This window comes from Homo sapiens, chromosome 7 (assembly GCF_000001405.40).
Source record: "Homo sapiens chromosome 7, GRCh38.p14 Primary Assembly".
NCBI lineage: Eukaryota > Metazoa > Chordata > Mammalia > Primates > Hominidae > Homo > Homo sapiens.
Window position 1 is genome coordinate 155,965,248 of NC_000007.14, and position 121,896 is coordinate 156,087,143.

The 121,896-nt window shown below is 48.5% G+C and overlaps 3 long non-coding RNA genes across 5 annotated transcripts in view, besides 10 other annotated features; 2 read left to right on the top strand and 1 right to left on the bottom strand.

Moving 5' to 3' along the window:
* The window catches only part of LOC389602 (uncharacterized), a 7,622-nt gene extending 3,907 nt beyond the window's left edge, over positions 1-3,715 (top strand). For all 3 annotated transcript variants that reach the window (NR_144629.2, NR_168378.1, NR_168379.1), the window contains one exon: positions 1-3,715. This exon is cut by the window's left edge. This is a non-coding gene — a long non-coding RNA (uncharacterized LOC389602).
* Positions 8,852-9,353: an enhancer, noted in NCBI's record as "H3K4me1 hESC enhancer chr7:155766793-155767294 (GRCh37/hg19 assembly coordinates)". NCBI's record gives its function as "activates a minimal SCP1, AML or CMV promoter by ChIP-STARR-seq in naive H9 embryonic stem cells {active_cell/tissue: H9 hESC(naive)}" and the evidence as "EXISTENCE:reporter gene assay evidence [ECO:0000049][PMID:30033119]".
* Positions 9,354-9,853: an enhancer, noted in NCBI's record as "H3K4me1 hESC enhancer chr7:155767295-155767794 (GRCh37/hg19 assembly coordinates)". NCBI's record gives its function as "activates a minimal SCP1, AML or CMV promoter by ChIP-STARR-seq in naive H9 embryonic stem cells {active_cell/tissue: H9 hESC(naive)}" and the evidence as "EXISTENCE:reporter gene assay evidence [ECO:0000049][PMID:30033119]".
* Positions 29,980-30,039: an enhancer, noted in NCBI's record as "active region_26905". NCBI's record gives its function as "activates an Ori minimal core promoter by ATAC-STARR-seq in GM12878 lymphoblastoid cells {active_cell/tissue: GM12878}" and the evidence as "EXISTENCE:reporter gene assay evidence [ECO:0000049][PMID:35858748]".
* Positions 32,564-33,064: an enhancer, noted in NCBI's record as "H3K4me1 hESC enhancer chr7:155790505-155791005 (GRCh37/hg19 assembly coordinates)". NCBI's record gives its function as "activates a minimal SCP1, AML or CMV promoter by ChIP-STARR-seq in primed H9 embryonic stem cells {active_cell/tissue: H9 hESC(primed)}" and the evidence as "EXISTENCE:reporter gene assay evidence [ECO:0000049][PMID:30033119]".
* On the top strand, positions 47,434-68,151 carry LOC105375597 (uncharacterized). Its single transcript, XR_928242.3, has 3 exons — positions 47,434-47,518; positions 51,100-51,205; positions 67,710-68,151. It is a non-coding gene; the product is annotated as an uncharacterized LOC105375597 (long non-coding RNA).
* Positions 57,270-57,448: a silencer, noted in NCBI's record as "fragment chr7:155815211-155815389 (GRCh37/hg19 assembly coordinates)". NCBI's record gives its function as "represses an EF-1alpha promoter that drives an FKBP-Casp9 reporter gene in an ReSE screen in HepG2 liver carcinoma cells {active_cell/tissue: HepG2}" and the evidence as "EXISTENCE:reporter gene assay evidence [ECO:0000049][PMID:32094911]".
* LOC124901789 (uncharacterized) lies at positions 65,371-69,317 on the bottom strand. The gene is made up of 2 exons (XR_007060614.1): positions 69,207-69,317; positions 65,371-65,685 (listed from the first exon to the last, which is right to left on the bottom strand). It is a non-coding gene; the product is annotated as an uncharacterized LOC124901789 (long non-coding RNA).
* Positions 69,134-69,334: a silencer, noted in NCBI's record as "peak6866 fragment used in MPRA reporter construct". NCBI's record gives its function as "represses an SCP1 promoter by STARR-seq MPRAs in K562 erythroleukemia cells {active_cell/tissue: K562}" and the evidence as "EXISTENCE:reporter gene assay evidence [ECO:0000049][PMID:32103011]".
* Positions 69,459-69,618: an enhancer, noted in NCBI's record as "active region_26906". NCBI's record gives its function as "activates an Ori minimal core promoter by ATAC-STARR-seq in GM12878 lymphoblastoid cells {active_cell/tissue: GM12878}" and the evidence as "EXISTENCE:reporter gene assay evidence [ECO:0000049][PMID:35858748]".
* Positions 87,544-89,783: a silencer, noted in NCBI's record as "fragment used in the pLS_Prom_SHH_2026 reporter constructs". NCBI's record gives its function as "represses a minimal SHH promoter by reporter assays in Caco-2 colon adenocarcinoma cells {active_cell/tissue: Caco-2}" and the evidence as "EXISTENCE:reporter gene assay evidence [ECO:0000049][PMID:25782671]".
* Positions 97,883-99,082: an enhancer, noted in NCBI's record as "BRD4-independent group 4 enhancer chr7:155855824-155857023 (GRCh37/hg19 assembly coordinates)". NCBI's record gives its function as "activates an origin of replication core promoter dependent on BRD2, P300/CBP, MED14 and CDK7 cofactors, and independent of BRD4, by STARR-seq in HCT116 cells {active_cell/tissue: HCT116}" and the evidence as "EXISTENCE:reporter gene assay evidence [ECO:0000049][PMID:35650434]".
* Positions 99,368-100,567: an enhancer, noted in NCBI's record as "CDK7 strongly-dependent group 2 enhancer chr7:155857309-155858508 (GRCh37/hg19 assembly coordinates)". NCBI's record gives its function as "activates an origin of replication core promoter dependent on BRD2, BRD4, P300/CBP, MED14 and CDK7 cofactors, with strong dependence on CDK7, by STARR-seq in HCT116 cells {active_cell/tissue: HCT116}" and the evidence as "EXISTENCE:reporter gene assay evidence [ECO:0000049][PMID:35650434]".

The following is a 121,896-nucleotide window of genomic DNA, read 5'->3' on the forward strand; positions in this document are numbered from 1 at the left end:
GATGTTGCTGCTCTCAGGATGAGTCACTCTCCACCACTGACTTCCTTTGATGTTCTGAGCTCAGCCTGGAGTCTGACCTGGGACTATAGCACTTGTTCTCCCAAGGTAAGGCTGGCGGCCAAACCCAGCTGCGCACACCTGAACCTGCTCCTTGGCAGAGATGAAGGGCGTCATGTTTCGTAGCCACTCAACACCCATGGACAATTTGGCTCCTTGTAAAGACTTAGTCATGCCTTTGAACTGACTTACTTGAAATATAATTGCTCCTATTTTGCTCCAAAGACCAGTGGCATGATGGGTTAGAGTTATTTGTATTTATTGAGATTGTTGTAATTAGCAATCTCAGGGCTCAGTCTAACTGCATTATCCATGCTGGAAAACTTAAAAAAAAAATACAGTCCTTCATCTTCAGTTTTCCAATGGTCGCCAGTTATACACAGCTAATCTTTGCAGTGAAAGTTGTCTTTGGAGAATGTGCTTTCTTGGTCCCGGGTGGTCCTGGTCTTGGGCTGGAATCTACGTGAGCTGCTTTGAAGTAAGCTGACAATACACAATTATTAAGGCTATTTTGACCTGCAAGTATGGTTTCTTAAAAAGGAACAATTAAATACCATGTAGCAGTTATTTAGACTTTAGCATTGACTAAGGAAAGGAGAAAATGGAAGAAGAACCCCCTCCTGCTTAGATGCAGTCATTTTTTAAAAAAATAATCTTTTGGGGAATAAACTTAACCAAGGAGGTGAGGGACTTGTAAACAAAATGTTAAAACTGCACTGAAGACTAGAAAATGTTGATGAAAGCTGTTAAAGAAGACACAATTAGATGATGAAAACACATCCCATGTTCATGGATTGAAAGACAATATTGTTAAGATGTCAATACTATAGATTCTATGCAATCCCTGTCAAAACCCAATTTTTTTTCAAACATAGGAAAATCCATTCTAAAATTTACATGGACTCTCAAGGAACCCTGAGTAGACAAAACAATCTTGTAAAAGAACAATGTTGGAGGGCTCACACTTTCTGGTTTCAAAACTACAGTAATTAAAAAGCTACAGTAATTAAAACAGCATGATATTGTCACAAAGATATAGAAAAATAGAATAGAATATAAATCTTGGAAATAAATCTTCACATATATAGTCAAATGATCTTTGGTGAGGGTGCCAAGACCACTTAATGGGGAAAGGACAGCCTCTTCAACAAATGATTTTGGAAAAATTAGATATTTATATGCAAAAGAACGAAGTTGGACCCTAACTTTACACTATATACAAAAATCTACTAAAACTGGATTAAAGAACTAGCTATAATACCAAAAAGTATAAAATTTCTAGAAGGAAACATAGGGGAAAACTTCATGCATTGATTTGGCATGATTTTTTGCATATGGCATTAAAAGCACAGGTGACAAAAGCAAAAATAGAGAATTGGGACTACATCATACTTAAAAACTTCTGTGTATCAAAGTACACAGTCAACACAGTAAAAAGGCAACCTGCCAGAATGAGAGAAAATATTTGCAAATTATGTATCTGGTGAGGGGTTAATATCCAGAATATATAAAGAACATTTAAATCTCAGCTACAACAACAAAATAAGTAACTCAATTTAAAAGTGGGCAAAGGCCTTGAATAGACATTTCTTCAAAGAGGATATACAAATGGCCAAATAAGCACATGAAAAGATGCTCAATATCACTAACATTAGATAAATGAAAATCAAAACCACAATGAAATATCGCCTGACATCCATTAGGATGGCTACAATAAGAAAAACAAAGTGTCGACAAGGGTGTAGAGAAATCGAAAACTTAATGTAAAGTTGGTGAGAATGTAAAATGGTGTGGCCACTATGTAAACCAGTATGGTCATTCCTCAAAAAATTAAAGATAGAACTATCATAGGATCCAGCAGTGCCACTTCTGGTTACATACCCAAAGGAAATAAAAGTAGGATCTCAAATAGTGATTTTTATACCCACGTTAATAACAACAGTATACAATAGCCATGTGGTGGAAACGACTCAGACATCTATTCTCTTTTTAAAAAAATTATTTACTTTTTACTGACACCTATTAGATGTACTTATTTTCAGGGTACATGTGATAATTTGATACACTCACATAATCAAATTGGGGTAATGGGGATATCCATTACCTTAAATATTTATCTTTTCTTTATGCTAAGAACAATTGCATTATTCTCTCCTAGCTATTTCAAAACAACCGATTAATGTTAACTATAATCACCCTACTGATCTATCAAACACCATGTCTGATTTCTTCTATGTGTAGGTTTATACCCTTAATCAGCCTTTGTTTTTCTCCACCCACCTCCCCTACCCTTCCCAGCCTCCAGTAACCACCAACCCAGTCTCTATCTTCATGAGGTTCTCTTTTTTAGCCCCTGTGTATGAGTGAGAACATGTGATATTTGTCTTTCTGTGCTTGGCTTATTTCACTTAACATCATGTTGCTGCAAATGACAGGATTTCATTCTTTTTTATGGCTGAATAATATTCCATTGTGTATTTATACCTCATTTTCTTTATCCATTCATCCACAGATGGACACTTAGGTTGATCCCATATTTTGACTATTGTGAATAGTGCTGCAATAAGCATGGGAGTGCAGATTTAAATATATACCCAACAGAGGGATTGCTGGATCATATGGTGGTTCTACGTTTAGTTTTTTGAGGAACCTCCATAGTGTTCTCTACCATGGCTGTGAAAATTCACATTCCTGCCAATGGTGAACAAGGGTTTCCCCTTTCTCCACATTCTCACCAGCATCTGTTATTGGCTGTCTTTTGGAGAAAAAACATTCTGACTGAGGTGAAGTGATACTTCACTCTGGTTTTGACTTACATTTCTCTGATGATTAGTGATGTTGAACATTTTTTTCCTATACCTGTTTACCATGTGTATGTATTCTGTCAAGAAATGTCTGTTCAGATCTTTTGGCCATTTTAAAATCAGATTATTTGTTTTTTTGCTATTTGAGCTCCTTATATATTTTGCTTATTAATCCCTTGTCAGATAAAGAATTTGCAAATATTTTCTGCTATTCTGTAGGTTGTATCTTCATCTTCACTTTGTTGATTGTTTTGTTTACTGTGTAGAAACTTTTTTTTTTTTTTTTTTTTTTTGATGGGGGAGACAGTCTTATGGTGTTGCCCTGGCTGGTCTTGAACTCATGGCCTCAAGTGATCCTCCTACCTTGGCCTCCTAAAGCTCTGGGATTACAGGCATGAGCCACCATGCCTGGCCTTGCGCAGAACCTTTTCATCTTTCGAACTCATTCTACAAGGCTAGCATTACCATGATACCCAAACCAGATAAGGATACAACAACAAAAAAGAAAACTACAGGCCAAGATCACTGATGAACATAGATGCACAAATCCTCAACAAAATACTAGCCAACTGAATTAAACAGCACATCAAAAAGATCATTCACCATGATCAAGTGGGTTTCACCCCAGGGTGCAAGGTTGATTCTACATATGCAAACCAATAAGTATTGAAATGATCACATGATTTTTGTTCTCAGTTCTATTAATGTTCTTGATTCTGTTAATGTTCTGTTCACATTGCAGAAAAAGCATTTGACAAAATAATTTCAGTAGCTGCTGAAAAAGCATTTGATAAAATTCAGCATACCTTTATGATACAAAAAACCTTCAATAAACTGGGTATAAAAGAAACATACCTTAAAATAGTAAGGGTCATGTTAATTCCCTGAGTGAATTCATATTAATTCACTGAGTCATGCAGATCTTCCAAATGTTGACACATTTCAGAATACCAACAGTGAAAAAGGTACACGACATCTAGGTGTTATTGCAAAAATAATTTTTACATCATGGATCCCCAGAGAATGCTTGGGGACCCTCGGGGATCCACAGGCCATGTTTCTGTGAACTGCTGTATGATCCAAAACACATCCTATCACTGATTTCAGACCCAAGAGTAAAGGAAATTGGCTCAACCATTTTAGAAAGAGGGATGCAGAGTTCCATGGCAGAAGGCACGGATGCAGGTGGGGAAGGATGGGAGCCAGAAGGCGGCCCATCACAGAGCTCTCGCTGAGGACTGGCATCATAGCAGAAGTTGATCCTGGGCTGGAGGTGTCTGGTCGGACCCACTTTATCGTTCATGTTCACATTTTGTTACCTGCCACCTTACATTATGGCTTAACTGTTTCGTGCGTGCCTGGCTGGTAATTCCACCAGGTAGTTAAGCTTCTCGTGACTAGAGATGAGTATTCCACATTCTCTCTGCACCCCTGGAATGGTGGCTGCACACCCAAGTCCTCTCTGCTTAACGTTCCTCCTCTAGGGTTTAGAGGAGCAGCTCTGCAGTCCGACTGTCCCAGTGCAAAGCCGGGCTCCACAATGAAGAGCCATTTGACAAGGGGTGAGTTAACTTTTCTAAAGCTCTCGGATGCCGTCTGTAAAGTGGCGCTGCTCCAAGTGTGCTGTGACGGTTGGAGGAGATAAGGCTTGGAGAGCTCTGAGCACCCAGAAGGCAGTACGCCGCGGCGGACTTGAGTCATGGACTTTTCATCCCAGGGCTCTCCATTTTCACCAGCACTTGGTGGTGGTGGTGGGGATGAACGTGTTCCTCTCTGAAGGTACCGGGCTGGGCTGCCTGCCTTTTTTTTTTTTTTTTTTTTTTTTTTTTTCAGACGGAGTTTTGCTCTTGTTGCCTAGGCTGGAGTACAGTGGCAAGATCTCAGCTCACTGCAACCTCCACCTCCTGGGGTTCAAGCGATTCTCCTGCCTCAGCTTCCCGAGTAGCTGGGATTACAGGCATGCACCACCACGCCTGGCTAATTTTTGTATTTTTAGTAGAGATGGGGTATCACCATGTTGGCCAGGATGGTCTCAATCTCTTGACCTCGTGATCTGCTCGCCTCAGCCTCCCAAAGTGCTGGGATTACAGGCAAGAGCCACTGCGCTTGGCCTGTATGCCTATTTCTAAGCAATGAGGAAGGTAGCTTTAAAAACCAAGCACAGGTAGGGCCTTTCTGTCTGTTCTTTTCACACAGTCTTATGAAATATTCTCCACAGTGTAAAATCCTTTCTGTTCCTCTCTTTTTGAAGAGCAGTTGAAGCTGAATATGCCCCTTTGCTCTTTCGTTGCCTAATGCACGTCTAGCAGTTTTTCCAGAAAGACCTTTGGGTCCAGGACCTGGTCTAGCTTCTAAGTCTGCTTTTGCTGAGCGTGGCAGCCTTGACAGAGTCAGGATTCCCAAAGCTTCCCCATCAGCCAACTGCACGTCCGTCTTCCCTCCAGGGCTCTTGTAACATGGGAAGGAGCTTCCACAAGATATTTATGAAATTTTATCAAAATCGTGATTGATGATGATGACCCTTTTATTTTCATGAAATTCTTAAATGACTTAATTTTAGTTTCTTTGTCTATTTTAGCCCATTTCTGCTCCCTAAAGGGACTAACTTCTCAAGAAGAAATTCTGACTTCCTGTTTACATTTTTCTTTCCCTTTTCAGAGGAGAATGTAGTTGGTTCCGTGAGCTAAGTGTGTCTTTTAAGATCCCTCACCTCATCCAGAGCTGGGCTGATGCTGTTACTCCTCTCATAGCCCACTCCTCTGCAGGGTGACCTGGGATCACTCAAAGTATTGATCACGCTGTGCTGGTCTATTCTGCAGGACACTTGTCTCATCTCAGTGAAACTGGGTGCACAATGGTTCGAGGGGCTGTGACACACTTGTCCACTCTGTCTCCTACAGGACTTGTCTAGCCTCATCTCAGAAAACTCAGCCCTTTGGATATTCACAGTATTGAGTTTATTCAGGAAGAGCTTGAAGAAACATTTTTGATCACTGACTGTTTGCTAGATCCTGGACGAAATTCACCCTGCTTTCAAATCCTTTGTGTTCTAAATCCCTTATCAACGATATGCAACTGTCATACCCAAAGGAAAGCAAACACTCATATTTAACGTGTCCCTCTGCCCTGGCCGCGAGTTCTGTGAAGATGGATTGGGATCTGTAACTGTCATCCCCAGAGGGAAAGAAATACTCATATTTAACGTGTCCCTCTGCCCTGACCACGAGTTCCGTGAAGACGGAGTGGGATCTGTGTGTTCAGCGCTGGGTAGGATGCAGGTTGCCTGCATGCAGCAGCTTCAGCCTTGACACCTGGGTCCTCCCCTGGGTTTTGCTCAGTCCCAGGTAAACGAGGTGTGCAGTCCAGGAATGGGGCCTGTAGGGCACCTGAGCCAGTGGCACAGATATGAACTTTACCTGAAACTCAAGATTTTCATTTCTGCACGTTATTCAAGTATGCAAGCTGGTTGAGCTGAGGCTTCACTTCCTTTTTTTTTTTTTTTCCTTTTCTTTTCTCAGCCTGACGCAGGGAAGTTTTTAATCTGTTCTTCCTCTTCCTTCTCCTCGGTTGTCCAGGCCTGGGTGTTCAGCACGTTCCCTCCAGGAAGTTTAGAGTGGCATCTCTCCGAGGGCAAGACCCTGGTGAGGATGGACGTCTTAGCCTCCACGCTGAGTGGAAGGAGAGAGGCTTGGTCCAGGCCTCAAGGCCTTCTATGCCCACCAGGTATCCAGGAAGCCCTGGAGAGCCCCAAGCAGTAAACGGGAGAGGTGCTCTGTGGGAAATGCAGGCAGAGAGGGAGAACTCTTCCCACTGAAGCCTCCAGCCCCGGCTTCTTCTAAGCCTTTGGCGGCTATTAAAAAAATTCCTTCAGTTTTTGCCCACTAATGATGCCCATCATTCTCTGGAACCTGAATTCAGAAGCGCAGGCTCACAGCCATCTGTCTTACATGATTTACAGGAATGCTTTTTATCCTAAAAGCTGGGGCCATTTGTATCCAAGAAGGGTGTAGCCGTAGGAACCTCTGTACCTATATTTAGTAGAGAATTGAGTCAGTTTTCTGGGTACTTAATAGTTTCCTACTTCACGGTGTGTAGGTTAAACTTGGTTTTAGTTATGACAGATTGGGATAACAAGTATAAAAATAACCATCTAATTAATGGCTCCATGTACTGTATGATTCTAGAAAGGATTATTTAGAATTATTGGATCAGGTAAGGTTGTGGACATACTGTGTCTGGATTTTCCTAAGTTCTCTTAAAAAACAAGTTCAGACCAATACGTATATTTATGGGGGAGTGTGTAAATGCAGTCTGCAGAATGCCCGTGTGGACACGTCTGGGCAAGAACGCCCATGTGGACGCATCAGGGTAAGGCTGGCAGCCTCACGGAGGGATGATAGGTCATTGTCAGTCGCTGCGGCTGAGTTAAGTTCACCCCCCAATTCACATGTTGAAGTCCTGACCCCTAGGACCTGAGAATGTAACTGTATTTGGAGATAGGGCATTTCAAGAGTTAATTAAAGTAAAATGGAGTATTAGGGTGGGCCCTGATCCCATCTGACCCACGTCCTTATAAGAAGAGGAGATAAGGACACAGACACACCCAGAAGGCTGACCCTGCGAGGACCCAGGGAAGAGACAGGGAGGAAGGCACTGGAGGGGGCCAGCCCTGCCCACAGCTTGCTGTTGGTCTTGCAGCCTCTGGAGCTGTGAGAAATGAACTTCTGTGTGTAAGCCGCCCCATCCGTAGCCACATCGTGGGATTTTGTTCAGATAGCCAAGCTGACTCCCACACAGGTCTGGAGCAAGCCCCCACTGGGAGCCCCAGGGCTCTCCTCTCTCTGACAGTTTTTCTTGTGACTGAGGCTGCTGGTGGAGCACACAATGTCCTTGCCACACTCTTCCTTAAGTGTAGAATCTGATTTTTCTCAGGGAACAATTGAGTGCCCTACCAAACACTCAATTTTCTAAGCTTCCTTTCAGCTCCAGGCAGTGGCATTCAGGCGGAACAACACGGGCGGGTGCCCCTTCCTCTAACGGGAAGGCAGAGGCTCCTGGGAAAGCCCTTCCCTGCTCCTGAACATCTTCTCTGTCCTTGGCAGAGGGACGTGCCCACAGCGGTCTGTGCCCAGAGGCAGCTGTGCTGAGGATGGGACTGTGGACCGTGGGGAGGGCAGGGCCCTGACCACCTCACTGGCAGGCCTCACCTATCTCCAGGCTCGTTTTTATGACACAGAAAAACAAGAATATGGGATTTTATGTTTGTTAAGTCAGACCAAGTTTCTGTTATTTGTTCCTAAACTGACTTATAACTGATGACAGCCATGACTTGGATAAATCATGGAAAGTGCACATCTAAACACTGTGGAAGGTGGAGCTGGGAGGATGCCTGGGCCTGCTGCAGGACAGGGGCAGGATGCCACCCCCCAGGGAAAAGGTGACAACTCGAGATCTGCCTGCCATGGTGGTCCTGCCAGTGCTGGAGAGGGATGCAGGGACCATTCTGAATTTAGTTCCCCAAATTCCAAGTCGGCTAGCACAAGGCAGGAGAGTATAGCTAAGCAGCCAGGTGAAAAAGAAGTGAGTGTCTTCAGGGACGGAGGCCGACGGCTCAGCACGGTGCCCCTTCACTCTTCACTCGGCCACAGTGAGGGCAGCACGGGCACCGGCACGGCCACAGTGAGGGCAGCACGGGCACCGGCACGGCCACAGTGGTGCTGCTTGCTCAGGCTGGCCAGGCCATGGTGGGTCCCTGGGCTCGCTGTTTGCATCCCAGTGCAACAGATGGAGATGGTGGTGCTTGCCCAGTGGAGAGTGGCCCAGTGCTGAGGAGTTCTAGAATTTTGCATGGAACGGATGAAAACTGAGGAGGTAGGAAGGACTGTCAGTGGGAAGAAGGGCTGCAGTCATTTTGTGTGGCCTTAAGGGCATCCCTGTGACAACAGGTGGAGGGGACGGGTCGTGGGGGTGGGTCATGGTGGGCTCCAGACAGGGAAGAAGTTTCCATCAGCAAGAGCTTTCACAAATTGGAATGGACTGCTCCAAAAAGTAGAATTTCCCTGCCCACGGGGGTGTCAAGAGCAGACCATGGGATCCCACCTGGAGGGCAAGATCCAGGGGAATTCAGACAGGAGGTGAGGGTGGGGTGGACGACCCCTACAGTCTGAGCCTAAGCATGTGGCCGCCCCAGGGCTGGGTCTGCAGGCTGTTGATGAGCATGAGCCATCGACTTTATTTACAGAGATTCTCTTCCAGGCTCCTCCCAGGTGCCCCAGGAACATCAAGAAAGGCAGACGTAAATGGGTCCAGGGCTCCTCACGCTTGGACAGGGGGGACCTGCTCCCCGGGTGGGGTGAGTGCTGCTAGAAGTCAGGGGAAGGTGAGTGCTAGGTGATGTCAAAAAAGGGAGAATATGGGATTTAATATGGGCTGGGGAATGGCTTGGTTTCCTATAGGAAGAAAGGAAGGTGGGATACCTGCTCCCAGGCAGGGAAGAACAAAAGAAACAGAGGAGGCAGCCTGGGCAGTGGCTGGGCGTCTCACCTGACCCTGGCTGAGCTCCTGCTGATCTTGGAGAAGGAAGGGTGGGGCCAGACTCTGGATGGCTTGGAGCCCCCGACCAGGGTCCACACTGGGAAGAAAGCAAAGGGAAGTTAACCACTCAAGGTTCTCACGCTGTTTTCTCAAGTAAGAAAGTAAACTCCCTAAACCACAAGACCAGCACAAACTAGGAAGGACCCCACGGCCCACCACCATGCGGCACCATACCTAAGTGTTCCTGAAGTTCACAGAAGGGATGTGGTAGAGAGGGGAAGGACGTTACCAGGTTTTAAAACATATTTTAAAGTTTAAAATTTTTTTGCGTTAGTAATAGTGATAATAATTGTACATGCTGTGGGTTCACCTATTTTAAGTGTATAAGTCAATGGTTTGTAAAAAAAAATACATAATTATGCAACTGCTACTACAATTCAGTTTCCAACATTTCCGTCCCTCAGAAAGGCCCTAATGCCCATCTGTACTCAATCTCCATTCTCGCCCCAGCCCAGGCAACCGCGAACCGGTTTTCCATTCCTACACATTTGCCTTTTCTGGACATTCACGTAGATGGGAATCAGGCAGTCCGGGATCTTTTGAGACTGGCTTCTTCACTCAGCATCATGTTTGAGGTTCATCCATGTCCTAGCAGGCATTAGCAGTTTATTCTTTTTTATTGCTGAAGAGAAACCCACTGTATGGAGGAACCACATTTTACATATCCATTCATCAGCTGGAGGCTTGAATTGTTTCCAGTTTGAATATTGTTTCAGTTTGAATATGTGTGAATTGTTTCCAGTATGAATATTGATGGCACAGACCCTTGTTACGAGTCTTTGTGCGGACATGAGCTGGCCCTTCTCTTGGGCAGACACTCAGGAGTGTGCCCTGAGTGTTGTTGCTCAGGAAGCCTGAGGAGGGGTGAGGAGGTGGGAGAGGATTCAAGAGGGGGTGCAAGCTGCGACTGGGGCTGAGTCCCTCCCACATGGAAATGAGGAGGAGCGAGATGAGATGGCGGCCAGAACACTGACGGTGTGGGAGGTTGAGCAGCTTGGGGAGGGCTGAACACCCATGCTCTTGGGAACCACAAAGAGGAGCTCAGGCTTGCGGTCAGGGGACGTGGAGACTTTGTAGGCTCCATGCAGACAGCAGGACTTTAGGAAGAAAGGTTTGGTAGTAGGATGGTGGAGGGAACAGGGCAATGAGAGGCAGGGACAGGCGGAGGTTCAGGATGGTGTGAGCACAGAAGGCTTTTAAATCTGGTAGCCGCTTTGTGGCTGGAAAGGGGCGCAGATGGACGCACAGTAAGAACGCACAGAGAAACCCCTCCTGGACTGTGACTGGAGTCACAAGATGCCACAGTTGAATTTGTGGTCACTAAATGGCTCATCCTAACTAAAATCAGTTCTAATGCCTACAAAAAAGCACTTTCTATTTCCTTAAAGTTTCCTTTGTATATATTATACTTGAGATTACTCAGTAATAACAGTAACATGACAAAATACGAATAAACTGCAAAATTGAACAGAATAAAATTCACAAGGGGCCCTAATTCCGACATAGATAGTAAATGACTAAAAATTCTAAATGAGCACAGAAAACATCTGTCGTGTCAAATATATTAATTCCAACAGTCTAATATATATACTTAATTAAAATAGTGAAACCATCTGTCCAAAAGCCTTCTCGGTGAAACTTTAATTAGTAGTCTCAGTTATATTATGTAGCAGAGAGAAAGGTCTTAGAGTTGCTTTCTTCCTAGCAGATTTGAAACCTGGGAAAGTGAAACAAAAATATTTCTTTTGGTGATATTTGAAGAGAAAAAGAGACATTCCTTGTGTTTTCTTGTTGGATGTCTCTACAGCCGACTCCGATGAAAAATTGCATCTCACATTGTAATGCTTATCTGAGCAGGCACGTCTGCATCAGGGGTCGTATTATCTTGAGCTTGGATTATATCTGAAGGTTATATTTAAGAAACAGTATTTATTAAAAATTTTTAAAATGTAATTGTGAAAAAAACACATAACCAAAATTTACCACGTGTACAGTTTAGTATGTAAAATATAGTCACATTGTTGTGCAATGGATCACTTGAATTTTTTCATCTTGCAAAACTAGAACTCTGCACCCATTAAACACGTCTCGACTCTCTTACTCCCTGGCCATTGGCTCTTATCATTCTGCTTTCTGTCTCTATGAATTTGACTATTCTAGGGACCTCATATAAATGGAATCATTCAGTAGTTGTCCTTCTGTGTCTGGCTCACTTCACTCAGCGTAATGTCCTCAAGGTTCATCTGCATTGTAGCAGGTGCCAGAATTTCCTTCCTTTTTAAGACCAAAAGATATTGCGTGGTGCTTAGAGACCAAGGCTTCTTATCTGTCCATCCGACGATGGACACTTGAGTGGCTTCAACCCCTTGGCTGTTGTGACTAGTGCTGCTATGAACACAGATGTGCAAATATCAATTTGACATCCCACTTTTAATTCTTTTGTAAGTATACCCAGAAGAGTGCTTGCTGGATTATATGGAAATTCTACTTTTTCTTTTTTTTTTTTCTTTTTTGACAGAGTCTCACTCTGTCGCCCAGGCTAGAATGCAATGGTGAGATCTCAGCTCACTGCAACCTCCATCTCCTGGGTTTAAGCAATTCTCCTGCCTCAGTCTCCCAAGTAGCTGGGATTACAGGCACCTGCCACCACACCCGGCTAATTTTTGTATTTTTAGGAGAGACGGGGTTTCACCATGTTGGCCAGGCTGGTCTCGAACTCCTGACCTCAGGTGATCCACCCCCCTCGGCCTCCCCAAGCGTTGGGATTACAGGCATGAGCCACCGCGCCTGGCCTCCACTTTAAATTGTTTTGAGGAAGGGAACATTATTTCTTTTATAGTGAATTTTAAATCTTGCAGATTTTAAAATATAGTAGATTTAAAAGCCTGTGTTGTAACAGAGTCCGGCTGGTATTAACCTTTGGTTCAGAAGTTTCTTTAAGGTCATTGAAACAGTGAGCCAAATCATACCTCCCTTGCATCCTAAAGTACAATTGAGATAAAGTGGTATAAAGAAAAAATACTGCTATGGGCTTTTGGAGATGTGGATTCTAGTCTTGGCTTCATACCCTCTAGTTGCATGACTTTGAATAAGTCATTTCTCCTCTTTGGGTCTCAGTTTTCTCATCTGTGTAAAGGAAGAGTTTGAAATGAGTGACACCTAAGCCGCTATTCAGCTCTAAGCACATTACAAGAATAACTTTCAACTGAAACAGGTGCATAAAAATATTGATCTTTATTTAATTATTGCAAGACATGCAGAACTACTGAAGAAACTAGATGGAGTTGGAGTCAGACCGTGGAGGTGAGGAAGAGGCAAGAGGAGAATAAAAAGCACACGTCCCACATCAGGCTGCTGCTGCTGTGTCAGAGTGGGATTGCCTTCCCCATGGGCTCTGACACGACTTGGGCAGTGGAAGAAGAAACTCCCAACATGGTAGGAAGTCAGAGTCCCCTGGAGCAGGCTGCCCTGCGAGAGAGTTGGGGTGGTCACTGAAGTGTCTCTTGTGGCATTCTATGGAATTGTGTTGTTCTCAGGCAAATTGGTATCCAAGGATTCTTTTCCCCCGTATGTTTGGTATCGGAAAATACCACTAGCCAGTTTCAGCTTCCCATTTGTGTAAATAATTCATTTGCCTTTTGTCAAAGGCATTGGTGTTCATGTTTTGGTCATTTGTTGAAATATTCATTATCCTTTTGGGTTTCAGGATGACAGTAGCAGTGGCTCATACCTGTTCTCAGTCCAGTATACTAAGATGCTGTGATTCTCTGACATCCCAAGCCCCCTGTGCACTGGGAGTTTGGGAAAAAGGATGGCTGACTTAGGTCGTGCTAGTCAAATGCCCATAGGGCTTAGGTTATATCTTGTTTTTGAAAAACTCACAGTAACAAATCTATGACAGGTTACCAATTTTGAGCAAAGTCCTTTCATTTTTCATGAATTCAAAATAATCTTTTTCCCATTTTGCCAGAAATGAATTTGCCTTTGACATGAATGCCTGCTGAATAATGATGGAGTTGAGCTTGTGAGGACATTCTGCAGAACTGGGCTAAAAACATTGACTTCCTACATGATCTCTGCATCCATATGATCTATTAGAAATTAATTACAGTAGCCGTTTGCTTTTTAGGATGCTGAAAGAAGTAACTGAATATAAATAAGGAAAACAAAAGAGAAATAAAGCAAAAACAAAGGGGGAAAAGCAGATGATCATTTAATATGCAGACTGAATCTAAGCAAATTACTATCTAGTCACAGATTCTCTGTAGGGATAAGTTTGTGGGGAACATAATTAACAGACTGAGCAGAAGATGCAGCATCTTCATTTATTCTACAAATACCAGCCTGAATGTGAATTGACAATGCACTAACTTACTCTTAACATCCAAACAATTTGGAAGTAATTGACTCTTTGGATAATAAGGTCCTTTGGGGTTTTTCTGTTTCCCCAAAGATGTCTTAATAAACATCAATTAGCATTGCATAGGTCTACAGCTGTAGATGAAAATAATCTTTATTAGTGCTTTCTGTTTGCTGGAATTTTGGATAAATTGAGTTGGCTGCACCCATAGAGTAAGCAAACAGGCGTGCCCTCTCTTAATAGGACTTGTTACATCCTAGTTTTGCTGGCCTTTTCCAGTTAAAACAAGTTTCATCACAGATCGTACCTTCTCCAAAGAGGCTGGCTTTCTGGATAATTCCTAGTGGCTTTCTCCTAACACCTCATCTCTTAGTTTTAGCCCCTTAGTCATCTTCATGCCAGTGCCCGTGCTGCTGGTGTCTTGTCCCCTAAAGGTCTTGAGTGAGATTTGTCTCCCAGCAAAGTGGAAGTGCTTCTCAAAATTCACTCTGTTCTGAGCAGTGATAAGTACTAAGTATAATGCTTACTGAGTTTTCCGAAACCCAGGGCCAAGTTATTTTCATATGGGGGTTTGTTCTGCCAAGATGGAAACAGTTCCCTTTCTGTTTGAGGGACTGTATGTGGGTGAAGGTAGCAGGTACCTCACTGCAGTGGCTGGGCCACCAGGCACACTCACCAGGCAGTGGCAGCCGGGGCTAGAGCAGCACCTGTGTGGTGGCCTCGCACTCTGAGTCCTATTTTTCTATTCCTCTTGTCCTCACAAATGCCTCATGGCCACAAAATGGTTGCTCCACCTCCTGCCTCACGTCCACTTTCTCCAGAAGAGGAAGAAGAAGAATGAGAAACAGGAAAAGGAAAGAAAAGAAGGAGGAGGAGGAGAAAGAGAAGAAAGAAACACAGCACCCAAACTGGGAAAGTCAGAAGTTTCCAGAAGTCCCTGTTAGTCCTCCGTTCCGCCCCTGGATGTAGCTGCATCACAGAGGCCACACCAGCTGCAGGGGAAGGGGAGACTCAGGTTAAAAGCATCTGTGCACAACGCTGCCTGCAAAGTGCTGGGGTCGCTCAGTAAGGAGAGGAGAGAATGAGTGTGGAGCCCCTCACCCCTCTCCACTGGGTTAGGAAGTCAGAAGGGAGACCCTGCGACGCCTTGCTGTGGAAGCTGGGATGCCTCCGAATGACCTTTGGGATCCACCCGTCATTATCAGACAGGGGCGAGAGATAGCGCGGAATATCAACACCACAAAGCTCCTCAGGGAACTACACCCTGCAGCAGACCCAGGTTTGCGTAGGTACTTCTTGGAATTGTGAAACAGAGAAGTTTGTTTGAAACACAAAGCAGCTGAGGTGGTCCTCCAGGACCCCACGGAGAGGTTCCACCTAGGGCTTCTCTCTCAATCACCTGTTCTGTGGGGTTAGCCCTCCGGGTCTCTCCAGTTCTCCAGCAGGGTCTGCACTCCTGCAAGTCCATCCTGGCCCCTCTCCGGGACCCAAGTGAGGAGAATCCTCTCCTAGTTTTTCTTTCCCATCAGAGCCAAATCAGATGAGAATTTCCAGACACTCGCTGTGTTTCTGATAAAAAAGACAGCTATATTTCTGAGACAAAATTGCCTACCAGTTAGCCACGCGTTCTTTTCTGACACCAGGGTCGAATTGTCCTCCTTGGATAGGACACCAAATTATCAAAGGACAGAAACCACCTGGTGCACCACAAGAGGAAGACCTGCTGCTGAAGGGCAGCGACAGTGGAGAGCGGGGAGGGCTGCAGTGTGGGCATTGCGGCCCCGAGACTGATGAGAAGCCCCTGAGACAGAGGAACCCCAAGAAGAAGCATCCCCCACAGCACGGGCACTGTGGCCCCGAGAGTGGAGAGTGGGGAGGGCTGCAGCGTGGGCACTGTGGCCCCAAGAGTGGAGAGTGGGGAGGGCTGCAGCGGGGGCACTGTGGCCCCGAGTCAGACGAGGAAACCCTGAGATGGAGGAGCCCTGAAACACAGGGGACCCAGAGATGGAGGAATTCCAGGGCGCTGGAAGGGAATTCAGGCATTAGGCTGGAATTCCTATGGCCTGCCGGTGCTTGTGACCCTTATTGCAGTGAGGGGAGGGTGGCATTGGCCACTGGTAGGGCTGGTGATGCTACTCTGCAGGAAGGAGAGCCAGGTTCCTATGGCTGAGAACAGCGATGGGGGCACACGGCTCCTGAAGGCAAAGCCAGACCAGGATTCCAGCGTTTCAGACTCCCCGGCTTTTCCCCAACCTTCTGCATAGGCAGCTTTGTGGAAACCCACATTATAGCAAGTTTTTCATTTCTGGCAGGAATTCATAATTTTGATATTGTTGATTTTGGAACTCAGGTATAAAGCTTGAATTAGTTGTAAGCTTCAGTTCAGAGCACAGTGACACGAGTGACCTGTGCAGGGCTCCTCTTTTATCTCCATCATCCACCCGCCCATCCATCCATCTATCCATCCATCCACCCACCCACTCATCCACCCATCCACCTACCCACCCACCCTCCCATCCACCCACCCTTCCACCCATCTATCTACCTACCCACCCATTCATCCATCCACCCATCCACCCATCCACCCATCCATCTACCTATCCATCCATCCATCCATCCATCCATCCACCCATCTACCCATTCACCCATTTATTCATCCATTCCTCCATCCATCCATCCATCCATCCACTCATCCAACCATCCATCTACCCACCCACCCATCCATCCATCCACCCATCCATCTACCCACTCATCCAACCATCCATCCATCCACCCACCCATCTATCCATTCACCCATTTATTCATCCATCCATCCATCCATCCATCCATCCATCCATCTACCTACCCATCCACCCATCTATCTACCCATCCATCAATCCATCCATCCATCCACCCACCCACCCACTCATCCACCCACCCGTCCGTCTACCTACCCACCCACTCATCCACCTACCCATTTACCCATCCATCCATTCATCCATCCATCCACCCATCCTATCTATCATCTATCTATATCTATCTCCTATCATCTGTCTATGTACAATCTATGTAGCTATCTATCATCTATTTATGTATCTATTATCTATTATATATCTCTATTATCTATCATATATCATCTATTTATGTATTATTATCTATCTAATCTATCTTTCCATCTGTATCTATCTATCTATCTCCTCTTATCCCCACGCCTTACATCTCTCTCCTTGCCCCTCACAGGGAATATTTATGTTTATTTGAAAGAACCTAGTTCTTACTGCAATCCCAGTTTCAGAAGGTGAATGTTTTCATATTTCCTGAAAGCTTCTTGGAGAAGTTTGCTGATTTTATGCCACTTTACCTGGCTAAAAAGCCAAGATGCTGACTTTACCCTTGGCTAGGTGTTGCAGCGCGTGGTGTATCTGAGAGGTGCTGGCTTCTTCCGGGTATCTGCACCCACACTGGCCCCCAGGGCTTGGGTCTCACTGCTGAGCTTCAGCTGAGTGCAGGCTGCTCACACGCCACTCCTTCAGGGGGAAGGGCAGGTAGGGCCATCCCTGGGACTCTAAAGTCACTCTCTAATTTGTCACTCTTTCCACCTCCTGGACCTAACATCTTTCCAAAGTCTCATTGGCTCCCGAATATCTACACTGCACAATGCTTTTACAGTGATTTCCTTGAAGAAGAAAAGAGGCCTGGGGCTGGGCACTGTGCAGTCCAGGAGGCATGTGGAATCTTTGTCTGAGCACAGGATGGGTCCCTGGTGCAGCATGGGGACCCTCTGCAGAGACCTATGTGGCTGGATGCTCACGTCCTGCTCCCAGAGCCCCGGCTTTGGGATGTCTGGTGTGAATGAAGCTGGAGCAGCCGTGGGGTTTGTGAGCTCACAGGTGACTGACATGCACTTATGCCCGCAGACCCAGGTGGAGATGTGGACACACATCATCCTAAGGGTGGCTTTGGAGAAATGGAGCCCTTCCCCCAAAACACACGTGTGTGTGTGTGTGTGTGTGTGTGTGTGTGTGTGTGTGTTTCTTGCTAAAAATAAAAACCAGAGCCAGATACACAGGAGAATTTGTCTTGCTGCTTAATAATCTGCTCGAGCTCAGCCCTTATTCAGCAACCGCTTGGATCCTTCCCGACAGTGTGTGCAAGCCAGATTTGCTCCAAGCTTGCAGACCCCCCTGAAGGAACAGGGGCTGGCATGTGCAGAGGGCTCCCTGGGGTCAGTCCTGGAGGCCATGTGGTTGTATCGCCTTTCACACAAAGGCAACCCTGGAGCCGAGCAGCTGAGAATCGTGGCCAAACCCTGCCCAGGGTGGGCAGAGCTGGGGAGGGGGTGCAGCTCCAGGCTCCTTGCTCCCCGCAAGGCTGCGGCATAGGTGAGGCCTAGAGGGGAAACGCCGGGTATGGGCAGAGCCTCCAAAAGGACTCCTGAAAGACCTGTGTCTTGTTTCCATGGCTACTTTTGCCCATGCTGGCTAAGAGGTCGGCTATGCAATGTTACCTAAGAAGGCCCCGTGGAGCTGGGGTGCTGCCCACCTGGTGCCTGGGTGCGTCACTCCGTCAGGTTCCTGGTGACTACTCAGGAAGAACCCAACAGCACTGCCCCACTGCCAGGGCTTGGTCTGTGGTGGGTGACAAGTAGGGGGACAGCTGCCTAGCCCCTGGATTGAAAACAGATTTCAGGATGGGGCTGGGCGCAGCATGGGTGGGAGGGTGAATTGGGCTGGGCAGAGGGTGGTGGTCACAACATTCGAAAGATAAGGGTGTGACCTTGTACCCTGGGATGCCAGACTCACACTGGGCCATGAAGTTGGCCCTGATGGAATTCATGTTATGTCACTCCATCTCAGGGAATGCCAAACAAGGGAGAGGCTTGCACTTGGGTTCTAGGAGCTGTGTTCTAAGAATTGGAATTAAGTAGGAAAAAACCACTCCAAGCACCTGGTCATGCCCATCTTTCAGGTGAACGGCTCCATCCTGAAGCTGTCAGTCAACATTAGCATGAAGAAGCCAGCACTCTGGGGATCCCAAGGATCTGGGGAATCGTGTGCCACACAGCCCCATAGGAGAAAGTCAGTCCCCAAGGAGGGACTCACCTCCCATAGGACAGAACCAGCCCCAATGGAGGGTGCCGTGTGCCAGCAGACTTGAGAGCTCTGAAGCCAGTGCACTGTGTCGGGATCCAGCCTCTGCCTCTACCCCATGGCTTCCATCATTTCCCATCTGGTCTTTGCAGGAGCCTCCTCACCATGACCACAGCTTTGAATTTTGCTTCTGGAGGTTTTTCCAAAGCAGCAGCCGGCCAGCGTGATTGAGCTCACCCTGCAGGTTTCCAACCCCACGGTGGCCTCCGGGACGCTGCTCTCCAGCCACATCTCTTCGCCATCCTGCCCTGGCTGTCCCACTCCAGCTGCCATGGCAAAGCCAAGTGGGCCCTCCATGGGGGTGCCCGCCTCCAATCCTCTGTGCCTCTGCAGAGATACCTGGGCCTGGGTAGCTCTTCCCTGGCCTTCTTCTGGTCTTAAGGGCTTCCTGGCCACCCTAGCTTGTGCCCTGACTTGGTCTTCCTGTCCCCCTCTGTGCTTTATTTTCTCTGCAGCTCCCCTACCTCCTGGGGGTGCTGACTATTCCCCTGTAGAGTGTGGCTCGCTGAGGACAGGGCACCCTTGCTCATCCATGAAGCAAGGCGGATTCTAAGGAAAGGGGCATGGGGTTTGGGGAGGTGTCATAACCAGCATGCACCTGGTGGCCCAGCAGGCTCTCACAGCCTTCCGTCCCTGGGTGGACTCTTTCAGACGGCTCCTGGTATGTGGCTCACTCATGGGACACAGGTACAGCCCTGCCTTTCCCCAGAGGTCCCCAGGCATGCAGCTCTTTTCTTACTGCTAGATGGAGGTGGATGGTGAGTGGGGAAAAGAGCCTAGGGTTGCCCGGGAGTCCCAGGGTCTGCGTCTGCCTCTGCCTCTCAGTTGCTCTGCGATTATTAGACATCCCTCGATGTCTCTGAGCCTCAATTTTCTTCCAGGTGAAAAGGAACCTGAACCACCTTTCAGGAGCATGTGTTTTACCAAAGGACTTAAGTGCTGCATGGTTGTTCTGTGCCGACGCGCCTCGGCAGCTGGCCCCCACCTGACAGTTAGCGAGGCCCTCATGGTGTTCTCTCCATGAGGGTTCAGAGCTGGCCTGGATCTCCTGCACAGGTGGACCGTCAGGTGCTAGAGGAGAAGAGCACATGAGAACTCTGGTCCCGGGAGTGCTGGGACATGAAGCCATTTCCACATTCCTGGGCATTGTCTTACAAATATCAAAAATTTTGCTAAACTGCAAAACACAACCCCAAGCAGTGGACAATGGACAAGAAGCTCTTTGGAATCAAGTCATCCAAGCAGCTCACCTGGAAGATCCTGGGCGGCCTGGATGGCCAAGAAGTCCAGGTGAAGCCACAGAGATTCATCAACTAAACACATAGTGAACAATTTCTACATGCAGGCATCGTGGCAGGTGCAAGGAATCCACAATATGAATACAAAAAAAAACAAAACAGCAGTACCGTATTACTGGGCATTGGAGTTCTGGTTTAGCTCTGTGTGTGTGTGTGTGTGTGGGTGTGTGCATGCGTGTGTGTGTGTGTGCATGCATGTGTGTACACGCGTGTGTGCCTGTGTGTGTGTGCGTGCACATGTGTGTGCCTGTGCATGTGTGTGTGCATGTGTGTGTGCATGTGCATGCATGCAGGGCTCTTATCCAGTCGTCACGACAGCCCTAGCAAACAGGTTCTGTGGTTATTTGTGAAAATGCCTGAAAGCACCCTCCTTTCTCTTAGACATCCAAGGCAGTGTCCTCCCACAGTGAGGCTGGGCTCCACCTCGTGACTTGCTTCAGCCATGGGACAGTGGTGGTGTAGACATGGAGAGTGCTGGACATTGCAGCTGGGCTCTCTTGCCACTGTTGGAACCCTTAGACCACGACAGCCAACCTGAGTTGGCCTGCGGGAACCTGAGAGGCACATGGAAGACAGCTGGGGCATTCTGGCTAATGCACAGCTGGCCCTCTGCACACCCGACCCCAGGCTTGTGACAGGAACCATTCCAGACCATCCAGCCTCTGAGAGGAGTCCAGCTGCCCAGCCAGGCCAGGTCCAATTCCCAGCCCACAGAATTCCAGGTTGGAGTTTCCTTCAAGCCACTAACCCTTGAGTAGCTTGTGACATGTTTTATTGACATGAAACAAGACCTTTGTGAGCATAACGTTCATCCGGGGTTGCAGAAGGTGAACAACACCTACGCAATAGTATGCTAAGTCCCTTAACTCCATGGGATGCTCTGAAAGAGGACAGGGAGGAGTATCGTGGGAGCTGGGACCTATGACACTCTTGAAGAATGTCATTCTGTGAGTGGGAAGGCCTATAAATTTTGAGTGTGATAGAGATAAACCTATTCTCCACTCCAATGAATTGGGCCACAAAGCACAGAAATTTAATTCTTCACCTACATGGCTTCAAAGATAGAGCTGCATGATAAAGACTTTGAAAAGAGCTAGGTCAGAGTCCAAGGATGTATGCAGCACACCCTGTGGCCACAGTGCAGTGGAAGAGGCTGGAGGACCATGAGATGAGGGAGGTGTGACGTGGCTGGCTCTGCGTGAAGGGTGAGGGGACTTGGGACACAAGGGAAGTCCTCACTCAATCCGACCACAGCCCTCGTGTTTGTGAAGGTTCTGGATGGGACAGAACGGTGGCTGCCACCCTGCAAGAAGATGCGGTCTTAGTTGATTGTCTCTAAAAGGATGGAAAATGGTATCTATGCCTCATCACAAGAGCATATCTGTTGCTCACAGACTATGCTCTGTGTTGAAAGACCGAGGTTCACAGCAAGAGGCCTCACGCTGTCTGCCTCCCTGGGGAAGGGCGATTTGGTCAGAGGGCAACAGAGCCCACCCGTGTCCTGGGAGTGAGGGTTGGGGGGTGATGAGATCTGACTGCCTGAGGCAGGGGGATGGGGCCTGGGCCATACTTGGAAAGATGGGCTGAATTTGGAAGAAGGAGTTAGAGAAAAGAACATGAAAGCAACAGTAACAACTACAGAGGCAGCAACAAACAGGGAGGGCAGGAGATATGATTTGGCTGTGTCCCCACCCAAATCTCATCTTGAATTGTAGCTCCCATAATCCCCACGTGTCATGGGAGGGACCCGGTGGGAGGTGATTGAATCATGGGGGTGGGTCTTTCCCGTGCTGTTCTCATGACAGAGAATAAGTCTCAGCAGATCTGATGGTTTTATAAAGGGCAGTTCCCCTTCACATGCCCTCTTGCCTGCTGCCATATAAGATGTGCCTTTGCTCCTCTTTCACCTTCCACCCTGATTGTGAGGCCTCCCCAGGCATGTGGAACTATAAGTCCATTAAACCTCTTTTTATACATTACCCAGTCTCAGGTATGTCTTTATTAGCAGCATGAGAACAGACTAATACAGTATGAGAGTCCTGCTCCAAATGTATTCAGGGAGTGCATATTAACCAAGACTGCTTAGGTTGCAAGTGACAGAAACCCGCCCAAGGCAAAACAGTTCAAAGCTTCCTGTGCTGGAAGAGCCTGGAAGGTGCAGCTTCATCTAGAAGCACCTTCCCTGAACACTGGCCTTTGCTTTCTTCTGTTGTGCCTGCTTTCTCTGGGGAATTTTTCTTGGGTACAAAAGCTGGCAGCTCCAATCTCTAAGATTCATAACCAGCAAGCTCAGAACAAGGAAACCCCACGCCCCCAGGGGTGCACATCAATCCTTGAGCAGGGCTGTGACTGGCCCTGCCTGGCAGCACGCACCAGACCCCTGCCCCGGACCAATCACCATGGCTGTGAGGGCAGCTGCTCTGACCCACCAGCCTGACCCACACCTCCTGGGATGAGGTGGCTCCCCAGACACCATCACTGTCAGATCTGTGGCGATCACACATCATGTAAGATGATTCCTTCCAAAAGGCAGAGATGTGAAACAGACACAAAGCAAAGTGTCCCCCTTGGGGCAGTACTTTGTCTGGGTGGGCTGGGTGGATCTGAGGAGGGTATGTGGGAGGCAGAGCTGCTGGGCGTAGTGTGACAGCCCCACAGAGGGGAGGGTTGCAAGGAAGCAGCTCAGGAGATCATTCAGTCTGATTTTCCCACAGTCTGTGTGCAGCCTTTCTGGGGCAGGTGGAACTCAAAAGAGAAAAAAAAGTTGGGCCATGCTTAGTAGAAGGACCATTGTGGAGAGAGGAGCTTCAGGTGTGTGGGGCTGTCAGGCTGAGAGTGTCAGTCCAGTTGAAAAGAGAGAAGCATCAGGTGTGTGGGGCTGTCAGGCTGATAGAGCCAGTCCAGTGGTCCCAGTGCTTTGCCCCTCCCTGGTCACATCCTTTGGGGTGTCTTTGACCTGCCCTTTCCCTGCCCTGAGCTTGGCCAGGTGACTTGCCTTGTCCACCACTGAGCTCTCCTTGGCCCCTCGGCCATGGCCTGGGGAAGTGCTGGGGCTGGTCTTCTCCAGGGAGGCAGCTGGGGCCGTGCTGGGTCTCTGGTTGGTCCTAGCTCAAGGCACCCATCGTAGCCATCAGGTAACCCCTAGACTTGCAAGCCAGTCCAGCCCAGCTGACAGCCCCCTAAGTAACCTTCGGCAGATGCACCAGAGCCCTGGTGAGAGCTCAGCTCAGCCCACAGACCCACTCACTGGATCCGTGTTTCCTGTTGAATTCAGCCTGAAGTTCTGTGGCTGTTTACAGCAAGGCTGACAGATGGGGCGGCAGCCTCAGGTCCTGCTGGGGGAGAGTCACCTTCTCCGTCTAGATCTGGGTTTGAAATGTCAATCCTGGTCGCTGTAAATGCTTTTAAGTCTTAAAATCTCAAGTGCCCAGATGGAGGGACACACTCTTCCCTTGTCATTTCTGGCTGTCTGCAGCCTGTTGGTGAGCACTTCTGAGCCGTGGATGTGTCCTTTGGAACAGCTGGGGTGGGCAAGAACAGCAAGTTGGAGGAGAAACATTAAGGAGCCTGGGACGTGAGTCTTAGCTGCAGGATTTTCTATTGTTTGTTTTGTTTGCTCTGGAAAATGGAGATTGGCCAGTGCAGCCTATGAAGGCTCAGCAGGAGCCATCCATGAATGAGAATCTCAGACTTCTGCAAAGCATTTGGATTCTCAAGAGACATGGCCTACATGTCTTTGGAAACAAGACCAGAGATCAAGAATCTATGAATGCCCCCCTCCCCACCCACCCTGGCCGAGGCTTGGATAGCACTTTGTCCAGTGCCTGGCAGATAAGAAGGTGCAAAGCAAATGCTAATTACGAATCCCACACTCTCTGCCCACTCTGTTTTAAAATTTTTCACCCTATGACCTGTCAACTGCTTGACAATGGTTTCCATGGTTTGTCTCTTTAAGGTTCCTTAAATTTTGTTTTGTGGCAAAGCACATTTATCCATTCCAAGCATTTATGGAGTGCTGGGCCCTTGCCCTTCCCTGGGAAGGCTGCAGGGGTCAGTTAAGGCCCCAGCCCTCAAGTAGGCCAGAGTCTGGTGGAAGAGAGATGAGTACATGGGTGCTGCCTCTGCACTGTCCTGTGTTCTGGGCTCCTGTGTGCTGTGTAGACACATGTGACTGTGGGAGGTGTCCCAATGTGGTGACATCTGCAGGGTCTTGAAGGATGAGGACAAGCCTTCTAGGAATGAAGGGATGATGGGAAGGTCCTGCTTCAAGGGAGGGGTTATGAGGGAGGGGGTGAGGGTGAGGAATGGCCAGGTGGGCTGGTCCAGGTAGTGAGGGGCTCTGCCTCTTGTGCTGGGGAGTTTGGCCCTTGTCCATTGCTCACTGAGAGCATCCGCACAGGAGAGTGATTTACTTAGAAAATGGCTTTTTGGAAGACTTTACCCAGAAAAGGACTTTTGTGCTTCCATCAGCTCTGAACCTCCAATCACAGGGAAGCAGGCACTAATCAAGTCTTTCAGAAGGGAGGTGCTACACGGAGCTAGGGAGGAGTTGAACCTAGAGGAACAGCTGAAGAGCTGCTGGCCCTGGAGGAGCAGCTGGGGAGGAGCTGGCCCTGGAGGAGCAGCTGGGGAGGAGCTGGCCCTGGAGAAGCAGCTGGGGAGGAGCTGGCCCTGGAGGAGCAACTGGGGAGAAGCTGGTCCCTGGAGGAGCAGCTGGGGAGGAGCTGTCCCTGGAGGAGCAGCTGGGGAGGAGCTGCCCTGGAGGAGCAGCTGGGGAGGAGCTGTCCCTGGAGGAGCAGCTGGGGAGGAGCTGTCCCTGGAGGAGCAGCTGGGGAGGAGCTGTCCCTGGAGGAGCAGCTGGGGAGGAGCTGTCCCTGGAGGAGCAGCTGGGGAGGAGCTGTCCCTGGAGGAGCAGCTGGGGAGGAGCTGCCCTGGAGGAGCAGCTGGGGAGAAGCTGGTCCCTGGAGGAGCAGCTGGGGAGAAGATGTCCCTGGAGGAGCAGCTGGGGAGAAGATGTCCCTGGAGGAGCAGCTGGGGAAGGGCTGGTCCTGGAGGAGCAGCTGGGGAGAAGCCGCCCCTGGAGGAGCTGACCTCGGAGGAGGGCATGGGCTGAGGTAGGGAAGAGGAGAGTTGGGGAGATGATGGGAGCAATGTTGGGACTGAGCTCAGGTGGAAGCTCTGGAGCTGGGGAAAAGGGTGGACTCCTGGAAGGCCTGCTAGCTACAGCCATTCTCTGAGAAGCCCCCTCACAGTGAGTTGAGTGAGAAGAAAGCACTTTTTCAGTTACAAAGTGAGGAGAATGGTTACACATCCATGTTCTTTGAGCTGAAAGAGGATTTGGAAATGACCTATGGACAGGAACGGAGCAGGAGAGGCACCTGTCATGTGTCACGTGCTCCACTGTAGGGTTCCATTCATTTTCCTACAAGGCCATGGACCCCTGCTGGAGGGCAAGAGGGCTGGGCATCGCTGCCAGGCTTGCCCAGGGCTGGTGTTGCATTCCTCCCTGCCACTCCCGCTCCTGGCCTTCCTTCCCTTCAGGCTGGAAAGTTCGCCATTTCAGGTTTCAGGAAGACAGCAGCCCCCTGCTCCTCCAATGACTGACTCATTCACTTTAGAGTTTGCCTGAATTATTTAAAAAAAAACCTTTTTAGGTTTTACATTGATTAGGTAGTTCTGGAAGGTCATGTGCTTCCCTGAATCAAGCAGAGATATTATTTGTGACTATCAATAATTATTTTATTATTAATGTAATTAAAGATCTCATTCTTTCCTATCTAGTAGCCTAGCAGAAAGAATCTTCCAATTATCTCCACCTTCAGGTTCTCTTTTTTTCAAAATATCTCTAATTATCACTCTTGCTACAAGTATAATCAACTTGCATAAATTAGATTCTATTCTTAGCCTTCATTTTAGCTAGCCCTCATCTGTTTTCTAGCACTTTTTATGTTATGGTGACAAACTCTAAGCTAACACATCTATTCCACACACAACCCAAATTGAAAGGCCCAAACTAAAATAATATATCCAGGAACCAAGATGAGGGATTCTGCCACGGAGTACAGAGCTCTTCCTGTCCGACTCCTGCTGGAGTTATGCGAAGCCCCAGGCTCAGCTTCATTTCTCTTTCTGCTCATTGCTGGCCCTAGTAATTGGTATGTTCGAGAAACTGGAATCTGTCCATTCATTTGCTCATTTGACAGGTACCAGGTTCCTGCCATGTGCTGGGCTCTGTTTCCAGGGTCGTGGGGGAAGGAGGGAGGAACATGGCCTCTTGCCTTTAATGGCTCTCCCAGGTCAGTATGAGCACACAGGGGGGTGTTGAGTAGCATGGACTGGCAGTACAATAGGAATCAGAAGGGAAACTGAGGTCTGAGGCTGTGGAGCTGTGGGGCAAGGGTGGGGGAGAAGAAGGGGCATTCTGAGCAATCTGGGGGTGAGGCTTCTGGGTGGGGTCTTTGGGGTGGGGAGGGCACCTGCCCTGGCTCCACTGTGTCCTGAAAACCACTGAGAGCAATTTAAGGCTGTTTGCAGGGCTTGTGGATCTATCACCATTTGGTTCACTCTGCAGAACATTTGAGCCCAACCTAACCACCCTATGTATACTTTGATCTGAAGTGTCCTCAGAGGCAAGTTTCAGAACACGGCTAGGCTGGGGAGGACCTGACCCTGGAGAAATAGCTGGGGAGGATCTGACCTTGAAGAAGCAGCTGGGGAGGAGCTGTCCCTGGAGGAGCAGCTGGGGAGGAGCTGGCCCTGGAGGAGCAGCTGGGGAGGAGCTGGCCCTGGAGGAACTGACCTTGGAGGAGGGCATGGGCTGAGTAAGGCAAGAGGAGAGTCGGGGAGATGATGGGAGTGGTGTTGGGCCTGAGCTCAGGGGGAAGCACTGGAGCTGGGGAGAAGGGTGGGCTCCCATTTTGGGGCTGGTCTTATCATCGTCTCCATCGTCTCTAGTAAAATCAGTAACCCTCCTCTCTGCACCACCTACTGTGTGCTACAACCTCTGCCGGCCCTAGAAACCCCAGGGCCGGTCCTTCTCACTGTCTTCTAGGGGGGACGTTAGAAGCTGGGGGTGCTGAAGCCCCAGAGCTGTGGGAGGCTGCAGGGCAGTGTGAACGCAGGCCTTCCTCAGTGGCAGGTGCCCTGACACAGGGCTGGGGCCTGACGTCTGCACCCTTCCTTTCGGTCTTCAAACATTGCAGTGAAAGAACTGGGTGTTGAGGCGAGGCGGGGTTTCCTGTGATGCACATGGCTCACAGCAGATGAGGCAGCCTCCGTCCTTTCATTACGAGCCATCTTCACAAGGAGTGGGACCCACTGGCTCGCTCGGGCTGGAGGAGCAGCTTCAATTACATCTCAGAAAGGATGTCTGCAGCCGACAAGCATTTGCCACCACCTAAATGGTTGTCCTTAAATGGGCTTTGCATAGGTGCTCTCACTCAGCTATAGGGGGCCCATTTTGCAACCAGCTCAGCTGGGTGACTGTGTTTTCATCACCTCAGCTTTGGCCTTTCCTAAGGACGGGGAATGCATGGAAAGGTTTTGAATTGAAGTTCTGCCCAGTGTCAGACATGGCATCTCTGCCTGGAAGCCCACATGTCCTCCGGCCTTGAGTCCCAGGCTTGCCCCTTAAGGCCCGTGTCCATGGTGTTCGTGGCTGCCACTCGGCCCTCTGTGTTCCTCATTCCTGCCTCCATCAGCCGCTGCTGTAGTCTAAGGTGCTGCCCGTTGTCCATAGTGGTGGTAGCTGCCACTCGGTCCTCTGTGTTCCTCATTCCTGCCTCCATCAGCCCCTGCTGTAGTCTAAGGTGCTGCCCGTTGTCCATATTGGTGGTGGCTGCCACTTGGTCCTCTGTGTTCCTCATTCCTGCCTCCATCAGCCCCTTCTGTAGTCTAAGGTGCTGCCCGTTGTCCATAGTGGTGGTGGCTGCCACTCGGTCCTCTGTGTTCCTCATTCCTGCCTCCATCAGCCCCTGCTCTAGTCTAAGGTGCTGCCTGTTGTCCATATTGGTGGTGGCTGCCACTCGGTCCTCTGTGTTCCTCATTCCTGCCTCCATCAGCCCCTTCTGTAGTCTAAGGTTCTGCCCGTTGGCGTGCGCCTCTTCCACTGGATGGTGACACAGTGCGGTGAGGGCCCTCAGTGCTGGGCCTTGTGAGGGTCTCCCGAGGCTGTAACAAGGTACTGAGCCAGAAATTCATCTGCTCCAGCTGTGGAGGCCAGAAGTCTGATATCAGGTGTGGGCAGGGCTGGCTTCTCCTGGGGCTCGCCTTGGCTGGCAGACGGCCGCCCTCTCCCTGTGTCTTCACAAGGCTGCCTGTCTGTGCCTGTCTGTGTCCACATCTCCTCTTGCCGTAAGGACAGTCAGACTGGGTTAGGGCTCGCCCTAAAGACCTCCTTCTTAGTTAGTTATCTCTTTACAGACCTTGTCTCCAAATACAGCCACGTTTTGAGGTCCTGGGGTTAGGACTTCGGCAGGAACTTGGAGACGCAACTCAGACCGAAGCCAGCCCCAGCTGAGCACAGAGCTCGTGACATGATGCGCCATGCTGCCCTGAGGTTCCCAACCGGGTCTCTGCTGAGCTCCAGGTCTGTACGCGGTGGCTGGCCTGCATCTCACCTGGCGGCCGTGGGGCACCTTCAACTGACCTGACTCCAGCTCCCTCTTCCCACTCCTGCCCCACCTCATCCATCCCTGGCCCTGGCTCTCCCTCAGCAAACAGCCCCTCCTCCTCTGCTGTACACACACCCTCCGGCTCTGCTCCCAAACCAGAAACCTGGGCCTCGCCCTGGACTTCCCTCTGTCTCCCTCCCTCTGTCCCTCTCTTCCCTCACATCTAGCCAATCCCAAATCCTACGGAGCCTTCCTTGTTAGAATCAGTACAGTCCCTCTTCCTTCCTGTCTGTCCTGTGCTGCTATCTCAGGCCTTCACTGCGGCTGTCAACGTCCCCATCTCTGGTCCTGCCCCTCTGATCTGCTGCCCACTCTGTCCAGGCTGAGCCTGCTAAGCTGTGTGTGTGCCCATTGATCTTTCCTGCTCAGCTCCCTCCTGAGCCTCTGTCTGCCTTCGGGGTCCTTCTGTCCTCACAGACCTGCCTTCCTGCCACCCTGGGCCTGACCCCCTTGGGATCCCTTGTACCTGAACCCTCCAGCGCCTGTGTTTTTCTCCCCTGCCTTTGGCCTGAGCTGCACTCCCTCCTCAGAGCCCAGCCTCGGCCCCTTCTCCTGGCATTGCTGATGAAGGTTCCTGGGGGCCCAGTAACTCCTTGAACCAAGTGTTTGTCTAAAATAATCCTCATTTTCCCTGTAGATGACTTCATTCACTTCTTCTTCTTCCTTCTTCCTTCTTCTTCTTCTATGGAGTTTCTCGCTCCTGTCACTCAGGCTGGAGTGCAATGGCATGATCTCGGCTCACTGCAACCTCTGCCTCTTGGGTTCAAATGATTCTCCTGCCTCAGCCTCCTTAGTAGCTGGGATTACAGGCATGCACCACCATGTCCGGCTAATTTTTGTATTTTTAGTAGAGATGGGTTTTTGCCACGTTGGCCAGGCTGATCTCAAGCTCCTGACCTCAAGTGATCAGCCCATCTCAGCCTCCCAAAGTGCTGGGATGACGGGCGTGAGCCACCGTGCCTGGCCATTCACTTCTTACATAACACAAACTCAACAGAAAATTGCATCCAGAGAAGCTCACATGCAGCTTCAGGCATCGGAAAAAGTAGTTTTGATCTATTTTTACTATATCAAAGTTCTGAAAGAGGATGTGGTGAAGGCAGAATGCTATCTTGTAACACTGGAGCCCCAGCGGGAAGCCTGAGCTCATGGGGAGGGGGACAGGCTCCCTGGGCATGGATCCAGGCTCTGGTACTTTCTGTCTGGGCTTTGGGAGTGTTGAGCCTCTGCCTCAGTTTCCACATATGTGGAAAATGGGCAAAATGCAAGAAACTGCCTCACCGTGCTGTGACGAGGACTGAAGTGAGAGCACGCCAGGCTCACAGACCAGTGGTGGGACGTGGGGGCTCTGACACAGGGCGGCTGCACGGGACCGTCACCATCACGTCCCTGAGGCCATGCCCCACAGTGGCTGCCTGGTGTCCTTGACATGGCTCCCATCTTCCGTGTGCCCATTCAGAGCACTTCTGTCTCCTCTTGGCTTCCATCTTTCTCCTCTTCGTATTACCCAATTTTCCCACAAAATATTGGTAAGTCCATGAGCAGCAAAGACCCCTCCTCAGACTGCGAGAGAGGGTGGGGGTGGGGGTGGGGCAGGGGGCTTAGAGTTTCCCAACTTTTCCCTCTCACTCACATTGGGTGATTGTCCCAGCATAGCCACTCAGCATCCTGGGAGATGCTTGGGAAAGAAAGGGTCCTTTGGCCAGAAACTTTGTGTCTCTTTTTTCGAGATGGAGTCTCCCCTTATTGCTCAGGCTGGAGTGCAGTGGCACAATTTTGGCTCACTGCAACTTCTCCTCCCGGGTTCAAGCAATTCTCCTGCCTCAGCCTCCTGAGTAGCTGGGATTACAGGTGTGTGCCACCATGCCCAGCTAATTTTTATATTTTTGGTAGACACAGAGTTTCACCATGTTGGCCAGGCTGGTCTCGAACTCCTGACCTTAAGTGATCTGCCTGCCTCGGTCTCCCGAAGTGCTAGGATTACAGGTGTGAGCCACCACGCCTGGCTGGACAGAGGTTTTGTGTCTTTTTGTTTCAGAACTCTTCTTGAGGGCACTGTTGGGTATCACCAGGCAGCCTTGGCATAAGACCTGTCATCACAGATTTTGATATGGCTTGGATGTTTGCTCCTCCAGGTCTCATGTTGAAATGTGATTCCCACTGGTGGAGACAGAGCCTGGTGGGAGGTGTCTGGGTCCTGGGGGCGGGTCCCTCATGGATAGTTCAGCACCATCTCCTTGGTGATGAGTGAGTGCCCACTCTGAGTTCACATGAGAGCTGGTCGTTTAAAAGTGCATGGCACCCCCTGACTCACTGCCTCTCTCACCGTGAGATGCACCTGCTCCCCCTTCACCCTCCACCATGATTGGAAACTTCTTGAGGCCTCGCCAGAAGCAGATGCTGGTGCCATGCTTGCAGCCTGCAGAACCTCGAGCCAATCAAGCCTCTTGTCTTTATGAATTCCCCAGCTGCAGGTGGGCGCCTTTAGAGCACCGCAAGGATGGCCTAACACAGATTCCCACTCCAATTTAGCTCCAGGAAAAAGTCGGTTTTGCTTTCTGCTTTTTTGTTCTTTGGACAAATTTAGAAGTTTTCTTTCTGTTAGAAAATGAAAATTATGCCCCTGGACAAGTTTCCTGTTTCGCTTCAGCTGTCAGGAAACCCCGTGCCCAGCTGCAAAGCCAGCCCGAGTGGCAGTCCTGCCACGAGGCGCTAGCTCTTCTGTCTGGGACCGGGGTCCTCCTTCTGGAGGCTCGTGTGTCTGTTGTCCTCTCGTGAGGCGTGAGGAGCAGAGGGTCTGGGGGCAACAGGACAGACTCCCTTCTTCTCTCATGGGAAGGTGTTTGCTTTAGGTCCTCCCTCTAACGTTCTAATCTCAAACCCATACACGTTTCCTCTAACATTTATCAGACTCCACAGAACTGGACAGACCTCTGTAAATACCAAACTGGCTTCGTATGCTTCAGCTTTACAATGCACCATTTAAAAAAATGACAGGGTCCAGGGCTTAGACATTTACATCCTATGCAAATCATTATGGCAAGTGTATGAATCAGAAAAATGTGCTTTGAATTGGGCTGGCCTCTCCTTTCAATATTGCCTTTTATTTGAAAAGAGGCAAACAGAAAGGAATTATATCTATTTGCTTTTTCTGTTGAATATTTTAATGGTTTGTTCTGTCTGAGAAAACCTGATGTTTAGCTAAAGTTGACAGAAACCACAAGTGGACGTGTCAAAACAAGCTGGAGAAAGTTACTTTTGATGTGTTTTATTGAGATATCCGGGTACTTTCCAATTATTTTATGCCAAGAAAGGTAATTCTTCACAAAAAAATGATTTCTTTTGAAAACCACAAGTGTAACTTGTCAAACCTTAAATATCATTTAGATCCATCGCGGGGGAAGTTCTAAGGCAGGCTCTGCGGCTCCTGGCAGGAACAAGAAAGCAGATTTGATGGACGCGTGTGCAGCGTGCGTAGCCGTCCCTCCATGCTGTCCTCCACACACGGGGTGACATGGGAGGCAGGCGGCCTCCTCCGTGCTCAGGAGGAATTTGTGGCACTTTGCGTCCTCACTGCCCTGCTCCCCGCAGCAGCACCCAGAGCTGTCGTTGGGTTCTGAGGCTGCTGAACTGTGAGTGAGTAAAGAGCTTCGAGCCGCTGAAGCTCACTGGCTCTCGGCTCTGAGACACAGGGATGTTCAGACAGGCGGCCTCTGTTCTGGGGGTGCTGGAAGGGCCCAGATGGCGTGTGGCAGTCAGCCAGGCCTGGGGCCAGCACCGATTCTGCCACCCAGGAGTCCCCAAGCCTCCCTGAGCCTGGTTCCTCTTCTTAATGCCAGGGCGAGCAGGTCTCTCCTGCATGGTGATGGAGCCCTAATGAACAGCACTCAAGGACTCTCGGCCATGTGTGCTGGGCGCAGGGCCCGCTGTGCAGGAGCCCGTGGACGGACGTGTGCCCTTCTCCCCCAGCTTGGATAACTGAAGCCCAGAGAGAGACCGCTCCCCAACCTTGCCCTGCCTCTTAGCAGAGTCCAGCTCTGCACGCACACAGCTCGCAGCTCCCTTCCTTCGTGGGGTGAAATCCAAATTCTTTGTAGACACGGGCACTGTGCACACGTGAAATACCTGTGTTCTTCGGCACCAGATTTTTCAAAAGGTGACTTAAGAAACAGCTCACAAATACAAAGACAATGGGGAAGGGAGGCGTTTTCAGATTAGACAGAAACCACATGAAAGACGCTTCGGAAGAGGAGCGAGGTTTGGACTTGACTCGGCAGTGGGCGGGGCCGGATCCCGGGTCTTCCAGGAGGGGCCCAGGCGCGTGGAACCGCGGGGGTGGGGGGCTCCCAGGAGGCTGCCCTGCCCTGGGGGGATGCCCGGAAGCCCCCGCGCCCCCGCCTGGCCACATGCTCCGTGGGGGATTGGAAAACCATCTTCTCCATCGGCACAGACGGTTGGAGCTGTGGGGCCTCAGAGGACAGCTGCGAGAACTGCTCTGGTTGAGGTCCGGAGGGGCGCATCCCTCGGTCTGGGCACTGGGACTGCTCTGCCCGTGGCCTGAATTTTACCACTCAATGTTCTTTAAAAAGGAGGACGAGGACAACAAGCACGGGAAAAGTCCATGTTTAATTAAGGTGCGGCCCCCTCGGGAGGAGCGCACACGTGGTCAAGGTGCATGAGGCAGAGGCCCACCTGGGAGCCCGCCAGCAGCGCCAGGTCACAGGTCCCAGCCCTCAGCTGGACGGGCCGTCCCTCCTCGGAGGCTGCAGGGTGGGATTGCATCCCCGGTGCAGGTGGGATTTGGCCCATTTTGAGTCGGGCTGTGTGAACATCTGCAGCTGCCTGGGTTTCTGGGTCTGGCCCATAGTGGACCCAGGCGCACCTTTGCCAGGCTGAGTGGGAGGCACCGGCAGGTTCACCAGGCTCAGGTCTGTCTGCCTTTCCCCTGTCGCCCTGGTGTGTGCTAGCTCTCTTGGGGTGTGCCTAACCTTTCAGCTTCCTTCCCACCACCTCTTCCCTACTTTTGTGTCCCTGCAAGAAGGAGGAGAGGACCCTGGTCCAGGGCCGTCCACAAGCCTTTGTGGGTCCCTGGGTCTTTGTGGGTTCCCAGGGCGGGGCGGGGGCTGGCTGCCCTATGTCGCTCCAGCCTCGGCTGGTGAGAAGGCCCAGCCTTGGCTGACTTGATGTGGTTCCCACCAGGCTGCCCGCTGCTCCCTCAAAGCGGGGCCCCAGGTCAGCTATAGGATCCTGAGCCAGGCTGTGCTGCCTGGGGCTGAGTGAACTCTGGAAATACAAGTCTGGGGAGAATGTGTTCTCCTGACTTCTGTGCAGAGCCCACTTGAGACCAGGAGGACCCAGGGGTGACCTGACGCCCTGGACGGCAGGGGAGCAGGGTTATCCAAGACCCTGGGAGGGGAAGGTGGCTGGGGCTTGTCCCGGAACTGGAGGGAGGAGGACACTGGATGGTTCCGGGTGTGGGTAGATAGAGGCCACATTGGTGCTGGGGCCCTGGAACCCCGGGGGCCACAGTCCAGTGAAGGAGTGTCCGGGACCCCTGGTACCGAGCCCTAGGTATGGCGGGTCGTGTTCAAAAATAGATTGTACGAGACTTTGTCCTTCTTCTCTTTGGCCATTCTCAGCGGGGCTTGGGTTCCTCGGGAATTTCTCAAGGGAAGAATCAGAGGGACAGGGGAGACGACAGAGCCCGCTTCTGTTCCTCCTTCACTAGTGGGGAGTCTCGCGTGCACGAGTGGGAAGGGCTCTTGGCCCACAGGTGAGGCTGCCTGGGCTGGGGCCTGCAGTCAGATGCCATCTGTGAGGCCTTTGGCAACACTATTTTTCCATTAACCTAAGAAGAATAGGATAAACCAGCACATTCTAAATCACCCAAATTGTCAGCAAGCACACGCGAGTGGCACTGCAGTGTTTGCGCGTGTTTCTGCTCCTCAATCGCATTGGTGTGGAGCCGCCCGCCAGTTTCTCATTCACAGTGCAGGGCTTCTCAAAGCGGGGCTGTTCTCAGGCCCTTGAGGCCTGGAGTTTGCTGGCCTGGCCTGCGCTGTGGCATCAACACCCCACGTGAGCTTCGACTCCTTGTCTCTTCTTGCCTCCTCCTCAGTAGGTGTCAGGGTCCCTGGGTCGCCTCACTGCTCACCCCAACTTGCTCTCAGTAGATGGGCTCCCAGCCACGACTCTACGCCCCTCTGTCTGTAACAGCCAACTCCACAGGCCTGGCTGGCCTCTCTCCTGGGCACCAGGTCCTACGCACAAACACCACCAGACCCATCCATGCCTGGATGTCCTGCATGGGTCTGGACATCAACCCAGAGCGAGGCTCAGCCTCCTGCATCCCCACAGCCTTCTACAGACTCCCTCTCGGTTTGGATCATTTCCGTCTGCCAAGCTGAACGCATTAAGCTGGGAGTGAACCTTGACACCACGCTCTTCCTTCCTTCTTCTATCTGGTTGGCTTCAAAAATCCAACAGGCCCTGTCTTGGCCGCTTGCCGTGCCCCGGCCTCTGCAGGGCGCTGCCCCTGTTGTCTTTCCCCAGGTACTCACTGACCAGCTGGGCTCATTGCAGCAGCCCAGACTCTGGTTCCTCTTCTCTTTCAGGGGATGGAGGGTAGGGACCACATCGTACAGCCGTCACCTCTCGCCTCCTCTTCTCTTGCCCCACCAGGGCTGAGCCTGTGCGTGACTCATCATCACTCACAGACGTGATGCTGTGTGGCTGAGACCAAACAGCACCAAGACCAAGCTCTTTGGGAAAGCCTAGGAGCCCCCGAAGGCTATGTCAGGAGCTGGTGAGGATCTCTGCCCCTTGGGAGGAATCCTCGCACGGGAAGAGCCAGGGCTGCCAGACGTCAGGCCATCCTTTAGGACAGTGCTGCCAAGCCTTTTACTCGTCCTGGCGCACAGGAAAAGGAACATCTTTGTGTGACAAGATGGCAGAGTCCTGGAGGGCGGCAGTCCCAGGGCAGAGTCCCCTCCCCAGGCACAGCCCTTGCCTGTTGTTCCCGGTTCCCCTGCACGCCGGGTGTTCTCTGTTGTCCCTGGTTCCTCTGCACACCGGGCGTTCTCTGTCGCCCCCTGTTCCCCTGCACGCTGGGTGTTCTGGGATGCGCTCATTTATGCTTGGGGTCCTCACCGTCTCCCATGGTGCTGGGAGAGAATCTCTCTCCATGGGGATGATTTGTGGAGGGAAAAACCTGGCGAAGTTTGACATGTGAAAGGATTACACGTGTCATCTGTGACAGGGTGGCTGCAGAGAGCTACAGGTACAGCGTCCTGCTTGCCCCAGCTCGGCAGGGTGTGGCTGGGGACTTGGGCCGCCCTTTCCCCTTTGTGGGTCTCAGTTTCATCAGTAGGGTTGGGAGTCAGTAGGGTGGCCTCCCAGCCCCTCCATGGGAGCCCCCTCCTCTTCCTTGATCTTTGTCTGTTTTTCTCTTCGTTCGGCTGGCAACAAGCTGTCACCCTCTGGCTTCCCAGGGAATCCAATGGCACCTGTGTTTCCCAGGCCTGGGTGCCGCGGTCCCGCAGTGGCATCCTCGCCTCTCCCCTCGTTCATCAGCATCTTTGCAGCCGTAGCCCCTTGTTTCTCTCTGTGGATTGCAGACCAGGGACAGCTCGGCTGAGTGGCTCCTAAAGATACTTTCCAAACCTCCCAGTTAACTCTGTTTCATGGGGTTAAGGGCGCTGTCTTTTCTTCCACACAATCATTTGTTGCAATGCTGTCTTGCCCAAGTTATGCCATGCATTTTGCCAAGCGCTGGTCTCCCCTGGTGTCCTGGCGTTTGCCATCCCAGGGCCCCGCCACACTGCCTGGGCCTACCTGGGTCTCCTCTCGGAGCAAACCCACAGCCACCCAAGTCACGCTGTTTCCGTGGGTGTGTGCCGTGGGTGTCTTATGTGTGCATGGGGCTAAGTCTGGAATTTACTCATTAAAACTTATGAAACCACTGCGAGGTCACGGTGAGGCTCCCGTGGGAGCGGGCCACAGCAGCCCCGGGCTGGAAGTCAAACAAGGAAGTGGGATCGTGTTGGAACCTGACGCTTCTGCCGGTGTGCTGGGTGCAGAGAATGGCTCTGACAATCAGAGCAATGGCACAAAAGGGCCACAGTGACTGTGCAGAGGTCAGGGCTTCATTTCAGGCCCAGAGGGAAGTAGGTGGGAGTTGGAGCTGCCTTCCCTTGTGGCCCTCTGGCCTGGTCCTGCTGATGGCAGGGCTGCTGTGAGGGTAGGGGTTGACATGACACAAATCCACCCTGGAGCTTATGAACATTGCCGTGGAGGTTTCTATGTGAACCACATTCACATGTTTTCAAGGAACATAAAAACTAAAAACTAAATGAATTCATAAATAAAGTATAATTGACGTCATAATGAGCACCTGCTGAACCAGCAGAGCATGGCGGCGAAGGTCATGATCTTTGGAATCGAACAGATCTGGGTTCGAGGCTCAGCCTGGCTACTTCCTGGTTGTGTAATCTTGGCTGCGTGAATTGACCGCAGTTGGCCTTGGTTTCCTCGTCTGTGAAACGGGGGCAGTGGTGACACAGGCTGCTGGCTGAGGTTAAATGAGAGCATGTGGGTGAGCCACAGTTCAGTGCATGGCATGCGGGAGGCCTTCAGTAAGTGGTAGCTACCCCGTCATCATCACTGTCACCTGGGATGTCTCCAGCCCGCCCTGTGTCAGAAGGCGGCCCTCCTTCCTGTCGGTGCTGGGGCATTTCCTGCTCACTGGCTGCCCCCTGTACAGATCAGCTCTCCCTCCCCTCTGCAGCCTCCCAGGTGACCTCCTGCTAAAGATTCCAGCACCTACAAAACGTGTTCTTACTCATTTTATGGGTGTCCTTATCAAAAAGCACCACCCGCTCAACTTTACCTTCATAAACTGGATTGTTTCCTTTTTCTTCCTAAAGCAAAGATGCCTCCCTGCCAAGATTGGGGCATTTTATGGTTCATTCAAACCCAAATGTATCATCTAGATTGATAAGAAACACACCCAGTGCCAAGTGCTTAGGGCACAGGTACCTAATCGGGGGGAATGACTGACAAGCAGAATCCTTCCCAGACTTCAGCTCTCTTTCCTCCTTGGCCCTTCACATGGGGAGGGAAGGGGGCTGCTTGGAGAAGACGCTAGAAGGAAGGGTTGGGTTCAGCGGTGACTCTGAGCTGTGAAGTGCCTTGGATGCAGGGCTGTGAGCAGGGCGCCTTGGGTGAGCAGTGGTTCCTGAGGTAACCAGGATGCAGCAGCTCTGCAGAGGTGGCTCCCAGCTGCCTGCTCTTGTTCTCTCCCGACGCTGCTCCCTGGGAAGGGAGGCTGGGAGGAGTCTGGAGATGCATCCCAGGACCGCTTTGCAGAGACCTGGAGCACTGATGACTGAGCAGTGTTTCTAATGATGGTCTGAGGCTCAGGCAGTGACTGCCTTGAGGCCAGTCTGGTCTTGCAGTGCGAATTTAAAAAGATCCCTAAAACAAAAATGTCACTCGGGCAAATGGTGCTTGTTGGTCCAGCGGGCGAATTTGCTAGGGTGCTGGAGGGAGTCAGGGTGTCTTTGGGCTGCCCACTCCCACTTTTCAATCTTAGGGTCTTTTAAGAGCAATTTTGGCAAAATGCGACAGCAGCCAGTTTTCAGTGCATAAGGAGAAGGAGAAAAGAAGCAGGCCGAGTCTGTCTCCAGCACAGACTCCAAAAGCAGAGCCGAAGGGTGGGCTGAGGGGAGGCGGCGGCCAGCAGGAGGGGACGGGTGAGTCCTGTAATTCAAACAGACAGAAGTGCTGGGATGGAAAATGGGCTTTTTGAACGCACGCTCCAGCCCTGCGCTCCCAGCAGGGGCCCGGGAGCTAGCTAATGGCCCCCGGACCTGATCATTTATCTTTATCAACTGTCAGTTAGGGAGACCATGACAGGGCTCCTCTCATGCCTTAAACAGAGGCTGCCCCTCGTCTGACACAGAGGGACCCAAGGGGTCCTTCCCTGCAGCCCCTTCACTTTGCAGATGGAGAGACTGAGGATATACAGCTCACCCTACGGTGCACAGCGTCGGGGCAGAATGGGGCTCTCTAGACACCCCTACCCGCATTCACTCACCTCACCCGGCTGCTGTCAATTTTCATAGCTCTTCCTGTTTTGGAAACGAGCATGGAACTTATTTTTAGCTGCATAGAGGTAAGAGGTGTTGCGGGACCAAGCGTGGAGCCACAATCGCCACTGACTTCACCATTGACTTTGCCATTGATATCCTGGTGTCACAGTTCCCAGGGAGGAAGAGGTTGCACAACAAGGCCGGCTGGGAAGCGCTTAGGCATATCCCTCAGTGACCGCCCGGACGTCAGCCTGTGTGCCTGGCTTTGCAGAACAGCTTGGAGTTTTCAGAGACCTCCTTGGGGCTCCCGTCGCTTGGCAGGACACGTCCCAGAAGGGTGCCTTCTGGAGCGCGTCTGAGTAGGATGAGGATTGCTTCCTCACCCCTAAACAAGAGTCTGCTCTGAGTACTCCTCACCTCACGCTCTGAGCTTCCACAGAGAACCCCTCCACTCATGGCGTGAACGAGGAGCGCAGAGCTGGGCCTGCTTGGGGACAAGCCCGGAGCAAGATGACGGGGATGTCAGGTGTTGACGGGGATGTCACCTGTCACTTGGGAATGAACACATGTTCTCTGCATTGTCCCCAAGGACCCCAATCCCTCTGAGCACAGACTCTGGAAAGCGTGCGCCATTCACCATCGGCTCTGTTTTACAACTGAGGTAGCCGGGGGATGGAGCAGGAAGGGCGTGCCCAGGTCCAGGAGCCCTCAGTGCTTCTCCAGCCGGCCCGACGGGTACACGAGAAGTCGGTGCTGCCGGGGCGCAGGCTTGGCCTCGCATGGCTGGAAAGGGCATGGGTTCAGCTCTGGTGGCGGCATCTGGTCCAGGAAAATCTAGTGGAACAGTGTGGTTGCACAGGGCAGAGGTGCACCCCTACCTCACCGGCACCCACTTGCAGGGCAGAAGACATGGGCCCCGTCTTCTGTGCCAGCTCGGACAGTGGCATCCATGCCCTGGGCCCTATGACTTATCCTAAGACAGCTCCTGTCTGTCCCCACTGGTTTCTGGAACAGGCCTCCCCAGTGGCGGACGGAGGCTATTTCTGAGGGAGCCCCAGGTGGAGGGGTCACAGCTATCAGAGCCACCCCACAATGGCTGCATGTGCCAAGAAGCCTCCAGCAGTGGGAGAGCCGCACCACGGAGCAGACAGATTCCTGGAGCATCCAGGACTGTCGGTCTCCTGGGCCCAGCGGTGCCAGCAAGCCCGCTGCACATCCCTGCCCAAGTCCCTTCTGTTCCTCAAGTGTCCCCTGTCCTCATCCTGAAGAGGCCCTGCTTCATTTCCCTCGCAGGCCCCCCACAGCAGGGAGAAGGTGCAGCTTCCCGCAGGGCTCCTCAGTGTCCCACTGCCCCACTTGTGCGTCCCCGAAGTCACGTCCTCTCTTTGCAGCAGAAGGAGGGTGTCCAGGGCATCAAGGGCCAATCCTACCCTTAGACCCAGGACCGCGCCTCTCAAAACTTTTGAATAACTACAGCCCCGATGGCCTGTCCCTCAGCTTCTCATGCTCTGAGAAGCATCAGGTGCCTCGGAGGCAGTCCCCTCTGAAGGCATCGCCAGAGGAGGCAGCCACTGGCCTGTCTCCCTCCCCTCCTTTAACCCCACTGACATTGCCTTGCTGGGACACCTTCCTCTGACTTCGCAGTTTTCAAACATTTTGGTTTCAAGACCCTGTCACATCCTTAAAAATCACTGAGTTTACTGTATTGGGAATTAAAACTGAAAAATTTAAGACGTGTATTAATTCATATAAAAATACTAATAATAATCCCATGACATACGGTATTTTTATACAAGTAGGACTGTGGCATTGATTTATATTTTTACAAATGTCTTTCATGTCTGGCTTAAGACAGGATGTCTGGATTCTCACATATGTGTTTGTGAGATATTACACGCAGCTTTATGAGGTTATTACTCACATTTAATGCAGTTTGCAAATCTAAATTGCACAGTTGAATGGTTTTTAGTGTATTCTACTCACAGACTTGCATAGCTGCCAGCACAGCCAACTTCAGAGCATCAACCCCAAAGAAGCCCCAGACCTCCTCCCAGTCCTTTCCATTCCTTCCAACCTACCCAGCTATAGACAACCACCTAGAGACTTTCTGTCTTTATGGCGTTCCCTGTTTGGTATTGTTTTAAATATAAATAGAATCTTACAATATGTAGTCTTTTCTTTCACTTAGCATAATCTTTTCAAGGCTCATTCATGTTGTTGTTCATTCCTGTTTATTATTGCATAACATTACGTTGTATGGATATACTACATTTTGCTTGTTTATCGGTTGATAGATTTTGGGTTTTCTCTTTATAGCTATTAGGAACACAGTGGTCCCCCCTTGCCTGCAGTTTTGCTTTCCATGGTTTCAGTTACTTATAGTCAACCCTGGTCCAAAAATTTTAAATGGAAAATTCCAGAAGAAAACAATTCATAAGTTCTAAGTTGTCTGCCATTCTGAGTCTTGTGATAATATCTTGTGCCATCCTGCCCTATCCTGCCTGGGATAAGCATCATCTTTTTTTTTTTTTTTTTTTTTTTCAGATGGAGTTTTGCTCCTGTTGCCCAGGCTGGAGTGCAATGGTGCAATCTCGGCTTACTTTAACCTCTGCCTCCTGGGTTCAAATGATTATCCTGCCTCAGCCTCCCAAGTAGCTGGGTTTACAGGCACCTGCCACCACGCCTGGCTAATTTTTTGTATTTTTAGTAGAGACCGGGTTTCACCATGTTGGTCAGGCTGGTCTCGAACTCCTGACCTCAGGTGATCCACCCGCGTTGGCCTCCCAAAGTGCTAGGATTCCAGGTGTGAGCCACCGCACCCGGCCTGCATCATTGCTTTGTCCAGCAGATCTGCATTGGATCCGCCACCTCCCTATTAGCCACATTGTAGCTGTTTTGGCCAGCATATCAAAAAAGCATAGTCTATATAGGGTTCAGTACTAATCTCAGTTTCAGCCATCCACTGGGAGTCTTGGCGCATGTCCCCTGCAGACAATGGGAGACTGCCGTCATACCGTTATGAAGATCCACACACAAGTTTTTGTGTGGTCGTGTGTTTTCACTTGGTTATATTTCACTCTAGGTTATGTGCTTAGTGGTGGCATGACTGGGTCACGTGGAAACTGTGTTTAACATTTTCGAGGTGCAGCTAAACTGTTTTCCAAACCTGCAACACATTTTATCTTTTCCCCAGCAGTGTGTGAGGACCGTGCTTTCTACACATCTCTGCTGACACTCCTGATAGTTGGCCTTTTGGATTATAGCCATCTTAGTGGGTTTGCAGTGGGACCTCATTGCAGCGGGACCTCATTGCAGCTTAGGCTTGCATTTCTCTAACGGCCAGGGGTGTGGGACATCTTTGCATGTGCTTTTTGGTACTTTGTATATCTTCTTTGGAGAATTGTCTATTCAAGTTCTTCACTCATTTTTAAATTGGATTGTCTTTTTTATCATTGTGTTTTGAGAGTCTTTCCTGTATATATATCCTATAAGCCATATCCTGTATGCCATATCCTGTATTCCATATACATGCCATATATATCCTGTATGGCATATATTCTGCATGCCAGTTCCTTACCAGATACATGATTTGCAAATATTTCCTCCCATTCTGTGGATTGTCTTTTTCATCTCCTTGATTGTGTCCTTTGAAACACAAAAGTTTAAAATTTTGATGAAGTCCCAACTATCTAATAGTTGTTGTCACGTTTTTGGTGTCATAGCTAAGAAAACATTGCCTAGTGTAAAGTTATGAGAATTTGATCCTATGTTTCCTTCCAAGAGTTTTATAATTTTAGCTTTTACAATTATGACTATAATCCACTCTGAGTTAATTTTTGTGTATGGTGTGAGGTAGAAGTCCAATTTCATTCTTTTGCATGTGGATATCCAGTTGTCCCAGCACCATTGGTTAAAAATACTATTTTCTCCCCATTGAATTTTCTTGGGACCCTTGTTGGAAATCAGGTAACTATAGAATGTGAGGGTTTATTTTTAAACTCTCAACTCAATCTTGATATCCTATACATCTGTCCTTACACCAGCACCACACTCTGTTGATTACTGTAGCTTTGTGGGAAATTTTAAGACAGGAAGTGTGAGTTCTCCAACTTTTTTTTTCAAGATTGATTACACTATTATGGGCACTTGCATTTCCATATGAATTTTAGAATCAGCTTGTCAATTTATGCAAAAAAGGCAGCTGCAATATTTATAGAAATTGTGCTGAATCTATAGGTTAACTTGAGGAGTGTTGCATTTAACAACACTAAGCTTTTCAACCCATGGACATGAGATGACTTGCCATTTATTAGATCTTCTTTAATTTCTTTCAAAATGTTTTGTAGTTTCCAAGGTACAAGTTTTCTATTTCCTTTGTTAAGCTTGTTCCTAAGTATTTTCTTCTTTTTCATACTATTGTAAATGCATTTGCTTTCTTAATTCCATTTTCAGATTGTTCTTTGCTAGCTTATAGAAATACAATGGCTTTTTGTATATTAATTTTGTATCTTGCAACTTTACTGAACTTGTTTATCAGTGTGAATACTTTTTGAGTGGATTCACTAGGATTTTCTACATACAAGATTATTATGTCATCTGTGAAAATAAATAGTTTTACTTGTTTTCAAATCTGGATGCCTTTTATTTCTTTTTCTTGCCTAGTTGCCCTGGCTGGAGCCTCCAGTACAATGTTGAATAGAAGTGGTGAGAATGGATGTCTTTGTCTTGTTCCTGATTTTAGAAAAAGCATTCAGTCCATCACCATTAAGTACGATGTTAGGGGTGGGTGTTCCATAGATGCTCTTTGTTGGGTTGAGGAATTTCCCTTTTATCCCTAGTTTGTTGACCATTTTATCATGAAAGCGTGTCAGATTTCATCATATGTGTTCCCTGTATCTAGTGATAAGTTCATGTTATTCTTTTTCTTATTAATATGTTGTATAACATTGATTAACTTTCATATTTTGGGCCAACTTTGCATTTCTCGGGTAAGTCCCACTTGGTCATGGAGTATAACCATTTTTATATGTTGCTGAATTCTCTCTGCTTCTATTTTGTTGCAGATTTTTGCATTTATATTCATAAGAGACATTGGTCTATACTTACCTTGTGATTTGTTTTTCCGGCTTTGAAATCAGGGTGATACCGGCCTCGGAGAGGAAGTTTTAGGATTAAGTTTTGAAATAACATTTTAAAAATAGTTTATGAATAATCCTTATTAATTCTTTCAGAAATATTTTGTAGAACTCAATGAAACCAGTGAAAACATCTGGGACTGGGATTTTCTTTGCTGGAAGTTTAAAAATTATTAATTAATTCTGTTACTCATTATAGGTTTATTCAGATTTTCTATTTCTTCTTGAGGCAATTTTGGTAGTTTGTGTCTTTCTAGACATTTGTCCATTTCACCTGAATTGTCTAGTTTCCTGCCATGTAGTTCTTCACAGTACTCTCCTAATAATACTTTTTTATTTCTGTAAAGTTGGTAGTGACGTCACATGTTCATTCCTGATTTTAGTAATATGAATCTTCTAGATAACAGTGTGTCAATTTTTTTTTTTCCAAAGAACTTTTGGTTGTCTTATTTTTTTCTATTTTCTATTTAACTTATTTCTTATCTACTCTTTACTGTTTTTTTCTGCTTGCTTTAGTTTTAGTTTGCTCTTCTAGTGTTTTAAGGTGGAAAGTTATAATATCAGTGTGAGGTCTCTCTTCTTTTTTAGTGTGGATTGTTATAGCTACAAATGACCCTCTAAGTACTGCTTTAGCTGCATCACGTACATTATAGTATGTTGTGTTTTTTTACTTGCATTTCTCTTGAAGTAGTTTTTAATTTCCCTTGGGATTTCTTTATTTACACATTTATTATTTAGGACTACATTGTTTAATTTCTACATATGTTAAAATTTACATTTATTTCTGTTATTCATTTATAATTTCATTCTGTCTATGTTGGAGAACTTACTTTGCATAACATACATCTTTAACACTTATTGGGTTTTTCTATGGCCTTAACGGATTGTCGATCTTGAAGAATTGCCCATATATGCTTAAAAATAATGTGCATTCTGGTGTTGCTGAGTGGAGTGTTCTGTAGATGCCTGTTAGGTCTGGTTGGTTTATAGTGTTATTAAAGTCTTCTATTTGTCTGTTGGTCTGACTAGTTGCATCCATTATTGATTATTGAAGGTAGACTAATAAAGTCTCCAACCACGGTTGCTGAATTATCTATTTCTAACTTGAATTCTGTCAGCTTTGGCTTTGTGTATCTCTGGGCTCCATTGATAGTGTATACAAGTTGACAGCCATTCTATATTACCGATGGAGCAAGGGCCCCTCTTTATGTCTGGTAGCATTTTTTCCTGTTTTAAAGTCTATCTGTTCTGATGTTATAATAAAGCCACTCCAGGTCTTTTATGGGTACTATTTTCATGGCATACTTTTCCCCTTCCTTTTGACTTTGAACCTATTTGTGTCTTTGAATCAAATGTGCATCTCTTATAGACAGAATAGTTAGATCTTATTTAAAACAAATCCATTTTGACAATCTCTATCTTTTGATTGGATTGTTAATCCATTCACTTTCAGTGTCTATATTAATATGGTTTGACTTATGTCTATCATTTTGTTTTGTTTGTTTTGTTTTTTTGAGATGGAGTTTTGCTCTTATTGCCCAGGCTGGAGTGCAATGGCACGATCTCGGCTCACCGCAACCTCCACCTCCTGGGTTCAAGTGATTCTCCTGCCCCGGCCTCCTGAGTAGCTGGGACTACAGGCATACACCACCATGCCTAGGTATTTTTTTAATTTTTTACTTATTTTTTTAGTAGAGATGGGGTTTCTCCATGTTGGTCAGGCTGGTCTCAAACTCCCGACTTCAGGTGATCCACCTGCCTTGGCTTCCCAAAGTGCTGGGATTACAGGTGTGAGCCACCGTACCCGGCCCTATCAATTTGTTTTTAGTTTTCCCTATGTCTGGTGTACCGGTTTGTTCTTCTGTTTCTCCTCTATAGATTTCCATTGCACTAAGTGAATATATTCTACAACATTTTAATTTTGTAATGATTTTTTCACCCTACATTTAAAAAATTGTTTTCTTAGTAATTGCCCTAGGATTTACAAGTTATATCTTACCTTAGAATCTACTTCAGGTTTCTAACAATTCAGTGTAATATTGAGATATTAGTTCTATCCCCCCTCCTCTTTTTGTGCTATTAGTACACATATTACACATATCACATTTATATATATATGTCCCAAATCCACTAATGCATTGTTATAATTATTCTACATATAGTTAGGCATCACCTAATGATGGGGATATATTCTGAGTAATGTGTCATTGGACAATTTTGTTGTGTGAACATCATGGCGTGTACTTATACAAACAGAGATGATCTAGCCTACCACACACCTAGGCTACATGGCATAGCCTTTTGCTCCTAGGATACAAACCTGTGCAGCAAGTTACTGTACTGAACATTACAGGCAATTGTAACTCAATGGTAAGTATGTGTGTATCTGAACATATCTAAATATAGGAAAGGTACAGTAAAAATATGGTATTAAAGATAAAAAATGGTGCACCTGTTCTGCTAGAACACTTAGCAGAAATAGAGCTTGCCAGACTGGAAGTTGCTCTGTGTGTGTCAGTGAGTGAATGGTGAGTGAACATGAGGGCCTGGGACATTACTGTGCACCACTTTACACTTTATGAACACAAGATACTCAGGCTACGCTAAATTATTAAAAAATTTCCTTCTTTCATAATAAATTAACTTTAGCCTACTGTAATGTTTTTACTTGATAAACTTAAAAAAAATTTTCACCTCCTTTGTAGTAACACTTAGCTTACAGCTGAACAAAAATATTTTCTTTCTTTATATCCTTATTCTATAAGCTTTTATCATTAAAATGTTTTTAAAACTTAAAACATTTTTTGTTAAAAACAAAGATGCAAACACTCACATTAGCCTTGGCCTACACAGGGCCAGGACACTCAGTATCACTGCCTTCCACCTTCGCATCTTGTTCCACCAGAAGATCTTCTGGGTAATCACACGCATGGAGCTGCCAGCGCCTGTGAGAACAATGCTTTCTTCTGGAAGACTTCCCGAAGGACCTGCCCTAAGCTGTTTTACAGTTTACTTTTTTTGTAAGTAGAAGGGGCACATTCTAAAGTAACAATAAAAGTATGGCATGATAAATATATAAGCTAGTAACATAGCTGTTTATTATCATTAATCATTCTGTACTATACATAACTGTATGTTCTATACTTTTATGACTGTCAGTACAGTAGGTTTGTTTACATCAGCATGGCCGTAAACACGAGTGATGCATTGCACTATGACATCACAATGGCTATGATGTCACTAGGCAATAGAAATTTTTGAGCTCCATTATAAGGTTATGGGATCACCGACATATGCATGGCCTGTTATTGATCAAAATGTCATTATGCATACATAACTTTAATTGAACATCTTTTAAAGAAGCTAAAAGAAGGGAGAGTAAGCATGCATATTTTTTGTTTATTATGTTAGTGTTGTTATATACCATTTCTTGTTCTAATTTATTCTTGTTCTAATTAATTATAATAGCTATAATAAATTATAATTATTAATATATAATAATTTAATTATTATGCTATAATTTATCCACCAGATGGATTCAAGTTACCATCTGGTGTTATTTGCTTATTCTAATACTGCTTATCATTACCCACCTCCTTTACATTATTGTTGTCAAATATATTACATAGCCATATATTATAGGCCCAACAATAGAATAATATTCATATTGTTTTACACAATTGCTTTTAAAATTAGGAGATGAAAGAAGAACTATGTAATTGTACTATCATTTACAGTTACTTACATTGTTACTTCTACCAGTGCTCTTTTTATTTTTAGTAAATTTGAATTAGGACCTGGTGTCACTTGTTTTTAGTTTGAAGAACTTTCTTCAGGATTTCTTGTAAGGTGTGTGTTCTAGCAACAAATCCATCATATTTTATTTATCCAGAAATGTCTACCTCACCACCATTTTTCAAAGATAGTTTTGCTAGATATAAAAGTTTCGATTGATAGAGCATTTTTTTTTTCTTTTCAACACCTTGAATATGTCATCTACTGCCTTCTGGCCTCCATTATGTCTCATGATAAATTATCTGTTACTTTCTTGGAGCTCCCTTTCATGTGATGAATCATTTTTCTCTCACGAATTTCAAGATTTTCTGTTTGTCTTTCAGCATTTTTACTATGATGTATGTGTCTGATCTCTTTGCATGTATCCCACTTAAAGATGGCTGCATGTCTTAGATGTGTAGGTTAATATATTTCATCAAATTTGGGAAGTTTTTAGTTACTATTTCTTCAAACATTTTTCTACTCCTTTCTCCCCCTCCTCTCTTCCTGGTGTTCTCAGTGTGCATATGTTGGTGTGCTTTTTTTGTCCCACATTTCTTTGAGGCTACGTTCATTCTCTTCCTTCGTTTTTATTTAGACTAAATAATCTGCATCAATCTATCTCCAAGTTTTCTGATTCTCCTGCCAACTAAAATCAACTATTGAATGCCTCCAGTGATTTTTTTTATCTCGGCAATTGTACTTTTCAAATCCAGAATTTTTATTTTATTTTTTTAATATAATATCCATTTCTTTATTGATATTCTTCATTTGATGAGACATAATTATAATATCTTCCTTTACTTCTTTAAGCATGGTTTCATTTAGCTCTTTGAACATACTTATAGTAGCTGCTTTGAAATCTTGGTTAAGTCAGACACATGAGTCTTTTCAAGAGTGATTTCTGTTGCCTGATTTTTTTTTTCTATATATGGGTCACAGTTTCCTATTTCTTTATATGTCTTATAATTTTTTTGTGGAAAACTGGACACTTAAGAGAATAGATTGTCGCAAGTCTGGATTCTGATTTCTCCCTCCTCAGGGCTTGTAGTTTGCTTGTGCTTGTTTAGTAATCTGGCTGGACCATTTCAGTCAAGACTGTTACCTTCACAGTGTGAAGCCTCTGATGTCACTGCCTTGGGCATGTGCACAGTCACCTTGGGCTGACAGGGGTTTCAGTGGGCCTCTCTTTGACTGTCTCTTTTTGCCTTATCTCTGTAAGTTGTCTTCCTCTGTTGGTATCACACTCAGCTGTTAGCTACTGCTAATGCTGGCTTACTGCTCTATTGTTTCTGACAATGCCCTGGGCATGAGTTTCTCCACAGTCAGTTTCAATTTCATTTATGCTTCTTTGCAGGGCTGTTCTTTGGGGCCTGTCTTTGAGTCTTGTTCCAGTCTCAGCATGGCTTCTTAACTGTTTTTCCCTGGTTCTATTTGGTAAACCACTAGCTGGTCTATAGTTTAGCTTGTACTCATGGAGCTACCGGCCTCTTGATTTCTTAATACCAAAATATCCATTGTTTTTGACAGCACCTTTAGGCTTGAACTTCCTCACACTGTTCCAAAGAAAGTCATTCTCTTGAGAAGAGCTACAGGGCTCTCTGTTCTGAAAGCCTGTCTCTATCCCCTGGGCAAGGCCTCTGCATCCTCTCTCTGGAGCTAGGGGAACAGCAGCCTACTTCTCTTGAGTAGCACCCCTGTTTTACAAGTAGGGCATTGGGTGGGGGTGTTGGCCTCGGGTCTTCTTGACTTGCCTCTTCTGATATGGAACCTCTGCCCTGAGTGTGCTGGGTGACAGCCCAGTGTTGCTGGTGTGCTGCACCTGAGCTAGCGTTTCCATCTTATGAATGGGGCCTGGGTGGAGGAGGGAGCCCCAGATCTTCAGCTGCTCCTGACTGCAGTAAAGCTTCTGCAACTCAGAGTTGAGGTGCTGGTGGCCTGCCCCTTCCAGGGAGAAAACAAAACCTAGCCTGGCTGCTAGAGAAAAAGGGAGCCCTATGTTCTTGGCTGCACCCACCAGGGGCAGAACTTGCATCAGGCATAAGTGGAGGCAGTGGGGAACGGGTCATAGTTCAGGAACCACAAACTCTCAGTGTTCTTACTGAGATTTGATAGATTGTCTTGAATAGATTCTTCTCCTTCTACTATTGAGGAGGAAAACATAACTGATTGGGACGAGAAGGCGCCAAGGGAGACCTCGGAGCTGAGCGTTTCATGTGGAGCTCACTGGTAATCTGATTGGGATGAGGTCCCAGCTGAGGCGCTGGACTGGGTGGTCTTTAAGGTCCTTTTGGATGGTACGGGCTGTGATTCTAAACACGGAATGGTAAATCCATCTGGGCTGGACACTTGAGTGGATGGCTTTACGCTAGCACAGGTTGGTCCTCTGCAGCCTTGGCAGGAAACATGGAGGGGACTCCTCTTTGGCTGCCTGCCCCTCTGGGTGCTGTGTTCCTGACAGGAGGGCTGAGCTGGTGTTTCAGAAGGCAGCCCTGTGTAGGGAGATAACACCTTCCCATTTGAAGCCACGGCCACTGTGCTGGGATCCATGGCCTTGCCTGAGACAGAGCCCCCCGGCAGCATGAATAGCGCCTCCCTTCATGCTGCCGGCTACACAAGTGTCCCTCTCAGCTGGGCCAACACACCCCGGGCGAGGCCGTCTTCGCCCTCCCTTACACCCTCCCTCCTCTAGTTCTTTGTCTCCTGTTGAGGGTGGACACTGCCCTGGGGTGGAGTGAGTGGTTTCTCTCTGGTGGGACTGGGAGAGGGTCCCTTGACGATTACCAAGATTCTATACTTTATTAATTTTTTTCTACCAATGCTGCCAGAAAGAATTTTCATTGTTGTTGTTCACATAGCGTGTTATTGCTAAGATGAATTCTTTGTGTAAAAAACAGACTTTCTGTCTTGGTTTTAGTAAAGTGAATGAAGAATTATATTTGAATTTACAAATGTATCTTTATTTATTTTGTCTTGAACTTCACGTCAATACAGATTCTGCATTGCTCAACTAATGAATGCAGGAAGGACTGCATGAGGCCAGCACGGCCACGTCCTCACACCAGCAGTTCTTCTTGGTCTGAGTCCTTTCCTGGCTGCAGCCAGAGAGAACAGAGAAAGCGCAACACTGTGTTCATGGTGCTATTGTAATTAATGTATTATAATTATTTTGTATCTTCTGTTAGATCTTCTGCCTTGATTCCCAGTGTCCAAATACAAAAGTATTGACTACTGTCCCTGATGTGACGAGCAGGATCTATTGAAGCCGAACACATCATCTTTCAGTTCCAGGTAGGAGTGCAGTAAGAAGAGTTTTCTTACAGGCATGATCGCTGTGATGGATAAGTGTGTCTTGGACTCTAATGAATGAACCAGCGACTTAGTCACCAGCCGCCTACACTAATAAGGTGAGGGTGTGATGCTGGTTTGGGCAGGGAAGGTCTTTGGTCTCTTTATAGATTTTAGAATGCTAAAATAAAATGACCTGTGGGATCCTGAAACCAAAAGAGGACATCAGTGGGAAAACACATGGAATCGGGGGTCTGTTCCTAGAGATGCTTCACGGAACTCTAGACCATGTTAATGTTTGTTTTGAACCACATGTCTTGGGTAACACTGGGGGATGTTGGATTGGGGGGATACGGGATCTCTCTGTACTGTCTTTGCAACTTTTTCCGTAAATCTAAGATGATCCACAAATAAAAGCTTTATTGAAAAATATAATGGCCCTAAAATTCTTTTAGAAAGTGAATGAAAACTCCCATAATGTCATCTTCTGTCAGTGAAATCTGCAACTGCAATGGAACTATCACACCAACCCAGGGGAAAAGAGGCAGTTGGGGTCTCCAGAGAGCCCCTCTGGCCTCAGTGGTCTCATCTGGAAAGTGGGAGGTTTGGACTCATCGAGCTGTCTCCAAGGATCTTCCTGTTTGGATGCCCTGTGTTTGAATGCACAAGGCATAGTTATAATCTGGGGGGCAAAAACCTCTAAAATATCAGCCTCTTCTGTGAAAATCCAGCTAGTTCCCTTTAATTGGTTACAAAAATAAGATGCTGAAAACCCCACCAGCCCTATCTGGAGCTGTGCTCAAGAGCAGAGAAGAGTGCAAATTAATCTTTTTGAATTGCTAATTGGGGATTTAGTTGGCTAGATTGAGGGTTATGAGATGAAAGCCTGGGTTTTTGCTCTTTTCCAAAGGTAGGGAAAAGATTCCCTCTCTGAGGACCCTAATGTCCTTGTATGCAAAATGCAGAAACTGACAAGAAAGATGAGAAAGCGTTTTGGCTCAGCCCTCAAAAGGTTGTATCTCAAGCCCATACTCCTGTCCTCTGAAGCAATCCAAATGCTTTGCTGCTATACCTTAGATCCACAAGCAATGCCTATAATGTGGGTGTTGTTTGGGCTGAAGCCACTGCCACTGGCCTAGACATCAGGGTAAGATGGAGCCCAATGCAGGGGTGTGTTGTCCCCCCAGCGCCGGCAGCTGCAGAGGACTCTCATGGGCAGGATGCACAGAGCCAGGTGGGAGCCGCGCCGTCAGGGCTGCCAGGTGTGCAGAGAGGCCCTCTCTTCCAAACAGCCTCTGCAGTCGCCTGCCAAAGGCCTGGGACAGTCCTTCTTTCTATTGCACTTCTGTCGATAAAGGGATTAGCTCCTATTAAATTATCCTTAGGAAACAGAAGTTATTAAGTTATCATTTGTCACATACATCCTGGCATGAATTTATTAGCTCCTTTCCATGTGTCACTTGGCTGGGAGATATTTTGGTTGAGCAGGAGGAGGACAGGGACAGAAGCTGAGGACACATCATTCCTACAAGAGGGGCCTGGAGAGGGTGGTGGCCGGTGCCGGGCATGAGCCTCCGCTCAGCTTCTAAAGTTGGAGACCTCGGTGACACTGCATCTCTGTGCTGCCACCAGCCTCGCTTGCTACGGTAGGGGGTCACGGCGGTGCAGACCTTGGAAATGCGAGGACAGAGAGTCCCATGCCGAATGGCGGGGACGTCGCCTAGCTGCCTGTGCTCCCAGGAACTGAAGGTGGGAAGAGCCATGGAGGAGTTCCAGACCTGGTGCCTATTTGGTCTGTGATCCTCACTAACTTTCTAAAGCATGTCACGTCTTTTATCTTGTGGAGTCTCAGAACATCCCGGGGTGCAAATCGGCCTCTTGCCGGCAGCAAAACTTACAATAGAATTCCCAGCTCCTGACCCCACCTGGCACTTTCCCAGGACTGCGTGTGTCATCAAGGACCAGTGGATGATTTTCAGCCCTGTTCCCTGGGGGATGTTTTGGGGCAGGCAGAGCAGTCCCGAAGAGCCCCGTAGCCTGAGGTCAGCCGGCCCCTCTCCCTGGAGGGTAGGACCAGCCTTGCCAGCGCTGGGTGCTCGTTTCTGCTTCTTGCCATCTGAAGAAATGAGACCCCCAAGGCCGCCTCCCAGCCCTGCCTTCTCTGTACTTTGCATTTTGTCTTAGTCATGTGTCGTTTTGGAGTCATGCCTCATTTCCCAAGGAGAAGTCAGGGCCCTAGAGGGTCAGGGTCCTCTTCTTGCTCTGAGCTCCCTGGGCTGGCCACTGGCCACAGGAGGTGCTCATGAAATTAAGTTCAGCCAAATGGGATGTGCTGATGAGCATGACGAGTCAGATAGAGCCAGACCCCTCAAAAACAATCTATACCAAAGGCAGGGGGAAGGTCCCCTCTCTGAGGAGCCTGATGTGCTTGTGTGCAAGACGCAGAAGCCCACCAGAAAGATGAGAAAACGTTTTGTTTCACCCTCAAAATGTTGTATCTGAAGCCTATATTCCTGCCCTATTTGGTAGAACAGACCCAAGTAATGCCCTGGAGATGACTTTTTAAAAAAACAGACACAGAAATCGCTCTGTGTTTCAGAAATAGATAAGCCATTTGGAACCAGGTCTTGGTCAGTGTTATATAAAAGATGTTTAAGTAAATGAAGGAAGGAATGACTTGGGGTGCATTATAAAAATGAGTATAATTATTTTACACCAATATGTGTTTGTGTGACCATGAGTGTGACTGTGTGTGTTCATTTTTGTTACCTAATGCTGCATAATAAATCATCACAAAAATTAATGGCTTACAACAGCCATCATCACCTTTCATCTCACAGTGTCTCTGTGGGTCAGGCATTTCAGAAGGACCTGACCGGACCGTTGTCATGTGAAGCCTTTCATACAGTTCCAGTCAGATATCAGCTGAGGCTACATCATCCAAAGGCCCAATAGGGGCTGGAGAATCCATTTCCAAAGGGGCGCAACCTGTGTCTGGCAAGTTGTCACTGGCTGCTTCCGTCCTCTCTGCATGGCCTTCTCCTTGGGGCTGCTTGAGCATCCTCCTGGCATGGTGGCTGCTCCCTCCAAAGCAAGCCACCCACATGATCTGGGCGGAACTCTCGAGTCTTCTGTGACTCAGCTTTGGAAGTCCCATTGTATCACATTCTACCAGTCACATGGGCCCAGTCCTAATTCAAAGTGGGAGAGGATTACGCAGTGCTTAAATCCTGGGAGGCATGGGTTGTTGGGGCCACCTTGAAGGCTGGCTACCTTCCTCCATGTATTTACTTACTGAGCCTTTGCTATATGTCAAGTACTAAGTTTCTGTAGTGGGGACATAAATGTACATATGTCATGATCCTGTCCTCAAGGAGCTGTTTGCTTAGGAGAAAGAGAGATGAGCCAGGGCTGCCTGACACCAGTGTGTTGGGGCTGTGGCTGGGGTGTGCACAGGTACCTGGCACAGACCCCACTGAGGGGCCCGGGTCTCACTAGGACCTTGAGGGACTGATGTGGTTATTTGGGCAGAGCTGAAAGGGAAGCTTGCTTCTGCCGGGGGATTGTCTGGGTAACAGGCACAGAGGCAGGTAGGAAGGTGACTGCTTACGGCACTGCAAGGATGTCTCACGGCAGAGCCAAGAAGCACATGTGGGTGGCAGGAGAGGTGGGGAATGGTTGGCTGTGGACTTTAACTGGGTCTGGGTTTTGGAAAGGTCACTTGCTGATGGCAGAAGGATGGATTACAGACAGATGAAAGGAGATGGGTGAGGTCTGTAGGGAGAACCCAGGGTGGGCTGATGGGGCTTCAAGCAAAGCCGAGAGCCTGGCTCAGCACTGAGGAGGGAGTGGAGCTTGAGAGATGAAAATGGAGAGGAACCCCCATAGTCAAGAATGATTGACATGCTTGGAGCAGGGGTAGGGGGCAGGCGTGACGTGACGCCAGGGCTGGGGCTTGTGGGACTGTCTGGGGGAGGCCCTTCCTCAAGAGGGGGATGTAGACCACGATGGCTGATGGCGAAGGTGTGATTCAACATTCACGCACACTTCCTTGTCTGTAACATGAGTCGTACTTTCTATTTCCAAGAAACCACTTCGTTTCCACTTTTAGGTAATTGCTTTTTCTCCATGTCTAAGAAGTGAGCAATTTAAATAAAGATATTTACACTTTAAGGTTTTCTTAGTACTTCCAAACAGAGACATATGTATAAATGCTAAACAGAAGTTTTGAATCAAACCTTCTTGCCTTTCTAACGTTCTCTGTTGAGGGAAAGTCGGCATGGTTTAGAGCCTCCCAAACCCCCTCCACCAGGAGGGGCAGATCTGGGGGCGAGACTGAAAGCAAACATGTTTCACAGGATGTGGGGAAGGTGGCCAGACTTAGAAAATAAAAATATAGGACGCTAAGTTAAATTCGAATTTCAGATGAACAATGAATACTTTTTTGAATAAGTATTCTCCATGCAATATTTGGGAAATACTAAAAATGTATGTCTTCTTGATCTAAAATTTGGATTTAATTGGGCATCCTGTATTTTATCTGACAACCTTAGACATAGGCGATTTATTTCAATGACTTCTGGACAGTCTCTGGAGCAAATGATCACTCAGGACCTTCTAAAAAACCTAAGTGGCCAGGCACAGTGGCTCACGCCTGTAATCCCAGCACTTTGGGAGGCCGAGGCAGGTGGATCACCTGAGGTCAGGAGTTTGAGACCAGCCTGGCCAACATGGTGAAAGCCCATCTCTACTAAAGATACAAAAAATTTGCCAAGCATGGTGGCAGACACCTGTAATCCCAGCTACTCAGGAGGCTGAGGTGGGAGAATCGCTTGAACCCGGGAGGCAGAGGTTTTAGCGAGCCGAGATTGTGCCATTGCACTCCAGCCAGGTGACAGAGTGAGACTCCATCTCAATAAATAAATAAATAAATAAATAAATAATAAAAATAAAAACACCTAAGTGATAAGTTGGCAGGTGCAGCAAGCCACTATGGTACACGTTTACCCCTGTAACAAATGTGCACATCCTGCGCATGTACCCCAGAACTTAAAATAAAAATTAAGATTAAAATATGTGGCCTGCCTAGTGCTAGGTACAGAGCAAGTTCTTGAATAACTATGGGAAGCTGTGAGAAAAGTGATTCATCCTGTCCAGGCGGGCTCAGCTTCTCCCATTACCTGAACTTGGCCATTCCCTTCACGACCAGCAAAACACTCTGCTGCCACACGCCCTGCCCGGCCGCCCTCCCATGGGGCCTTCCCTGGGGCAGCTTCAGTGCCTGTGAATTATTATTTTTGCTCTCTCAGGCACAACCTGCATACACGGATGAGATTGGTTCTTTGCCCTGAAGGTGAATGAACTCGGCTTTGTTGGCCGCTCCTATTTTTGCAGTAATGCACCAAGTATGTTCACCCACTAGGGATTTTCATCACGTAACATAGTATGTAGCCTAACAAAGTAGGGAAAGAAAGGAACAGAGTAAGGCTTAGACTGAAGTACTTCAATTCAAGTCCCAAGTCAGCCACCTGCTAGAGGACTGGAAGATAATCCAAAGACCACAGTATTTTGTCAGGAATGAGAGGTGGAGATAAGAAGGTAAATAGAATTTCCTATCTCACAAATATCAAATCTTCTGGAATCTTTAATTGAATCACAGGATAAAACCCTTATAATGAAATTACCATGGTTCATTTCACAGCGTTTCTGGCAAGGCAGGGGTTCTCTGGTGGGAACACCCACATCCAGTCCCAAGGTTTTCTCAACTTGGGCTCAAGGTGCCCTAAGGAGATGAGAACCTGGGGCCACATGGAGATGAGAACCTGGGGCCACATGGAGAACTGCAGTGAAACTGGTTTCTTTTTTTTCCTTTCTTTTTTTTTTTTTGAGACGGAGTCTGGATCTGTCGCCCAGGCTGGAGTGCAGTGGCACGATCTCAGCTCACTGCAAGCTCCATCTCCCAGATTCACACCATTCTCCTGCCTCAGCCTCCCGAGTAGCTGAGACTACAGGTGCCTGCCACCATGCCTGGCTCATTTTTTGCATTTTTAGTAGAGAAGGGGTTTCACCGTGTTAGCCAGATGGTCTCAATCTCCTGACCTCGTGATCTGCCTGCCTCAGCCTCCCAAAGTGCTGGGATTACAGGCGCGAGCCACCGTGCCCGGCCGAGACTGGCTTCTTGAACTTTGCTTTGAGGCCTATGAAGCTGACATAGCCCATCCTCCGACCTCATGGTCACTAAATATGCCCTGCGGATGGCGTAAGCCGGACCCTGGACGCTGCCTGAGGTTACCTCCCATCCCTGAACACTTCATGGGACTTTGGCTGTTGTGAAAACAGCAGATTTACCCTTCTCTTCCTGCCATTCTGTGAGAGTGGAAGGCCCCCTTCTGAGGGATGGCTGGTGGAGATCGGGCCTCATGTCTCGCCTGTTGGAGCAAGCTGCCTCAAGAAGTGGAAAGTGACCGTCTGTCCCGAGTGACTACGACCAAGTTCCCTTGTGGAAGTGCAGTCTCTCCTGTTCCATGGCTTCAGTCCTCACTACTCAAAGTGTGGCCCATGGACCTGTAGCATCCGCCTCACCCAGGAGCTTCCTAGAAGTGCAGCATCTCAGGCCCCACCTCAGCCCCGCTAAATCAGACTGTGCATGTCAACAGGACTGTCCACACAGTCAAGGTGGGGAGCACTGGCCCTGGTAACGGGTGCTTTTTGGAGGGAGGATAAGTAGGGGAAGTTTCCATTCCACCGTCTTGGCTGTGGACTCACAGAACACCATGTCTGCATGGTGCATACCTGAGAACTTTGCCGACAGGGATCTGCACAGCACTGTGGGAAGCATCCCTCATCAGCCATGGCCCTCGTCCCTCGGACCTCCCATCCTAGACGTGGTTCAAGACTAGCATATGGTGGTCTGGAGGAAGGTGGAATGGCCAAAGGTCGAAGAGCTCTACAGTGGAGACCTAAGGCCTGAACCCAGGTTTTCTGAATCCCATTCCAGTTTTTTTGCCACTCTACTTAGAGAAAAGGAAATAACAAGAATGCAAAGTATCCTGCTGGAGCCATCAAAAGGCCTTGGGTCATACGCTGAACAAAGAACAGAGCCCTCATGGTGTGTTTGGTGGGCCACTCCAAGAAAATAAATATAACACATTAGCTTAAAGTTCCTGCTTAAGCCACTGTTGGTCAAGTAAACCTCCTCACTTGAGTGTGAAATAGCCGAGTCATAGGAGACACATTCATCTATACAACAGTCTTATTCTTGAAAAATGCGGGAAAAGTAATCTTACTTTGAAGGCATTACAAGAGTCAACTGTTCTTCCATAAAGCAGTGAAGCAGTTGTAAAGAGGATTGATTGCTCCTGATTCTCTGTGCGAGGATGACTTTGTAAATTTGGGTTTCCTTCAACTGTAGTGCCACTGAATCAGGAATACGGCAGGATTGCAAAGGGGAGAAGAAAGAGGGGGCTTGGAGGAGAAAATAAATACCGCTGGAGCACCCTTGACTTTTCAAAGTCCTGTGTGAATTCCACACCTTGTCTGCCCCCATTTTGGCAGATAATGGAATGGAGGTGCCCAAGGGGCTTGGGTGCAGGTGGCAAAAAATGAGCAAAACTGTGGCATTCTGGGCTGAGCCCAGGGCTCTGCCATTAGACTTATCTTGACTGGGAACTTCTAGGAAGATTCAAAATTCTGCTTTTGAAGTGGTCAGACAAGCACTAGCCTTTGGAAAGCGGTTGGTGCTCACCCACAAGCTGCTCTCTTCTTGCTCAGATGTTTGAGCCCTGCAGAAGCACCAGAGGGCTGCCATGTTGATCCGGCCAGGGGCTGCCGACAGCTTCCCTGGTCTCCACCCACCCCCTTTTTAAGGTTCTTCTCAAATTCTTCCTCACACCCCAGCTGCCCGCCCTTGTCAGCTGGGGAGATTGCTGCTTCTTGCCTCCTTTGTGAGATTTAAAAAGCTTCCTATTCTTCCTTTGAAATGGAGGAATAAGGCCTATCTTCGGGGTTTCTTTGCAAGATGAGTAAGCGGCCCCTTTCAAAGCCCTTGGGAAAGACTTCAATAGAGGATTTAAGGCAGGACAGAGTAGTTCATGTGATTCCAGGCTTAAGATGTTGTCTTCAGCGTTAGACCTCAAGAAATCCAGCCGATATTTCCATTGTGTCTGAGAAATTAAAAGCTTTAGCTTTTGCCTATGAAAAATATTTGCTTAATTGAACAAAGTTGCCAATCGGACAGTGCTTTCTGAGAACTGACATGCTAAATCTTCCCTGAGGACTTTATTCTGTTAACAAGAAAGATAATTGTCTTGAATGTGGCGTCCCGCACTGTATTCCCGATCAATAGGGCACCATCTTAGCTTCCTTCGAGATGTGGTGAAATGGAGACGAAGGCACGTTCCCTGGCTGGTCATCTCTTATGCTTCCTGTGGGGACTGAAGCTCCAGCACAGAGGCCCTTGTGCAGCACCTAGTCATCAACCCTCAGGCACATCCCAGGCCTCTGGAACTGTGTTTATCAGTGAATAAATCCACAAGTGGATATTGAATGTCTATTGCATGTGCAGTGTCGGAGACTTTGAGGACTGTTGATATTGCATTAGGTAGCAACATCAAGGAGTTTCTCCCCTATGTGTGGTGGGGGAGGCAAACACATATTAATCAGTAAGTTCCACAGGGAACCTGCCACCAAGTCAAGTTGTGTGTTACCGACTACCAAGTCAGCATTTGGATAAGTTCTGTATGTGACATGCATCACCTAAACCAGGGATGAGAAAACGCATTGTGTGTGTGTGTGTGTGTGTGTGTGGGTGGGTGGGTGTGGGTGTGTGTGTGTGTGGATGGGTGTGGGTGTGTGTGTGAAGGGCCAGATAGTAAATATTTAAGGCTCTGTTGGCCAGACGGTCTCTGTTCCTCAACCCCGCTGTTGTAGTGGGAAAGCGGCCACACATGATATGTAAATGAATGTGTGTGGCTGTTTGCCAATAAAACTTTGTTTACAAAGACAGATGGCTGGGCGAGGTGGCTCATGCCTGTGATCCCAGCACTTTGGGAGGCCGAGGCAAGTGGGTGGATCACAAGGTCAGGAGTTCGAGACCAGCCTGGCCAACATGGTGAAACTCCATATCCACTAAAAATACAAAAATTAGCTGGGCATAGTGGTGGGCACCTGTAATCCCAGCTACTCAGGAGGCTGAGGCAGAAGAATCACTTGAAACCAGAAGACGGAGGTTGCAGTGAGCCGAGATCATGCCACTGTACTCTAGCCTGGGTGACAGAGCGAGACTCCATCTCAAAAACAAAACAAAACAAACAAAACAAAAACCAGGCAGCCGACTGGATTTGGCCCAGGCCAGGTTGCTACCAGTTGAGTTTGAATTTCAGATACAAAGAGAGTACGTTGTTAGAGTGCCCCAAGCATGGCATTGGGCACACTTGCCCTGGATGTCTTTTATTTGATCTGGCAACTTCAGAGTGTGCCAATGCTTGGTTTGAATCAATGGCTATTTCGACTGAGTCCATTAAAACGTTTGGCCTTGAATCATATCATTCAAACTTGGGGAAGATCAGAGAGATTTTCTAGCCTAGGTTCCTATTTTTCAGATGGGAGAACTGGATTCCAGGGAAGGGACGGGATCTGTCCAACATCCCACTGCTAGTCCACCTTCATGAAAGAAAACTTCCAGAAGCAGGTCTTTCTGTCAACTCTGTGTGCCAGCTCCTTAGTCCTTTGATATTCTCAAGGAGAAAACATAGTCATTTATTGGTAATGGGCCAAATGTTCAACCTTCTGTCACTCAGTGGCACAGTTCCTAGAGAAGTACAGAGGGTGGGAATTGGGCCAGTGCTGTGCACCTCCGATAGGCACACGGAGATGGTACAGTCTAGTTTGTAGATACACAAACATGCCTGTAATTTAAACATCTGTATCAAACTGGAATCGGCCTTGCCCTCTCAGGCACCATCCCGGCGCGGGACACTGACTGGGGCTGCGGTGAATGTTTCTGCTGGGTTCTGAATGAACTGTGACACAGAACAAGGGCCCAGGGAGTGAGATACGTGTGGAGTCTGATGTACAGTCTTGGGTTCTAATCCTGGCTCCAGCACTTCCCAACTGTCTAAACGTTCTTACAATTTCTACTTTATCTTTTATGGAACTGGGTAGATGATGTGTTTCTCATAGAGAGTGTCTGGGAATTTCCTAGTACACCACCTGCAGCATAGCATTTAACACGCATTTTCCCCCTCCCGGTCGCCTTCTGGTGCCCCAGGGCACACAACACTTCGTCTCCCCAGGCACGCGGCGTGCCACTGTGGTTCTGTTCATAGGGGCACAGTGAAGAGGTTTCTCTTTTTCGAGGCGGCCCTGGCTGACCTGTGGCTGGGATTCCGTGTAACACACATGAGCTAGGTGTTGCACACTCAGCTGAGAATTGGAAAGCAGACCTCAGTGAGAAGCAGCAGAGACAGGCTGGACTTAGGAAGCATTGACTGTGTGCCTGCCGCTGTGCGTACTTCCTACCTTCCTTAAGAGGCAGTTTGCTTTATCAACCTCACTTGATCATGCAGACACTCAGAAAAATGAAGTAATTAGGTCAAAGTCGTGATAGCTAATACTTATTTTTTATTATTTTTATCATTTATTATTTTATTATTTTTAAAAATAAATCTCAATATTTCCTTTTCTCTTAAATATGTATATCAGGACCTTTCTGGATTTTTAGTTAAGACTTTAAATTTTATCTAAGTGGCAGAAATGTATTTCCCATTTGGTGATGGCAGCGCGGTTAGCATTTTAGAGTCCTTGCTTGTAGCTGTGCTTTTCCACGATTGTTCAGGAACAATTTCCAGGGCTTTGTCTGTTCAGGAGATAGTAACACTGGGGAATGTAAAATATTTGGACCTTCTTGTTTGATTTTCTACTTTTTGCCAAGTCTTCTCTTTCCCTTACATTCTTCAAAGGATAAAGGGCACATTAACAAGCTCTTCACTGATAGTGACAATTAGGGTGTAATTTGTGAACTAAAATTTGCCAATTGCCTTCATTACTTAGGAATTGACAGTCTGCTTTTCATTCTTCTTTAAAACGGTGCTTTACTTAAAGCCCGCCCGCCTGCCGGATGGAGGGATTTTCTGAATGACACATTCGTCTTTTGAACAGGGAGCTGTGACGTGGTGGATGTTCTCTGAGAAGGAAAATGAGCCCCTCAGCGATCCATACATTTCGATAATTTATTTCCAGTAGTAAATTACAGGCACATGTGAGATATTTGAATAACTTTTAGCACAGAGAATAACCAGCCAAACCAAAATGAGAAACTAGGTGATCATGTGTCCTGGTAATAACTGACTCATGAACTCGCAAATTCACCAAATATATACGTATTCGTTTATTGATAACTGGGGACACATGACATCGAGTGGCGAGCAGGTTGACTGGAATTGCCCACATGGCCACCTGCTTCTCGAACTTTGTCCTCCCCACCTTGCAGGGTGCACCAAGCCTCTCTCTGAGTTGGTTTTAGGAGAAATTGGTTTTGCTCTCAATGATTTTCTACAAGTGGGTGGACAGGCCACCTGTAGCTTACTTGTTCCTTATGTCACTTCATACTGTGGCTTTCAGCATGATTGGCTGCACTTTATCACAGCATTTATTTTATTGCATATTTAATTGGCTGAAAGTTTCGTGTTAATTGGGTGGAATCTTACCTTTCAGAGTGTTTTGGTTCTAAAGCAGTCTCAGACTTAAGCACAGTTAATTCCCCTTTGAGATCCTTTATCACTGACAACACGAGATCAAATAACCAACTAATTAAAATTGATGTCCACCTTCTATTGAAGTCATTATTCACTTTCCCTTAAGGAAGTGGTTTTCTGAATTTGCAATCCCTGGGGAATATTTTTTCCTCCTCAAATCATGTGAGTGTGAAAATGTGGAGTCTACGATTCTTGTTTCCTTTCTATGTCAAAAACAAATCCTCGCTGTGGACGAGTCTGTGTCTGTGGTCTTACCCTGCACAAATACACAGGCTTGTGTGTTCCTGCTAAATGCTTCTCTGCCCATCAGTTTTAGAGGCCATGTGTTCATGGGCGTGGAGGCCTCAGGAAAATGGCCAATATTCTTTTGTAGTGCTGAATGCTTAACACTTTAAACAAAGACACCTGTGGGGTTGGTGTGTGTGCAAGTGTGTATATGTCCGTTTATATATGCGTGGGTTTCTGCTGGAACGGACAGCCTGCCGTGTTTTGCGTGTGTATACGACATCGCTGTATATGCGTGCATATCTGCTGTCAAAGATGCCTGCCATGGGATGCTAACGGCCAGTGCCTGGGAGTCTCAGCTGCTTCCTGCTGGTGGAGGTAAGGGACAGGGGCCAGACCCCGTGATTGGGGCAGCAGGGGAGCTGGCCACAGAGGGCTCCTGCAGTCACCAGGGCACCAACCCTTGATGGGCCAGTATGGAGGGATGTGTGGGGTGTAGGGGACGGGTTTGCGGGGGGGTGGTCTCAGAGTAGGAGGAGCCACTCAGAGCCTTGTGATTCTCTGGGGCTTTCCTGGCCTGCTGTGGGTCAGCACGGCTCTGGGACCCACGGGACCAGGCAAAGGCATATCTGGATGGGCCATTGCAGTGGCTCTTCCACTGGACACAGACCTGATGTCTTCTGCCATGCGGGCTCTGGGGAATTCTTCCAGGACCTGCTTGCATCACCTCCTCACTAGCCTCCTCTGCTCCTGGCCTCTGCTCACGTGGGACGGAGGACAGCCCCCAGTGTTGGTGAGAAGAGCAGGGCGGAGACCTACAGACCTGCCCCTTGGGGCCAGCTGCTGTGTGGCCTGGTGGGGCCAGCTCAGGGGCCCTCTTGGGGGCTAGCTGGCAGGGATGATTATGCCATGCAGAGGACCACTGAGAAGGCATCTGAGGCCAGGTTCAAGCCCCATGGGAAAGAACGCGGTGATATCTTAGCAGTGTCTGCCAGGCTGCAGGAGGGGCTGCGGGCGCTTCTGGCACTACTCTGCTGGCCTTGATTAGGTGATCCCCAAAGTCCTTTCTGAGGTTTTTCACAGTCCGAGATCAGCCTGCTAAGTCTCCACATGTCTTTCTCAGCTGGTGTGACACGCGCTGAGCCCCTGCTCTGTGCTGCTGTCTGTCTGTCTGTCTTTCTCGGCTGGTGTGGCATGCGCTGAGCCCCTGCTCTGTGCTGCTGTCTGTCTGTCTGTCTGTCTTTCTTGGCTGGTGTAGCACACGCTGAGCTCCTGCTTTGTGCTGCTGTCTGTCTTGGCTGGTGTGGCACAAGCTGAGCGTCTGCTCTGTGCTTCTGTTAGTCTGTCTCAGCTGCTGTGGCACACACTGAGCCCCTGCTCTGTGCTGCTGTCTGTCTGTCTTTCTCGGCTGGTGTGGCACGCTGCACTGTGCCTCTTGCTCTGCACTGCTGTCTGTCTGTCTTCTCGCTGTTGTTCAAGCCCTATCGGGTCATTTGGCATTTTCTGCCTCAGGGTTATTACACCAAGAAAAAAATATTTAAAGAAGTGTGTGGGCCACCGTTTCTGGGTTTTGAGTTTCAAGAGCGTTGTCCTGGAGGGATCTGGATGTGAGTGAAGACAGAGAAAAGCCAAAAAAAGAAAAGTCAGAGCTTGGTTTCTTGAGCTGAGGGAGGGAAGAGGTCACAGGGAGGGGCTGGTGTCTTGTGGCTCCAGAGGAAGGAACCAGCCCCTCTGCCTCCCTGTCCTGGGCCTCTTTCCTGGATAGAGTTCCAGGGCAGGGGTTGGGTGGGTGGGTGGCAGGACGCTAGAGAAAACATGCCAGTCTAAGCTGCTGAGAACCTAGGGCCAGTGAGAATCCCTGGTGGACACGAGGGGCTGGAAATGACAGAGATGTCACCGACAATTTAGCAGTGACCTTCACAGACTCAGAGCCAAGGTCGGATGAGAGACGGATCTTGCAGGAGATGCTGCATGGAGAGATGGTTCTGAGGACCCAGAGCCCTGCCCTCGAATCTCGTCAATACACCAGGGGGCAAAGGAGGGCATCTTCATGATTGGAAGCAGAGTTTTATCTGCCTTGAGAGAAGGGGAGCTTGAAATAGAAAACTACGTGGCATTCTAAAAAACAAATAAAATTTGCTTCTTAGGCACTGAGGGCCTGAACTGAGAGCTCTGTACCCTTGACTCATGTCATGTTTAAAGATTTTCCTAGCATTTTATTAATAGCATCCGCCAGAAAAGGTAGAAATAAACAAGGAGTCAGGGAGCATAGGGAGTCCACACATGATTCACTTTAAATGTTCTCATTCAGCACAGTTCCTCTTCAGCTCCCACAGGGATCGGCGCTGGTCTGGTGGGACGCTGGGGGCCGGTACGTGGAGCACATGCTTTCTGCTGCAGAGACCTCTGGAAGAGGCCCCGGTGAGCACAGGTGAAGACAGGCCTGTCCCTGTGCACACAGTGTGGCTGGACCAGCTGCTCTTGTCCTGACCTCTGCATGCTCATCTGTAAAACACAGGCATTTGCCTAGGGGCGATCTAATGACTCCTAGATTCAGCCCCCAGAGAGCCTGCCTAGAAATAGCCACGATTCAACGTGATGCAAACACGGAAGCTCCCCAGGGGGGTAAGACGGCAATTCTCCCAGCCTTCCAGCTTCCACTGGGCCAGGGCCCTTTCATCTTCTGACCTGCTCTCAGGCATGCCACATCTGAAAACTCTGCCACCTTTGCGCGAGACCCCTGCATTAGCCCAGGGAGACAGAACCAATAGGATGTCTGTATAAAGAGATTCATCCAGAGGGATTGGCTCATGTGGTTATGGAGTCTGCCTTCTGCCCACTGGAGACTCAGGAAGCCTGGCGGTGTGGTTCAGTCCAAGTCTGAAGGCCCTTGAACCAGGAGAGCTGATGGTCTCAGTCTCAGCCCAAGTGGGGGAGAAGGTTGGTGTCCCGGCTCACGCAGCCACGCCGAGAGGTTAAATCTCCATTTTGTTCTATTCTGCACTGAACCTCGAGGGACTGCATGAAGCCCACCCACATGAAGAAGGGCCACCTACTTTCCTGAGTCCACTGAGACCACCAATCTCCGCGGGAAACACGCTCACAGACACACCCAGAAATAATGTTTAACTCAGTGTCTGGGAACCCCTCAGCCAGCAAAGGTGACACAAAATTTAACCATCACAGCTCCCTCTGGATAAGATGAGGGAACAAGATTTCATAACATTGGGCCCACGGACACTCAATGGACGGAAACAAGGCTGACCTGTCCTCAGAAGGACATACCCCACAGTGTGGTTCTTGGTCCCATAGCCATGGTCAACACTGTCCCTCCAGTTTAGCTGAGTCCTCGCCGTCACTTCAGTCCTGCTGCCAGGGCCCTGTCCTCCACACAGCCTTGGCCACGGTCACCTTCTCTCCTTTGAGCCACTTGGACTCACATCTGAGGCACATTGTCAGCACAGACCCCTCAGCTCCCACCACACACACTTCCTGATTTCGCACTGAGATGTCCGGCACCTCAAACCCAACATATCAAAACCTGAGACCCTTCCAGTCCTCCCTGCCTCTGCCGGTGAACACTCCAGGGTTCCAGGCCGAAACCATGGCCTACTCCTTGATTCTCCCTTTTCCCTTACACTTCACATCTGGTCTGTCAGCAAATCTTGCTGTATCTGCCTTGACAATGGAGCCACATTCAACAACTGCTCCCCCTCCCACTGCCACCAGCCTGGCCAGATCCCAGGGTCTCTCACCCACATTCAGAGGGAAGCTCCCATTGGGGCTTCCTGCTGCTTTGTGCCCTCTGGCAGTCTGCCATCAGCAGAGGGATCATCCACAAAGTCACATCATGCCTCCCACCCTCCAATGGCTTCACACCCCACTCAGAACAAAAGCCCAAGTTCATAATAGGATCTACAAGGCCCTCCAGGGTTTCCTTCCCTGCAATATCTCTGTCCTTGTCCCTCAACACTCACCCTCTCATCCTCTCTATTCCAGCCACATTGAGCCCCTTGCTTTCCCTGGAACATGTCAGGGGCTCTCTTCCCCAAGGTTCCAGCACTGACGGCCTTCTCTGCCTAGAGCATTCTTCCTCCAACAGCAGCGTGGATGACTCCCTCACTTTCTCTGATCTTTACTGAAAAGCAGGAATGAGGCCCAGACAGCAAACACTTGAGAGATAAAGAATACTAACCTTGCACAAACTATTTTAAAAATAGAGAAGGAGGGCACACCCCCCAGTTTATTTTATGAGATGAATATTACACTGATTAGAACCCCTCTTCCCCAAAAGAACAGGCAAAGACTTTACAAAGAACGAAATCTGAAGGCTAATATTTCTCATGAATGTAGAAACAAAATCCCTTAGCAAAACACGAGCAAATGATACCAGCAATATAAAAAGGAAAATAAACATGATTCTATAGGCTTTATACCAAGAATGCAATGTTGGTTTAATATGTGAAAACCAATAAATGTAACTCTTGTATTATCAAAATCAAAAGGAAATCATATAATTATCTTAACAGATGCAGAAAAAAATGTGAAAAACTTCAAGGCCCATTATTGAGAAAAACTTTCAGCAAAACTAGAGATCTAAGAGAACTTCCTTAATCTGATAAAGATAATCTATGGAGAATCTACAGATAACATAATGAATGGTGAAAAACTGAATTTATTTTCCCTAAGGTAAGAAATAAGGTAAGACTGTCACTTCTCACTATTTTCCCCTCAGTGTTGTACTAGAATTCACAGCCACTGCAGTAAGACAAGAAAAAGAAATACAAAGCACAGATTGGGAAGGAAGATGAAAATCTGCCTCTATTCCTAGATGACAGGTTAGTGTACATAGAAAATACTTGTAACCTATAAAAAACCAATAGGTGAGTGTTCCAAAGCCACAGGACACCAGTTGATATATAAAAACCATTTCTTTTACAATATATAAGCAATGGACAATGGGAAACTGAATTAAGAGCATAATGTCTAATACAATAAAAAATGTGAAATGTTTAGGGATAAATTTAACAAAATACATGCAAGATTTGTATACAAAAAATATATAATATTGCCAAAAGTAATTAAACATGACCAATAGTGGTTGAGAGATTGGTTGTATTCACAGATTTGAAGACTTGATATAATGAAGAGTTCTAGTCCTCCCAAACTGATCTTACATTCAGTGCAATCTCAATGAAAACTCAACCGTGCTTATTTTTTTTTGGCAGAAGTTTACAAACAAATTCTGCAATTTACATGGAAATGCAAAGGACTTAAAATAGTTAAAGCAATTTTGAAAAACAGGAAAGTAATTGAAAAACTCACATTACCAGATTTTGAGACAATGTAAAACTGAAGTCATGAAAACAGTGTGGGATTAGTGTACAATAGAAATATAGGCCAATAGAACAGAATCGAGGCACAAAGCAGACCCACACATATATAATCAATTGATTTTTGGCAAAGTTGCCGAAACAATAAATGAGAAAAGATGATCTTTTCAATAAATGGTGTGGGAGCAACTGGACAACCGTATGGAAATGACAACAACAAAAAAACCTCAACTCTTACCTTACACTACACCCAAAGGTAATTCTAGATGGAGTAAGGATCTACAAGTAGAAGTAAAGCCATCGGCCGGGCTCAGTGGCTCACGCCTGTAATCCCAGCACTTTGGGAGGCCAAGGTGGGTGGATCACAAGGTCAAGAGATTAAGACCATCCTGGCCAACATGGTGAAACCCCGTCTCTATTAAAAGTACAGAAATTAGCTGGGCGTAGTGGTGCACGCCTGTAATCCCAGCTACTTGGGAGGCTGAGGCAGGAGTGTCGCTTGAACCCGGGAGGCAGAGGTTGCAGTGAGCTGGGATTGTGCCGCTGCACTCCAGCCTGGCGACAGAGCGAGACTCCATCTCAAAAAAAAAAGGAAGTAAAGCCATCAAGCTTTGTATTAGTCCATTCTCACCCGGCTATAAAGAACTACCAGAGACCAGGTAATTTATGAAGAAAGAGGTTTAATTGACTTACAGTTCTGCAGGCTGTACAGAAGCCTCAGGAAACTTACAATCCTGGCAAAGGGTGAAGGGGAAGCAAGCCCATCTTCTCACTGTCAGCAGGAGAGAGCGAGAGCAAAAGGGGAAGTGCTACACAGTTTCAAACGACCAGATCTTGTGAGAACTCACTCACAATCATGAGACCGGAAAGGGGAAATCCACTCCCATGATCCAATCACCTCCCACTAGTTCCCTCCCCCAACATTGGGGATTACAATTCAACATGAGATTTGGGTGGGGCACAGGGTCAAACCACATTAAGTTTATAGGAAAAAAAAACACAGGAGAGAACATGATTTTGAAGTAGGCAAAACTACTTAGAGATAAAGAGTACAGCTGGGTGCAGTGGCTCACACTGGTAATCCTAGCAGTTTGGGAGCAAGGTGGGAAGATCACCTGAGGCCAGGAGTTTGAGACCAGCCTGGCCAACATAGTGAAATTCCATCTCTACCTAAAATATAAAAAATTAGCCAGGCATGGTGGCTTGCACCTGTAGTTCCAGCTACCTGGGAGTCTGAGGCACAAGAATCACTTAAGCCCAGGAGGCAGAGGTTGCAGTCAGCTGCATTACAAACTGATGCATGCCTCCACGGTGCACCAGCCTGCATCACACACTGATATGTGCCTCCACGGTGCACCCGCCTGCATCACACACTGATGTGTGCCTCCATGGTGCACCAGCCTGCATCACACACTGATGTGTGCCTCCATGGTGCACCGCCTGCATTACACACTGATGTGTGCCTCCACGGTGCACCCGCCTGCATTACACACTGATGTGTGCCTCCACAGTGCACCCGCCTGCATTACACACTGATGTGTGCCTCCACAGTGCACCCGCCTGCATTACACACTGATGTGTGCCTCCACGGTGCACCAGCCTGCATCACACAGTGATGTGTGGCTTCATGGTACGCCAGCATGCATCACACACTGATGTGTGCCTCCAAGGTGCACCTGCCTGCATTACACACTGATGTGTGCCTCCACGGTTCACCCGCCTGCATCACACACTGATGTGTGCCTCCACGGTGCACCCGCCTGCATCACGCACTGATGTGTGCCTCCACGGTGCACCGCCTGCATTACACACTGATGTGTGCCTCCACGGTGCACCCGCCTGCATCACGCACTGATATGCGCCTCCACGGTGCACCCACCTGCATCACACTCTGATGTGTGCCTCCACGGTACACCCGCCTGCATCACACACTGATGTGTGCCTCCACGGTGCACCCGCCTGCATTACACACTGATGTGTGCCTCCACGGTGCACCCGCCTGCATTACACACTGATGTGTGCCTCCACGGTACACCCGCCTGCATTACACACTGATGTACACCTCCATGGTGCACCCGCCTCCATCACACACTGATGTGTGCCTCCATGGTGCACTGCCTGCATCACATACTGATCTTGCAGGCCACAGGACACCTTCTGTCTCTTTAGAGAACTTACATATATCTATTTTGATTCATCTGTAGACTTTATGGTTTAATTTACTGAGAACATTTTCTCTTCCAAGTTCCAAAGTTATTAACTGAATAAATGGCATATTTTAAAGGTGAATTTTAAAAATTATACACTTAATACATGCTCATTATTAGAAAAGTAGATTAAAAAATCCATAAATCTGCTCTCTGGTGAAAACCATAAGTAAATAACATTTTAAGTTGCAGAAATTAAACATAGGACTTTCATCCAGCCACTGTCACATTCTAAATTCCCTCTTCTCCTTGTTCTTTTTCTTCTTCTCCTTGCCAAAATGCAAATGACATTCTCTTCATTCGGGCTGTCTTCTATGTACACATTACCTATAAAATCCCCACTCCCTTATTAAATCAAAGGAGTGACTCATTTTATTTCCAGGAGTAAAAGCAGATTCATCCAGGCTTTAACTTCTCAGTCACCCTACCCAACCCCCAGTGTGCCTCCTGAGAGAAAACTAAATTTTTCAGCTGGCAATTAAATTACTTTTAAATAAACAGTTAATTTTTCATTTGAACAAGTTACTCTCGGCCTTATGTATACAGACTCAGTTCTGGCTGTCGTCATCTCCACTATCACTTCCTTGCTCAGTGAAATAATGATCCTCAACTTCCGATTGGCACCACAGAGAATTTGTTTTACATGAGGGTTTGCAACACAGTGTCACCTAGACACTTCCTTTCACTTCTCCAAGTTTGATTTTCCTCACTTGTAACACAGAGAACACCTTCATTTTCTGTTAAGCAGGACTGACCCTAAGAATTTTCCTTAGCGTTATAAGAAAATGGATTTTCCCTAGAATGTTTGAGCAATGAATATAGTACAGACTTTAAAAAGCAAGAAATGTCTTCCATTTACACACTTAGAGAGGAGTACCCAGGAAAGATTTGGCAGAAGGAGTGGGGCGAGGCATTTCTGCAAGAGGGAGCCCACCTCCCCCACAAACGCTGCCATGCCCCTCCATTGGCAGAGACACACATTGGTCTGTGGGAAGGTGCCATTTCTTGGAAGAAATTCATGATCAAATTAAATAGTTTCTTAAGTCTGGGATTCATGGACATAAATGAACAATATGTGGGTAGTGGTAGACTTTAAACACTAGAAAAATGAAGCTGCTTTGCCCCATGTCTGCCCATCCTAGTGACAAGAAGGGGAGTGAGGCCAGGGCCTCCTCCTCCCACCAGGCTCTTCCTTGGGCAGAGGAAGCACAATTTTGACTCAGACAAATAAACCCCCTCGGGACAATCAGTCACTGTTTTCTTCATAGCCCTGTTCTAAGAGAACATCAAGTGAGCCCTTCAGAAATGTCCTATTTTAACACTTCCCAGTGGGTTCCCTTTGGTCAGAGCCCCTCAAGCCGGTCTCATCCTCTGCGACGGCCTATGTATAGTGCTGGTCAGCAGTAACTGAGGGTCAGCATTAGCAGGACTCACAGCAGCGATGGGAACACCCAACATGGACGCTTTCAGGTTCCTTCTACAGGAAAATGCAGGCACCGTTTTAGAGAGATTTGTAACAAATAGAGCATAACAAAAGGAGTTTCTGCCTATTTGAAGTGGAATTTTTTATTCTCTAATTATTTCATTTAATGGAGGATTTTAAAATAAAGCGTGTTGGCCAGGCGTGGTGGCTCATGTCTGTAATCCCAGCACTTTGGGAGGCCGGGGCGGGCAGATTGCTTGAGCTCAGGAGTTCAAGACCAGCCTGGCCAACACGGCAAAACCGCTTCTCTACAAAAAATAAAAAATTAACCATGCATGGTGGCACTTGCCCATAATCCCAGCTGCTTGAGGGGCTGAGGTGAGAGGATTGCTTGAGCCCAGGAGGCTGAGGCTGCAGTGAGCTTACATCAGGCCCCTGCACCCCAGCCTGGGCTACAGTGAGACCCTGAAAAAAAACGCAGGATAAAATAAAGGAAAATAAAATAAAACATGTTTCACCATAAAACAATATTCATCAATATCCACTTGGAAGAGAAGAGAAATGTAGGGAAAAATACCCTTAGTCTCAAAAGCAAGCCCTTTAAACAGTGGGTGCTTACTTTCCATCTCCTCTATTCCATATGGGTTTAAGAGCTGCAGGCGCAGCCTTTGTGAACACCTGCCTTCTTGACTCTCATGACAGCATGCCCGTGTCTGCATGCTCTTTCTAACGACAGGACAGTTGGACAGCACGTGGGGCAGAGCCTACTTTTCCTTAAGAGGGGGGTTGCTTTTGTTTTTGCTGTACATGAGATGGCCGTGAGCGCTGAGGGCCAGCCCTTATGTAGCAGCCTGGTAGCCTTTGTCTCCCACCTCTCTCCCAGCAGAGCCCAGCTAGCCCCACAGGCAGATTCCTCCGGGCCTCAGCCTTTCCTTCCAGCCTGGGTGGAGAGATGACCAGCTGAAGTGTGTAGCTCCCCACGCCGAAGGACAGCCTTGCCACTGGCCCAGGTGCTGGGCGGGCTTCTGTGCCTGTCCGGTCCTCAGCAGCCTGCCTTTCTCCCAGCCCCAGTGCCTGGCTTGTCCCCCGAGCAATGAACTCTCATCGTGTCCCCAGAGGCTGTCCCCTGGCTGGGTTTTCTGCCTCTGCCCTTGGTGCTGAGCCCCCAGGCTCTGTTGCGTCGCAGAGATTAGAGCTCTGTTCCATGCCTGTTGTGGGTTTACTGTGTCCTCTCCCAAAGGACAATCAATGTCTATAACTCTGTATCTGTGAATGTGACCTTATTTGGAAATAAGGTCGTCACAGGTGTCATTAGGGTGAGATCATAATTCAGTAAGGTGAGCCCTAATCTAACACACTGGCCACGCTCATAAGAAGGGGCTCCCTCGGAGACAGGCACTCACAGAGGGAGACAGTGGGGACACGGAGACAAGGCCATGGAGGGTGGAGGTGGAGGCTGGAGGGAGGCACCTACCAGTCCAGGTGCCGAGGCCGCCAGCAACACCAGCTCTGGGAGAGGCAGAGGGACCCTCCTTGGACCCCCAGCAGGAGCCCAGTGTTGTCTGCACCTGGACCGAGGACTGCTGCCTCCAGCTTGAGAGAATAACTGTCCACTGCTTCAAGCCCCCAGCTTGTGGCCCTTTGTGCAGACCGCCCCTCCCCTGGAGACCCTGGCAGTGCCCTAGGGTCAGGTCACTGTCAGCAGAGATCCCCCATCGACATTCAGCTGCATCGGGCTCACAGCCCACCTCTCACTCACTAGGCCAATAGGCACCTGCGGCTGGCTTCACTAAGCCCCTCTGGGGCTCAAGCTTCTCCCTTTCCCACAGGGACATGGCCACTTACTCCGCGGGAGACAGGAGCACAGGAGGCGCTGTGCCTGCCAGGACCGCAGCTCCTTTTCCTCCTTCCCACACCACAGTTTCTCTGACAGGAGACCACCCCTCCCACACACCAGCTCCCATGGCCTCTGGAGCTCCTGCGATGGGGCCGCCCGTGGGCTCCCAGGGCACCACTCACTGGGATGCTGATTTGGGGCTTGGCTGGGCTCTTTCCACAGTCCCTGAGATCGCCAGACCCAGGCAGACCTGTGGCCTCTGTTCCTGCTCTGTGCACTGAGCCCCCACTTCCCCAGGTGGTCCTGGAGGACATCTCCCTCCCAGTGAAGCTGTGGACCCGCCCAGGAAAGGAACGTGCCCCAGGCAGTGGGGCAGAGGGTCCAGGTGTTCACACCCAGGGATCAGCTCATGTTAGGGGTAGGACCACGTAGCAGTGGGGACAGGGGGATCAGAGGTGCTGCCTGTTACCCTTCTCCTCCCAAAGGAACATGCCCAGGCTCTGGGAAGTGGGTACCTCCCCAAGGCTGCCCCACCTCCCTTGGGGCAGAGCCCACATCTAGACCGGTCCTCAGTGCTTTGGTCCAGGAACATGGAAAGAGGCAAGAAGAAGCAAGGCCAGTCCACTGAGGTGGGCTAGGCAGGTAAGAGGTCACTGGCCTGGGGACACACCTGTACCAGACCAGACAGGGACAGGGTTGGGGGGCTGCCTGCAGCCGGGTGTCCCAGGCCTCGGGCGCAGAGTGCACAGGCATTTTGGTGATGATGACCTGAATCTGAGTGAACGGTTTTATTTTGGGGAAGCGTTTCTTCTTCTTGCTGGGGAAGGATTAATGTCGCGGTGGGTGAGAGGTAACCGCAGAGTGAGAGCAGAGGGCCCAGGGCAGCCGCCATACCCGGAGCCTGAGTATCGGGGCTTCCCAGGACCTGGCTGAGTGACAGCCAGCAGAGCCCCTGCCGTCCAATCACAGGGCGGGGGTGGCACCTGGCGGTGCCTGGGGGCGTCCCTGGGGACCCTCGCCTCAGGCGGCACGCTGACTTCTTGGGGTGCTCGCCGGTATGGATCCTACAGCGGATGATCCAAGGTCCCCCGTGTGCGTGAAGTCCCGGGGCCATCCTGACTGAGACATGATGAAAGGAAAATGAGTGTGTTGTCGTTTTCCAAAAACACCTTATGTCGAGATGCTATCACCAAAAAGAACATTTCTCACGCTAAGCACCGGAAGCCAGGCGCTCTGCCGAAGGCATCGGCAGCTGCCCTGCACTCTGCACGGTATGGGTGGGGTGAGATGCGGGGCTGAGCAGACTCCGGATTCCTGGATGGGTGCAGGGAAGGAAGGGTGGTACCCCCAGCCCAACCCACCCCAGCCCAGCCCAGCTCCTCCCTTCCTGGGAGGCGAAGGGACCCTCCATCCATCCCTTCTCCCCCCTGCACTCCCTCACCCTCCCCTGGCACCGCCCTCCCCACCCCAGCACCTTCCTGAGGCACTCATTCTCCCCAGCACCCAGGGGCTGACCTAGCACCCACTGTCTCCGGGATTTGGGATGGCAGAACGGAAGTCCACGGGTGGGTATTACTGTTCACAGGCCTGTTTAGTCAAGGCAGGGTAGTGGGACTGGAATGAGTAAGGTGAGTTAAATGGATTCCCAGATAGGATGCTGCTTTGAAAATACACATTTCTGAATGCAGGATCACGTACATAGTTTCCATATTCAGCAGGTACTTTCACAATTGCGATGTTGTTGTTTTGGGGGTGGGGAGACTGTTGATTTTTCCTTTTAATTACATAAATAAACCATGCTCCTTGCTGGGAAAAAAATGAAAAAAAAAATACAGGAAAACACCTCTCCTGAATCCATCTTTAGGCAATTACTTTGATTTTTGAAAATACAAATGCTTTGCATGGTGAAAGTTTCCGCTTTGCCCCTAAAGGAAAGCAGCCTGGTGGATGCGGCTTGGTTTCCACAGAAGCTCGGTCTGCACCCTGCCTGTGCACCTGGAGCCAGGGCGAATGCACTTGGATGGAGAGAGGGAAGCTGCAGTTCGAATTAAACAGACCGTATTTGTAAAGTGGTTTGAAGATGAAAAGCCCCGTAGAAGTTATGGTTGTCATTACCACGAATAATGGATGCGCCCAGGCGGCCAAATGGAACATTGATGCCCGGAGTCAAAGCCCCCGCACATCTTTCAGGTGCAATTATCTGTGGCCTGGCCTCGGCGGTGTGCCTCGCGATGGGATCCCTACACCTTGCTGGGGTAAGAAGTTAGGCCTCAAAGATTTCTCAGCACAGAGAGCAGGAGAGTTTCTCAGGAGGCAGGGCTCGGGGTCGGCCTCCCTGTTTCTTGTCCCCCGTTGTGTTGTCGCCTCCAGACAGGAACCCCGGCCACAGCAGCCCCTGGGCCCCCCAGACACAGGGCACGCTCCTCCTGCAGGAGGCCTGCCTGGTGGGTCTCAACGTCGTTGCATCCTCCACTGACTCCTTGGGGCACCCACTTTCCGGATAGGCCCTGGGGGAATGAACCTGGGGACAGGGCTGCTTGCTCCTGGTGAGAGTCCCACGGGGAAGCTGGGGAAACAACAGCTGGCTCAGGGCAACCCTACTCCAGAGCACTCCCACTTCCTTTTGGAACTCTCTGCTCTGTTCTGCCCATGTCCGTGGACACCACCCGTCCTGGGCATGCTGTAACCTTGCCGGCAGAGCTGTGGGGATGCTGGGCAGAGCGACTGGACTGAAGCTGTGCGCCTCCTCTGGGAATCTGGATCATTTCAAGCCGGATCCACCAGGCTGCTTTCCTTTAGGAGGAAAGAGGAACTTCCACAATGCAAAGCATTTGTATTTTCAAAAATCAAAGTAATTTTCTAAAGATGGATTCAGGAGAGGTATTTTCTTGTATGGTTTTTTTTTTTCATTTTTTTCCCAGCAAGGAGCATGGTTTGTTTATGTAATTAGAAAAATCAACAGTCTCCCCCCTCCCAAAACAACAACATCACCGATGTGAAGAGTACCTGCTGAGCATGGAAAGCAGGGGCATGAGCCTGCATTCAAACATGCATATTTTCACAGCAGCATCCTATCTGGGATCTGTTTTCATTCACCTTGAGTTAATTCATTCCAATCCCACTACCCTGCCTTGACTACACAGGGTGGTGGGATTGGTCCAGATTCCCACTGGATCAGTTGGCTGAAATAACCAGCCACTTCTTGAGCTCACAGGGACTTGAGGTGGGGTTACAGGCACTGAGAGGTATCTGCAAACTGGGGGTCTCAGCAATGCTGGGACTAGGGAAGGCAGGGGCCAGGGAAGGGGGATCCTTGGGACCAGACAGATTCTGTGTAGTCACTAGTTTATACCATGGCCTCAGGACAGGGCATCCTTTACTTTCTCTAAAACTTGGCCCAGTGAAGGTGCGTTTTTATTGTGCTTTATGCCTGAGGACAGTGAGCGCTGGGTAGGATGGGCCAGGGAAGGATCCTTAAGAAAGTCTGAGAGGCAGTTGTGGCCTCTTCTCGGCTCACACGTTGGGAACTTTGAACACAAGGAGGGCACAAGCCAGAGGTGGAGGTGTCAGGTGGCTTCAGGGATGGCCACTGGTCTCACCGTAATTATTTGAGAAGAATTAATCCCCCCCCCCCAGGAAAGCCTTATCCAAGGGCTCTGCACAGACAGGGTTCTGCAGGTATTAGCTGAACAATGATATTTTGCCCAAAGCCTTCTTTCTGTGAATTGCACACATGTGGATGTTTATATTTTTCTGCTGGAAGGTGGGAGCATGGAAACAGTTAAAATTGTCTGTAGGAAAATCTCATGATTTTCACCCTGATGTTTGGCACTGTCCCTACCACAATCGTAGAGTCGGTTTATCAGATCTTTCAGAGAGCCCAGATCCTTGAGTGAAACAGAACTGCTTGCTGCAGGTAAACATCGAGGGTGAGTAACGACCGCTGCGCCCGTTATCCAGAGCGAGACTTTGTTCATCTGGACTCCAGTGTTTCTCAGCCCTTCATCCGCCCCACCTGGAAGTGAGTGAAGATGAGCCACCTTCCAAACTTCCCAGCCACAGACAGGAATTTGCCTCCTCAAAAGGCTGCTCCAGCCAGAGGAGGTCCCCAGTAAGGAGGAAGGAGGGTGTCTGGGTGGCTATGAAGCAGCAAGCTTCACACCCACCGGGGCCCGTGTGCATCCTGAGGGCAGCCGTGGTCTTCTGTTGAGGCCGATCATTTGTGTGTATGGTTGAAGGCCTCAGTCATGAGACACCTCCAGTTCTTCTCATCTAGGAAGATCGGCTTCGAAGAGCCTCAAAACCCTTCTCAGGAAACAGAATGCCAGTGGCCGGGGAACACTGGACAGTGTGGGCTCTCACCCCCTGCACTTCGGGGGTCCCACGAGGGGCACTCGGAAGGCCTCGCTGCAGTCTCAAGGCCAGCAAGTGTCAAGCAGCAATTGGAACCTGGCCTCCTGCTCCCTGGCTCAAGGCACTGCCGAAGTCCATGTCTCTGGGCTGAAAGCGGAGGAAATAAACACACAAGGAAGGTGTCCCACGGGAAAGTGGGGGCAGCAGAAGCAGGTGCCCCGAGGGTCATGGTTGCTTCCAGAATGGCAGAAGGGGTGACCCAGGCCCCGGCATCGATCAACTCCATCCGTCCTTACACCCACCCTGCATGCGACCCAGGGCGTCACTCGTGTTTTGCAGATGCGGAAGCCGGGGTCAAGAGGGCTCATTAACTGCTTGAGTCACATCCCTTGTACGAGGCAGCATGGAGGCTCAGAATCGGCACCCCTATCCCACTCCTTGGGCAGGGAACTCAGCCAAGAGGTGCCAAGTCGGCTCCAGCCAGAGGGACACACACTGCTCTCTGGCTCCTCCTGAGTTTCGGGGTCCCAAGAACCATGGCAGGCAGGTCCCTGTGAAGACTGCACGCCCTCTCCTACCCTGCACTCTTCTGCACCTTTGGTGGTGGGCAGCATGCAGACTGCAATGAAAACGCTGCAGGTTTAGGCTGGGCATGGTGGCTCATACCTGTAATCCCAGCACTTTGGCTGGCCGAGGCAGGTGGATCACGAGGTCAGGAGTTTGAGACTATCCTGGCCAACATGGTGAAACGCTGTCTCTACTAAAAACACACACACAAAAAAAATTAGCTGAATGTGGTGGCACGTGCCTGTAATCCCAGCTACTCAGGAAGCTAAGGCAAGAGAATCACTTGAACCAGGGAGTCGGAGGTTGCAGTGAGCTGAGATCGTGCCACTGCACTCCAGCCTGGTGACAGAACGAGACTGTCTAAAAAAAAAAAAAAAAACACTGAAGGTTTCTAGTCCAGTGCATCTGTGACAGGCAGCACGGCCCTGTTCGCAGACTCAAAATGCATATTTGTATGGTAAAGCTCTGAAAAATCTTGCAGAAAGAATCCTGCTTAGATTGTGTTTAATGCAGCATCTCTATGGTTCAAGGAAGAGCTATTTGTGGGCCACAGAACCACAAGTGTTAAGGATATCTGGGGGTCCTGGCTGACAACATAGACTTTGGAGTCAGAGCTTTGTGTAAATCTTGCTTCTGCTGTGCAATCTGAACAAGGTATTCAACCCCTCTGGGTCTCAGGTTTCTCATGCACAAAATGCGGATAATAAAATCCATGTTTGGTGTTGCTCAGGATTAAATAATAGGTGTAAGACACTTGGCATGGAGCTTTGCACATAGTAAATACTTAACAAATGCTGTCTGTTATTCTTCATATTCTTTATTATTCATATCAATAGGATTGATAATTAAATGGAAAAGTCCGCATTTGAAAGTCAGGGTCATTTTATTCTCGTTCAGCCTCTATCTGGGATGTTTGGAAGTGGTCTCGGTGACTTTCAAAGACTATTTGGAATTAACAACCCTCTCTCCTTGCCCAGGTACTTGGCTTCAATGTAAGCAATGAAGTCAGAATTAATAAGAAATGGCAGCACTTTCTTCCTCTGAGTATTAACAGTTTTGAGAAAATGGTTGAACTATTCTAGCATTTAATAGTTAGATGGGACACGCTCATTTATATTTCAAGGAAACTCCAAGTCCTCAGTGCATAATTAAGATAATAGCACTGTGAGACCCGAGGTATGATTGAAGAGTCCATGCAAAGGTGCCTGGCTGGGCAGGGCTCTGCTGCCCACGAAGCCTCTGCTCCTCCACTCCCTGGAACAGCCCGTAATTAGCGCCTGATTTATTTCTCCTCGCTCTCATTTCCAGCCTAATAGATTTCACTAGTTATTAGTTTCAGCCATCTTTCCAGCCAGCTGAGGTTGGATGTGTCATTTTGCTTTTGTGTTCATGGTGATGCCTGAAAGTTGAGGTCTTCATGATTGGAGAAGTTTAGAGGAGGAGTCCGTCTTCCCAGCCCTTGCGGACAGTCTGCTGACCAGTACTATGGTGACTGCTGGCCTGTGCTATGGATTAGGATAATGCTAGCAGCTGTTGGAAACAACACAAACCTCCAAATCCCAGTTGCTTGACACCACGGGAACTTACGTATTGCTTGTGTCAGTGCACGATGCAGGTGTCCCTACAGTGGGAAGCTGAGCCACCTGTGGCATTCAGGGATCCCATCTTCTTCCTTCCTATAGCTGTGTGGTGCTGTAGAGCAGGGGACAGCCTCTTCTGAGCCATGCAGCTGGGAGCACTGCACACCGCTATGCTCATTCCCTTTGTTAGTCCCTTCTAGCATGGCCATAAACGATAGCTGAGACTGGGTAACTTATAAGGAAAAGCAGTTTAATTGGCTCTTGGTCCCCAGGCCGTATGCGAAGCAAGGTGTCTTCTGCCTCTGGGGAGGGCCTCAAGGAGCTTCTGATCATGGCAGAAGGCGAAGTGGGAGCAGGCGCCTTACATGGCAGGAGCAGGAGCAGGAGAGAGGCGGGAGGTGCCACACACTTCAAACAGCCAGATCTCAGGAGAACTCACTCACCGTTGGGAGATCAGCACCGAGGGGATGGCACTAAACCACTAGGGAGAAACCGACCCGGGATCCAGTCACTCCCACCAGGCCCCGCCTCCAACACTGGGGTCACAACGCCACATGAGATTGGGGCAGGGACATAGATCCAAACCATGTCACACCCGCCGGCACACGCCCCACAGGGCAGGGGGTCTGGAAAGCCCGGGGCAGCAGCCTCTTCTACAGCAACACGTCCAGTGGTAGGGGCGTGGCTTTGGGTGGGCGCCGCCATGTCCGGTGCTCTCTGCCAGGCAGCCAGCGAGGGCCTTTGTGCTCATGTTCTTCTTGCTTCCCTCCTCTGCCTGCACCTGGGCTGCTCTGGCCTCAAGGACACCCCCCTCCTTGTCTGCCACACTGCCCACGCTCACCTCCATTAGCGCTCCAGGTCCCCAAGCTTCTGATGGGCTCTATGTTATCATATTAACCAGAAGTGAAGAGTTAGGAAGAATCTGCCTTTCTGACCAGCATTGTTTTACTCCCTCTTCAGTGTGAAATGCCTAGAACTGACCTCTGAAGAGAAGCACCAAGGCTGAAGTGTGGGGCAGAGGAGGCAGAGAATAGGACCCTGTCCAGCTGTGGGGAAATGCAGGTGGACTCCCAGGGGTGGTGACAGCATGTGGCCCTGGGGCTGTGGGTGAGGGCGGAGGGACAGGACCCCAGCTATGTCTGACAGTCCACAGCCCTGGCAAGACCAAATGCAGCCACACCTTGCTTCTTCATTCGCAAGCTCGGAGATACTGGGGAATTAGCCCATTCATTCTTCTAAGTATTGGTGACAGAAAAAAGTCAGGTACAGACAGAAATGAAGGAAGGGGGTTTAACCAACAAAACTGTTATGGAGTGAAGACCAAAACGTAAGAGCTAAAAGTATAAAACTGTTAGAGGAAAACAGGGAAAAAGCTTTATGACACTAGGCCTGGCAATAATTTCTTGGATATCACACCAAAAGTGCAGGCAACACAAGAAAAAATAGATAAATTTGAACCCACGGGATGGCAGAAAGTATTTGCAAATCATATATTTGATGAGGGACAAATATCCAAGATATGTAAAGAACTCTGGGACTCAACAACAGCAACAAAAACAAAGAACCGGTTTAAAAATGGGCAAAGAGCTTGAATAGGCATTTCTCAACAACAACAAAAAATACAAACGGCCAATAAACTCAAGAAAAGATGTCAATATCACCAGTCATTGGAGAAACGCAAATCAAAACCACAGTGAGCTGCCACTCACATCTATTAAGATGGCTATGATCGAAACACCAGAGAATAACAAGTGTTGATAAGGTTTGAGGAGAGACTGGAAACTTCATGCATTGCTGGTGAGAATACAAAAGGGAACAGCTGCGGTTCCTCAAACAGTAAACACAGAATTACCATCCAATACAGTAATTCCAACTGGGGGTATAAACCGAGAAGAAGTGAAAGCAGGGTCTGTAACACACCCACGTGCCTAGCAGCATTGTTCACAATAGCCAAGAGGTGGAAACAACCCACGGGTCCACCCACAGAAGAATGGACACACAAAATGTCTCTCACTCACACACACACACACAGAGGAATATTATTCACCCTTAAAAAGGAAGGGGATTCTGACACAGGCTACAACATGGATGAACCTTGAGGACATTACTATAAATGCAATAAGCCAGTCACAAAAGGGCAAATGCTGTGTGAGTCCATGTGTAAGAGGTCCCTAGAGTAGTCAAATGCAGAGAGACAGGTGGAAGAAAGGTAGTTACCACGGACAGCAGGAGGGGAAAGGGGAGTTCTTGCTTAGTGGGTGCAGAGTTTCGGTTTGGGGTGACAGAAAATTTCTGGAGAGGGATGGTGGTGATGAGAGCACGACAGTGTGATGTGCTTAGTGCCACTGTGACGGACATTTAAAAACGGTGGACACAGTTTTATGTTACGTACTGCATATTCTACCACACACAAAACAGAAATAATTGCTTCCTGATTTTAAAGCAACAAATGTTCATTGCATAATCTTTACAAACTGCAGAAAGATGAAAAGGAAAAACAAACAACCATGATCCCAGCACCCAAGAAAATCATCATTAATATTTTGAAATATTATCTTCTGATAGCTGTGTGTTCAGGTATGTGTTAAATATACATATAGCATTTGTTTTGCGTAGTTTAGATTACATGCATCATTGTATTTTGGACTCTTTTTTTTTCTTCATATTTATGTGTCTGATAAAAGGTTTTACGCCAGGTCATTAAAACCACTTTTAATTTAAAAAATATGTAAAATGCCATTTTTCTTACTTAGAAATAAGATGATTTCACTGTAGAAAAGTTAGAAAATTAAAACAATCAAAAAAGAAGAAAAACTTATCCGTGACTAAGAAACACATTTTTAACCTTGCCATCTATCCTGGGTTTATGGCACATTCTAGGAATTTTATTTGTAAATGAGATCATCTCACAATGTTGTTTTGTAATTTAGTTTTATCACTCACATTTTCATGTTATCAAGTGTTCTATGTCACTGTAACGTCCTCCTGGTACTTCATTGCACGTGTGATCATTTATTTATCCTGCTTCCTATTGTGGAGTATTTCCCATGTCTCACTATTGTTAAGATGCTGCAGTGAACGTCCTTGTCAGTGTAACTGTGGCCGTTTCTTTAGGATCTATGGATACATTTCTAGAAAAGGAACTGTTGAGCCATTGTATGTGAATACTTTAAGTATTTTTGTACATATCCTCAGTTGGCCTCCAGAATGTGAACAATTTATACTTCTGGTTGCACTTTCTGGGGGTGCTTGTTTCTCCCCTCCTTCCTAACACTGGGGTTTTATATTTTTAAAATTCTCTGCCTGGGCACAGTGGCTGATGCCTGTAATCCCAGCACTTTGGGAGGCCGAGGGGGGCGGATCACAAGGTCAGGAGTTCAAGACCAGCCTGGCCAACATGGTGAAACCCCGTCTCTACTAAAAATACAAAAAAGTTAGCTGGGTGTGGTGGTGCACGCCTGTAATCCCAGCTACTCGGGAGGCTGAGGCAGGAGAATCACTTGAACCTGGGAGGCGGAGGTTGCAGTGAGCCGAGATCACGCCACTGCACTCCAGCCTGGTGACAGAGAGAGACGCTCTCAAAAAAAAAAAAAAAAAAGAAAAAGAAAAAAAAAAAATCTGCCAACTTGGTAAGTGGACATAGCTCCCTGTGGCTACATAACATTTCATTACATCAGGAAATTACAATCACTTAACTCTTCTGACAGACTCAAACATTTAGGGCAAAATGTAAACAAATAGTGAACATTTCCTGCACGCGGGCTCCACAGTGGCTGCGTCTGAGTCACCTTCGTTTCTCGGGGCACCCCGGTGTCTGTCCTTGGTGTGGGTGAGGACACCCTGTCAGTGCACTGGCTCAGGGGTGAGGCTGGGTGGGGCTCCCAGCTCTGCTGCTCTCTGGCTGGCCTCAGTCTCCTTGTCAGTAAAACAGGGATGACAGCACCGGCTTGTAGCTGTAGGCATCAAGCAACAGTGTGGGCTTGGGGTCGGCCTCACAAAATGCTCTGGGGGCTGGTGGGCCCAGGATGCCCCTGCAGGCATTTTGCTGTGATTGGGAGTTCAGATACTAAGTCCTGTAGGGTGCAGAGGGGTTGAGTGGGCTGCTGTGGGCGAGGAAGCCTTCAGCAGGAGGCGGCTGTCACGTAGACCTGGGACTGGGCAGCCGAATGCCCCCACTTGGTTTTGGGTCTTTTACCTCCAGACGTTCCTGTTTCCCTCTGTCTCCTATCCCGTCGATATGCATTTAAAATAGGTTTCTTGGCTGGGCACGGGGGCTCACGCCTGTAATCTCAGCACTTTGGAAGGCCAAGGCTGGTGGAGCCCTTGAGGTCAGGAGTTTGAGACCAGCCTGACCAACATGGTGAAACCCCATTTCTACTAAAAATATAAAATTAGCTAGCTAGATGTGGTGGTGCACGCCTGTAATCCCAGCTACTTGAGAGGCTGAGGCAGGAGAATCACGTGAACCTGGGAGGCAGAGGTTGCAGTGAGATGAGATCACACCACTGCACTCCAGCCTGGGCAACAACAGCAAAACTCTGTCTCAAAAATAAATAAATAAATAACAGGTTTCTCCCCAGGGTTCTCCTGATGGCCAATCCCTCACACCCTTCCCTTCATGCCCTTCCATGCTTGCAGGCCAGGCCTGGCTGGAGGCCACCTGGCACCCCCCTTTCCATAAAGAAGTGTGTGCCAGCTGTACCTCCCACAGAGGCAGAGGCATTTCCGGCTCCTTCACCTATTGAAGAAGAGAACGTTGCATCATAGAGGAAGTGCTTTGAACAGGAGCCTCTGAAATTTTGTTTTAATAAGAAAAAGAAATCACGTGGCCTGGACACAGTGTGAACTGGCTCAGGCAGGGATACCGAGGGGACTGGAGACCCCTCTCCCCCATGGATGGTGGGGGTGTGGAGGGGGTACCTGGAAGCAGCCTGTGAGGTGGGACAAAAGAAGGTGGCTCGGGGGAAAGCAGTGCCTGAATCCCACTGGAGGATGGGAGAAAGCCGGGTTGAGAAACTAGGCTTCCAACTCCAGTGCCGCCAGCTTGGCTCCATGCCGAATCCATGGCTTGCAGAGGGGAGGAAACAGCTCCTTAAAGGCAACAACATCCTTCACTCTGTAAGACCTTACATGACGTCAGAATTGTGCTGCCGACAAGATCTGCATGGGTGCTCCCTGGAGCCCTCCCCTCACCCACCCTGGGCTCACCCTCAAGCCCATCCGCAGTGAACCTGGGCTCCGCAAATGCCGCTGGAGAGGGAGCTGGGACTCTGCAGCGGCATGCAGGCGAGCAGGTGGGTGAGCACCTCATGTGTGACAGCCGCAGGCCCCTCGCTTCTGAAGGTTTGCAGGGGTCACATTGGAGGGGGCCCTGGCATGTACCCGAGAACCATGGGCCCAGGTGATACTGGACAAGGAATTGCACCACAAGCCACACCTGGCACGGTGCTAGTCCTTGAAAAACAAACACAAAAACCCAACTTACCGAGGATGTTCAGGAGGTACTATGGCATTTGCCCAATGTCCTGGAGGCTGAGAGCTAGAGAGGTCCAGAGGCCAGGATAGCGGCCTCGGGAAAGGTCTGAATACATGAATGGATAAATGAATGAATGAATGAATGAATGAATGAATGAAGCAAGCAAGGAGGGAGAAGGTCTCACCAAGTCTTTTCACCCCCTCCCTAGGATGACGTCTCTTTGGGAGTCTTTTTGGGGGCCACTCTGCCCCTGAACCCCCAGGAAAATCTCTCACCTTTGAGGGGGCCCATGGCAATCCAGGGAGCCCTGTGTTGCCTGGGAACCCCCTCTTCTCAGGGCTGCTGCCCCCCCATCCTGGTCTGGAGTTTCCCCATTAGCACTCCAGTGCCTCTGGGTTCACATGGATGGGAAATCCCAGAGTGCCAGGCTCTTTGAAGTGGGAGCCCCACCAGGCCTGCAGGGCTCTCTATCTCAGCTTCAAAGGCTGCAGAGAGAAAGATGCAGCCACTTGGGACAGTGGGGATGCAGGCTGGTGGGGGGTGGAGAAAGGGGCTGGGGAGGAGAGAGCTCCTAATGCCTTCTTCAAGTCCTGAAGCAAGGGAGCCACAGAGGACTGTGTTCTCACTTATCACCCAAGCCCTGGAGAACCTCTGCTGTCCCATCCATTCACTCATCTGCCCATCACTCTACCCACTCATCCACCACCCATCCATCCATCCATTCATCCATCCATCCCTCCATCCATCCATCCATTTATCTGTCCATTCCTCCATCTACCCATCCATCCCTCCATCCCTCTATCCAACCATCCATCCACCCATCTATCCCTCCATTCACATATCCATCCTTCCATCCACCCATCTATCCCTCCATCCACCCATCCACTTACCCATCTATCCCTCCATCCACCCATCCATTCCTCCATCTACCGATTCATCTCTCCATCCACCCCTTCATCCACCCATCCATCCACCCATCTATCCCTCCATCTACCCATACATTACTCCATCCACCCTTTCATCTCCCCATCCATCCCTCCATCCCTCCATTTGCCCATCTATCCCTCTAACAACCCATCCACCTACCTACTCATCCATCCACCCATCCATCCACCGACCCATGCACCCACCTGTCCATCCACAGGTGTTTGTCGAACACCTCTGGTGAGACAGGCACTGAAGAGAAGGACTCTGGCCAAACTGTACATCCCACTGCCCCCTCCAGCCTCACAACCCCAGTGTACCACCTTGGTCATACTGTCACCTGCCCAGTAAAGCTGTCCAGCCCATCTCCCTGTCCTGGGTCATGGCACGGCTCAGGACTAATGCCTGACAGGGGGCCATGCTTAGCGGGTGTTTGCCTCCAGCAGGTCAAGTGCTTGATCTCAGCTTCAGTTTTCTCCCTGGGAAGCATGAATGATGCCTGCCCTTCAGGATGGCTGGTGCAGGCAGGGAGGCTGAGCCTCTGCCCCATTCTTACAGAGCCCACATCCAGACATCAACCACGTGGGTATCCAGCCTTGAGATCCACCTTTCTGCTCATCCCTTTCTCTTCTCTTGGTGTCAGAACTGTTTCTCACATCAGTGGGGAGACCTCTGTTGAGCACACAGGCTCGGGCCCATTAGTTCGTGGGCATCTTGCTGGCCTTCCTCCGACACAAGGAGATCCAGCATCTTCCTTTTGTGTCCTCTACAGCACTGCTTTTAAAACTGTGGGTTGCAAACCATTGGTGGGTTTTTAAATCAACTTAGTAGATCATGACCAGCACTTACGTGAAAAATGAAATAGAATAATATGAAATAGAAAATACCAGAAGACATCTCATGGATAGGGGCAAATACTCGTGGATGGGGTGGACACTCATGGATGGGGTAGACATCATGGATGGGGTGGACACTCACAGATAGGGGTAGACACTCATGGATAGGGGTGGACACTCATGGATAGGGGTGGACACTCATGGATGGGGTGGACACTCACAGATAGGGGTAGACACTCATGGATAGGGGTGGACACTCATGGATAGGGGTGGACACTCATGGATGGGGTGGACAGTCATGGATTGGGTGGACACTCATGGATGGGGTGGACATCCATGAATAGGGGTGGACACTCATGGATAGAAGTGGACCCTCACGTATAGGAGTAGACACTCACAGATGGGGTGCACACTCACAGATGGGGTGCACACTCACAGATGGGGTGGACCCTCATGGATATAAGTGGACACTCATGGATAAGGTAGATGTCATGCGTAGGGGTTGACACTTATGGATGGTGCGGACACTCATGGATGGGGTAGACATCACGGATAGGGGTAGACATCATGGATGGGGTGGACACTCATGGATAGGGGTAGACATCATGGATAGGGGTAGACATCATGGATGGGGTAGACATCATGGATGGGGTGGACACTCATGGATGGAGTGGACACTCATGGATGGGGTGGACACTTATGGATGGGGTGGACACTCATGGATGGGGTGGACACTTATGGATGGGGTGGACACTCATGGATGGGGTAGACATTCATGGACAGGGGTAGAAATCATGTACAGGGATAGACACTCATGGAGTAGGGGTAGGAGTTGATAGAACTCTTGTTTACTTGTGTGCACATCTGCTGAGGGCTGTAAAATGAGTTCTTATGGCCTGATGTAGTCATAAGACTTGGATAAACACTCCCCCTTAACAGCAAAGCCTGTCACTTGTCACTTGTTGAGAAAATGTTTGTGAACACTGATATATAAAGATAGTTAAAGATGAACTATCCTTAACATATGTCTCAATAATTAGACAGCTCATAGAGATTTGGAGCCTAGCTTCCTGCATAGATGGTGTGTTTTCATCCATCCATCCATCCATCCATCCATCCATCCATCCATCCACTCACCCACTCACCCATTCATCCATCCATCCATCTGTCCACCCACTCATCCATCTACTCCACACCTTTTGTGAACATGCTGGTGGGAAGGCAATGGGTTGTTTACCTTCACTGTTTCAAAGGAAGAAAAGGAAAAATAATCCTTTCCTGCAAGTTCTGTGACCAAGACCCCAAAAGCACCATCTCCAACTCACACAGCAGTATTTTTGGTAGCAGGCATAAGTTATGTTCTCTTACTTTTTTTTTTTTCCTTCCTGAGATGGAGTCTCACTCCATCACCCAGGCTGGAGTGCAATGGTGGATCTCGGCTCACTGCAACCTCTGCCTCCCGGGTTCAAACGATTCTCCTGCCTCAGCCTCCTGAGTAGCTGGGACTACAGGTGTGTGCCACCATGCCCAGCTAATTTTTGTATTTTTAGTAGAAACGTGGTTTCACCACATTGGCCAGGCTGGTCTCAAACTCTTGACCTCGTGATCCACCCGCCTCGGCCTCCCAAAGTGCTGGAATTACAGGCGTGAGCCACCGTGCCTGGCCCATGTTCTCTTACTTTTAAGAACAAATCCTGATGTCCTTTTGTTCTCTATCTTAGCTCGGTTTTGGAGATGTGGCTTAAGGTATTCTATCTTCAAGGCTTCCTTCTGGATTACTCCAATTCATGATACATTTTTTTCTTTTCTCTTAATCCTTCAGTTAAGAGGAAATAGCAGAGACCCTTTTCTAATTTTTTTTATTTAAAATGGAGAAAGTCTTGGGATTATTTATTTATCAATGCCCTGATCTTAGGTCCAAAATAAGTTTAATATCTGACAACATAAGGTTTTTTGATTTTGAGCATTTTGTATCTATGTCTGCATGATGAAGTTTGAGCAGTGTGTGTTTTAACGGACATTGCGTGTTTCCCAGTTATATATTTGCTAGGCTAATGTGGGTACGCAACTTAGGAAAGATGAAAGAAATTTACTTAAAATCTGGCTCTTGACACATTATTCAGTGAAAATGTTCCCTTGAGCTGGAGTGTGGAGTAAGGGGCACCACTGGAAATGCCATCTCTATGCCGTCTTACAGGAAATAACTCAAGGATGGTGACCTGTGGCAGAGGTGAGGGCCCACCCCCACCTGTGTCAACATGGCCTTTCTGGCCAGTTGTAGTGGCTGTGCCCCAGCTCCTGCCTCCAGGATTAGTGGTCCCCCCTCTTTCCAGTCTAGAAGTCCACGCGCTCAACCTTCTTTCGGCAGCCCAAAGGTCAAAGCATCCAGGTCGTGCCCCAGGCCCCCTTCCCTCCTACCCTCACTTCACAGAGCCAGAGATACCCTTTGCACCCATGCCTCCTTCAGACATTGCTGCTGCTTCCCCAGTGAGTGGTCTGCTTGGACCACAGGGATGGCCAGAGGCAGCCGTGGAGCTGCTCCTCAGCTGCATTCACCTGTGTGGAGCCAGGCAGAACAGGGCTCCCTGCTTCCTACTTCTCCTTTCCTGACACAGCCATTAGTCATTGCATCCTGGACGTAGCAGAGAGAGAAGTTTGCCCTAAGACTAGAAGCAAGGATTCCCATGTGCTGGCCAAGGGTGAGTGGCGACTCTCAGTGGCAGCAGTTTCTAGCTCCTCTAAAAGCCGCTGTTTTCTGGAAACACTTGAGATGTTGATTCTAATGTCCATGCTGCTCGCAGCCTGGTCTCTGAATATCCCCTCCTCCTGCGGGAATGCCACACTGGCCCCTTTAGCTTTGTAGGAGCGCACTGCAAGACCTCTTCAGTTCTTCCTGCCTGTCAAAATTTTACTTTAAATGAATCCACAGAGGTGCTTGCCCCAACCCCACCGTAAAATCTGCCTTAATTAAGAGTCAGGGTAACCCGCATCCATTCGCCACACCAGCCCAGTCTCTGACATCAAGGTTATTATTTTTCCTCCTGCCTGAAAACTTCCTTGTCAATTATAAGAAAATATTAATTAAGTCAGGCATCTCCCCTCACGGGTGTCTCTAATTACTTACACAGAAGACATCCCTTAAAGTTGGGCAAATGGACATCCCTTCCGGAGTGCGCTGCAAACGTGTCTTACTAATGGCTTCCCGGGTCTGAGGCCCTTAGGGTCCCCAGATCGCTTGGTACAGTGCGGGTGAGTGGGGCTCAGTCTACTAACCTAACTTTATAGGAAACGTGGCAGAGTGTTACTGCCTATGGCTCACCTTGATTTTGGATTGAAGTCCCCATAAGAGCCAACGTTTCCTTAGAGCTCACTTCGTGCCAGGCTAAGCCATCACAGATAAAGAGGAGACTAATGTTACCACCATCTTACAGGTGGGAAAACTGAGGTACGCATGCTGAAGTGAGTGGGGCAGGGTCACCCAGTTTGTAGGCATCAGAGCCAGGAGCAGAGTCCACACACAGGATGGCATGCTCTTCACCATGTTGCTTTTAGAGACTCTGGGCTGGTAGAGAATTTAACTCTGGCCTTACTGGGTCCAAAGTCTTAGATGGGATGAAGAGGTGTGGGTGTGGGGTGAGGATGCCGGGGTGCAGGTGGCTGTTCCGTCTTGTCAGGCTCAGCAGCTCTGCCATCCTGGGTGGTGTCGGGGTAAAGGCGGCTGTTCCATCTTGTCAGGCTCAGCAGCTCTGCCTTCCTCGGTGGTGCCGGGGCTGGGGGCTCCCTGGGCTTCCCCTGTGCTGAGACTCACACTTACCCGACCTCCTCATCCACCAGGACTTGCTACCTGCCCTCCTCCCCTGGGCTCCGGGACAGCCAAGTGGATCAGTCACTGCAGAGCTGGGGGACCTCTCTAATACAGGGTTCCACTTCCCCAGATTTGGGAAATGGTGAGGAGACTGGGAAAGTGAGGTAATCAAAAATGGAAAATAAGTTAGTATTTCAAAATACTATGCAAAGCATAAATAGAAAAACCCTTGAACCTGCCAGATGAACAGTTTGTGGGTTGATTCTTCAGCATTGGTGCCTTCTTTTCCCTGCAGTGACTCCCCAGTTTTGCCTTGAGAAGGCCTAGGGGGCACCAACCACTTTCCCACCCCCAAGGGAGAACTGCGGATCCCGACGGCGGAGGCTCCATTCACCTGCCCCCGGCCATAGTGATTGGCTCAGGAAGACAGGGCTACAGCAAGGGGCCTTCTGAGAAGAAAGCTCCTCAGCTTCTGTAGGAGAGACCCCCTTTCCTCTCTCTCTGCACAGTGAGGACCGAAAAGGTGGTGGTGGTGCTGCTTTCTGGGGAGAGCTGAGAGCCGCGAGGAGCCTCAGTGTGGAGTCTGAAGAAGACGCCGCATCCCAGAAGGTTCTGGAGCCGAGTATCAGAGTTTGAGCAGTGAGTCCAGCCTAGCAGAAGCGGGTGTTGACCGGAGACTTTTCAATGGTGCAAAATGACACACTGCTTTTGACTTGGGGATCTGTCCCTTGTGGCACCAGAAGCTACAACAGGTCCACCTGGATTCCAGCTCTAGCTGGACTCGGTAATTGCTAAGTGCCAGCTCTGAAGTCTGTGATTCCGTGGAAATCCCTTTCAAGCCCGAATTCTGTTTTTTATGGGCCTCTTGTCCAAACAGTTTGACTTGTGAACTCTGTTTCTGTCAAGTTGACACTTGGGCTTGGCCACCCATTCATGAGCCAGATGAAAGCAGCTAAATGCTGGAAAAATCAAAGGTTTCTACCTCTCTGTGAAACCATTGTGAAGCATATAAAAAAATTAGGAAAGTCAAAACCCAACCAGAGCAAACCCAACTAAACATATGTGTCTGCAAAACCAAGGTGTGGCCTACTTTTTCACTGGAAAATACAAACAATTTTAATGGACTCTTGAGATGATGATGAACCAGATTTTGTGTTGCGTCGCGTCCAGTTCTCTATGTCTGATTCTTTGCTTTGCCTTATTTCTTCCACAAGCATCAATTTCTGTTTTATACGTGTGTGGCTAACACCCTAATGTATTCCTGGTATTAAAAATGGGAACATCTTGGATCTTCCTTCAAGGAGGAGAGTGCCCTTACGGCATTGAATACTGAGGAGCTCTCCCTTCCTCCCCACATATGCCCTTTTTCCTCCTCTCTCTTTTTTTTTTTTTTTTGAGATGGAATCTCACTTTGTCACCCAGGCTGCAGTGCAGTGGCACGATCTCAGCTCACTGTAACCTCCATCTCCCGGGTTCAAGCGATTCTCCTGCCTCAACTTCCCAAGCAGCTGGGACTACAGGCATCCACCACCAAGCCTGGCTAATTTTTGCGTTTTTAGTAGAGACGGGGTTTCACCGTGTTGGCCAGGATGGTCTCCATCTCTCGACCTTGTGATCCGCCCGCCTTGGCCTCCCCAAGTGCTGGGATTACAGGCATGAGCCACCGCACCCGGCCTTTTCCTCCTCTTAAGGAAGTGAAATCTTACCAGTCCCTCAGGGCGGCAGCCTAAGCTCCTGCTGACGCAGGCAGTCACTTCATCTCATTTCCGCCATCACTCTATGACGAGTTAGCACAAGGGCTGCCTGAGAAATGCCTCATGGTTCAGATGCTGTCTCACGTTCTCACTCCTTCTTGGCTTTCAGTGCTTCTGGGGCCACTCTGTGCCTGGTGCTGTGCTGGCCATGGGGGTAGTGGGATTCTCGGGTCCCCCCTGTTTGGTTCCTTGCCAGTGCCCAGAGTCATGTGGAGAAAGCCAAGCCCCTCAGTGGCACCTGGGGAGTGGGGGACATTGGTCCTTAGGAGCACAGAGCAGGAAGGGCTGTGGAAGAGGCACCTGGGGAGTGGGGGACATTGGTCCTTGGGAGCACAGAGCAGGAAGGGCTGTGGAAGAGGCAAGCCAACAGCTCAGCAGTGATGCGTGCCATTCAAAATCCGTGCCAGCGTTGCCCAACTTGGTTGAAGGCCCAGCACAGACACATGATGGCCCTGTTCAGTTATCTCCTGCTCAGGCAGGCAGACGCCTCCGTCTCAGTCTCTGCCATCAATCAGCCTCTAAGGGAACCGAGTGACCCGTGCAGAGAATCCTCATTTCCACATTTTTCTACATTTCCCGCTCCTAATTGATAAAATAAAGAGATTGCTAAGTAGAAAGCAGGTTCCGTGTATTTTGTGCAATCCAGCAACATTTTTCTTTCAAATGAGTTCAAGTCTATCTTGGCAAAAGGTGAAAGGAAGCGTCAATAATTCAAGCTAGTTATGTTTTTCTTTCCTTATTAAATCAGTTAAAATTATCTTTGTTCTTCCCAGACAGGCTCTGAAGGGCCTATTAAGGCATCTGTGGCATGGATCACTCACCTGGCACTCTCAGAGATAATTAAAATGCTGTAATCTTACAACATCTTGGAATAGGAAGGGGCCTTACAGAACTTGGGGAATTTGGTTCAGGCTTTTGATATCAGAGATATCAGAAACCAAGGGGTGGGGAGGTCCCAGGGACGTCAGAAGCCACAAGCTGTCAGAGGTGGAACCAGATTCACGAGGCCACCCCGCCCACAGAGCTTCTCTGCGGGCTCCCACACCCTTGCACAATGCAGCCACGCGGGGTGAAGAAGGCTCTGGAATTCCCCTGTTTGGAATCTCCCAACCCTATCCATCCTTCAGTGCCCTGCTCAGGTCCCCATCGCCATGGTCTTCCTCGTGGGCTGCCCCAGAACTGTGACTCCCATGGCCATCCCTTCCATTAGTGACACTCCCAGCACAATTGCAGCTGCTGCCGTCCACACCACCGGCTGTTCCACTGCTCTCAGCTCACTTCAACCTTCCCCCAACTTGGAGAGGCAGATGTGGATATGCTCACTTGATAGATGAGGAAACTGAGGCACACAGAGGTTCAGCCAGCCGAGCCACGTAGCATCATTAGTAGGTGGGAGAGCCACAGAGAGGACCCTGGTCTGGACTTTAGGCTGACACTGAACCGCGGGCAACGCATGCTTGTCCCCGTCAAGCCACACATCTGCCCTGGTGTCTTGGAGCTGGTTCATCTTCCACAAAACTGAGAGTTCTCTGGAGGTGTGGGGGTGCCTGTTTCCTAGCCACCCCTTGTCCTCAGCAGAGAATGCAAGTGGTCCCTGACTTACAATGGTCCAACTTGCAGTCTCTCGACTTTCCTATGGCATGAAAGTGGCACTCATCCAGCGGAAGCTGTACTTGGAGCACCCATCCAACCCTTCTGTTTTTTACTTTCAGTATGGTGTTCAAGAAGTTACTTGAGACAGTCATCACTTTATCATAAAATACGGTCTGGGTTAGGGCATTCTGCCCGACAATAGACTAGTGTGAGTGTTCTGAGCATGCATTCAAGATAGGCGAGGCTGAGCTGCGAAGTTTCGTAGGTTAGGTATGTTACATGCGTTTCGACTGATGATATTTTCAGTCTATATTGGGTTTATTGGGACGTAGCCCCATGGTAATTGGAAGAGCGTCTGTATTTGTGCACTGGTTGGTCCTGTCAAATTGCTACAATGTTTCCTCCCTCCAGGCAGCAGCGGGCAGAGGGGTTCCAGGCCAGCTAAGGCTTGTGGTTTAAAACTTTCAGACAAAACCACCAAACGGTGCTGTCCTGAGCACTCACGCTATTCCTCAGCCTGCCCTACACCTGTCACCCGCCGACAAGGCCGACCTTATCCCAGGCTTACTTTGGATCGTCACCTGAGATTCTGCTTCTCTGATCTGCATGTCAGATGCCTTCAAATTAGGTGCTGGGAAGAGCCAGGGCTAGGAGCAGCCGTCATGACGTGCAGAGCGCACGCATGCATGTGCACAGTTGTGTGCATGTGTCTCTGTGTGATGCATGTGTGCATGCATATATGTGTGTATGTGCGTATGTCTCTGTGCACACGCATGTGTATGTGTGTCTATGTGTGTGCACACGTGTGTATGTGTGTCTCTGTGTGTCTGTGTGTGTACACGTGTGTATGTGTCTCTCTGTGTCTTGTGTGCCCACGTGTGTGTGTCTCTGTACACACGTGCCTGTGTGTGCACACGTGTGTATGTGTGTCTCTGTGCACGTGTGTGTCTGTGTGCACACATGTGTACGTGTCTCTGTGTGCACGTGTGTATGTCTGTGTGCACACGTGTGTGTGTATGTGCACACGTGTGTATGTGTGTATGTGCACACGTGTGTATGTGTGTATGTGCACACGTGTGTGTGTATGTGCACATTTGTGTCTCTGCACACGTATGTATGTGTCTCTGTGTATGTGTGCACCGTGCACACGTGTGTATGTGTTTCTGTGTGTCTCTGTGTGCACACGTGTATGTCTCTGTGTGCACACACATGTGTATGTGTCTCTGTGTCTGTCTGCACACGTGTGTATGTGTGTCTCTGTGTGTCTGTGTGTGCAAACATGTGTATACATGTTTCTATGTGCATGTGTGCTGTGCATGAATCTGTTTGAGTGTGTGTGTCGGCTGTGCATGTGTGCTTGGGGGTTATAGGGTGGGCACAGGGAGGGTTGTGGCAGCTGCTATTAATCTGTGGCTCCGGGACACTCTTGCTTGCCCTGGGATGAGTAGGGGTTTCCTATGGTTCCCTGACTGTGGACATGAGACCTGTTCCCACTTCCCACCCCAACCCCATGTGAAAACATCCTGATGATATGGTCCTCCTGGCCCACCGTGATTGTTCAGAGACCGCCGCGGGTGCAGAGTGCAAGGGGGTGTGGTGGGAAGTGTACCAGTGGCCTCTAGAGCTGGACCATGCATGGTCTTTTACTGCAGGAATAACATGATCCCTGGGGTTCACTTTCCTGGGCCAGAAGCATGGGGCTGACACACGCTCAGCTCTTTGTGCCAGGACGCCTGCCCTCCTGTCCCACCAGGTCTCCTTGGAATCCCCACATGCCCTCCGTCCCGCCCCACTCAGGCCCCTTTCCCAGATCTGATGACCCTGGCCCTGCCTCTCCAGCTTGGTCTTCCAGAGTTGAGTCTGCGTGGCTGTGTCCTCATTGTCTCTCGGCTCCCATGACGCTAAGGTGGCTTCCAGGCCTGTGGTCTGGCTGGACAGGACGTCCTCAGCTCGGGACACTCAACCCTCCACACCTGTGCTTCCTGGGCTGGTCCTTCCCAGCCTCCCCTTTCCGAGCTGCCTTCCTGGTGCCTCCCTCCTGGCCACATCCTAGGGCACATCTGCTCTACACTGCAGTCCCTCCTGGGCCAGCCTCTTCCCTTCCCACTCTGTGTGGCCAGAGCCCATCTGCCAGTGCGGCACCTCGTACTTGGACTATTTGTGAACTTGCATCCAGACAAAAAGGCCTATTTTTTCTCACACACTTGGGGTGCAGCATTTTCTTGGGCTAAGCCATAACCCCAACTCCCCCTGCTCCTGCAGTGGCCTGTAAGTGGCTGTGTTTTCTGTGGGCTCTGGATTGCCATTCGGGGGAGGACCCTCAAAACAGTGGTGCTCCAGATGGGGCTGGCCACGTGTGTGCCGGCGGCTCAGCTCAATGGTCCCCTGCCCTGGGGGCTTGAGACGTCTCTATGGTTCTCTCATCTGCTCAGGAGGCACCTCTAGGTGCACGGAACAGACTTCTTTGCGAATGGAACAGAGTACGTTCCACCACATCTGCCTTCCCTGATCCCTCCTTGCAGAATTCAAATCCCCAAATCCCCACAAAGGCGACCCAGTTTCAGGGCTGACATCCTGTGCTATTTTCCCCACGTAAAGACGGATGAGTTCTTTGCCCCTTGGAATTGATGATAATAGGGTTTTGCTGCACATATTCCTAATTCTCTGGGCCAGTCATTTGGCCACATGGATTGTATAGAGCAGCGTTTCCCAGACTTTAATGTGCACGGGCTTCACCTGGGAATTTTGTTTAAATGGAAATTCGGATTCAGTAGGTGTGGGATGGGGCCTGAGATTCTGCATTTCTGACGAGCTCCCAGGTCCGGGACGGTCCTCGGCAGAGAAGGTCAGACTGTGGCGGACACGAAGGATCACAGACGCCTTCCTCCTCGATTGTTCAGCATGATCTATCTTGTTCTCCAAAAATGACAAAGTGTGTCAAAAAGTGAGAGCGTGAGACGGGTCTCTCCAGACAGGCTGCTGTCTTTATCAGGAGTCCCTCAGAGGCAGGTGGCAGAAGCCTTACTCCTCTTTCTTAAGGGCAGGAAGGAGTATCTTGAGGCCTTGAGAAGTTCACGGGGAGATGGCTGCAGGTGCATCTGGTTCCAGATGTTCAACCAATGTTTCCGGAGTTCCATGCGTCCGCTTGGCCTTCCTCTGTTTGTCCTTGTTCTCAGGTAGGCATTCCGTCTTAATAGTAGGAAATAATGGCCAGGCTTAGACGGTCCGAACCGAGAGTGGTCTCAAGGGGGAAAGAGAGAGAGCGCCTCTCACCGAGTCAAGCATATTCGTCCCCGGAAATGACTCCAAGCACCGCCTCTTGGCCAGCCCCTCTGCGCCGGGCCGTGAGCTCTCCTGGCTGGGCCCTACCAGATGATGAGAACTTGGGGAGAGGCTGTTGCCACGTGGGAGAGATTGCGGACAGGGAAGCTTCTGCTCAGACCGTGACCTCTGCTTCCCTTTCCACCGCGCTGCTCCGAGGGCCAGTGCTGGGTGCCCGGTATGCCTGAGCAATAACCGTTGCTCCCGGTTTCCACCGCGTTCATAATGACACCCCTCTTACCTGGTCCGCCATCTTGGCTGAGCATTGGAGTCACCCGAGTGGCTTTTCAAACAATGCCCAAGACTCACCCAGAAAATCTGCTGGCAGCCCAGGCATAAGCATCTATTTTTAAAGCTCCCCACCTTCAAAAAGTGCAGCCAAGATTAAAATCCTCAATGGAAACAAGGCTTGACGTGCTAGGTGATAAAGAATTTTAAAATTACAGGGCTCCAAGGAGTCTCAGAACCCGTCTAGTTTCTGCCCTTTCATTTTACAGGTAAAGTAACTTACCCAAAGTCTCGGAGTTGGTGTGGAGTGCAGAATGCAAGCCACCTGATTTCCAGCCCTGTGTTCTTTTTATAACAGCTGATTTTGCACATGTCAAAAAGGAGGCTGACATCACAGAGCAACACAGCCAGGGGCTCAGAAAGCTCCCTGGCACATCTGAAAAGGAAGAGCAAATACTTTGAAAATATTAAAGGTTATTACCAGATGTCAAATGAATGTCAGGGAAATAACTTCAAGTTTTTCAACACACTGGGACTCATTTAATTTATTTAAATGTCTTTGTTAGCTAGGGGAATTCTTAAGACTGTCCTCCTTGTCATTTTATCCCACGATTAATCACCTGCAAGCTAACTTAACCTGGAAATAACTGTAAAATTTGTGATACTTCAACCGATCAGGTCAAGACACTTGGTTCTTAACAGTCTGTGTAGGATCAAAGATATGGCTGCTGTCCAAAAGAGCTGGGATGCTCACATCAAAGTTCAGATCCAACCCCTTTCAACCTTGCTCCTTCTCTTCAGCACTTAGATTTAAGTTCTTGTTGAAAACTTTTAAGTAGAGCAGTGTGTGTGTGTGTGTGTGTGTGTGTGTGTGTGTGTGTGTGTGAATTGCAGCCTTAGCCCAAACCAGCTCCTGCGTGTCGTGAACTGGAGAGTGGACGCGATTTCCCAGCTGAGCCAGCTCTTGCCTGTCAGGTCGAGCTAGGTGAATGTGCTGAGCTGTCCTAAGAGGGTCCTTTTCATGAGCGTTCCAGGTGCCTTTCAGTCCCTGTGGATCCTTGGGCTCATAGCTGCCTCGTTATGGAAAACACTTGTGGCCAAGCGAATGCTGACCACACGGCCTCCAGTTTGAACAAGGCTGAGACCTGACCGGCTTTCTCATCAGGAAAAAACAACATTGGATTCATTTCTCCATCTCTCTCTCACGTGTGATGCTTTCCACCCACTGGGTTAAGTTTCTTATTGCCTTCTTCATTTTTCTTTCTCCTCTCCCCTCGCCCTCCCCTTTCTGTGTCAGTTTCAAAAGGCAAATGTCTGGCGGGAGTCAATAAAGGAATTGCTTTTACTTGTTTCAGGTGCTGACGGCACAGTGAGGTTTGTTATGCTGGAAGCTTAAACCAACAAAAGCCAGGGAGGACTGGACGCTGTCTGAAAGTGAGGACAGGAATTGTTAATTGCTCATAACATCCTGTGTCTACCAAGAGCAACAGATACTTGACTTCTTTTTTAAACTGTCTAAAGTTAACTTACTCACAGAATACCAGCCATAAATACTTTCATGTCTGACTCACTTAAGCTAGAGTTGTAACTTCACATTACCATGTGCCTTTACATTATTGAAGTTTAAAGGAATTCCTTTCAAAGCCCAATGTTTGGCTCACGATGAAAGGGAATCAAACAGCTTATTCTAAGTTACATTCAATAATTACATAAGTAACCCTTTAAATACTAGATATGCAAATAGTGCACTATTCTTCCTGTAATTACTTTGTGTACACGGTTTGATAAAATCCCAAGATTGTAATACATGTTTATGGAGAAGATTAGCAAATATGATTTCTTTCTGAATGGAAGAAGTGAACTAGGAATTGAAAGTGAACTAGACATTTGCAGTTGCTTTGAGTGGCTGCCTGGAGCCTGTTGGTGTGAGGAAGCCAGGAAGAGCCAAGGGGTGTGTTCCAGGCATGGCTGAAGCCAGGTGTCTCCTCCGTGCAGCCTCATCCAAACCACCTGAGAGTCCCAGGGTCCCTGATTGTGCATGCATCCACTATTGAAAGATCAATTCCATGGGGTTGGGCCGGAAATACCTCTATGGGTGTTTCAGAGATTTCAGTCCATGTCTCAATTTAATCTGGGTAGATCAGGGGTAACCTGTACATGAGCCAAGCTTCTTCACAACTCCCCGTCAATCTTTAAAGGAGGGAAAGGAGTGATTTGGGTTCAGATCATCTAGCTTCAGCCCTCCTCCCCAGAACACACTTTAAACAAGTTATTTTCGGTATAATTCATGCTTATTGTAAAAATTACCAAAGAGTTCACAGGTGGGCACAAAACTCTTGTTTTCCCTCCAGGTTTCCTAATCCCATATCCCAGAGAGAGCTTCTGTTGGCAGCTCTGAATGCATCCTTTCAGACAGCTGATCGGGTGTTAAGAACGTGCATGCATGTGTGAGCACCCCACAGGCACTCATGCTCCAGGTAGCTGTTTTGTTACTCATTTCACCCATTCCTGTGGACTTTCCTACTTTCAGCTTATTCAAGCTCTTCTCATCCCCCGAGGGCTGCATGGTGGCCCATTTGAGTGGGGCCATTCCATCCTCATCCTCATTCCACGTGGTTGGGGTTACACTGACCGCATCCTGGAGCCCCAGCTCCGGACAATGGGAGAACTCTACCCCACTGGCCATAAGGGTTGGCCTAGGATGCGCCGTGGGAGTCATGGAGACCAGGGAGAGCTCATTCACCCATTAGGAGCATGTATCAGACGCCTAGTGTATGCCAGATGGTATTCTGGGAACTCAGGGTCCAACGGGCAAGGGCTCATGCTCTTCTGGAGCGGACATTCTACTAGGGAGGGGGATAGGATGGATAATAAACTCATGCCTCTTAAAAACGACCAAATTATTTGGCTTCTTGGGAGGTGGTAAGTGCCGTGGATAGAAAGAGAAGTAGCACACGGTTAGGTGGTTGCTGCAGTATGAAGTAGGGTGAGCAGCAGAGGCCTCATCGAGAAGAGGACATTTGAGTAAAGGTTTTTAGGAAGTGAAGGAACGAACCAAGCTCTGGGGAGAGGGAGCCACCAACATCCCACGGCCAGGCATGCAGAGAGGCAGCGAGGAAGCTGGCACAGTCTCTGCGGAGGGAGAATCAGGAAGGAGGTCAGAGGGCCAGGGAGGGAGAGGCAGCTCAGCTAGGTCCTTGCAAGTCCATGGCTTTTATGCAGAGTGAGTGGTGGACACGTGAGCAGAGGAAGGAACCATGTAACTGAGGTCTTAAGAGCCACCTTGACTGTTGGTTTGAGAATAGACCACAGGAAGCAGTCTGTGCAGGAAGTAGAGATGGGGACAACTCGGGGAGGTCAACCCCGGCAGGGGACGAAGGCTAATGCCAGGGAGCTCACCGCAGAGATGGCAAGTTTGACTTGGAGTGTGTTTCAAAGGTAGATCCAGCAGGATCCCCCGTGAGATGACCATCGGGAGCGATGGAGCTGCCATCACCTGAGGTGCGGTACGTGGTGTGCAGAACAAGGTAGGTGAGGTTCAGAGCACGAGTAGGGCTTTGGAGGTGTTGAGCGTGAATGCTCTGTTAGGTCACATGGGCAACTGGACATATGCCTGCGGGGCTTTGAAAAGGATGACACTGGAGATCCGAAATGGGGGCTGTGGCTGGCAAATGGCATTAAAGTCCACATGAGGTCACCAGTCCCACTGAAGGGTGAATGCAGATGGCTGGTCCTGGGCCACTCCATGATTGGAAGAGGGGCCCTCTCAAGCAGGGAGAGAAGAGGAGCTAGGAGGCCAGCGGCAGTGGCAGTGAGTTGTGTCGAGGGGGCACCAGCTGTGTTCAGCGAGGCTGATGGGCTGTGATGACTGACGCTGGGAGGGCCACCCTGGATGGAGCTCAGAGATGGTCTTAGTGAGAGAAGTCCCTGGGGCGTGATGGCGTCAGCAACATGACCAACCGTAGACAGTGTCTATGGATTCTGCACTGTGCAAGATGAATGTAGCTAAGTTACTAGTTGCTTGCTTTTTGGACAAGTTATATGGTGGTGCCTCAGTTTCCATATGTGCAGCACCCATGCCATAGGATTATTATGAGAATTGACGATGTGATGATGCATAGAGCAGAACAGGGCCCAGCGGGCACAAGCACAGCATAAACGTTCACTGTCACTATTACACCGCCTCCTGCTTCTCTTTGCCACCAGCACATCCCAACTTTCTTCAGTTGTATTATTGTTTTCAGCTGTTTGACTTGTTCTCATGATTGTATTATATGTAAACATCCATTCCTTGATTTGCCAACTTTGGTCAGCAAGAATTGACACCCAGCCACGAGAAGGGAAGAAGGAAGAGCAGCTCCCTTCCTCCCATTTCTCCATGCAGCTTTGCTTCTCAGGGTCTGGTTGTTACATGAAGATTGTTGCTTCATCATGTCTTACTACATTTACTTTCTGTCACGATATGTGTTTGACTACAAGATGTCTTCAATAATCAAAGGCAATAGAAATCATTCCTAGGATGAAGATCATGTAAAGTTACTCATTTTGGACACTTTTCTAAGCATTAAGATCTAATGACTTTATAAGAAATTTCTATCTAGTCTTTCTTTGATTAAGTCACACTCCAGGGCATCTGTGCCTCCAATCCCTTTGTTTCTCTTGGTCTCTTCTCCTTTTGCTAAAATAGTTCTCCTCTCCCCATTTTTTTTTCACAAAAGTGAATTTTCTGAATTTTGAAAATGTCTATATTTATTCCTTACCTTTGTTTTTTGTTTGTATGTTTTGAGAAGGAGTCTCGCTCGGTCACCTAGGCTGGAGTGCAGTGGCTCCATCTTGGCTTGCTGCAACCTCCACCTCCCAGGCTCAAGCGATTCTCCTGCCTCAGCCTCCTGAGTAGCTGGGATTACAGGCATTCACCACCACATCTGGCTACTTTTAGTAGAGACGGGGTTTCACCATGTTGGCCAGGCTGGTCTCAAACTCCTGACCTCAGGCAATCCGCCCCCACTCGGCCTCTCAAAGTGCTGGGATTACAGGCATGAGCCACCTCACCCAGTCTATGCCTTGCCTTTGATTAAGGGTTTGGATATTAAAGAATTTTTATGCAAAGAAATGTTCAGGACACTGAGCTATTGATATCTGGCATTCATTTCAGCATTGCTGGTATGGAATCTGATATTAGCCATCTCTATTCACGTTGCTTTATCTTGTTGGAAGTTTTTGGGATGGTATTTTTATTCCTAGAGTTCTTCTATGTTAAGGGATTAATCTGGATATGCAGCTTTGTAGAATTAACCCCGTTCAGCTCTTCCTGGGCCCTTCATGCTGAGTGTGGGATTTCCCTCCAGTCCCGAAGCTCTTCAGAAGCCTGCTGCCTGCCCCAGTGTTCCGGGGCCTTCTTGCAGAATGCCCAGTCGATGAATGTCAGGCTGCTTGGTCTGTTCTCCATGTCTCTTAAACTTTCTTTCATATTTTCCACCTTGCTCTTTTTCTTCTCCCCACAATGTTCTGGGAGATGTTCTCACTCATCTGCTATGCTCAATTATTCAGCTTATCCACAGAATGTTTCCTTTTGGCAGGTGTTTTAAGATGAAGGAACACCTTTTAATTCCTGCCTGGTTTGCACAGGAACCCGCTGTTTCATGGGTGCTGTATCTTCTCTGGTCTTTCTGGGAAGGCGGGTGGAGCTTCCTTCCTTCCTTCCTTCCTTCCTCCCTCCCTCCTTCCCTCTCTCTCTTTCTCTCTTTCCCTTTCTTTCTTTGTTTCTTCCTTCCTTCCTTCCTTCTTTCCTTCCTTCCTTCCTTCCTTCCTTCCTTCCTTCCTTTCTTTCTTTCTTCTTTTTTGAGACAGAGTCTCACTCTGTTGCCCAGGCTGGAGTTCAGTGGCATGATCTCGGCTCATTGCAACCTCCACCACCCTGGTTCAAGCAATTCCCCTGCCTCAGCTTCCCAAGAAGCTGGGATTACAAGCGCACATCATGCCCAACTAATTTTTTTTTTTTTTGTATTTTTAGTAGTGACAGAGTTTCACCATGTTGGCCAGACTGGTCTCCAACTCCTGACCTCAGGCAATCTGTCTGCCTTGGCCTCCCAAAGTGCTGGGATTACAGGCTTGAGCCACTGTGCCCGTCCTGGAGCTTTCTAAAGTTCTTTTTCATTCTGTGTCCTCTCTACTTTCTATGCTGAGTTCCTCTTTCCTCATCTTGCTCCTTTCTCATGCTCTTGCTTTCACCAAATGCCTGCTGACCTTGGTTTGGGGTTCATAATTGTGAGTGAAGGTGTCTGTGTTAGTCAGGGTTCTCCAGAGGCACAGAACTAATAGCATGTATGTATATATGAAAAGGAGTTCATTAGGGAGAATTGGCTCACACAATCACAAGGCAAAGTCTCGCAATAGGCCATGGTTCAGTCCAAGTCCCAAAGCCTCAAAAGTGCAAAGCCAACAGTGTAGCCTTCAGTCTGTGGGTGAAGGTCCGAGAGCCTCTGGCAAGCCACTGGCATAAGTCCAAGGCCAAAGGCCAAAGAACCTACAGTCTGATGTCCAAGGGCAAGAGGAGCAGAAGGAAGCATCCAGCACGGAAGAAAGATGAAAGCCAGAAGACCCAGCAGGCCGGCTTCTCCCACCTTCTTCCACCTGCTTCGTTCTGGCCATGCTGGATTGGTGCCCACCTACACTGAGGGTGGGTTGTCCTCTCCCAGTTCACCGACGCAAATGTCAGTGTCCTCCGGCAACACCCTCCCAGACACACGCAGAAACAATCCTTTACCAACTATCTAGATATTCTTCAATCCAATCAAATTGTCATCTTATATTCACCATCACAGAAGGGATGATCTCTTTCAATGTTGGGAGATACTTGGGGCATCTTTTGCAGTTGTCAGGTCCACTGCAAAGTCACCTCCAGTTGGATGGAAGGGGTGTGTTTGCCTTCTCTGAAAGCAGGCGGGTGACTTCATTCCTAGGCCGGGCCGCCTCCCCTCCCTTCCTGCAGTGGCCTTGAGCCTTGCAAGTTCTGCTCTGATTGTCCCTCCCAGGATCACCCCCCAGGGCAGACCTCATCCTTCCCTGTGGGAGCTGGCCCTTGAGTTCAACCTGAGAAAAACCAAGCTACTTCCAACTAAGTGACAGTGGTGCACCCAAGCTGCTCTGTGTGAGAGTCCTGCACAAAGGTTCTTGGCTGCCCCGCCCCGCATCCTGGTCTTGAGGTCCTTTCTTCTTTCTGTGTCTGGATCTCCCAGAGACTCCCTTCACCTCTGGAGTCCTTGCTCTGTGGTTTCCTCTGTTCTCTCTGTTTTTTTCAGGCTGGTTGCTCATGCTTCCTATTTTCCAAGAATTTATCAAAAATTTCTTTTCTATCATTGTGCTTTTCTTGTTTCATTCAACATGAACTTGGGAAGACAGGGAGGTGACGCAAGTGCTCCATTGGCTACCTTGAGACTAGAGGTCCCGCCCCTCCTTTGGAACCTGCAAGCCAGCAATAGCTCTCAGAAATATTCTTATTCAAGCTGTGGGGGTAGGGGGTGGGATCGGGGTCATCGATGTCAGATGGCAGGTCCCAGATCCCCCAGCCCACAAATTATATTTGAGGCAACCCCAGACAAATCCTTACCATGCTTGAGCCTCAGTTTATGAATGGACATGGGGGTCTCAGGATGCCTGACCCACAGGGGTGGGCAGGGCTGAGTCGGGCACTTTCTGGAGCGCTCTCCAATTGTAAACCGCATGGCTGGTACTGTGCAGTTACCCTCAGCAAAGAGAAAGGCAGGTAAGGCCACGATGGATGTTAAACACTCATTTTAAAACTAAAAATGACTTAGGAGTGTGGCTGCCCGAGTCCCCAGTCACAGAAGTGTGGCCGTCTCTCAACATCACCATTTCCTTTCTGAATGTCTCAGAACTAAGCCTTGGCCTGAGCTGTCTCTCTCGTCTACAGTCTACAGGCAAGGGCACCCCCGGCATGTTTATTGCCTGCCACCAGCTTTCTGTGAAGGAAACGTTTCAGGGTTAATGAACCAAAACTTGGGTCCAGGCAGAATGAGGCTGGAACCGAAGCTGTCCTGGGGCTTTTGTTAGTGGTTTGCCTTTCAGACCCTGGGGGCTCTATCCATGCCTCGCGGCAGACAAAACAACCTGGGATTGACAGGCTGACTTCAGGAGACAGGTGCCTCAGACGAATCTTCAACCCGTGGCCTCATTAGGCTGCATCGAACTGTCCAGGCCCCGTGGGTGTACCATCAGCGTTTTTCAGACCGGGGAAGGTGACTGTGCCATGGCACAAGGACGTGCAAATGGGGACAGCAGTGCCACAACAGTAACTTTCCGTGGGAATCAAGTCCTATAGGAACCCATGGGTCCCTAACTGAATGGGCACTGGTCTCTTACATGTACATACTAAATAGACTCCGGGGTGTTGATCCTCTAGAGCCAATATTGCCTATCTGTCACAGATGGAAGGTTGGGGTCCCCAGGATTCCTATGTTGAAACCCTGACCTCCCAAGTGATGATATTAGGAGACATGGCATTCTGGAAGTAATCAGGGTTCTACAAGGACATGAGGCTGGGGCCCCCATCATGGGACCCATGTCCTAAAAAGAAGGAAAAGAGAAACCAAAGCTCTCTCTCTCTCAGCCATGTGAGGACACAGCAAGAAGGTGGCTGTCTGCAAGCCAGGAAGAGAGCCCTCACCAACAACTGAATCTGTTGTCGCCTTGATTTTGGACTTGCAGTCTCCAGAGCCGTGAGAAATAACGTCTGTTGTCTAAGCCACACAGGCACTGGTGGTTGTTATAGCAGCCTGGGGTAAGGCATTCTCTGTCCAGCAGGATTATAAGATGGTGGGTGTATTAGTCCACTCTCACACTGCTATGAAGAAATACCCGAGACTGGGTAATTTATAAAGAAAAGAGTTTAATTGACTCACAGTTCCACATGGCTGGGGAGGCCTCAGGAAACTTACAATCACGACGGAAGGCACCTCTTCACAGGGTGGCAGGAGAGAGAATGAGTGCAGGCAGGGGAAATGCCAGATGCTTATAAAACCATCAGCTCTCATGAGAACTCACTCACTGTCATGAGAACAGCGTGGGGAAAACCACGCCCATTGTTCAGTTACCTCCCACTGGGTCCCTCCCACAACATGTGCGGATTATGGGGATTACAATTCAAGATGAGATTTGGGTGAGTGCAGTAGCCACATGTGGACCTCAATCCCTTTGAATGTGGCTTGTGTGATGGAAACACTAAAAGTTTTGATTTTATTTAAATTTTGATTAGTGTAAATATAAGTTTGGAGAGTTACATGTGATTCATGGCTACTGTATTAGTGCAGGTCTAGAAGACTTTGAGTCAGCCAGCCTGGCTGCTGGCACAGAGGGCAGGCGGTGGATTTGAAACCTTAGAGGAGCCTTCCAGTCTACAAAAGTTCTTCCACTCACCTGTCTAGAATCTCATTCTTATAGAGCCCTGCTCTCCCTCACACACCCTCCTGGGAGATGCGAACGGGAAGGATCATACATAAAACAATATCAGCAGTCAGCATAGTGTTGGGATCAGTAGACAGATCTCGTCCCCTTCAGGCAGCTACCAGGAGGAGACCAGTGGGAGAATTGGAGGGTCCTTCAGGAAGGCCCAGAGGTTGGAGCTTAGATCCTCACTTCCCAGGAGGGAACAGCAGACTCGCTGGAGCCCTGGGCAAGAGGCTCTGGGTGTCCTCGTGGACAGGGCAGCGAGGCAAATGGGAGCTGGATGCAGGAAGGAGGCTGGACACAGGGACACAGAACAGAACAGTTCCGGCTATCAGCAGCTTTCCCAACACCCAAGCCTGGTTTACAGGGAACATGGCTCAGCTGAATAAGCAAACACAAACTGGTGCCAGTTTTCTAATGAACATGCTTAGCCCTCACAGTGGGACTTGCTGCTTCCTGGCGACCAGTGAGTGCCTGAAGCCTCAGCCCAGGTGTCAGAGCAGGGCGGGGTGGGCCACTTGCTGAGGTCTTCGTGCAGCTGAAGCAAGGCCTGTAGAAAACATCCACAGCCACACTCACACCTGTCCTAGCTCCGTTTTTACCTGGAGCAATTATTTTAGCATAAGTTAGAAAGAAGCTGTGTTTTCACTTTGAATTTCCTGTGTATGGGGGAAACTCGCGAGCTCGTTGCTTGGCTACTTAGTACATTCCCAGCACTGTTTTGAGCGCTCTGCCAGTATTGGGTTCATTCCCCACAATAAGTGCTCTTTCAGACTCTTAACAAGTAAAACAAATGTAATTACTTCCTTTGTGGTCCATCACAGATATGTATGCAATTTATAGATCCGAAAGTGATGTAAATGTGACCTGAACGGTTTTCTCATCTACATGTGTATTTCAAGGCCATATTCCTACTGAGAAATCAAGTAATTGATCTGTACAATGGAGAAAATAGTTTTTAAAAGTAATTTTTGTTTCTTAAAAATAATCTCTTCTTTCATTCTCGAGATTTCCTGATGGTTGTGGTGCTAGAGAAGACACCCAACCCGGGGCTTTTCCTGCCTACCCCGTCCTGGGTGTGGGGCCTGAGGGGCGCCCAGGGCTGGGCTGAGTGTGTTTCTGCCTCCGGACCCATGGAGCAGCCCCTACCTGCCTTTGCTCTCTTACGGAGCTGTGAGAATTAAAACGCCACTTGGAGGGAGCCCTGCGTAGAACTCGGAGTTGGAGGAGATGATGATGAAAGGGTGTTTATTTAAGTGGAATGAAAGGCATAGGCCTCTTGGGAGCCGTTACGTCACCAGCTGTGGGCAATGTCAGGAATAAATGGCTTTTTCCCACCTGAATTTATCATCTTTGGGGTTCTTTCCTAGCTCCCTGCTGCACAGTTCTCCTCCCAACACCTTCATCCCCTCAACCCCCGTTTCTGACCTTGCAGATTCCCTCCAGAGCAAGCTCGTCTAACTCGTGGCCCGCAGGCCACACGGAGCCCAGGAGGACTTGAATGCGGCCCAACACAAATTTATAAACTTTCTTAAAACATTATCAGATTTTTTTGCGATTTTTTTTTTAGCTCATCAGCTATCATTAGCGTTCATGTATTTAATGTGTGGCCAAGACAATTCTTCTTCCAATGTGGCCCAGGGAAGCCAAAAGTTTGGACACCCCGCTCTAGATGTTCTTGGCTTCCTTTTCCTGATAGAACTTTCCACTTCTGAGTCTCACTGCCTTCGCCTCCTGGTGTCCCCCAGAGAAGAAAGGCTCCTTCACATCACAGTCATGACTCGCAGAGGGGCCTTCTCCAGGCAACGTGGACTTTCCCCGTGGTCCTCAATCAGTGGGGGGAGTTTCAGCCCTGATGGAGGCGAAAGGGAGCAGGAAATGCCTTTCCTCTTTCATTCGCATCACACCGCAGAGTAGACGGCCTGTTCCATCTTCGCATGTTACAAGCAGATAGATCCTCAGTCATACCTCAGCCTGCCCTCACGGCCTCCTGGGAAGCAGAAGAACACCTCCCGGCCATGCGGGGGCGCTCTCTCATGTGCCACGCAATTCTTCCGGCTGCTCTGCCGGGACCCCGCCATCTCAACTGCCCGGAGGGCTCCACAGGGTCTCCTGTCCTAAACTTGGTCATCTTATGGAACCTCACAATTCTTCCACCTCTCTGAAAATGAGGAGCTCTGCGCTGGATCAGATCCCAAGCTTCCTACAGTGGCTTCTTCTTGCAGAATGGCCAGCCCCAGGCCGGTCGCACGGGTGCTCGTGGGACTTGGCTCTTGGTACCTGCCTGGCTGGGAACATGCGTGCTTCTCTCCGCCACCTCATCAGGATCCTCCCTTGACACCTGATCCCGTGTCCCCTTGTTCTGTGGGGCACTAGCCCGGCTCACAGTCGCTCATGCATTCCCGAACCTGTTCCCGGCATGCAGACCCTCAGAAAGATCTGTGCGTTCATGGCATGTGCCCTCCCTGGTCCTGGCAGCACCCGGCCTTCTCCACACCTCTGATCTGCAAACGAAAGCAGCTTCCTTTGTGTCATTTCACATGTTGTTCTCTCACTGGGTGATGCATTAGTCTTCTCTTTCCAAGAACATAAACTTTTTAGAGGAAAAAATTGCAGTAATATAAACATCCAGCATTTACTGCGTGGTTAGCACGTGATAGGCATCATTCTAGGCGCATTTTTTTTTTTTTTTTTTGAGACAGAGTCTCGCTTTGTAGCCCAGGCTGGAGTGCGGTGTTGCAATGTCAGCTCACTGCAACCTCTGCTTCCTGGGTTCAAGCAATTCTCTGCCTCAGCCTCCTGAGTAACTGGGATTATAGGCGCCTGCCACCACGTCTGGCTAATTTTTGTATTTTTAGTAGAGACGAGGTTTCACCATCTTGGCCAGGCTGGTCTTGAACTCCTGACCTCGTGATCCACCCTCCTTGGCCTCTCAATCTAGGCGCTTTACAATTTGATTTAATCCTCACAACGATCACACAAAGCACATTTTGTTATAATCCCGTTTTACAGATGAGAAAATTGAGGCCCGGAGAGGCAGGGTAGCTTCCCAAGGCTGCACGGGTTGTGAGAGGTAGGAGCTCACAGGACAGATACTAGAGCTGCCTCTCTCAATCCTTTCCCTGTCCTGGCTCTGGAAGGCTCTGTACCATTCTCCTCCAGAGTCTGGAGTTCACAGTCATCAGGAATTGGGGAAAACTCCAGGAGAATGTGATGGAGCCCCCCAGTGCCAGCACAGGTTGGGGGGATCCGGCATCAGATTGACAGGGTTCAAACCCTGCTGCTCACCAGTGACCCGTGGTAAGCAGGGAGGTGGTGGGAATACCGTGGAATGAATGTGTCTTTTTCATAGCGTTCATCACCACTTGTCCCTGTCTGACCTGGCCTGTGGAATCTCATGCAGTAGGCCCTGTGAAATTAAGGTTACTCTACCCTATTGAGATCCAGCAAGAAAGACCTCAGATATTTCTTCTTGAATTGGAAGTTTTTAGCAGGAGGTCTGACAGCCATTTTTGTCAAACTCTCTACACAATTAATTTATTAATACGACATGGGCTGCAGGTCCAGTTGATGTGGCTGTAGTTGCACCCCAGAGGACTTACTTTGGGGTTCATGCAGGGAATCCCTGCTATGAAAGCACTGTGAGGTGCTGGGATGCTCCAGCAGCTTCAGTTGAGGGTCTATATGATCCAGGGGAGAGCTCATGGCCTGGAAGCCGGGAGACCCTCCCTCAGTCCTAATGCTGATGTGAACATGCTCTGTGATTGTAGGCAAAACACTTCATTTTTCCAAGCCTTTCTGTTGAATGGGCTGATAGCTCTAGAATTGCACAACTTAATTCACCATATAATTATGGACACTTAAACCATATTTCTTTAAATATATATTTATGATCCTTGTGTTAGGCTGTTCTTGCATTGCTACAAAGAAATACCTGAGGCTGACTAATTTATAAATAAAAGAGGTTTAATTGGCTCATGCACCTGCAGACTGTATAAGCATGGCACAGGCATCTGCTTGGCTTCTGGTAAGGGCTCAGGAAGCTTTCAATTATGGCAGAAGGGGAAGCCAAAGAGGGAGCTGGCCTACCACATGGCAAGAGGGGGAGCAAGAGAGGGATGTGCCACACACTTTTAAACAACCAGATCTTTCGAGAAATCATCTACTGTCCCGAGGACAGCACCAAGGGGATGGTGCTTAACCCTTCATGAGGGTCTCGCCCCTGTGATCCAATCACCTCCCACCAGGCTCCCCTTCCAAAACTGGCGATCACATTTCAACATGAGATTGGGTGAGGACACATATCTAAACTATATCAACCCTAACTCAAAAAAAAAAAAAAAGAAAAATCTGTGCATTGCTGTAGCAGATGCTTTTAAAAGTGTGTCCACATTGACATTGAGAACGCAAAGAAAGTACTTTGAAATGATTTGCATCACGTTTCTTCCCTTCTGTCTTTTGTGGTTGTTAATTCAAGGCTCTTTAAGCAATATCTGCATCATTTGAAACTTTAGTGAGTGTGGCAGAGTCTTGAACAGTGAACAGATCTATCCCAAATGCTTTCATCTATTCAGTCCTACTTCCAGTTGGCAAAATACAACTCTTATCCTTCTGATATTTTCAAGGGAGTTCAGGTGAGTTTAAAACCAATGGCGTTGCAGTGAAAAGCTTTTTCCTTATTATATTGGTGTTGAGGTTTCAAACCAGTTTGGTTATAGTAGATTTTCACTGTTTAAAATGGTTTTAGTTGGTGAATTTTTTTCATGCAGTAGATAGCTGTCAAATATATACAATCCATAAAGTATGAAAACTGTGTGTAGGGTCTCTGGAGGAGTTTGCCGAAAGGAAGTAAGATGTTCCTACCCCCACCCCACCCCCCGCATCACCTCCTTCGGGGCAGCCAGCCCCTCACAGTGGACTTGGTCCTTCCTCCCTCCTTGCATCAGACTTGCTCTAGTGACTAGGAGTCCCCCGAGGACAAAAGTGACCGGCAGCACGGACTCCCTGGCATCGAGGCACCTGAGACGGGAAGGACATTGCTGACATAACTAAATGCCAGAGCCATACGTTTCTGAGTAGGCTTTGTCTAGAAAAAGAGTGAATAGAAGTCAAGGAGACAGGTGAGCTACAGATACCTGTGAGTTAAACCTGAGAATTTGAAGTGCATTTAAACAAACACTAAGTAGGTGTGTGTTGGAAATTTAAGTTTGCAAATCCGGGGAATAATTGGAAGATTGAACTAATATGTCTTTCTAAAAATCACTGAATTGAAACCAAAATAATTAAAACATCTGTGATCTAAATTGTACTTAGTATGAGTTCATCATCTTGCATTAAGCATGAGTATTTGAAAGAGGTTAGGGAAGGCAATCAAAGAGTGAGGGGTACGTGTGTTCTACCCTGGGGGTCAGGGCAATCCCAAATTCTTCCTCTTTCTCCTCTTTAACCAGCTGAGGTGGAAGGTGAGGGGTGAATGCCCTCCCCACCCTAGGGCTCACTGGGGGCCTAGTTCCAGGCCCCACTGACCTGTGGGCAGGGTCTCTGCTCTAGCTGAACTTTTCTGCTGCAGGGTAAATTCTTGATCTTGATCATCCTTCTGTGAAGATGGGGACAGCCAGATCATACTCATCTACGTTTGCACTGTGCGTGTTTTATGATAATACATGTCATTCTTTACCTGGCTCTTCTACCAGAAGGAAGTTCCAAACTCTGAAGTGAACCTCTCCCAGCCCTGTCTAGGGGTCGTTTGCTAGGCCCTCCTGATTCTTCACAATGGTCTCCTAAAACAGAGAGGCCCAGGCTGGACCAGTGTTGACAACAGCGGTGAGGTCACTTTTGTTCCCCTGCATTCCAGGCTCCAGCAAGAAGATCCAGTTACGTTGTTCTTGTTTTGTTTTGAATAACAGAACTCTGCAACACACTTTTCTCAGCATCTATGATTGTTCAATTCTTTTTCTGATTTTTTTTTGTGCCCTCCCCAGTCTCCCTTCGGGCTCATCTTTGTGGGTTGTTTCCCTCTGGCCCGCAGCGTTGCCCACGGTGAAGACCTGGTTGAACCAAGAAATCTCTGTGGGTTGTTTGTTTCCCTCTGGCCCGCAGCGTTGCCCATGGTGAAGACCTGGTTGAACCAAGAAGCCGTGGAATCATTAGGATATCAGAGTGCAGACCTGCCTGCTCCCCCACACTCAGGCTTCCCACAGGCTCCCTGGATGGGCAGCCCCTGCTGGAATTCCTCCAGAGCCTGAAACGTTGGCCACATTACAAAGCCGCGTTCTCCATCGCTGGGCACCTCTGCTCGTCCGACCGCCATCTGCTCCCTGTACCTTCTCCCCATTCGTTCTAGATCCACTCACAGCTCCTCCCGACAAACCACCAGGTCAGCTGATTCGGGGCCAGTGCACCCTCAGGCTACTATCCCTTATGATTTGCTTCCTGAGGACCCTCCCCTTCCTCAGACGAAAAGAGGTCAGCAGTGCAACACCTGATTTCCGAAAGTTAGTGCCAGGAAATGGAATCTAATTTGTTTTTATTTGAGAGGGGCGTTAGATGAAAGGAAGTATGAATGTCTCCCCTGGGGTCTGTGCTCTCCCTGCCCCTTCCCCTCTTCTGAGAGCCCTTCCTTTAAGCTGTGTGTGTGTGTGTGTGTGTGTGTGTGTGTGTGTGTCTGGATGGAGGAACCAGGGACCCCCCAGGAAAACCACAGAACAGAAGACACTTGAAACACAGCCCGTTCCCACTCCCAACGCCCCCCTGGCATCGCCTCCCCACCAATCCCCACCGCACCCTCAGCATTGCCTCCCTCCACCCCCACCCCCACCCCACCCCCGGCATCACCTGCCCCCACCCCAACCCCACCCCCAGCATCGCCTCCCCCACAACCCCCACCCCAACCCCTGCATTGCCTCCTCCCGCCACCCCCGTCATTGCCTCCCCCATCCCCACCCCACCCCACCCCCAGCACCACCTCCCTCGGGGCAGCCAGCCCCTCACAGTGGACTTGGTCCTTCTTCCCTCCTTGTGTCAGACTTGCTGTAGCTACTAGGAGTCCCCAGAGGACAGAAGTGACCGGCAGCACGTACTCCCTGGCATCGAGGCACCTGAGACGGGAAGGACATTCGGCTCAAGCCCCTTCCTTCCCTTGGACGAGGACACGGGCCCCCCCAGTCACCTGTCCACAGCCACACCAGCTTCCCAGCAGCCCCACAAGGCCCGCCACAGCCTCTCCTCTTCCAGAAAATTCACATTTTAATTTGCAGCCATGAGAATAAGGATAGAATTTCTGGGAGCGTCTCAGTCTCTAAGGGAGAGGGTCCCTCTGCCTGGGTACCTCACCCTAGGAACTAGAGGTAGTAATGTAGGGACTGTTATTACAGGAACGAGGCTGTGCTCAGCAAATGCTTTTACTTCAACTTTCAGGACACCAAGAAAATGTGAGAGTATAATTTTCCAGGCTTGCGATGGACTGTATTGATCCTCTCCAACAGATTAAAAAAGAAATTGTTTCTCTTCAGTTGAATATCAGTTTTTCTTGAAGCTATTAACTGCCCATGGCCTGAATTTGAACTTTCTGTTTTTGATAAGTGTGAATGCTGCCAGTGAATAAATGAGATTCTCTGTGCTGTGCCCTCCTCTGCCCAAATATGGCTTTGCAGGAGCCAAACATCGGGAGCTTTCAAACATCTGTCCTTGAAAACGCAGCACTGTGAAACCCAGAGAGAGGCTGGGCTGGTTTTTGGGCAGAGATAAAGTGCCTGCTTCAATTTGATCCCAAAGTCTCATCACTGAAGTGTATGTGCGGTTTTTGACATTTATTTGAAATGAGAGAGACATTTTACACATTTTAATTTTCATGTAATATTCCAGACTATAATTATCCATGACTGGCATTGGGATCTATTTCACCCCAAGCAAAAATAGAGCACACAAACTCTCTCGTAGTGCACCTGACATTGTATCCCGGAGCTGCTTTCTCCTTGGAAGTAGAATAGGCTCTGAATGATGTCAGAGATGTTCGTGTCTGTCTGAAACAGATGTTGGTGATGAACCCTGTTTGGCAAAAGGATTATAGATGTTGTCACAGGAAGAACCAAGTGCCAGGAGCAATTGTGCTGAAGGTGGAGCCTGCCCCTGACAATACCCCAAGCCTACATCTCTCTGGTTTTGTGGTCGTTTTTGTGGAGGGTGATTTTCTTATACATCTTCCTAATGGATGCCTACAAAGGCAGGCTGAACCTGGGAGCAGTGCCCATTATTCTAGCAAACAATTTAGGGAAACAACACCTGGATAAATACTCATCCACCTGGCCTCTCCTTCTCTGCCTCCTCTCTGTTCCTGTTGCCCACAAGATTGTGAAAGCCTAGATAGCAGGGACTGCACCCCACTCTTTGTACATTGGGGGTAGTGCAGTGACTGCCGGCCCTTTCAGAACACGTGTGCACTTGTCCTGCCTGGGACATGGAAATGGGGAGTTAGGTCTTCCACCGACTAGGTGGAAGTTAGGTGTATAGTATTGATTTCACCTGAATGTCAGCGTTAGCCTCTCAAAACTTTTATGTTCTTGTTTGTTTGCTTATTTTTAAGGAGGTAGCACAGAAGAAAATAAAAATCCTGACCACTAGGATGGATCGATGCTTACTCTACCTTTCAAAAGAGCAAACGGAACTTACTGTTGTTGAGTGATTATTGTGTTAGTTACTATCGGGTACCCGGCTGCGTGCATGTCATCTTTCGTAATCCTTTAAACGACCCTAGGAGGTGGGGTTAGAATGGTTGTCTTGGGGCTGTAGACACTGTGGATTCCTGAAAAGTTGAGCCAATCTTGTTGGGGGCCTCCACGGCAGAGGCCTTGATTAGTGTGAGTGCTTACATGCACCTGTGCCAAGGTGTGAGCCTGACAGAGACTGGAGAGAGCAGTATGCCTTGTCTTCCTCCTTCTCCAATGCTCAGAGTTATCCTTCTTTTTCAGTCCTCATCTTAGTGAGGGCCACAATTTCCAGCTGTCCTCTGCCCATCTCATCCCAGGACTGTTCACCGAGGACTCCTGCCCTCTGGGCCTCTGATGCCCTCCACCAGCTCCCACCCCACTGGGCTATTGAAACACCTGTCACCTTCCAGGCCCGCACGTGAGCACCTCCAGCCCGGGGAGCCTTCCTGCCCCAGGTGGCCCCCACGGGTCAGGCCACCTCCCCTTGACCCCCACGACTCTCACCCCTATCCCAACACTGTGGCCTAGGAACTCCCTGTCTGCTGGTCTGACTTCTCCACCCACCAGCCGTTCTCTACTGGGGGTGATTTCCCTCCCAGGGACATTTGGAAAGCCTGGAGACGTTTTTGCTTGTTATGGCGGGTGGTGCCACTGGCATTTAGTGTACAGAGGCCAAGAGCACGGCTAAACGTCCTCCCATGCCCAGGACGGCCCCCAGGACAAAGGATTAACCACTCCAAAACGTCAGTCGTGCTGAGGCTGAGAAAGCCGAGCTGTCCTGGACAGACCCCATGACTTGTATACCTCTGTTCTTAATGATTCGTACATAGAAGTGCTCAGTAAATGTTTGCTGAATATTGTTGAATAAACCTCCTGTTAACTTAGAAGAGTGAAGGAAATTCACATTCATCATACCTTCCATCACATCATTTGATACGCCTGATGTGTTAAATGTATTATCATCCAGCTAAACATCACCATGGAGAATTCTTCCCCACTCCCTGGCGCAGCAGGAGCTCCATCTCTGTGGAGTGAACTATGTTCTATATTTAGACGAAACTCTGTAGCCGGAGGTTGTAACTATTAGCTGAAGCTGTCACTCTATTTTATTTTATGTTTTCCCCTGAATATGCCACTTGGACTGTGGACCATGGTTAGGCAAACCACATTATTCTAAATTAACCACGCTTAGTAAATGACCCTAACTTAAGAGCTACTTCATAGGCAACATTCTCATGACAACTTCCAGGGAATTTTTCTTCTATTGTTTGTTCAAAGAGACTTGAGTTAAGAAAAAAGAAAGCAGATTTAAATCAATACCAGTGAGGTCCCTTACAGTAAAATGGGAGGATTTCCAAGGACCAGAGACATCCAGCTGGGCAAACTCAGTGGAAGAGAGAAAGTGTGTGGATAGGGAAGGTTTTTTTGAAACCAGCGAACAGTTACAATATAGAAAACAGTGCAATGTACCTTTAGCTAAGGGGGAGGGCTAGCAAGAATTTAGAAACACTTCTAGGCAAGGGAAATGTATAGATAACCTGTTGGCCAACTGCCTTCATTCTACCGAATAATTTTAAGGATTTTTAACATGTTATTTTATTTTATTAAAATTTTTTTAATGGAGTACTTTAGTTTTTCAGCTTATTGAGGTATAATTGACAAAAATTGTGTATATTCAAGGTATGCAATGTAATGTTTTGATATATGTGCACATTGTGAAATGATTACCATAATCAAGTAATGAATATTTTCATTACTTTACATAATTACCTTTTTTGTGTTGCAAATACTTAAGACTTACCCTCCTAGCAAATTTCGAGTATTCAATACATTATTATTATTATTATTATTATTAATTATTATTATTTTATGATTTTGAGTCAGAATCTTGCTCTGTCGCCCAGGCTGGAATGCAGTGGTGTGCTCTCTGCTCACTGCACCCTCTGCCTCCTGGGTTCAAGTGATTCTCCTGCCTCAGCCTACTGAGTGGCTGGGATTACAGGTGCATGCCACCATGCTAATTTTTTTATTTTTACTAGAGACAGGGTTACACCATGTTGGCCAGGCTGGTCTTGACCTCCTGACCTCAATTGATCTGCCCGCATCAGCCTCCCGAAGTACTGGGATTACAGGCGTGAGCCACCGTGTCAGGCCTCAATACGTTCTTTTTAATGACAGTCACTATGCTGCACCTTAGGTCTCCAGAACCTTTTCATCTTGTAACTGCAAGGTTGTGTGCTTTGACCAACATCTTCCCATTCCCCCATCCCCTGGCCCCTGGTAAGCACCCTTCTGCTCTCTGCTTCTGTGAGTTTGCCTTTTTCAGATTCCACGTATAAATGAGACCATGCGGCGTCTGTCTTCCTGTGTCTGGCTCCTTTCACTTAGCCTACTATCTTCCAGGTTCATCCATGATGTCCCAAATGACCGCTTTCCTTCCTTTTCTTTTTTTATTTTTTTGAGACAGAGTCTTGCTCTGTCGCCCAGGCTGGGGTGCAGTGGTGCCATCTCTGCTCACTGCAAGCTCCGCCTCCCGGGTTCACGCCATTCTCCTGCCTCAGCCTCCCAAGTAGCTGCGACTACAGGTGCCCGCCACCACGCCCGGCTAATTTTTTGTATTTTTAGTAGAGACGGGGTTTCACCATGTTAGCCAGGATGGTCTCAATCTCCTGACCTTGTGATCCGCCCGCCTCGGCCTCCCAGAGTGCTGGGATTACAGGCATGAGCCACCGTGCCCGGCCGCTTTCCTTCCTTTTCTAAAGCTGAAGAGTACACCGTCGTGTATATGGACCACATTTCCTTTATCCATTCATCCATTGATAGACACTTAGGTTGCTTCCCTCTGTTGGCTATTGTGAATAAGCTGCAGTGAATAGGGGTATGGAGAGCTCTTCGACACACTCACTTCAAAGCCTTTGGCTGTATACTCAGAGCTGGGATTGCTGAATCATATGGTAACTCTAGTTTTAATGTTTTGAGGAACCTCCATACTGTTCTCCATTATGGCTGTACAATTTACATTCCCACCAACTGTGTACCAGCGTTCTTTGTTCTTCAGCCTCATCAACATTGGTTATCTCTCTTTTAAAAAAAAAATAATAACCATGCTAACAGGTGTGAAGTGATATCTCATTGTGGTTTGGATTTGTGTTTTCATGGTAATGATATTGGGCACTTTTTACATGCTTGTTGGATATTTGTATGTCTTCTTTAGAAAAATGTCTATTCAGGTTCTCTGTCCATTTTTAAAATTGATTACCTGTGTTTTTTTTTCTACTGAGTTGTGTGAGTTCCTTGTATATTTTGATATTAATTCCTTATTGAATATATGGCTTGCAAATACCTTCTCCTATTCTACAGGTTGCCTTTAATTCATTACTTTTAATCTGCATGACTAATGGATAAGTTAGCCACTTCTCAGAAATGAAACTTATGAGCTATATTATAGCTCAGCATTCTTAATAGGAGTTCACAATTTCACTTTTGGATGATACTAAAATGGAATCAATTAATTAATTAAAAGCTGACTCATTCCAGAAAGGATTTCTGGAGTGAAATACACATAGTGTAAAATCAGGACAGATTTTACGGTCAACATAAGATAAAGGTAATATGAAGTCATCAGTGGAACCAATAGTCAAAAATGTACCATCAGGTTCTGCACAGCTGGTCAAGGTGAGTCAAAACTCAGGGCTCAGTGTGCTTTTGCTGCAAAGCAAAGAGGATGTGGCCAAGTATAAGAGGTAGGCTGTCCCTAAGTTAAAGCCGTCAAGATGGAATTAATCAGTAATATCAGAAGCCCTTATCCCACAGATCTCCAAGAGAGCATGAGAATTAATCTTAATTGAATTAAGAAAAAAACAATGTTCATGAACCTTATCACAAGATAAATCAAATCAATTTTAACTTATATGTGGTTTTGGTAATTGTAGGAGTGAGGAAATGGCCAGCTTGTAAATATCTTTCAGAACTGGAAAGGCAGTTGCTAAACATCTCGGAAACATCACCCAGGTTAACCCTTGAGAATCCAATCAGTGTGTGAACATCTAAGAGTGACCAGCTTACCTCTATTTTTAGGCCTTGTGCAAATATGCTAGAAAAAGAAGAGTTTTTATTTCTCCACATTCAGCAGCCAAAATGTACAAAAAAGGCATGGATCAACTTTGGCCATCCTTATCCTCAGTGACTTTCTGTACCTAAACCATAGGTTACGAAATTGTTATTAACTATCCAAGACGTTCTCTGCTTGTGAGACACTGGGAAACTGTCATCACACCTGTCGTTGTTCTGGAGTCTCAGACGGCAATCTTCTGAGGCAGGATGTGCCATGCGTGTATTCTGGAGGCGTCCCTAGAGTTGTGCTGTCCAATATGGCAGCTGCTGGTCACATGTGGCTACGGAGCCCTTGGAATGTGGCTACTGTGAATTCAGATGCACTGTATGTATAAAGTAAGAGACTTAATGTGAAAATAAGAAAGAATGCATGATATCTTCTTCATAATTTAAACAATTATTATATTTGAAATAATATTTAGACATACTGGATTAATAAAATATATTATTAAAATTAATCTCACCTGGTTCCTCTTTCTAACTGTTTGTGTGTCTCCCAGAAAATCTAAAACTAAAGGGGCCAGGAGTGGTGGCTCACGCCTGTAATCCCAGCACTTTGGGAGGCTGAGGTAGGCAGATCACCTGAGGTCAAGAGTTTGAGACTAGCTTGGCCAACATAGTGAAACCCCGTCTCTACTAAACATACAAAAATTAGCCATGGTGCATGGTGGTGCATGCCTGTAATCACAGCTACTCGGGAGGCTGAGGCAGGAGAATCACTTGAATCAGGGAGGTGCAAGTTGCAGTAAGCTGAGATCGTGCCATTGCACTCCAGCCTAGGCAACAGAGCAAGACTCTGTTTCAAATTAAAAAACAAAAAAAAGAAAATCTAAAATTGCATACATGGCTTGCATTATTTTCTATTAGACGGCACTGACCTAGAACCACAATCAGATTCTCAAGTTGGTCTTTTGTCCCATGTATAAGAACTTCTGTCTTAGGACTTTATTGACATATTGATAATGCAATTTTACAAAGAAAACACACATCACCTGAAATCTCTAATCCAGAGGTGGTTAACATTGTTAACATAATTTTGATATGATCTTTTCTTCTGTGTGCCTTCTGTGTATGTTTATGTAAGGTGACTAAAGAAGTATATATTATTGTGCTTTATTAAAACTTAAATTACATCACAAATTTTCTCCTATACATTATTACAAGTTGAAAAACGACATTTATGGCAAGGTAGTATT